Below are 144,179 nucleotides of genomic sequence, written 5' to 3' on the forward strand. Positions count from 1 at the left end.
AGATTGTCTCATGGAATATAATAATGGAAACATTGTTTAGTTTCAGGGTCATCATGGACTAATACTGTGGCTGGGTCAAGCGACAAATTTGACCGGTTCCAATCCACAATACTATACACATACATAGCCATCACCAGACCACTGATCTAATGTCCAGCTACTGAATTCAATTGATAACAAAACTATTGACAAGTTTCAGCCAAGCTGGACAGGTGCGGTCACATATTTTTCAGTCAGCTGTTTCTTTCACAAGATGTCCACAGATTTCACAATTGTTAAGCTAATCAACTAACAAGACACATCTTCATAGAGAAAGTATTGCAATGGAAAGTGAATCACATAATTCAAGACAATATAGATATTTCAATATAGAAAGACCAACAACGAGAACGCATATAACACACACACACACACACACAAACTAATAGTTGAGAGAAGAGAAAGGGATCGTTGATAAAATGTGAAAAGTCTTACAATGTCTTCAGAGAAGTTGGTCCCAGAGAGATGAATGGATGTGAGTGTCTGCCAGTAATGAAAAAGTGTCAGTCAATGTGTCCGATGATGAGAGAAGCAATGTTGAGTGTATCTGATGTCGAAACTTCCCTAGGATATTACTATAGATTGCTGACTTGCAGCTGTTCTGTTGAGTAAGAAAATAGAATGACCCAAGGCCGGGGCCACAGGAAGCCTGAGTTTGTAAAAGACCAGGAGACAGCAATGGGTTATGGTAGACAGTATCACATTAATCTATAGAGAACGAAGACAGTGTGACATCAATATATATAGAAATGAGATAGTGTGACATCAGTATATATATAGTTGAAATAAAACAAGGCGACAAGTCCTATGATTCTCTGACGTCATAGCATCACAAGATTCTTTAGTAGAGCAAATACGGAAAGCCGTCGTTTCGTATAATTTCTACACAACTCTTGCAACATATTATGTAATTTTAAAATTAACTTTTGTTCATATATATTTAAATTACAGTTATTTTTCACTAGTATTTAACTGATTCCAGTTAATTTTTCGTCCATTTTTTTTCGTGCTTTTCTCCCTTTAATATTAATATTTATTCCAATTTTTTTTCCGTATTTTACCCACAGAATAAATCATGTAATCTTATAGTACTGTCTAACTGTGCCCTAGACTTGGTGCTGAACTCGTTTATTACATTTTTGCCTACACTCCAAACACCACACTTTGTCCAGACTTAATACTTCCATGGTGCTATATTCTATTCAGTCTAACTGCTTTATCTAGCTATACGCTCCAGATTCTAAGCTTCAGTCACGCTGCCATACTCTAGTCAGTCGAAGCGTTTAGAGTTGCAGTGCTATTTCCTTATAACAGACCTTATAATTTAGTCATGGGCTCAATGTGTATAATACATTGAACACCTTTCGGTTGGAAAAATCTTAATGAGCTACTTAACAGCATCATTCACCCACACAATGTTCCCTCATGACAGATAAAGAAATGAGATTAAAAAAGGTGAACGACGTTGTCGACTAATACCGAAAGGTTACTTTTTTTAGTTTTAATTAATTTGTTCTGAGAAAAGATACTATACTGGTGTTGTTTAGCCTCAAGACTGCCTTGGTTGATTAAACTTGTGATCAAAAGTTGTCATGGTCATTTCATCTTTTTCAGGAGTATCTATAACTATATAAACCAATGTCATCATCATCATCATCATCGTTTAACGTCCGCTTTCCATGCTAGCATGGGTTGGACGATTTGACTGAGGACTGGTGAAACCGGATGGCAACACCAGGCTCCAGTCTGATTTGGCAGAGTTTCTACAGCTGGATGCCCTTCCTAACGCCAACCACTCAGAGAGTGTAGTGGGTGCTTTTACGTGTCACCCGCACGAAAACGGCCACGCTCGAAATGGTGTCTTTTATGTGCCACCCGCACAAGCCAGTCCAGGGGCACTGGCAACGATCTCGCTCGAAAATCCTACAGGAGCCAGTCAGGCGGTACTGGCAACGGCCACGCTCAAAATGGTGCGTCTCATGTGCCACCCGCACAAGAACCAGTCCAGGGGCACTGGCAACGATCTTACTTGGCTTGCCGGGTCTTCTCACGCACAGCACATTTCCAAAGGTCTCGGTCAGTAGTCATCGCCTCGGTGAGGCCCAATGTACGAAGGTCTTGCCTCACCACCTCAGCCCAGGTCTTCCTGGGCCTACCTCTTCCACGGGTTCCCTCAACTGTTAGGGCTTTTTTAAAGACAGCAGGTTGTGATTTTAGAGAATTTTGGTTGCTGTTTCTAACAACCACTAAGTAATCGTACTAATGAACGACTGCACCGAAATTTCATTGTTGGCTTGAGAAATGATGGAATTAGTGTCGTGAATGCAATGAAACATAAACTCCATTTGCTAAGAACATACTACTCCTCTATCTTACAAGGTTCACCACCTACAGCTTTCATATAACTTCACTGTGTAAAACAGCTAGATAGCTGTTGACTGCTCCGCCTTCGATGCTACTGCTTGTGATAGTAGAGCAAGGGACAAAGTGCATGCAATATTTAGTTATGGCCCTTTATGGTTTGAGTTCAAATTCCATCAAGGTCAATTTTACCTTTCACTCTCTTGAGATGGATAAAATATATCAGTCAAGTACTGCAATTGTTTTGTGTGCACACACATTTTTCAACTTGCACACAAAAGAAATTAACTCTTTGAACAAAGGCTTCGGAACATGGGGTGCAAGCACACCCCCTAAACCTTTTGTGGGGTAATGATAACACTTTGAACCTGGGTTGCACTCCCTCAGCAAATTTGTCCCTGTACTTATGCCTATGAATCGATGAGTACATTTTAGCAGGTGTGATTTCATTTGAGTATTCTAGAAAACGAAAGAGCAGGCAGCTTCTTTTGTGCTTACGGCTGACAATAATGATGTTTCTGCTAATTAGTGAGTTGTAAACACATAACCATGTGGTAACCGCTTTTTCGTCTTCCAAGAGTATAAGCCAAATGAAATTATGCTTGCTAAAATGCATGAAATTTGAAGTCTAAAGTAATTGATAATTATACATAGTTTTGTGACAAGAACAAAAAATTTCACATGAGATTTTTTTGTTTACATTGCATTAAAACTTATATTGGTCTCTTAGATAGATGTAGTGGAATTAGGACAAGACTAAGAGTAAAATTCTGGAGAGATGAAAAATGAATTTGAATCCAATGGAATTCCAACTTGCAGGAACAAAAAGATTGTTCAGATAGTACAATAGATTCAATTACCCTGGAGTGAAGAATGTAAAATTTTGGACTCTCTCTTTGTTTGAAAGGGGAGAGCATTGTCACTTTGTTCAGTCAAAGAACAAAAGCTCAAGACAGGTTATTCACTCCCCATGGCAACTGAATTAAATGAACTCTTTTAAAAACTTACACGCAGATAAATTGTAATCAACACAGACCATCACTGGCTTTTTTAGGCTTCTAGATTTTACCTTATTGGAAACAGCTGACTCCCATCCAGTTATACTGCTGGTCACTCTAAATAGTTTAACAGCACACCAAACAATAACCCAGAATTTTTAAGTCCTGGCGCTTGCTCGATAGCTGTTGACTCTACGCTGGGTTAATCTATTCTTTTGATGGGTATCTAACCACCCTTACCCTTAGGTAAACTTGGTGTGGGAAGCCAGTTTAGTTGCCTACAAGCCAACCGTGCAGCAAGTTGTACTGGTTTAGATGTTATTAGTAGCACACGTGAGTGACCTGACATAAATTACAAAAATAGAGAATGAATTAAAACCACTAATCTAAAATTTTCTGTAATGCAATTATAGAATTTTAACAATAGAAGAAAAGGAAAACATTTTTTTCTAACTCTGACAATGTATGTCACTGGATAAATTGTTGGGAAAAGGATAAGGCAATAATATACACTAGAAATAACTCAAAAACCAGCTTTTGGAGAGATTGGTGAAGTTATATGTATAGATTGGACAGCTTGAGAAGATTAATCTTTGTACCAATGGTGGTAATGGTTGTAGTGATAATATGTGCAACTTAGAGTTGAAGAAATGGAGGTTACAGATATGTAATTGCTTGCATTTAATGTGCAGTGTGTGTGTATGTGTGTGTTGTCATCAAACTGTCAGAGTCATGCTTTGTGGTTCTGGCTTCCTGCATTGTATTCATTATCATCATCATCGTTTAAAGTTCGTTTTCCTTGCTGGCATGGGTTGGAAAGTTCAGCTGGGGTCTGGGAAGCGAGGAGGCTGCACCAAGCCCCAATCTGATCTGGCAATATTTCTACTGCTCGATGCCCTTCCTAATGCCAACTACTCCAAAAGTGAGTGGGTGCTTTTTACATGCCTCCAGCACAGGGGCCAGGGGAGCTGGCATCAGCCACTATCAGATGGTGCTTTTTATGTGCCACTAGCATGGAAGCCAGTCAAGGCGGCACTGGCATCAGCCATGTTCAGATGGTGCTTTTTATGTGCCACTGGCATGGAAGCCAGTCAAGGCGGCACTGGCATCAGCCATGTTCAGATGGTGCTTTTTATGTGCCACTGGCATGGAAGCCAGTCAAGGCGGCACTGGCATCAGCCATGTTCAGATGGTGCTTTTTACGTGCCACTGGTACGGGGGTCACATCAACAATTTCTATTTGATTGTAATTTGATTTGATTTTGATATTGATGTTGATGTTGATCTACTTGATTCAATAGGTCTCCTCAAGCACAGCATGTTGCCCTATAATCCAAGGTACTTTTGAGTAGGCTGGTTATGTGACACTGGTTTGGTTACAGCTGTGAACTCACTTTATTTGTCGGGTCTTCCCAGTCACAGCATACCTCCAGAGGTCTCCGTCTTTTGTCATTGCCTCTGCGAAGCCCAATGTTCAAAGGTCATGCTTCACCACCTCATCCCAAGTCTTCCTGGGTTTCCCTCTTCCCCAGATTCCTTCCACTGTTTGGGAGTGGCAATTCTTCACACAGCTCTCCTCGTCCATCTGCAGTACATGACCATACCAATGCAAACATCTCTCTTGCATGCCACGTCCGATGCTTTTTATGTCTAACATTTCTCTCAGGGCGCTTACACCTGGTTGTGTGTGCACACTGACATTACACACCTAGTAGATCATGCTAGCTTCATTTCTTTCGAGCCTATGCATGTCATCAGCAGTCACTGTCCATGTTTCACTGCCATGAAGCATGGCAGTTCACACACTTGCATCATACAATCTACCTTTCACTCTGAGCAAGAGGCCCTTTGTCACCAGTAGGGGTAGAAGCTTTCTGAACTTTGCCCAGGCTATTCGTATTCTAGTGACAACACTCTCTGAGCATCCACCCCCACTACTAACTTGGTCACCTAGGTAGTGGAAACTATTAACTACTTCTAGTTTCTTCCCCTGGCATGTGATGGAATCTGTTTTCTGAGCACCTGTCATGTTTATTGCCCCTGTGCATTGGCCACACATGAAAGCTATCTTCCTTTGATGTTGCTGCACCTATGTGTCTATAGCGTATACTGGGTACATCTTATGGAGTTTCTACCTACACCTTTTCTACAGATCAAGCAGGGCCACCTACCTGAAGAGGTGTGTGATGTGTTTACCTTCCTACTTACTAGAACTTTGGTCTTTGCAACATTGACTCTAAGGCCCTTCAATTCTAGACCTTGCTTCCACATCTGAAATTTCTTCTCTAGTTCTGGTAGTGATTCTGCTATGAGGACCAGGTCATCAGCATAGAGGAGCTCCCAGGGGCAACCTGTCTTGAATTCCTCTGTTATTGCCTGGAGGATTATGATGAATAGGAGGGGGCTGAGGGCTGATCCTTGGTGGACCCCTACTTCTACCTGGAATTCTTCACTATACTCATTGCTGATCCTAACCCTACTAAAGACATCTCTGTATAGGGCCTGTACAACCCTTATTAACCATTCGTCAATCCCCAGTTTCCACATCGCCCACCAGATAAGGGATTGGGGGACCCTGTCAAAGGCATTTTCCAAGTCCACAAAAGCCAAATATAGGGGCTTATCTTTGGCTAGGTATTTCTCCTGCAGTTGTCGTACCAGGAATATAGCATCAGTGGTGCTTCTGTGTGGCACAAAACCGAACTGCATCTCATCTAAGCAGACTCTCTCCCTAATTAGTTGGTCTATGACCTTCATCACCTGATCCAGCAGTTTGATACCTCTGTAGTTATTTCTGTCTGAAGCATTACCTTTACCTTTGTAGCAGTTGACTATGGTGCTGCTACGCCAGTCATTGGGTATGACTCCATCATGAACTACCTGGTTTACAATATGGGTGACTAGGCTATAGCCCACACCACCAGATGTTTTAAGCATCTCAGCAATGATTCCTGCTGGGCCGGGGGCTTTTCCTGGCTCCATACCCTTAATTGCTTTGGATAGCTGGTCCCTCTACTGGATCAACATTTGGCAGGCTCTCCTCCTCCCATTCATTCTCCACGTTCAGCAGTCTTTCATAATGGCTTCTCCAAGTCTCTTTCTTTTCCAAATCATTAAAAGCAAGTGCACCATCTTCCATGCAGACACATTTCTCTCCTGTGACATCACAATTTTCTCTCTCACACTGTCTTGCAATCTGAAATACCTCAGTTCTTTGGTCCTCGCGTCGCTGGACATTGGCAAACTTCTTCTTTTCTGCTTTGCCTTGGCTATGTATACCTGTCGCCCTGCCTCCCTTTTGGCTATCTGGTATGGTTCCTTGCTACTCCCACCCTTCCAGGCTTTAAATTCTGCACAGGTTGACTTTGCCTTTTATTGTTTCGGGGTCATTTATAAAGTATCAATCGAGGATGGTAAATTGTCAAAATGTTAGATAGATGAAGATGCTTTGCAGCATGTTTTGGCATGCCTCCTTCACTAAAAAAAGAAAAAAAGATGCTTCCTAACTACATGGTTTCAAGGTTAGTCTCACTGGGTGGTACTTTAGACAAGGGGCTTCTACTACAGCCCTGGGGCAACCAAAGCATAGTGAGTGGATTTTGAAGATAGAAACTGAAGGTAACTTGTTATAATTGTGTGTGTGTGTGTTTTACTGTCTCTTTCTTTAACATCATATAATAGTTGGAAGCAAGTTTCAGCATCATTCGAGTGATGTCCTTTATTTCCTATCTTTGGAGACATGCCTGATCATGAGGAAATATTACTTTTTAGCTGAAACAGGGTGTCTCTGGCCCTTTTAGAACAATTCCTTGCTTCTCATGAATTGCATATAAAACAGTGGAAATAATACCAGAAATGAGCTTTCAATTAGCAGCAACACTTTATTCTTCTGCTAAATAAAATCATACAGCAAACCAGACTAATACATCACAAAGAATGCTGTATGTTGAAAATCATACATGGTTGGCTTTTCAACTCAGTTGAACTTGGTTACATGTGCTTCAACAGGAACAAAAATAATGTGACATAGCTTCCTGAAAACAAACTCTCCCCTCTGCTTAGAATGAAAAACATCATGCTATTTATTAACAAAAAGAGGTTTAGACAAGCATTTTTAATTTGCTGTGTTGGTGGTCTATTGTACAACACAATTGGATACAAGCTCCATATCGCATAAAACTAGACCAATCCAAATGCCTGACTCAGCAAAGTATTTCAACGTCACATGACCACTCATTAGAGACTTATATGTGGAGCCTTTTTTAAATTACTTAAGCCTAAAACATGCTATTATGAAATTAGTCTTGCTTCATCTTTATTTGGAAACAGGTGATGGTTGGTGAGAAGAAGGGTATCCAGTCATAGAAATTCCACCTCAACAAATTCTGTCTGATCTATGTGGTATGGAAAAGTGAATGTTAAACAATGATGATGATGATGTGCGTGTGTGTACACATATATCCCACATACATATGTGTGTTTTAGTAACTAATGAGTCTGATGCAATATATTTTGTTGGACTAATTGTTTTTGATAAAGCTTATTGACACTCAGGCTTAACATTTTGAGTTCTTTATTTTAAGTGGCTTAACCATGTAACCATATCTGAACTGGAATCCCAGGACTGCACATGCATGCACGCACGCACACACATACACACACACACACCTTTTATGAAGAAGATGATGAAATGTGTTTTGCTTTTTGATAAACAAAATTTTATTCTTTTCACAAACAAAAAGCAAAGTTTGTCATTACCACAAATGACAAAACATTGAGAGGGTTTGAATGTTATTGTTCTTGGTGGAATTGTAGTACTGTCAAAAAGTTAGCTGCTGGTCATTGTGTTGGTATCACTGATTGTTCATCATGATTGTTGTCAGCTCAGGTCAGTTACTGTCCATCATCTCTACTGGCCATCTCCTATGGTGTCTGTAAATGCTCTCTGGTTAAGTAGCTATGGTGTGCCAAATTTATACTGTTTAGGCTCAGAGAAAAAGGTATGAAAAGATGGAATTTTGCTGGAGCCAGTTCTAGGCAAAGTTGTGATTGGTTACATTTTTTTATCATGTGGATAACATTTTAGTGAACCATAACATGAAGTGATTGCTGAATGTTCATGCTATGTACCCATGCACACTTACAGACACTCATGTAACTATAGACGTGTGCACTCGTATGCACTCATTCATACATGTGCAATATATATATTGGAAATCTGTTGGTGATTTGTTCATGTTACTCAGAATTTCACTTACATATGCACAATCAGGAAGGTAACATATGGTGAATTAGGCTGTGTTTATGATGCATTAAGGAGACCGATTTTTATTGATCAAAAGAAAACATGTAGCCAAATATGTGGCAGGTCAAGCATGTAGCTGGCTAGACTACTTTGATATAAGGAAAACCGGAGACAAATTGAATGAGTATTGAAATGTTATTGTATAACTAATGTTGCTTTTAATTCATTATTGAATTTAATCTTACATGTGCATTGCTGTGGCACATCATGAATAGCTTTACACTATTCATATATAGTCATAGAGTGGTGATTCAGTTCATCTCTGGTTTGATTCAGGTATGTAATGTTGATAAGCTACAAAAATGGTGAATATATATATATAATCTGCATGTGTTTGATTGTTGTGTGTGATTTTGGAAGTAATGTTGTCTTGGGAGGGATAGCTAACCTTAATTTTATGAGTATTGAAAGGCTTGGATATGGCTATAATGACTTCCAACCTATATGGTGGATTAATAAGATTACCTTCATTATTTTCCTAGTTCTCAGACATGATATAATATAGAAAATGCAAAAGTGAGAAATAATAAAGTTGGTTTCAGTATACCAATAAAAAGCTAGGAGTATAAAATGTGTTGTGGAATGTACATACATTTTTTGTGTTTACAAAGTCAGTTAGGTAAGATGTGTGGAAAGTGTTAATACATTTCCTAGCTTGTAAAGTTGAAAGATAATTAACAACAGCAAAAATAGAAGTTAACAGACTAAAAAAAAAATAGTATTTAACATACAAAGTTTCAGATTGGTATAGAGGTGTGTGACCAAGTGATTAGAGTGTTCAGCTCATATGATAAAGTTGCAGGTTCAACCATAGTGTCCTTTGAGCAAGGTACTGTTGCTCCAGTTTACTCATCTTTAATGAGAACAAACCCAATACTGGTGTAACTGTAGTGGATCTTGCATGCATGAAGTGGATTCGATCCACCATAGCCAAATTTAAATTAACACTGCAACAGAACTTTTCCCACAGTGGAACAATGGTTTTTCTCTGACAGCAGTTTTACATATGCTAGATGCCTTTAGCTAGGCTGAAATAATGTCTTCACCACTTGAGCCTTTCTTACCTCTTCTACTTCACCAAAAGCTAGAATAGAGATAACAAGACCACCAACTAAATCTATTGTTCTCAATGATATGTCTATCCTTCTGGATAGTTATAAAAGCAAGAACTCCCCAAGCAAAAATCAAACAGTGACAACTCAATGAGTTCAGTCACATGGTGATGATTCAATGAGTTCAGTCACATGGTGACGACTCAATGAGAACAAAGTCTGGCTGACCAGCTAGAACCTTGCTCAGAGGGAGGAATGAAGTTTACTGTCAGCAACTGTAAGACAACGTCCCGTACCCTACAACTCTCACTAGCTCTAATTCTGTTCTTTTACAACATCGTTCTATCTCTCTCTGTAATTACTACTAAACAATGAAGAGGACACAAACACAAACTTTACTTCGTATGCTTTTGGATTTATCATAACCTGCCCATCGAGGCAAGGTATTTTAACGTAATGGTAAATAAATATTTCCTTAAAACTTCATGTATTGTTCATCTTTCACATCCTACAACATGCCGTTATAACAACAAATTTTTATCGTCACAACTGCTGACTCCGATATTTCATATTATTGTGTACCTAATCAATTTCTTCCATTACATAACCCTCATTTCCTCTGTCACATCCTAGATGTTTACGTGGGTCAAAGGGAAAAGGAATGACAAAGTGTCTATGTCTGCTCATGACTACATAGGTAGTTAAAACAATTAGCAAAAGCATGACATATATTATTATGTTATACATGCTTACACACTTGCAAGTGATGACTGGTTATACTTTTAAACTATTAGAATTATAATTGTCTGCTAGCAAGTGCTAAGTAAGAGAGCAGAGTTGCAGTTTATACATGGTAGCTGTCAAAGTAACAGTTTGCACATGGTTGCTGAGTTACAGTTTGTGCATGGTTGGTGCAGAATGAAAATTTCACACGAGAGATAGTGAAATGACAGCAAAGCAAATAAGACAATTGTGTTCTTGTAAATAGTTAAAAATGGCTTACAGACTACTAGTTGGCTAGAATAACACACATAATAATGTTGAAACTAAAGTAGTTGTGTATTCTGTTGAACTGGTTCCCATTCCCAAATTGGGCGACTATCTATTTATCACAAGTTGGCCAAAGTGATGTATAAGATAGTTGCTGGCATAAGATCACTTCAGATTAGATAGTCCTATCCTTTATGAATGAGGAGTGTTCCTGTTGAGTAATATAAACTTTCAAACTTCTCTTCCACTACTTGCCCTTGTGAGTTAATGACTTGACTAGTTTGACAATGGTTTTATTGAATCTGTAGCAGGTCTCTGACTGACTTTGAACCCAGACTGTTTTTCTGTTCAATGAAAAAGTTTTTGTAAGTAACAATAGAAAAAAAAAACCTGGGATATTTCAAATTAAGTGATGATATCATAAAACTAACCAAATTCATTGCCTGACATCAACAAAAGAACTGATGAATGAAAAGTTGTCAACTGCTGCTAATCAGTCAAACATTGATTAGGCTGAACTCAGTTTGTAAAAGAGTGGTAATCAACAAACAGATGATCAGTAACACACAGGAGAGAAAAACAGTCATAGAGAATCAAACAGAGAGAGAAGAAAGAACTGAGCACAGTCATGTCACACATCAGACAGTTGTCATTGTCAACAGAGTCTGCTTCTAATCTAAAAATAGTTGGGGACACAAGCATTCATTCTTTTGAACTCTCCTTCATCTACTCACACTCACAATCAAGCTTTTCAACTAAATCACTAACACAGGCACATTTTTCGTTATTTTGTTATTTTCCTTTGCCCCTTGGTTGCTTATATGCTCACATAATTACAGAATCAAGCTATGATGACATTAATCTCATTTTTCCATCATTATTTTGTTAGTTTTTTTCTTCAAATTAACACATTCTATTTCAACTATAAACAATAAAATAAGTGATGAACTAAAAAGTAGAGACTGTTCTCACTTATTCAACAACATCCCATTTTCTTCACTGTGATAAGATAGTAACAACAGAGTATTTGATTGAGGATAGCAGGGTGTAAGTCTTCATTACAGTAGCACCAACTTTTCTAAACACACTAAGCCCACAACTTATAAACTGTTGTCAGAAAAATTTCTGTGTGCAATTTGTCACATCTACAATAACTAATAGTGATTCTCTGCTCATTAGCAGGACATTGAAATTTACATGTAGTTCCACCCATGCATTTGGTATTAAGGATTTCAGTGGCTTAGGTAGTTCATTTGGCACATATCAATCATACAGCAGCACATTCTTGTTTTTTATGTTGCAATTTTTTATGTATTGAACAAACATAAATTATCTGATCTTCTAGGACCATTAAGAAAGTAGAATCTATGTTCAGCGTCATTATCATCTAAACTTTCTATGACTCTGTTAAATACATTGCAGCTCTTTTAAATGTATTCAATTTAATCACTTCAATATCAGCAGCATTTTCCATATAAACTTCATTGATATTATTGCTAAGATTTAGTCCACATTCAGGTAATTCTAAGTGATGATCAGGGCCATCTTAGCAGCATTAGAAGCCTGCAGGCAAATCAATGCACTGGACCCAATAATATTTACTTACTGACAGCAACCACAACTTACATAGATTAGAAATGGATCCATGAGGCCCCCAGGCAACTACCCACTGTGCCCACACCTTAAGCCTTAAGACAGCACTGGTCGACAGCAAAAACTGAATAATGAGAGTTTGTTTTATATCATGCAGTGTGCTGTTTGAGAGTATCTTTGTTCTCTTTCCATAGTTCTGTACAAGGCTAGCAAATTTAAGCGAAGTGGGTGAATCAATTACATCAATTCAAGTGCTCAACTGGTACTTACTTTATCTACCCCAAAATGACAAGGACAAAGTCAACCTAGGTGGTATTTGAACTCAGAATGTGCAGCCAGAAGAAATGCTGGTAAGCATTTCGTCTGATGTGCTAACAATTCTGCTAGCTTGCCACCTTAAGAATAATAAATCATATTGTCTCTGGCTGCACGGTCCTGGGTAAGAAGGAATATATCTACAGACATGACAGAATTGGGACTTATATACACTGGAAGCTATACCAGCACTACAGAATGAAAGCAAGAAGAGAGTATAGGAATCTTTCAGAAAAGTTTTTAGAAAAAGACAAAGCAATCTCATTCTGGGATATGCCAATACACACAAATTGATAAATGAAGGCTAATAGGCCAGATATCGTTGTTAGGCACCATCAAGAAAAAAAGTGTTTTCTAAGTGACATGTCAGTCCCCAAAAAATGACAATATATCTCTAAAAGAAATGAAGAAACTTTCAAAATACAAAGATCTGGAAATTGTCATAACCCAAATGTGGAGCCTGAAGACCTAAATAATCCCTATAATAATAGGTGTATTAGTGTTGTTAAAAAAGTATACAGACAAATACATAACCAAATGCCCTAATGCAAAACCAGGCAGTGGCTCTCGGGGCTTCTGATCTTAACTGATTGAAAGTGTTATCATGTACATGCTTTGTGTTGGTGTAAAAGATGGGCTACAGCACATATTTTGCTCAATATCATAGAGTTACTTGTCAGTAGTTTGACTTTAACCAGTTGAGCATGTCTCTTGGTAGCTAACAGTATGTGCATCTCTGTTCACAAGCAGAAGTAGTTGGGGAGCATCATAGCCATGTGTCGAGAGAAATTCTTTGGGGTTTGAATAATTCACCTCTGGAAACATAGGTGTTTTGTTCAACACCCTTATTCAAAGACCTTTTGAGCAGGATGGACTACTTGAGCTGAAAAAAATTCTAACTGGGTCCCACCTCCTAGGTCATGCGCTACTTATGTTGATATGAGATCACCATTCGTGCACATGTGGTTGTGATGCACATACCTAATGTACCCTTATCAGATGAGTAGTCATGATGGTTATATTGGGCTTTGTATATGTGTACCTCGGTGTCACTTTAATGGCATGTGCTACTCCCTCACTCAATAATAATAATAATAATAATAATAATAATAATAATAATAATAACAATAATGATAGATGACTACTGTACCAGTGATTGTAGGATCTCTAGGAATGATAAAAAAAAAGGTACTGAAACCTATTTGAAAATGATACCAGGCTTACCATCCCTACAGGAAGTGCAAAAAATCGTGTTAACTGGAATGATTTGTGTACTGAGAAGAGCATTATCGCTGTGAAAACAACATCCATTCATGAATTTATATATCAATTTTTTTTCAAACATATTTTACCTGTGAATTTGCGTGTGTAAACTGGGAATGCATACAATGAGCTTCTCTGCCCTAGGTGTACAGAAAACACTTGGCGAGAAATGGAAGAAAATTTGAAGAAAGAAGAAAAAAAACAACATAATAATAATAATGGTGCTCGAAAAATAAGGGGTGTTACCTTAGTTCACTAGTAGTGAACAACTGGCACCACAGTACATCTTCAGTGTTAGAAGCTATGCAAAGACAATAATAATAATAATAATAATAATAATAATAATAATAATAATAATAATAATAATAATGGGGGGGGGGGCTAAAGAGAGGCAAGATGTATGAGCACAAGCTGCAGCGAGTGGCAGAGTCGGAGATTAGCAAAATCTTCTGGGATTTCCCAATCCAAACAGATCAGGCGCTAGAGCATAACAGACTAGACCTGGTGGTGGTGGACAAGATGCACCACATATGCTATATAGTTGACATTGCATTCCCCTTTGACCCATGAATAGTCCAGAAGGAACACGTAAAGATAGATAGATACAACCCTTTTAAATACGAAATAGCCTGGCTATGGAAAATGAAGAAGGTGAAGATAGTGCTAATTATTATTGGGTCCTTGGGAATAGTATCAGGAGGCATCAAGAAGAGTATAAAGGAAATTGGAATAGAGTGCTCAGTAGAACTGTTACAAAAGGCTTGCTCCTTCGCATGACCAGAATAATCAGGAAAGTATTAGACAGAGGAAAAGAATGAATAGTATAGTACTGTAGGCTGCAGGTAGTAAGCCCGCTACATATGCAAGACTCCAGGAGCTCCAACAAAACCTGTTATAAAGAGAAAATAATAATAATAATAATAGTAACACCCAGCCTGAATAACCGGAAGGAAGTGTAGAAATTGTTATTGCAAAGAAAGTAAAATTAATGGCAAAGAGAAAATGCAGGAACAATCTGCTGGTCGGTGGGAGTAGAAGCTTTTGCATAGCAAATATGTACCTCATACCAAACAACCTTGTGTTTCCGGAAGCGCACCCATCAGGGGCTACAAAACTCAGGGCTAAAGACAGAGAGCAAAGGCTTCATCCTTAGCTACTCATGATCAAAGCTTATTGATCTGGAACTACCAAACCAATGTGATGAAAAATGAAGTAGATCCAAAGTGCTGATTTTGCATTGATGAGATCAAAACTGGATCACTTAATCTCTCAATGTAAAATGTTAGCATCAGTAGAGTATAAATCAAGACATGACAGAGTTGGCCAATATCTACACTGGCTAATATGTTGGTATTATTAAATCAAAACTGTTGACAAGTAGTATAAGAATCACCCTGAGGTTCTAAGAGAGGGACAGAATGTAACAATTCTTTAGAACGTTCCAATGCATACAGACAGAACCATCAAAGCTAATAAGCTGGATATTGCTGTAAAAGGTCAAAATAATAAAGTCTGTTTATTGATCAACATGAGTATCCCTTGTGATCATAATATTCTGGCAAAAGAATTTGGCACAGTCAGAAATTTGCTCATTAAAATCGGAAAAATGTGGATCTCAAGTCAATGACAATATCAGTGATTGTAGAAGCACTAAGAATGATAATAAATGGAACTAAAGATAATTTGAGAATTATTCCTGGCTTACCATCCCTGCTAGAAGTGCTAAAGATCGTTTTAAGTGGTATGTCAGATATTGAGAAGAGCATTGTCACTGTGAGAACAATTAGCATCCATCGTCGTCGTCGTTTAACGTCCGCTTTCCATGCTGTAAATAATTTTTCTCTACATAACTTTATTTGATTTTATATGTGAACAATCTGGTATGCTTATTTTAATTGTCTATCAATGTATACAGTGAGATTTTTTGTTCTAGATGTCAGGAAAACACTAGAGAAGAAATGTTAACAAAATTGAAAGAGGAAAAACTCATAATAATAATCCTTTCTACTTAAAACACAAGGCCTGAAATTTTGGTGGAGGGGACTAGTCAATTGTATTAATCCCAGTGTTTCTTCTTTTTCTTAGGCCTCTTGATTCCTCAGGGAATATAAGGCCACTATCCCAGTGTTTCACTGGTACTTAATTTATTGATACTGAAAGGATGAAAGGCAAAGTTGACCTTGGCAGAATTTGAACTCAGAACATAAAGATGGATGAAATGCTGCCAAGTATTTAGCTCGGTGTGCTTACAACTCTGCCAGTTTGCTGTCTACTCATAATAATAACTAGCTGGACCCATGCAAAATTCATGGAAAACATAAAAAATGTAAGCATCTGTAAATTGTGTGCTGGTGCCATGAGAAATGTTTCTATATTGTGACAGTTACAGAATATAGAAAGAAGTGTAAAACTGATAACTATATAATCCAACCAAAATATCTCAGTTATGCAAACGTAAACAGAATTACTATTTAACCTTTAAAATACATCGTACATATTCAAAGAACCTTCTTGGTTTAGTGGTACAGAACATCCTTCTTATATTCTTTTATTCTTTTACTTGTTTCAGACATTTGACGGTGTCCACGTTGGAGCACCGCCCTTTAGTCAAAGAAATCGACCCCTGGACTTATTCCCTGTAAGCCTGGTGTTTATTCTATTAGTTTCTTTTGCTGAACAGCTAAGTTACGGGGACGCAAACACACCAACACTGGTTTTCAAGTGATGGTGTGTATATGTGTGTGTGTATGTGTGTGTGTGTGTGTGTATGTGTGTATGTGTGTATGTAGGCCAGCATAATATAGGAAGCCAAACAATTCTGAATCAATTGAAATTACTTCTGTAATGAGAAAAAAGTTTCCTTAGAGTTAATAAAGAATTCTTGTCAACAGAACTATAAGAGGAAATTCTGATATTGGAAGTGATTAAAAAGTAAATTGAGATATAATGTTCATTTGGAAGCATGAAGTCCTGTGTTTGTTCTCACCGGGTAGCAATTTTTCAAGTGCCTTTTATGATATCCTCAAGCTAACCAATAACTTTGAAATGGAATTTGGTACATGAAAACTATCCTCAACGATATGTCTATCCTTCTGGATAGTTATAAAAGCAAGAACCCCAAGCAAAAATCAGTAAGTCACTTCAGTAGTCACTTGATGACAACTGAGAGAGTCGGTTCATGACAACTCAATCAGTTAGGGAATGGACTACTAGAATCATGATCATAAGCAAGGCAGCTACTAAAGACAATAGTCAGTGAGAGAAATGAAATTTACTGTCAGCAACTGTGAGACAACGTCCCATGACCCTACAACTTTCACTAGCTCTAATTCTGTTCTCTTACAACATCATTCTATCGCTATCGGTGGCTTGCCGCTTAGAGAATGTGTACACAAAACTATACAAAGAAAAATTCTACCACATCTAACTTTCTTTCACATCCTCTCGGAAATTATAGCCTGCCTGACAAGGCAAGGTATTTTCATCGTAACGGTAAATATATACTTTCTTAAAACTTCATGCATTGTTCATCTTTCACATCCTACAACATGCTGTCACATTTAAATTTCAACTGATACAAAAATAATCTTAATCGTTACACGTCCCTGAGATTTGTCCTGTTTGTCAGAGCTTGTTTCTGATGGCAACTATCCTTCATCTATTTGTGTGTGTGTGTGTGCGTGTAGCATCAAGAGTTGCTTGGCAATGCTGAGTTTCACTTAACATATTGAGTTCTATATCAAGATATGTGTGTACTATGTAAAAATATTTTCATATACAACTCGTATTTTATAATATATATGTAAACATATAAATATGTATATATGTATGTATAAAGACACCATTTCGAGCGTGGCCGTTTTCGTGCGGGTGACACGTAAAAGCACCTACTACACTCTCTGAGTGGTTGGCGTTAGGAAGGGCATCCAGCTGTAGAAACTCTGCCAAATTAGATTGGAGCCTGGTGTAGCCATCCGGTTGCACCAGTCCTCAGTCAAATCGTCCAACCCATGCTAGCATGGAAAGCGGACGTTAAACGATGATGATGATGATGATGATGTATGTATGTATGTATGTATGTATGTATGTATGAATGAATGAATGAATGATTAGATGTGAGTGTGTAACTACATGTACTGTTGGTGGTACTTTTACTACTCTGGACTTTTCCATTTTCCTTTCTGACAAAGAGCTATACTTGAAACATCAAAAACTCTCTTCTTCCCAAGTGTCAAACTAATACATTCCATGTGTATGTCCTCTTGTTTTGTTACTGTTATTTTTAATGTTCGATTATTCAATTTGACTCTGTGTGTGTCTGTGTCTGTGTGGAGGGAACCTATGGGAGAGGTAGACACAGGTAGTGAAGCATTATCTTTGGATGTTGAGTCTTACAGAGGCAATGACAAGTGATCATTGAGAAGGCACATCAAGCCATGTGAAATCATAATTGTGGCCAGTGCCAGTAACACGTAAAAGGCACCTGTGCTGGTGGCACATAAAATGCACCCATGCCAGTGACGTGAAAGGCAGCCACTACACTTTGTGAAGCAGTTGGCATTAGGAAGGGCATCCAGCTGTAGAAACAAAACCAAACTAGGCTGGAACCTGATACAGCTCTCCAGCTTACCAGTTCCAGTCAAACTGTCTAATTCATGCCAGTATCAAAAACAGACACTAAATGAAAATGGTGATGATGATATATATATATATATATATATATATATATATATATATGTATAGTATGGGAGATAGAAAATGGAATTCATGAGACTCTTTATCAGAACTACAACAATCATTTCAACTCATCATGCACTTGTATCATACAGGTGAGATGCTGTACAATTGTCATGCAGTGAAAACTTGAATATGAAATTATTACTCTTTCTCTCTTTATATATATATAAAGACGCGCATGGTGTAGTGAATACATTTTGAAAAAAGTTTTATGCTGTAAGCTCAGTTGATGATCCTAAGTGCTGGTTGCACAAAAGGGGAAATCAATTGATACTGAGACATCTGAACTTGTCTTTGTAGTTTTGCAAAATTAAGGGCTATTTTTATTATATTCACTACAATTAACCATGTGTATTTACTTATAGTGAGAAATATGCGGCTTTGGAGAGTTAACTCTTCTTTCTAGCATAGCTGGTACATTTTGTACCCTAATTTTTATGCATATTTTACCTACTTTGGTTAAGCTTGCTAGCCACTTCATTATTGTTATTATTTTTAATAATAATGATATCTATTTAAATATATATACGGGCGACACATGAAATCTTTCGAGCGAGATCGTTGCCGGTGCCCCTGGACCGGCACTGGTGCGGGTGACACATGAGGTTTTTCGAGCAAGATCGTTGCCAGTGCCCCCGGACTGGCTCATGTGCGGGCGACACATGAAATCTTTCGAGCGGGATCGTTGCCAGTGCCCCTGGACTGGCTCATGTGCGGGCGACACATGAAATCTTTCGTGCGAGATCGTTGCCAGTGCCCCTCGACTGGCTCTTGTGCAGGCAACACATGAAATCTTTCGTGCGAGATCGTTGCCGGTGCCCCTGGACTGGCTCATGTGCGGGCGACACATGAAATCTTTCGAGCGGGATCGTTGCCAGTGCCCCTGGACTGGCTCATGTGCGGGTGACACATGAAATCTTTCGTGCGAGATCGTTGCCGGTGCCCCTGGGCCGGCTCTTGTGTGAGTGACACATGAGGTTTTTCGAGCGAGTTCATTGGCGGTGCCACCGGACTGGCTCATGTGCGGGCGACACATGAAATCTTTCGAGTGGGATCGTTGCCAGTGCCCCTGGACTGGCTCATGTGCGGGCGACACATGCTATCTTTTGAGCGAGATCGTTGCCAGTGCCCCTGGACTGGCTCATGTGCGGGCGACACATGAAAACTTTCGAGCGGGATCGTTGCCAGTGCCCCTGGACTGGCTCATGTGCGGGCGACACATGAAAACTTTCGAGCGGGATCGTTGCCAGTGCCCCTGGACTGGCTCATGTGCAGGCAACACATGAAATCTTTCGAGCGGGATCGTGCCAGAGCCCTGGACTGGCTCATGTGCGGGCGACACATGAAATCTTTCGAGCGGGATCATTGCCAATGCCCCTGGACTGGCTCATGTGCGGGCGACACATCAAATTTTTCGAGCGGGGTCGTTGCCAATGCCCCTGGACTGACTCTTGTGCGGGTGACACATGAAATGTTTTGAGCGCGTTCGTTGCCAGTGCCCCTGGACTGGCTCATGTGCGGGCGACACATGAAATCTTTCGAGCGGGATCGTTGCCAGTGCCGCTGGACTGGCTCATGTGCGGGCGACACATCAAATTTTTCGAGCGGGGTCATTGCCAGTGCCCCTGGACTGGCTCATGTGCGGGCGACGCCCCTGGGCCGGCTCTTGTGCGGGTGACACATGAGATTTTTCGAGCGAGATCGTTGCCGGTGCCCCCGGACTGGCTCATGTGTGGGCTACACATGAAATCTTTCGAGCGGGATCGTTGCCAGTGCACCTGGACTGGCTCATGTGCGGGCGACACATGATATCTTTTGTGCGAGATCGTTGCCAGTGCCTCTGGACTGGCTCATGTGCGGGCGACACATGAAATCTTTCGAGCGGGATCGTTGCCAGTGACCCTGGACTGGCTCATGTGCGGGCGACACATGATATCTCTCGAGCAGGGTCGTTGCCAGTGCCCCTGGACTGGCTCATGTGCGAGCGACATATGATATCTCTCGAGCGAGATCGTTGCCAGTGCCCCTGGACTGGCTCATGTGCGGGCGACACATGAAATCTTTTGAGCGGGATCGTTGCCAGTGCCCCTGGACTGGCTCATGTGCGGGCGGCACATGAAATCTTTCGAGCGAGATCGTTGCCAGTGACCCTGGACTGGCTCATGTGCGGGCGACACATGAAATCTTTCGAGCGAGATCGTTGCCAGTGCCCCTGGGCCGGCTCGTGTGCGGGTGACACATGAGGTTTTTCGAGCGAGAACGTTGCCAGTGCCCCTGGACTGACTCTTGTGCGGGTGACACATGAAATGTTTTGACGGGGTTCGTTGCCAGTGCCCCTGGACTGGCTCATGTGCGGGCGGCACATGAAATCTTTCGAGCGAGATCGTTGCCAGTGCCCCTGGGCCGGCTCGTGTGCGGGTGACACATGAAATGTTTTGAGCGGGATGGGATCGTTGCCAGTGCCCCTGGACTGGCTCATGTGCGGGCGACACATGGAATCTTTTGAGCGGGATCGTTGTCAGTACCCCTGGACTGGCTCATGTGCAGGCGACACATGAATCTTTTGAGCTGGATCGTTGCCAGTGCCCCTAGACTGGTTCATGTGCGGGCGACACATGATATCTGGACTGGCTCATGTGCGGGCGACACATGATATCTTTCGAGCGAGATCGTTGCCAGTGCCCCTGGACTGACTCTTGTGCGGGTTACACATGAAATGTTTTGAGCGGGTTCGTTGCCAGTGCCCCTGGACTGGGTCATGTGCGGGCGACACATGATATCTTTCGAGCGAGATCGTTGCCAGTGCCCCTGGACTGACTCTTGTGCGGGTGACACATGAAATGTTTTGACGGGGTTCGTTGCCAGTGCCCCTGGACTGGCTCATGTGTGGGCGACGCCCCTGGGCCGGCTCTTGTGCGGGTGACACATGAGGTTTTTCGAGCGAGATCGTTGCCGGTGCCCCTGGACTGGCTCATGTGCAGGCGGCACATGAAATCTTTCGAGCGAGATCGTTGCCAGTGCCCCTGGGCCGGCTCGTGTGCGGGTGACACATGAGGTTTTTCGAGCGAGAACGTTGCCGGTGCCCTTGGGCTGGCTCGTGTGCGGGCGACACATGGAATCTTTCAGGTGGGATCGTTGCCGGTGCCCCTGGGCTGGCTCTTGTGCGGGTGACACATGAAATGTTTTGAGCGGGATGGGATCGTTGCCAGTGCCCCTGGACTGGCTCATGTGCGGGCGACACATGAAATCTTTTGAGCGGGATCGTTGTCAGTGCCCCTGGACTGGCTCATGTGCGGGCGACACATGATATCTTTTGAGCGAGATCGTTGCCAGTGCCCCTGGACTGGCTCTTGTGCGGGTGACACATGAAATGTTTCGAGCGGGATCGTTGCCAGTGCCTCTGGACTGGCTCATGTGCGGGCGACACATGAAATCTTTCGAGCGGGATCGTTGCCAGTGCCCCTGTACTGGCTCATGTGCGGGCGACACATGAAATTTTTCGAGCAGGGTCGTTGCCAGTGCCCCTGGACTGGGTCATGTGCGGGCGACACATGATATCTTTCGAGCGAGATCGTTGCCAGTGCCCCTGGACTGACTCTTGTGCGGGTGACACATGAAATGTTTTGACGGGGTTCGTTGCCAGTGCCCCTGGACTGGCTCATGTGTGGGCGACGCCCCTGGGCCGGCTCTTGTGCGGGTGACACATGAGGTTTTTCGAGCGAGATCTTGCCGGTGCCCCTGGACTGGCTCATGTGCGGGCGGCACATGAAATCTTTCGAGTGAGATCGTTGCCAGTGACCCTGGACTGGCTCTTGTGCGGGCGACACATGAAATCTTTCGACCGAGATCGTTGCCAGTGCCCCTGGGCCGGCTCGTCTGCGGGTGACACATGAGGGTTTTCGAGCGAGAACGTTGCCGGTGCCCTTGGGCTGGCTCGTGTGCGGGCGACACATGGAATCTTTCAGGTGGGATCGTTGCCGGTGCCCCTGGGCTGGCTCTTGTGCGGGTGACACATGAAATGTTTTGAGCGGGATGGGATCGTTGCCAGTGCCCCTGGACTGGCTCATGTGCGGGCGACACATGAAATCTTTCGAGCGGGATCGTTGTCAGTGCCCCTGGACTGGCTCATGTGCGGGCGGCACATGAAATCTTTCGAGCGAGATCGTTGCCAGTGACCCTGGACTGGCACTTGTGCGGGCGACACATGAAATCTTTCGAGCGAAATCGTTGCCAGTGCCCCTGGGCCGGCTCGTGTGCGGGTGACACATGAGGTTTTTCGAGCGAGAACGTTGCCGGTGCCCTTGGGCTGGCTCGTGTGCGGGCGACACATGGAATCTTTCAGGTGGGATCGTTGCCGGTGCCCCTGGGCTGGCTCTTGTGCGGGTGACACATGAAATGTTTTGAGCGGGATGGGATCGTTGCCAGTGCCCCTGGACTGGCTCATGTGCGGGCGACACATGAAATCTTTTGAGCGGGGTCGTTGTCAGTGCCCCTGGACTGGGTCATGTGCAGGCGACACATGAATCGTTTGAGCTGGATCGTTGCCAGTGCCCCTAGACTGGCTCATGTGCGGGCGACACATGATATCTGGACTGGCTCATGTGCGGGCGACACATATCTTTCGAGCGAGATCGTTGCCAGTGCCCCTGGACTAACTCTTGTGCCTGTTCTGCCTGCTCTGATGTTGCATTGGTTATATAACTTTTTTACTTGTTTCAGTCATTGGATTGTGGCCATGCTGGTGCACTGCCTTGAGGTGGCATACTGTAATTTTTTATGATAGGAAGGGCATCCAGCCGTAGAAACCATACCAAATCATACTGGAGTCTCGTGCAACCTTCCAGCTTGCCAGCCCTGGTCAAACCGTCCAACCCATGCCAGCATGGACAAAGGTCGTTAAATGATGATGATGATGTGTTGGTACTCTAAGCCTAAGGAAACATCTGTAATTCAAGAAAGAGACAGGGAGTATGTGAGAGGGAAGATGGACAGAGAAAGAACAGATGGAATGGAGAGAATGAGAGACAGAAGTGAGGTTGGATAGAAGTAGAAGAGAGATGGTTGAGATGAAATAGAGGAAAGAATTAGAGAGGTAGAGAGTAATGGTTATTGTGAGGGAAAGCAAAACAAAATTAAAGAAAAAGATACTGCACAAGGAGAGAGAGAGAGGGAGAGAGAGAGAGAGAATGAGAGAAAGTGAGAGAGAAAGAGAGAGAGCGGGGTTTAAGATATAAAAGAAACAGGAGAGAAAGAGACAGAAAAATAGAGTGACAGAGGAGGAGGAAGCTCATAAGACACGTGTTATGACTGGACTGCATTAATGACGAGTGTTGATTTTTACTGGCATTCGTTTGAATATACATATTAATATATTGATATATTCAGACATTAAGCTTCACTTTTACAGAGGGGAAGATAAAATTCTGAGACCTTAACGCTTTTCCGAAGGGCACAAATGGTTTAAGTGAAGTGAGTTGACTACAACCAAAATGATCGAAACCGAGTCGCAGATTCGGCTCACCAAGAGTTCACTTGTACTTTATTTTGATTCTTCGAATTCAATATATTGAATCATTAAAATTCGTGTAGCCTAAAAATGAGGTTGTTGCTGTGTAGTTTCGGGTGATTTAGCATGTCTATGATATGGAGGTAATCGATTAATCGACCAAGTACGATCCACAGATCCAATGTTCAAGACATACCTAGTCTCCGTCTAATTGAGGATCATACTGTGCAGTTTTAGCATGTAGTGGTTTATGTGGTATGTTAATAAGTGCAATGGTTCTCGGCAAATACCAGCCTACTCCAAATATTAGAATAAAATTCTCGCCCCCATTGTTTGTATTCATAAAATTATTCTTTCATGATATCAAACGTGTAAAAGTTTTAAACTATCTTAATTTTATTAAACATGGGTAAAATCCTGACAGCTCCGTTTTGACAGTCATCTAGGGGACACTGGATTTTCCGCTACTGTCATGTCTGTTTTGTAGTGGCGAGAAATAAAGACTGACAGTAAAAAGTCACTAGGAGGAAAGTTGTAGTGAGAAAGTATATCACATTTTATTAAAATGTTACCAACAAAAGAGGAAATTCAAGAATATTCTAAGTCACTTATTAACTGATAATAAATGGTTTCTGATTCTGATGCAAGACCAGCTATCTTAAGGGGCGGCGGGTTACTCGATAGTAACGACTCTAGTACTTGACTAATACTTTATTTTATCAACCTCAAAGGGATGAAAGGCAAGTTGGTCTCGACAGGATTTGAACTCAACAAACGCTTTAGTTTAACCCATTTTCCGATGCTACAACTATTCTGCCAGCTCGCCGGCCTTTATTCACAGATAATAATGCTATAATTAGTATACAATGACAATACAATTTATATTACAGGTGTAACAGTAGGAGAGGGGAAAGCACGTTTATTCAATATCTTCAATAAAACAAAACAACAGAAACATTTGAAATTTGGGGGAGGAGACTAGTTGATTACATCGACCCAGTGTTTCACTGGTACTTAATTTATCGACCCCGAAAGGACGGAAAGTAAAGTCGACTCCAAAAGAATGAAAGACAAAGTCGACCCCAAAAGGATGAAAAGCAAAGTCGACCTCGGCGGAATTTATAATAATGACAATCCTTTCTTCATTTACCACTGAGAGTTTATATAAAAGATTGGGGACGGCACAGACAACACAACACAAAAAGAATGGGATTTAATCGTTTAAGGGGGTAATAACAATGAAAATATGACAAATAAAGGTTAACGTTGACATTATTACTCGGAAACATTTTCCACTATAGGTACAAGGCCTGGATTTTTGTAGGGAGGCAGACAATCGATTACATCGAACCCTGTAATTGACTGTTACTTGAACCGTTAGTACTCTGGGCAAATTGCTTAGCGGCATTTCGTCCATCTCTACGTTCTGAGTTCAAATTCCGCCAATGTCGACTTTATTTTTCATCTTTTTGGGGTCGATAAAATAAGTACCAGGTGAACACTTGGGTCGATGTAATCTACTTAACACCTCCCTTGAAATTAAAGGCCTTGAGCCAAAATCTGAAACCAATATTATCATTACTATTATTTTGCGCTTGTTGATTCTAACTGTGGCCACAGCGGGAGTAGGCAAAGAGAACTTGGTGCACAGGAATTGCTTTTCTTTGCATTTGAGGTGTACATCCTATGCACGTTATTTGAGGCTCTCCTTTTAAGTGTATTTGTTGTCTTATGTTTGCTTGATGCTATAGACATGTCAGTGTTTATGGATGGTTGAACATGTGTAGGGGCAGGAACTGGTGGTTGGTATTCCTGCGACAGCCTCTTCCCACCCGCGTTTCCAATTGGTTTCATTTTCAATATTTTTTGTTTCGTTGTGTAGGTTGATCGGGGTGGGACCTGTGCTAACATGAAGTATGCTGGATGCACCGAAGTCGAAGAAAGAAACTCTGCATTGTCGTTTGATATGTTAGATAAACAAACAAGCATCCCTTAAATTACTCCCTGTAATCTTAAGAAAAGGAAGGACATACTCAGTCCTGAATACATTGTTATAGATAAAGACAGGATTGTCTCAGAATGCCAATATGACGACGAAAAAGTGAGGCTACGGTGTAACAAGTGTGTGTTCCGTCCAGGGCAGCTTGAGATTTCCCCCTCCCCACAAAAATATAACGCATTGTACAGTGCCGCTACTATAAAAACGTCCTTGGGGTGGTCCGCCACCCTCCCACTCACCAGTTATTCTACTGGTGTGTAGTATGTTTGGATGTTGTGCGGAAGGGAGAAAGAATCAGGACCTTTATCAAGGAAAGAATTAGACACGCACTTGCGATGAATAATTAGATTCTACTTTCATATTTTAGGTTGCTTTCGCGGGCGATTTTATAATGCCATACTGAGCTGATGTACTGCTTATGGAAAAAATGTGAAAGTTGTGGAATGTATTTAAACCTTTATAAAATAACAGTCCTGTTTTTAAGGTTTATTTGTTTATGCAGTCACGGGCAACCTTTTTCGAGAAGCAGGCCATACACTAGCGGAGCTGGAGGGAGCAATATGTATTTTTATGTGGATCCGGGGTCGGCAAACTGAAGCGCCGTCTCACTCTAGCTTAGCTGGCGGGGGGGGGGGGGGGCATACTACTAAACAAATTCAAGGTAGTTTTTCGTTGGCGTGCTATTCAGAAAGTACAGGGGGTCACAGTTTGCTTATGATTGGTTTATGAAGATAAAACAATGCCCAATATCTTTCGGGGAAACAAAGTTGATAAAAAGAGGATAAATATGAACTATCTCAAAGTGGTCCCAAGTAAGGACATTTCTGTGATTAATTATTATCTTAATCTGTCTATATAATGTACGACTAACTCACAAAACCTCATCAACGAAATTAGGGATAAAATTGTATTGTTTGAAATTAAACTTTGAACAGGAATAAAAACGAAACATGAACGAAGTTGGCTGTACTGGACCTTCGTAACCTCTGTTGATAAAAAGAATACCGCTGAGACTTAAAAACACAAGATATAGCCTAAAGTAAAATATAGGTTTAATATCAAGTTTTAGGGAAAAACCGGTCCTTAATTTGTGTAGCCCTTTAATCCTTCTCTTGCTCTACACACGTACACAGTGAAATCCTGAAAGCACAAGTCATTCTGACTCACCTACACGACCTTAATCAGCTAAAATTTTCGTTATCTCGTGGATAGTGCGTTTACTTTTTTTTTAAAGATCACTGATAAATGAAATCTGGGATTTTGAAGTCAAAATATTTTATATAAGAACATAAACATACAACAATATTTCGAAATATCTGAAACCAAATAAGAATTATAATGGATCTAATAAACAGGACAAAATTGAGAAAAATGAAGGTTTGAACAAATAATTCACCACAATAAAAAGAAGAGGCAACACAAGGAAGCAGGAAATAAATGTTACAACCCCCACGTGAATAGTTGAATGATAATATTGTATTGTTGGTAGACTGATGTCATCTCTTTACCATTTGTTTGCGCCCCTCTTGTGTTTCCTTAGTTCATTTACTGTCTCTAACTGCAGAGACTACTACCACTGTTGCCATCTGCCACATCTCAGCTGCTGCAAATAGTGTTGTTGCTACCACCACAAGTACCACTCTCGTTCACCAACAGACACTGCTACCATTGCTATATTCTCTCTCTTTCTCCCTCCCATCACATTAGCAATTAAAATCTACATTTTCTCTACCCACCCTGACGAAAAGTGGTTTACAACTGTACTATCAGTGCTATCATAGCTACAACACGCATACTCATACACACATAGATACATGTACACATACATAGTTATTGTAGTGTGTATACAATAGAGGAGTTGGTGTAGAGACACATTTTACGTCTATCTATATTCACCTGTTTTAAAATTTTCTCTTTGGAATTATTAAATGTGGACACATCAGTTTTATTAAAGATTCCAGTTGCTTCAAATATCAGAACATTGGGACACATTGACTGGGAGCAGTGGGTAAGTTTGTCGCTTCACAAATATTTATTTTCTCTCCGTATAAATATAAAAACAAATGTTTCTTTCGTTTTCATTTTTGTTTTCGCATCTTCCTATAAATAACACAACCGATCTCATTGTAGAGGATGAAGATGATTATGTTGTTGTTGGTGGGGGTATAATGATGACTGTCATCATCATCATTCTTATTACCGCGATGACTATTGCAAGTACTAATAATAATGATATAATGTTGATTGCTGTTATCTTCGTCATTGAATAACAGGACTTTAATAATAATAATAATCGTTTCTTTATGTGCCACAACAGTGACGAACGAGGGGACATTACAAGGACAAATAATGATGATGATTTCCTTATATGTTATTAGGATAGAAAAGAGCAAAGAAATGTATGTAAATTATTGAATATAAATAATAATTGTAATCGTGAAATAAAAACGAATTACCACCAAAGTATGCTCAAATCACTGCCATACCTCAGCCCCCTAATTGAATTACCACCTAGGTATTAGATCACTTCTATATATTGAATCTGGTATTCACTTCCAGTAACTTCAACTAATACCTAAAATATTAGAACACCTCCATGCCTTAGTCACCCTAACTGATTTACTACTTCGATATGATTAGATAAGCTGCATGCTTCAGTCTTCCTGGTTTACAGCCTAGGTATCATTAAGACTATCTCCTTATTCCGGATATCCTGATTTACCGCCCAGGCATGATTAAAACTTGTTGAATGTTTACTATATTTTTACTATGTGTAACAGTCCACATTTAATGTCTTTAAGATTCCCATATCTTAAGAGGAAAAAAGGGAATATTTTTAGATTCACCACTAATCTGACTGTCGTTATTTTTATACACAGTAACAGGTTGGTGGGGTAAAAATAAAATGTTTAACCTGAATTTTGTATGAATTAGTACAGCATTATTATGTCTGCCTAGTTTTAATAATCAAATTGGAAACAATAATCATCCACCGCAGATCAATACTGGCGTAAAGACACGTTCCTAAAAATTTAATTTTTTTTTGTCTTAGCCATTGCACCGTCCGCTAACTCTTTCTTTTTGCTAAAACACGTTTAATTAAATCAACCTTTCACATTCTCTTGTAACCAACTCTTTCAGATATGCACCTATAAATGCATCAACCTTTTCTTCTTATTGCACTCTTTATTCTAATCAACTTACACATATATAATCGCTAATTTTTGTCGTTAATTCCACTGTTTTGCAATCCATTTTTACGATGTCTGTCGGAATAAATGCTTTGCATTATTTCTTCCAATTCTTTACGTTCTGAATTCAAACCCTACTGAGGCCAAATTTATCTTCCGTTCTTTCAGGGCCGCTAAAACGAAGTACCAGTCAACTACAGGGAACTATGTAATCGACTAACCCCCTCCCCGCCTTGTGCTTAAATCATAAACAATTGTTATATTGTTAGAAATCAACATCATTATTAATTATATCTGCGTATATTGAACGTTTAAACACGGCTCCTCTTCTACTCTCAGCCATTACTTAAAATCGATTTTATACGTTTTTCTTTATAGGTCGTTATTTATTTATTCTTTCTTTGTCTGACTGTTCAGTAAATTCGACTGGTGATAGTTGTGTTTCAGTCACAGATATCAATAGAGAACAATCTCTTGTTATGTTCATTTACTACCTGCAATCACAATGGCAGTAGGAATATTTCTTACAACTTAATTCTTCAGTTTAATTTAGTAAAAGATAATACTTAATAACTAAGAGCATAAATAAAAAGATAATTCTTAATAACTAAAAACATAAATAAATAATTTGGTTTAGTTATTCAAGAAATGAAATCTTAGCCAATTTATATTAAAAGTGAAGCTGATTGAAACTTCTTCGGACCAAAGTCTAGTGCACTTGTAAAAATTTACCAATATCTCTTACTTCAGTAGTTAGGCTTCATATTGAATATATAACTTGCACCCCTATTATTGTCGTGTTGCTTGCTGTTGCAAACATTCTGACCATTGCTACAATAGGTTTTAAAAGGGTACTGTTTTCTTCCTCTGTCACGACTTTCTCATACGATGTGATAAAAGAAGCTACTATTTTCAAATTTCACAAATTGATTTTGTTGTTTTACTTATTCATTGTTATGAAATAATTATTTCATTTATATTGTCTGTAATATGTCATGTTCATATTTAAATATAAAAACATGTCGTAAAGGAAAAATTGGTCCTAACTCGACCAACATAATTGAAGAGAAAACAACTCCCTACTTAATTTTACATTCAGTCTTGTGTCTGGAAACAAATCAATAAACGGTAGCAATTTTCGTGATATTCTTTCTTTGGATAAGCTTATTATATCCTTCTAATGTCGATAATGCTACCAGCAGACATAGCACATGTAGGCTCTAACACTACCTGTATCATACATGCACACGCACCTCTATTTTATTAGCTGACAGGTTGGCAACTATAATAAAGTGAAAATAACAGAAAGGCGGTGGTGTCCGATTAACTCATTCCAGACTGAGAGTAAAGATGTTAATCGAGCCAATGGATGGTTTAATTCGTAACATCGGAAATTTCCCACTGCCTTATTAAAATTTTCGGTGAAGAACATTTTGTTATTGTCGAATAGAATTTGTAGCTTTATTGCCATATCTGATAATGAATCAAGCTCTTTTCTAACCAAACCCAAATTAACTTGCAAAGTGCTCATCCAATCATGATATATTAAAATATACTACAGCATGTTAATAGATGTATTATCAAGGCTCAGAGTGTTACAATAGTAGCAGACCACACCATTAGGTTACTGAGTCAACTGCATTCAAACCAAGTGTTAGGTTCGTGGTCGGACCCAATTTTCCACTTGATGTTTGTTGGCGAGAACCAGAAAGAAATAGTTATCATATTAGGATCTTAAGATCCTCAGATTCTGTCATGATGGAAAAATCTAAAGAAACCCGTGATATTGTGAAACGAACATAAATTTTATAAACTGTCTTTTGAAGGGAGTTAATTCAAATGTTTCTTCTGAAAGCATTTGCTATTTCAGCCAGGACACTAACTGGGCTGCTTTTGTTAAGGTGCTCACTGTCTGAAATAATGATCGTGGGGTAACAAACTAAGAATCAAAGAAACCAGGACTGTAACAAACAGTTAATTTTCTGGAAAAAAAAATATGCCGTAGCTAGAATCTGATCTCAATAAATAAATCCCCTTTTTTCTGAGAGATATATATTGTTTACTTGTTTAGATCATTAAATTGCGGTCATGCTGAGGCACCACCTTGAAGAATCGACCCCAGTACTTTTTTTTAAAGCCTGGTACTTATTTTATTGGTCTCTTTTGCCGAGCCTCTAAGTTATGGGGACGTAAACACACCGACTCCGTTTGTCAAGTGGTAGTAGTGGACAAACACAAAGACACACACACACATACGACAGGCTTCTTTCATTACTTATTTCGTTATTGCCCACAAGGGGCTAAACATAGAGGGGACAAACAAGGGCAGACAAAGGGATTAAGTCGATTACATCGACTCCAGTGCGTAACTGGTACTTTATTTATCGACCCCGAAAAGATGAAAGGCAAAGTTGACCTCGGCGGAATTTGAACTCAGAACGTAACAGCAGACGAAATACTGCTAAGCATTTCACCCGGAGCGCTAACGTTTCTGCCAGCTCGCTGCTTCTTTCTGTTTCTGCCTACCAAATCCACTCTCAAGGCTTTTTGGTCGACCCAAGGATATAGTAGAAAGCACTTGCCCAAAGTGCTACATAATGGGACTGAACCTGGAACCATGTGGTCAGGAAGCAAACTTTTTAACCACACAGCCATGCCTGTGCCTATATACTTTATTTTTGTAAAGATTTTTTTTTTCATATTACATTGGGTTAATTCAAATCTGTTTACTTTTGTTGTTGGCATTATGATCAACCACTCTGTACTTTTGAAGACTTGTGAAATACAGTTTCTCTTAAAAAGCAGGCAAGAGTTTGTGACAAAAAGAGCATCCATCTGTAAAATCCTGCTACAAATATGTTCTCATCTAACCCATATTAGTATAGGAAATAGGCATAGAAGATGAAAAATGAACTTTGACTTCTACTGTATGACGGCTTCTACTACTTGGAACTAGCAAGCTGTGTACCACTTTCTAAGCCTATCTCTTGTATTCATATTGTATCTTGGTTTTCAAAATACATTTAAACATTTCTCCTATTCCTTCATCCACAAAACTGTAGTCTTCTAGAACTCTTTCTCTGTTCTTTGTTTTCTATCAAACAGTAAAATAGTTCAAACTGAATATCAACCACATTTAGCTTATCAATCTAGGAGGGCCTATAAAGGTTATCAGTACCCTCTGTCTTTCTCTGACTAAATGATAGTAATGCAAGCTGTGTTAAGAAATATCATGAAAATTATATATGTTCTCTACCAATACAATTGTTTTAAATATGTCAACATCTGTTACATAAGACTTATTTCATCACAAACATCATCCTTCTTTTCTTCATCATCATCATCATCATCTAACGTCCGCTTTCCATGCTAGCATGGGTTGGACGATTTGACTGAGGACTGGTGAAACCCGATGGCTACACCGGCTCCAATCTGATTTGGCAGAGTTTCTACAGCTGGATGCCCTTCCTAATGCCAACCACTCCGAGAGTGTAGTGAGTGCTTTTACGTGCCACCGGCACAAAGGCCAGTCAGGCGGTACTGGCAACGGCCATGCTCAAAATGGTGTATTTTACGTGCCACCCACACAAGAGCCAGTCCAGCGGCACTGGCAACAATCTCGCTCGAAAGTCCTTACACATGCCACGGGCACAAGTGCCAGAAAGGCGACGCTGGGCGTTGGTGACTGTAATATTTGTTTTAAGAAACTGATTTTTTATGAATAGAAACAAACAATAAAATCAAATATGGCTTTATTTTGATGTGATTGCAGAGGAAACATTGATTGTAAGTTGTTAGATTATGCTTACTTCTTTATATGAGCTAGTCTGTGGTCACATTTCTCTATAGCTAAACTTGTGATGTCATATAATAATATATTTTTTATAAATGTGCCCCTTGTAAATATTCTTAAATATAGGGTGATAGATTTGTAGAATTATTACAGCATTGGACAAAATACCACATAGTAATTAACCCTTTAATATTTAAACCAGCCACATCTGACCAAAATATTCTACAAGTTTTATGATCAAATCAGCCATTTCTAGCCTCTCACACCAACACTACAATATCATTCTAAAAATTAACAGTAACCTCATAAAAATCTCCAAGCTACAAAGTAATACATGATTAATTCAAAACTAATGTGACTAAATGAGCATTGCTTTTGACAGAATAATGTAAATGCTAAAGGGTTAATTATTGTCCCTTACATTCTGAGTCAAATATCATTGAAGTCAACTTTGCCTATCACCTTTCTAGGGTTGATGTATTTAATTGTATGTTTTCCAAAAATTCTAATTCTTGTGCTCTCTAATCATAACTTTTGTGATGAGAGATATAAGTTTAAACAGAGGTGTGGGAATGAGGATCCATCTGAATGGTATAACAACTATAAATAGCAAATGTAACTTTAAATAACTGTTTCAAATTGTTGCACAAGGCTAGCAGTTTTAGGGAGAAGGGTTAGTCAATTACGTCAGCCTCAGTACTTGGCTAGTACTTTATTTTAGCAACTCTGGAAGGATGAAAGGCAAAGTTGACCTTGCGAGTTTTTGAACTCAGGATGTAAAGAACTGGAAGAAATACTGCTAAGCATTTTGTCCAGCACATCAATGATTCTACCTGCTCACTGCCTTAAATGTAGCTATAAATAATACAATAAGAAAAGTAACAGAAAAACAGATTCTTTATTTGGGGACATAAGAGACACAGTAGTCACGAAGTTAAGGTTTTATTTTATAAGTTAGCCTGGGGAAGAGGGGCAATGTACATGATCTTGGCAGATTCTCTTCAGATTGGTGAGATTGATGGAGTTGTTGTTCAGTTTGAACATCTGTAAGTTAATGTGAATATATATATATATAAAAAAAGCAATATGGTTGGAAAAAAAGGACTAGATAAAATTGTCAGATCTCGTTGAGTGTGTATGTTTGAGGCAGATAATTCAGCCTGCTAGTACAGAGAAGCTTGGCTACTAACCTCAAATACAGAATTTTAGACCATATATTTGGAAATTAAAATCTGACCACATCCACTGTCTTGTGCCCCTTGATCTGGTGTACATAGATTCTCCATTCCTTACTTCATAGTTGAGTGGTTAGGATTAGCATTAAGAAAGACCTGCTCCATCTGTAAAGATGCTCTTACATTCAGTACATTCATGTTCAAGACAAACATTAACTGCTTCAATCTCACTGTGACAGAAAACCCAAAAAAGCCACTGACACAGCCTCTTCTTTTTAGACGAAACCAATAAAAAGGAAAACCATCCGATATAGGCAAACATAGAAAAACGGATTGTAAAAATGGATAAGAAAACACTTTCAGCTAAGAATAGGACAACTGCGAATGTTGATAGAATCTATAATGTGATGCTGACATTTCTTCTCTCTGGCACATGATTAGATGTTGATTGAAATATTCATGAATATATGTTTGTATGTCAAGGTACACATATAGGTGCAGATTAATAGTTTACTTTATAAATGCATATCTATATGTTGAAAATATGTGTTTGTTAAGGTCAGCTGTTTTGTGTGTGTGTCTGTGTATATATCTATGTACACATATAAAATATATACATACACTATTAGATATATTATTTACATTATTTACATTTGACGGATATTCGTCTTCATCTTGTTTGTTGTTAACACAACGTTTCGGCTGATATACCCTCCAGCCTTCGTCAGGTGTCTTGGGGAAATTTCGAACCTGGGTTCTCATTCCTATCGATGTTACTATTATTATTATTATATTATTATTATTATATTATTATTATTATTATTATTACTATTATTATTACTATTATTAATCAGGTCGCTGCTGTGAATCGAACTCGGAACCTTGGGGTTAGTAGCCCGCGCTCTTAACCATTACGCCAGTATCCACCCTCCCAGTTGTCTGCACCTTGCTGTCAACTTGACAATGTGCATGTGAAATGATGCATCACTACACATGTTGATGCCCAGATCTCTTACTGTTTGTGGTTCTGGGATCGCAGTACCTCCAGGCCCTGTGTATGCCAGTTGGGAGGTACTTGTGGTCTTGTAGCGCAGTACTTGAAATTTTTTTGCATTGAACTGCATATTATTTTGTTCTGCCCACTCATATATTGCATTTAGGTCATTCTGCAGGCTTACAATATCATCAGGATTCTTTATTGCCTGAGATATCTTTGTGTCATCAGCATAGCTAGTGACAGTGGCTCTCCGAGTGACCGTGGGCATGTCCAGAAGGGCCACTATGAACAGTAGTGGCCCCAGAACAGTTCCTTGTGGAACACCGCTCAATATTTGTGTTTCCCTAGATAGTTCTCCATTGGCTGAAACTGTCTGACTTCTACCATTCAGGAAGTCATGCAGCCACTCTCCTAATTTACCAGCTATGCCAAGGTTTCGCAGCTTGTGACATATCAAGCCATGATCAACTTTGTCAAAGGCTTTTGCAAAGTCGAGATATATCACATCAACATTTGAATGGTCAAGTAGCTGCTTCAGGACCCAGTCATAATGCTGCAAGAGCTGTGTGAGGCAGCTTCTACCTGGACGGAAACCATGCTGGGTCTCATTCAGCAAGTCATTTTCTTCTAGGAACGCAATCAATCTCCTTCTGACAATTTGTTCGATGACTTTGCTAATATGTGAAGTCAGAGAGATGGGCCTGTAGTTCCCAGCCTCTGCTCTGCTTCCACCTTTATGGATAGGACATATGGTGCCTTCCTTCAGCTTTTTGGGAAGTTTACCATTTGCAAGGAAACTCTGGAAGAGTATCCGGAGTGGTCCTGCTAATTCTTGTTTACACGACTTTAAGAGGACAGCTGGGAAACCATTGGGGCCAGTTGCCGAATTTGAGCTCATTTCATTTATGGCAGCTATTACATCTTCCTCTTCAATGTCGATGTAGGTAATGGATGCAGTCTTTTTCTGCTGAGTGCTATTGTCAAAGAAATCAGCTGGGTTCTTTATCTGCATGTGACTCAGAGGAGAAGTGAAGACACTCTTGAATTGTGTACTGAGCACTTCACTTATCCATGTGGGATCTGCAGTCAGTGAGCCATTAGGCAGGAATAGGGGTCCTATCTTATACTGTACCGTAGCAGTCTCTTTTGCAAATCTATAGAAAGCCTTGGGGTTTGTTTTTATACTTTCTACTGCTCTCTTCTCCTTCTTTGCTCTCTCCTTTTCATGGGAGAGTTTAATTTTGTTTTCTATTTCTAACAGTGTTAGTTTTAATTTAGCCCTTTTCCTATCCTCCAGTTCTCTATTTAACTGGTTTGAGACCTTTGTTCTGTGTCTCATAAGGATTTTCCTGTCTCTAGGAATTCTATTGGCATGTTTGCTGGTCTTTCTATATGGCACGTATTTGGTGCATATGTCTTGTATGGTTGACATAAAATGACTTAGTTTGAGGTCATTGTCTTGTATAGAAAGGCTGTCATGCCAGTTTTGATTTCGAATCTCTCTGCGAATTGACTTCCAGTCCGCCCTGTGGAAATTCAGGTTGGATATTGCTTGAGTCCTCCTGGTGGGGTGGGTGTCAGTGGGTTGTCTAGGACCATACATAGTTAATTCTATAATGTTATGATCTGAGAGAGATGTGGGCGTTATTTTCACATTATGGATTAGGCTCACATTGTTTGTGAAGCAGAGATCTAAAATATTGCTTCCCCTGGTTGGTTGGAGTATCACTTGTTCCATGAACAGCATGTTGGATAGTTCTAGCAATGATTTTGCCTGGCTTTGTTCATGCAGTGACATCCCAGAGAGGATGTGACCTTCAGGCCATTTAACATTTGGGAGGTTAAAGTCGCCTAGGAAAAGTATATTGATGTGTTGGTCCAGATTTGTCAGGACCTCTTCTATGCGTCTGAGGCTGTCCTCAAATTTACCCTCCTGCTTTGCGGTATTTGGTGGACGGTATGTTGAGCATACAACTACATCAATTTGTTTTATGTGTACTATTAAAGTATCACATACAGAGTTTGAGTGTGATAGTAGTAGTAGGGGTGTGACATCTTCTCGGATGTACATTGCAACTCCCCCATGACTTCTATCCCTTCTGTCTGTTCGGAGTACGGCATACTCTGGTATATTTATCTCCGCATCTGCTATATTAGGTGTTAGATGCGTTTCGGTAAGCACCATGCATATTGCTTGATTGCATGTTACTAGGTCTTTCAAGTATAGGAACTTGTATATATATATATATATATATATATATATATATGTATGTATGTATATGTATGTATATATATGTATGTGTATGTATGTATATGTATGTATATATATGTATGTATATGTATGTATGTATATGTATGTATATATATGTATGTATATGTATGTATATATATGTATGTATATATGTATGTATATATATGTATGTATATATGTATGTATATGTATGTATATATGTATGTATATATATGTATATATGTATATATATATGTATATATATATATATATATATATATGTATATATATATGTATATATATATATATATATATATGTATATATATATGTATATATATATATATATATATATATATATATATATATATATATATATATATGTATGTATATTTATATATATGTAAATGTATATATATATAAGTCCAAATGCATTTGCAAGGCATTTGGACTTAGCATTAGCCTGGACAAGACTGTTGTAATGTTCCAGCTTGCACCAGGAAATCCATATGTGAAACTAACTATCTTGGTTGAAGGAACAGTTCTGAAGGCAGTAGACAAATTTGTCTACCTGGGCAGCACACTCAGCCGTTCTTCCTCCCTGGATGAGGAAATATCTTTCAGGTTGCAAAAAGCAACTAATTCCTTCCGGTCTCTTCAGTCTTGTGTCTGGTCCCAGCATGGTACAGCAAGGCAAACAAAAGTTGCTGTGTACCATGCATGTGTACTGACATCGCTCCTCTACTCATGTGAGACATGGACTCTGTACAAACGTCAGGTAAGGGTCCTTGAACGCTTTCATCAGAGATGTCTCAGACACATTCTCAATGTTGGCTGGACCTCAAAAATTCCAGACACACAGGTCCTGAGGACAGCTGATATCTTGAGTATTGAGGCAATGGTGCACAAGCAATGGTTACATTGGACTGGACACCTTATTAGAATAAAGGATAGCAGGATTCCTAAGCAGATGCTATATGGAGAACTTGTGAATGGAAGGAGACTCCGGCAGAAACCAAGGCTGCAATTTAAGAACTGTGATAATTTGTAAGAAATTTTTTGTGTTGGAAAAACCAATCCTAACCATGTACAAGTTGATAATAGAGTAATACCTAGAATTCTTTGGAAAATTCCTAATAATAGCTTCCTGAAACTGTAAAGGAAGATTAGATTTAATTTGCCTCCCATAAGGAATAATCAACCAAATAATTTTACTATTAGTTGCCTTATTCTTAGTGTAACTATCTTTAAAAGACATTGATATACCTTTAGAATGAAAAAAGGGGGTTAAATAAAGGTTATCTCCTTTCATGTTTGCTGTTGGCGTATAAATTAAAATTGATATCGTTTATATCCTTACAACTAGATTTCATGTCTCCATTAGTAAAGATAGAATAAGATTGAATGGAATTAATGTAGGTAACTTTCTCTAGCCTTATTGAAACATGTGTTGGAAGTAAAAGAATTTGAATAACACCTGTGTTTAACTCCATTTATTTATTTATTTATATATTATACAAAATATTTCACATAAACCTGGAGTTTCTACCTTTAAAAACAAGGTGTTACACCCTTTTTACTTGTGTGATTTTTTGCTACCCTGGTAACTGTTTATCTATTGTTTCCTTGTTAATTGTAAACAAGGGAAAAATACACACATCTATTTATATGTATGTATATATATATATGTATATGTGTGTGTATATATATATATATGCCGGTGCTATAAAAACACAGCGCAACCAGCAATCACAAACATCACGTGGAGATGCGCTTGACTAAAACTGGAACAATGTTCTTAAATAGCACCCACCCTATATCCCCTTACAAGAAGACCAACGCAACAACTAAAACGTAAGGCTCTATTTACCTATCACCACTATTACACCCAATAATTACTTCTCCTACATTTCGCACACCACAAACTTTGAATATACCCTTTAACACTCTGAAGAGATCGGCCAAACTACTGGCTGGATCGAAACGTGCGTAAGTGACAATGACATAATATACAAAATGACTCATTACATAACCTAAACCTCCACACTGACTCATTTCACAAGCTCCACATAATAAAACAACGGCTATCTAGTCCAACGAAAATTCTTTTTCTTGTATTTGTTGCTCCATTTTCCAAGTAAATATATATATATATATATATATATATATATATATATATATATATATATATATATATATATATATATATATACATATATTTATATATGTATATATCTACTTCCGGTTTCGTTGTGGAAAGACGTGCTTTTTCATTCTCCTGAAACAACCAATAGAGTTTGCCTTACACCTACCTCTTTCCCTCTCTCTTCCATATCTTACTCTTTTTCTCATCTCTAACCCTCCCTTTCATATCTTCTTCTTTTCTCACTTCTCTTTCCCTTCCTTTGTCTCTCTCAACATCTACCTCTCCCCCTGTCACCTCACCCTCTCCCTCATATATTTTTCATTTCCCTCTCTTCTCACTCTGTTTCTCCTTTCCCTCACATCCTTCATCCTTTCCTGTCTCTCCCTCACTCTGTCTCCCTTTCTCTTCCCATCCTCTCCCTCCCTCTGTCTCTCTTTCTCTCCCCCTCCTCTACCTCCCTCTGTCTTGCTAACACCCTACATCCTTCTCTTTCCTTCATATCACCTTCTCTCTTCCCTTCATAGCACCTCTCTCTTTCCTTCATATTTCCCTCTCTCTTTCCCTATTCCCCTCTCTTTCTCTTCCCCTCCTTTCCCTCACTCTGTTTCTCTTTCTCTCCCCCTCCTCTACCTCCCTCTGTCTTGCTAACACCCCACACCCCTCTCTTTCCTTCATATCACCTCTCTCTTTCCTTCATATTTCCCTCTCTCTTTCCCTACTCCCCTCTCTGTGTTTCTTCTTTTCTACCCCACCTCTATCTCTCACTTCCTCTCTATCCTCTACTTTCTCCTCTGGGCTTAATAAACAAAGATGACACCAAAGTGGGAGAAGATAAGAATTGAATCTTCTGTTGCGAGTATGGATTATTGCTAGCGGCGATCTACCAAACAACATCATCACTGCTGCACTGGAAAACAATGGTTTTTGTAGAACCATTGATGAGATAGAGCGGAAGAAAAATGAATTCATCCAATCCTATATGCTTATCTGACCATACATTGACACCCTGGATGTCATAATGGAAAAGTATTGTGGCAAGTTTAATAACGATAGAGAAAAAGAAAAGGAAACAAAACTCGGAAGTCTCTTTGATCCAGTGGTTCCTCAAAAGAATGGGTCTCCCACCCCTGTGAATGACTAGGTAGAAAAGAATAGGAGAGCCAAGGAAGCAGCAACTAGAAGCCCCTCTGTGCCAGTGGTCCAACAAATGAATGGAGCGCTCACCCCAGTGGACAACCTGAAGAAAAAAGTTCCAACCACAAGAAAAGGGAGGACAGAACACGAACACAGACATAAAGAAGGAAAGGAAGAAAAAGGAAAAGGCAAAAATGAAACAACCAAAGCCGAAACCCCAGCCCACCAAACAAAAAACATAAAAACCCATGGAGGATCCAATGCAATCCAAAACCCTACACGAAAGAAGAAATTTGGAAGGCACTCAAGGACCTGCAGATTTTACCTGCAAGGCAAATATTGGCAGAAGATTTTGTATCTATGTGCCTTGCCTGTGAGGACCCTAGCTGAAGCTCCTCTCCATCTTACCTCTTGTATGCAGCATACATCGACACGTCTCCTTTCAAGCATCTCTACAATCTCACTAGACTTACCTTTTAGTGTGCCTACATTGACTGTGCCAACTCTGAAAACTGGCAAAGGAATGTGGGGTGAAGCTTGGGGAGGAGAGATGTTATTCAGTGCCTGAAAAGAAGAGGGAGGTTGCCGTGTTCATTTTTTAGGCATGCTTCATCTGTTCTCACTTGCGACCTGACATCATTCAAACATTCAAGTGTGTTAGGATTAAGATCGTAGCCCTACTAGAGGTAGGATTAGGTGTTTTAGGTGTTAGCGACATTGTGAGTATAAGCATTATGGTCATTGTAAGAGGCAGAGCTGATTTCAGACACAGAGAGAGGAAGCAAGTTTGTCCATACATACACACGAGCATGCACACACATACACACAAGCATGCACACACACACACACACACATACAGGCAATCAAGCACACATGTACAGCCTGTTAGCTGTCACCTTCAATTGAGATGTGCATGGAAAATTACTGGGTATGCATGATACCTGAAGGTCTAATCTATCATTAATCAGGTTGCCCTGATCTTTGTACTTTAAAATTTCACATGTTTCCTTAGAGCACAGCTCACACCCATATCTACTATTTCTATAAGGCTGTGCTTTTCTTATTATTTCCCATTTAAGGCTAAGATGGTGGGAGGGGGCGGTTTAGGCAGTTGGCACCAATTACTAGATAGAATAGAGTAACAATGAGTTTGCATATGTGCTGTGAAGACATAAAGAAGGAAATAAAAGATTGGAGATAATAAAAGTAAAAAAAAAATAAAAGTATATACTAAAACACATACTACAAGAGATTATAATTTTATTTTATACTTATCAAGAAACTATTGGATGAACCAATGTACATGTCTCCATACGTACACACACATATATACACACACATATACAAACATTTATACATATATATTTATATACATACAAACACACATACATATGAACACATACATTCATATATATACACACACACACACACACGCACATCATCATCATCATCATCATTTGGCATCTGTTTTCCATGCTGGCATGGATTAGACAGTTTGACTGAAACTGGTAAGCTGGAGGGCTACACCAGGTTCCAATCTGATTTGGCATGACTGTTACAGCTGGATGCCCTTTCTAACACCAACCACTCCAAGAGTATAATGGGTGCTTTTTACATGTCACTGGCACGGGTGCCAGTTATGTGACACTGGCATCAGCCACAGCTACAATTTCACTCGGCTTGATGGGTCTTCTCAAGCATGACATAACACCAAAGGTCTCGGTCACTTATCATTGCCTCTGTGAGGTCCAATGTTTGAGTGTGCTTTTTACATGCCACTGGCATGGGTACCAGTTACATGACACTGGCATCGGCCACAACTATGATTTCATTTGGCTTGACAGGTGTTTTCAAGCACAGCATACTACCAAAATACTCAGTCATTTTACATTTCCTCTGTGAGGCCCTACGTTCAACAATTATGCTTAACCATATATATATATATATATATGCGAAAACCTGTTGAGGCAAGTGAATTTGTAATTTGAAATTTGAAATCTGAGATCGAAATCGAACCGAATCCAGCGAGTGGCACCCATGCCAACCTCTACTTCATTGAACACTAAACTCTGCTTGCGAAGACCTGTTGGGGCAAGTGAAATCGGAATCGAAATCGTAAGTGAACCATACTCGATGACTGGCACCTGCACCAGTGGAGCACTAACAGCACTGTCCGAGCATGTTTATTGCCAGAGCAGCTGTCAAGCTTCCGTGCTAGTGACCCGTAAATAGCACCATTTGAGTATAATCGTTACCAGAGTCACCTTCTAGCACTTGTGGTGGTGGCATGTTAGAAAATCATTTGAGCGAGGTCGTTGCCAGTGCTGCTGGACTGGCTCCCGTGCAGGTGGCACGTAAGAAACACCTTTTTGAGCGTGGCCGTTGCCAGTACCGTGTGACTGGCCCTCATGCCGGTGGCATGTAAAAGCACCCACTACACTCTCGGAGTGGTTGGTGTTAGGAAGGGCATCCAGCTGTAGAAACTCTGGTGCAACCTTCTGGTTTGCCAGTCCTCAGTCAAATCGTCCAACCCATGCTAGCATGGAAAGCGGACGTTAAACGATGATGATGATATGTACACAATCTTACATATATATTTTTACCTATACATACATGTGCACATACATGTATATATATTTACTTATATATACATTTATTGGCTCATCCCATAAATAATATGTTTTTTTTTTTTATACAAAATAAAGTTCTTTTTTAATCTAAAATATACTCTCTTTCATTTTCTACAATGCTCTTCCATCTATCTGGTAGACTTGCAGGGCCCCTCTTCCAAAATTCACTTGTCTGTGATGAAAAATACTCCTCCAGTATTGTTCTGACCTTGTCTACAGAATTCATATTTTCTCTGTCCAAATGATTTTGAAGACTGAAGAATAAATGATAATCAGATGGGGCAATGTCTGGTGAATATGGTGGGTGGGGCATTGTTTCTCATTCAAACTGTTGCAGCCTTTGAAATGTTATCCTCACTGTATGTGGTCAAGCATTATTCTGATGGAAGAACACCAAAGATAGTCGTTTTTCTTCTAGCACTGACTTAAGCTGTTCAAGCTGCTCGCACGAGATCGCCTCTGTTATCATTTGGTTTGGGTTTAAAAGTTCAAAGTGGACTATCCCACCAAACAGATAACACCTTATGTGGGTGAAGACCTTCTTTAGCCTGGGGTGCCAGTGTTTCTCCTTTCCCTACCACTGTCTTTGGTGCTTGACATTTTTATAGAGAATCCATTTCTCATCACCAGTCACTATTCAGTCCCAAAAAGGTTAACTTGTGAGACTTGACAGCAAAGAAGAGCACACACTCACTCTCTGCATGTAATTAGTCTTGGAAAGTTTGTAAAGAATCCATTGACCTAATTTGCTGACTTTTCTGATGACAAATCCAGCTAGTTCCTCAACGGTTATGATGGAATTTTGTTCCACCAGGGTTTGCAGGACGTCCTCTTCAAGCTCTACAGATCTTTCAGGACAAGGCTCATCTTCTAGACTGTAGTTTCCAGCTCGGAATTTCTGGAACCACCATTGATACTGGCTTACACTTATTGTCTGATCCCCTTATACTGCATTAATATTTCTCACACTTTCCTTTGTGTTGTTGCCTTTATTGAACTCATAAAACAAAATATGTTGAATATGCTACTTTTTCACTTCCATTATAGCTTTGAAAAAATAATTGTTAAAATCGAACAGCACTCTTCAAAACTTGCACTAAGAATAAGCACAAGGTAAAATTACTACCTGCTTTTATAGCAAGTTGATGCAGGTAGTTTATACTGTTCTCCTCTGACTTTTAGTTTATGCAACTGAAAAAATTGCATTATTTATAGGATGACCCAATATATGTAATGTATTCTGATTGTGTTACAGGATCAATGGGAAGTAGCCAATGCTTGGGTCACCACTCTGGCTGGTCAGCTGGGATGGCAATGTGTTCACACTCTTCACAAAAGCCAAGTATGTACAACAAGTTAATAAATCAAGTTCTGAGTATACATCACACTTCAAGAGAATCTCTGCCACACCGGACTGTGCCTGGGGCTTGAGCTGTTACCACCAGATCTACGTTTATGTTTACCCATTAGAAATACCAATTCGAATACAAGATAAAACGTATGAAAATGAGGTATGTATATTCATTCATATCCTGGTGGAACTTTTTCTTCTTAAATATCCTAAGTTTAAATTTATTATTGTCCGAAGATACCATATAAAATATGATCTTCTCCTTTTCTTTATATACTTTTGCTAATGATTACTCGATACAATTTACATCTCTCATTTTTTTTTCTTTCTTTTTGGTTTAATTACTTAGTCACAGGAGAAAAAGCTGGACCTGTAGCTCCTTTTAGAGCCAATGAGATTAGTGAGAGGGGTGAGGAAGTTATCCTTAAACTTGAAACCTGGTGCAGATATTTCCAACAGTGTAGCCTTGATTACAAGGCACTTAAGGACCTGGTGATATTAAGCAGGATGATGGGTTAAGTCTACCACTTACAATGCCTTTGCAGTTTGATAAGGGTTTGGTTTCTTTAATTGTAATTTTGAAGTTACTAGTCAGAAGATACCATAAAAAGAAAACAACCACTCCCTTTCCTTTTATAATTCCTTATCCTTTTACAAATGATTGATAATGCAATTGACATTGTTCACTTGCACTACCTTCTTCCTGTTTAGGTAGGTTTTATTTTCTTCTCTGACCTGAAGTTATCAGATCCTGAAGATCCTGTACAAAATATGGTACTCTTTTGTAGCTCTTTAGTCTTTTATAAATAGTTGATGATGCACTTGGTATCTTCTTCATATTCTGGTTTTGTTTTCTTCTCTTTTCCTAAGTTCAAAGTCTGAAAATTCCATAAAATAGTCTGAAATATAGTCTGAAAATTCCATCAAAAAATATGACTTGCCCCACCTCAACTCCGTTTTTTAACTCTTTATCCTTTTATACAAATGATTGGTTGTAATAAATGACACTTCTCTATTGAACGCCTTCTTCATATTCTAGCATTTGAAATTGAATCTCTATTTATACCTTTACAAATAACAATTAAAGAAAGACTTGGCAAGAGAATTTGCAAATGTTGTTGCTAGGAATGTTGTAGAAGTGATTCAATTTTCACTGTGGTACAGTGAAGAAAGCATTCTTAAGATTCTTCCTCGCATTCTAGCAACACATTCAGTCTTACAATACTACACCCTTCTTACTCATAAACAACAAATGAGTTTGAACCAATAGGGGAGCCTCTTTGTTGACAGTTGACCTGGCAGAAATAACAGTCAAAGTTCCTTGACCAACAAAGTAGGGAGGTGCTCTATGTTATTATTTGACTTGCTAGAAATAGCAGCCAAAGGTGATGGTAGGGGTTCTGTTTCCATAAAGACTCCCTTGTTGATCCAGAAATATCATCCAATTTTGATGGGCCAATGAAAGATACTTTATGTGGACACTGGCCCTTCTTGAAATGGCAGCCAAATTTCAAAGCCAATGAAGTGACTTTTTTCCTGTCACGCAATTGATTGAACTAGCAGTGAAAGGACAAGGAGTTAAAATCTGTAAAACTTGTTTACTGTTCAACCAGCATGTGACTGTGATGTATTGTATGTAAGATATTGTCTGCTTTGTGCACATGTGTGTGAATGTGTCTGTATATGCTATATGTGTGTATGTTGTCTGTATGTTGACTTGTGTTGTGTGATGTGTCTCATCTTGGAGACTTCCACAAAACATTAAAGTTTTGTGCAAGCCTCCAAGATGAACTTCCCTCTCTTATCAGCCCTGTGTATGAATATATGAAAGATATAAATAGATAGAGAGAGAAAGCAGGAGGAGAGTGAGAGTGTATTGTGCTGTATCTTATCTTTACTACAATAGTGAATATATATTTTTATCATCTAAATTCCAGTGATGGCGCATTGTTTTTTTTTTTTTTTTTGGTTAAATATTGACTCATTTTATTGTAGGAATTTAGAGAATAGTTATAAATAAACACAAAAAATTCCATTCATAGATATACTTTCAAATTAAAACATCTTAAAATGTAATAATAAAACTAACAGCAATTTAATGGGTAACAAAACATTTGCCAATTCTTTATTCAAATGGTTCTCATATATTTTATAATTGATTTTGTAACAACATTCCAGTTTTGTATTCTTTCCAGCAATTGCCAAAATTGGTGGCATTGGCAGCTAATTCTGATTTTATTTAGACAATTGGTATGGTGTGTGGCTGGAGATATGAGATTTCAAAATAATAAATATATAGCAGCAGTCATACAAGATGCCAGCTGATCAAATAGTTGGTGTGGTGTATATGTAGAAATAGATTCTGCTGAAGATAAAACCAATAAGTCATATTTTATTTACATGATAGCAAGGAAATAGTAAAATATGGTAATCTTTTATAAAGATAATTTCATAAATGATCAACAGTTTTTATACTAATTAATCAGACCATCATTTTAAAAACAAATAATAATTAATTGCTGTATTGTTTCTAATTTTGCTTTTGTAGTAATAATTTATCTAATTCTAGATTTTGTGGGTATTGAATCTCAAACCTCAATTATAGAATGAAATTTTTTTGTCTTTTCATTTATGAATGAGGCATTAATAGTATGTGGTAGGGTATGTTGTGCCTGTGTATATATTGGTGTACATTCTCTGTGAGTGTGTTGTGTTTGTATGCATTTGCATATGTGTGAATAATATACTGTCAGCTAGTGATAAGATTATATTGTCATCTGTTGTTGTGTAATGTATACTGTCATCTAGTGGTGCATAATATATACTTTCAGTTAACGAATTATATATGTGTGTGTGTGTGTGTGTGTGTGTGTGTGTGTGTGTGTGAGCATATATTACATTACATATCATTAGTCATCTGGTGATATGTTATATATACTGTCATATATAATGTTGTTGTTTCGCCAGTTTGGATTCAATTGAACAGTCTTACGATAAAAAGATTTCAAGTTGTGTCCATCCTTTTATTTTAAGAGTAAGAATTTGCTTTTATTTTTGCAAGACAAGTGCTTGCATAGAAGCTCAGTTGTAGGCTTTTCATGTGGTGCATTTATAGTATAAACCTTATTTTGACTAATAATTTCAAACTATTGTATGTTACCATGTCCCCTGTAGCAAGAATTTCTTAATCTTCTTGTATCAAATTGTTGATCTATCATTAAATACCAGTCTCTCTTTTACGGTTTTATTCTCTGACAGCGATGGACTCCAGTTAATGGCTTCTCTGGCAAGAACTTGCTGCCAACAGAACGCAAGAACTGGAGTGATGAAAGCGGAGAAGGTTATTATCCGAAAGATTGTTTTGAGTTGCCATCACAGTACTGGGAATGGGAGGGCGATTGGAGTGTGGATGAGAATTTTCGAGGACATTTGACTGACCGTGGTGTAAGTAAATAACCTGGCCCATTTATTGCTTTCCTCTTAATTACTATTGTACCGTACATTCTGTATTACAGCATATTGCAATGATACTGTGTCTTAAACACTCTCCTCCACACTATCCTACACTGTCATACAGTATGTTGTGTTTTCCACATTGTCCTACACTGTAGTGTAATGCATTGTTGTGGGGTATAATGTGTTATTGCATCATGTGCACTGTTAACTGTGTTCTGTATCACAATGTATTAATATGACCTCTGTAGTTCTACATAGTATGTGTACCTATACAGTATGACCAAGTTCAGTACCCCATTTTACAATCTATTACAATGTGTTTCTGTGTTCTACAATATATTATTGTCATTGTATTGTCCTACACACTCTAATAATTTGCTTTTCTCTTAAACACTGTAACATTGCTCTAATACTTTTTTGTTAATTTACAATGCTAGGGTTGGCAATATGCAGCCAACTTCCCTTCATATTGGACACAAGATATCAAGTGGAATTCTTGTGTACGCAAACGGAAATGGATCAGATTCCGGCGTTATACAGCAGTGGACTGTTGGGCAAAGGTAAGGGATTTCAGTTATTTTCTTTGATTCAATTACTTTGTTATTGTTTGAACTAATAACCTGTCTAGAATGACCAGTGGTCAAATATAGTTCACCTTATCAACATTTCCACAGCAGTGAAACCATTTTGTAATGTTTCCTTTCAAATGTGTTTTATCTTATCTTTCAGTGTAACTAGTGGTGGTAATGATAATGGTTCTTGTGATAGTGGTAATGGTGATGGTCACTGCAGTGGTTGTGATGTTGAAGTAATAGAAGTCTACTATTGCTGCTGCTAGTTGTAATCTAGAAGAGGTTAATACATTGCTAACAATATCAGCATGTTGTATGACCTCATAATCATATATATATACACTCACACAGTTACAGTTATATACACACAACTGATTTTTACTCACAGGACTGTCATTGGTATCATTCACTGTTCTATATTTCTATTGTTTCAGTCAGTGGAATTTCCAACTACTTCAAACTGAAACAATGCTTGACATTGTGTGTGTGAGGGAGGGAGAGAGAGAGTGGGGGCTGCATGTGTGATTTATATCTGATAAGATGGGCACAAATTGTGGAGACATTATTCATTTGTTGAGTACATTGTCTGCCACAAATTGCAGTGAACAAATATGTGGTATCATAGTCATTTTATTATACATGGGAATGATTATCATTCATAAAATAGGTTGCATTGGGAACAATACAAATTATTTTTATTACTATTATTATTATTATTATTATATTATTATTATTATTATTATTATTATTATTATTATTATTATTATTATATGATTGGGAAAATTGGTAGGACATCAAACAAAATGCCTACAAAATAGATTTGAAGTTCAAATCCCACTTAAGTCAACTTTACTCTTTATCCTTCTATAGTTGATATAAGTTAAGTACCATCCAAGTACTGAGAACCAACTTAATTGATTTTATTTCTCCTCCAAATAATTTGTGGGTCCTTGTCCATAATAGAACATATTATATATATATAGAGAGAGAGGTACAGGTGTGGCTGTGTGGTAAGAAGCTTGCTTCCCAACCACATGGTTTCGGGTTCAGTCCCACTGTGTGACACCAAGGACAAGAGTCTTCTACTATAACCTCAGGTCAACCAAAGCTTTGTGAGTGGATTTGGTAGATGGAAACTGAAAGAAGCCTGTCATATTTATGTATGTGTGTGTGTGTGTGTGTCATTGCATCTGTGTTTGTCCCCCAGTACTGCTTGACAACCAGTGTTGGTGTGTTTACATCCCCGTGACGTATCAGTTCAGCATAAGATACTGATAGAATAAGTACCAGGCTTAACAAAAAAATAAGTACTGGGGTCGATTCATACAACTAAAAATTTTTCAAGGCAACACCCCAACATGGCTGCAGTCTAATGACAAACAAGTAAAAGATAAAAGATATACATATATATATAACTCAGTATATTGATGCACTGCTTCTTACAGCAGTAACTCATTTTCCTTAGATTCTTCACTCCCATTAGTCATAATGTCCCTGTAAAAAGTCAGTACGCATTACCTTTTCTCTGACTAAACTATTAGATAAATGGAGAGATGATGCAGAGACAACGAATGAATGCATATGAATTTGTTATTTATTTGTCAATTGTTTTCCAGATCCCTGATCTCACCATTGAAAGCCACAAAGAAGCTTTCATTGATATTGCAGTTGGTGGCTTTGAACTTCCTAATCAACCACTTGGACACCTGTGTGTCTGGGCAGTTACAGTTGATGGTCAGGTAATTATATCTCTTTATCTCTTCAAGGTCTCAGGAGGTGGTGGTGGCAGCGGCAGTGGCAGTATTGCCATTGTTGCTACCCCCACCAACAACACAACAGTGTCAGTCATATATACATATTTTCATACACACACATACACACACACATGCACCACATTTGTAAACATCATCATCATCATCCTTACCATCATAACCTTTGTCCCCATCCCCAACACCACAACCATTCTCATTTTTACTACTACCCCTGTCTCCACTATCACCACCACCACCATTATCTCTATAACCATCACCACCTTCCCCACCAATATCACCACCATCCCCACTATTTCCACATCACTATCTCCACCTTCATCTCCACATGTCATCACCACCACCACTACCACCATCATTTCCACCTTCTGCTAATCACCTATCATCATCTTCATCATCATCATCACTACTGTTAAATTCACTACCATCACCATCAAAACCACTTCCATTCCCACAATGACCATCATCATTGTTTTATCTGAATTTTTTCTTGTCCCACAGGTATTTGTCCGCAGTGGCGTCACAAGGGATTGTCCAGAAGGTAAAACCTGGGATCATATCGGCACCAATAGTCAAAGTATTATCAATATTTCCATTGGACCTACAGCTCGTGTCTGGTCTGTCACTTGGGATGGAACTGCTTATGTTCGACTTGGTGTCTCAAGAGATTCTGTTTATGGTAAATCTACTATAACAATACTCTGGTGTTTTTTTCTGTCACAACATATGAATGAGAAAGGAAGGTGGGGGTGATAGATGAATAAGGAAGGAAGGGGTGATTGGCAAACTGGTTGTGAGAGCGTTTCAACTCTGTGTATTTGGTATTTACTTGCCAGCTCCCGTATTTAGTCACAGCCAGCTTTATGTGGCCTTAAGTCGTACAAGAATGTAGGAAAACTTAAAAATTCTTTTGAAGGAAACAAGCAGTCAAGGGATGTTAGTTGCAGATAGATTTTTCATTAAAAATTTGGTAATAAAAGAATTATTAAACTAAAATCTTGGTTTTGTACCTTCTTTATATATAGAATACATTTTTGACGGCATGGGGCCAGCTAGTTATTTATAAATTTCTTGATTTCTTTCCATTATATCAACCATAGCATACAAAAAGGAACTCTGTGCCTGCATTCTTTGTACTAAGCTTTCTTTGCAACTATGAAATTTCATTTTGTGGCACCTTTGGCAAGTGTCTTCTACAGTAATCAAGTCTTGTATGTGAAATTTGGTAGAAGGGAACCCCATGGAAACCCATCGAGGGATCATTTCTATTTTACAGTGGCAGTGTTAAATCATCACCTAATTTACATCACCATCTACCTTGTGGATACCTTTAGCAGAACTCACTCTGTTGTAAGTATTCAGGCAAGATCTTTGGTCCGAAGAACACTTCCATCCTTTCCACTAGTGTCAGAGGCCCTGCAAAGAGAGGGAGAGCATACATACGTTCTTTTTTCAGTTTCAATTTATCAAATCTATTCACAAGGCTTTGGGGCTATTGCAGAAGACATTTGCCGAAGGTGCCATGTAGTCAGACTGAACCCAAAAACCATGTGGTTGGGAAGCAAATTTCTTACCATATATAAATATATATATATATATATCATCATCATCATCATCGTTTAACATCCGCTTTCATGGGTTGGATGATTTGACTGAGGACTGGCAAGCCAGAAGGCTGCACCAGGCTCCAATCTGATCTGGCAGAGTTTCTACAGCTGGATGCCCTTCCTAATGCCAACCACTCCGGGTTGGCAAGAAAGTAATTTCAGTTTTTTTAGTGTGAAATAAAAGTCATTTTTTCATACAAAGATTGAACTTTAATCCATTATATATATATTTCCGTTTTGTTCGATGACCTTTTGCCATCTTTACGGTAACTTCATGATTCTACACTCAGAGAACTTCTGGTCCTTAATGGCCCAAAACTGAAGCAAGTGTGATTTCAGGTCACCATTATTGAAAGTTCCTCCAGTTTCATTCGTTGTTGACAGTAAATATCTGAACTGATCATTTGGTTCCTTGGAAGCAGCTCAAAATACACAATACCTTTGTAATCCTACCAAATTGACAGCATGACCATTTTTTGATGCAATTCAGCTTTTGATGTAGTTTGTTTTGGTTTATTACGCTTGGACCATGGTCGTTTTCGATTGATGTTACTGTAGACAATCCATTTTTCATCACCAGTGATGATTCATTTCAAAAAATGGTCGATTTCATTGCGTTTGAGATGCATATCGCAAATATTGATTCGTTGTGTTAAGTGAATCTCTTACAATTTATATGGAACCCAAATATTGAGCTTCTTAATATGTCCAAGACATTATAAGTGATTTTCAATTGTTGTGTGTGATATATTTCACCTCTCTGCAATCTCTCACACAGTTATATGACAATCAGATTAAATTATGGCTTCGATTCGGTCATTATTAACTTCTGTAGGTCGACCAGAACATTGATCATCTTTGAGTGAAATATCTCCGGAACGGAATTTTTTAAACCATTTCTGACATGTGTGTTCTGTTAAGCAATCAACACCATAAATTTCATATATCTCTTTGTGAGCCTCAGCAGCTTTTTTGCCTTTACAGAAATGAAAAAGCAAAATATGGTGGAAATATTCGTTTTTGCACTCCATGTTAAAATTGACACTGAACTAACGGCTGTAAACAAAATTATGCGCAATTTGCTTCTAAAGTAAACTAAAAGTAATGGCTATCAAACGTCAAAAGGAAAAAATCATAACATCAACGAAGGTCATTAAAAAAAAAAAACGTAACTCTATCTATTTGTGAAAAACGAAATTACTTTTTTGTCAACCCAATATATATATATATATATATATATATATATATATATATATATATATATATATATATATTATACTTTTTTAATAAAGCTGCAAAGACATCACAAAAACTGTTACTCAGAGTTTCACATTCCCATTCGTCAGACTGTTTTGGTATATATGATTATATATGAACACACAAACACACACACACATAATCATATGTATGTATGTATATATATATATAGGACAGAATAGAGGTACGACTGGGTAGTTAAGAAGATTGTTTCACAACCATGTAGTCCTGAGCTCATACCCACTGGATGTCATCTTCAGAAAATGTCTTTTACTGTGACCTCTGGTCAGCTGAAGCATTGTGAGTACAATTAGATGGATGAGAAATGTGTAGAAACTTCTCAGATGGACTGTATCTGTTATTCAAGTATTTAGTGTGTATATATCTGTGGGTTACTCAACCACTTCACATGCTTATTCAATCTGTATGTTGTTCAGCTGATTGAATAATGGGATAAATGGCAGAGAATATGTGTGAGGATTTGTGTATTTGTGTGACTCATTGAGGTATATGTTACAAACTAGGACATTTTAACAGTTTTTTTTTTTTCCCTTTTTTCTTTTAAATTTAGATATTTACAAAAAGAGAGGATGGCCCACCGATATTCCAGCAACTTGATACAATTCGTTTGCTACTCTTATACATATGTATATATTGTGTGTGCATGCATAGTGAAAGAGTGTGGCTAAGCAGTTAGGGTATTCAGCTCACAATCATAAAGCTATGAGTTCAATTCCTGGTGATGTGTTGTGTCCTTGAGCAAGACATTTTATTTCATGTTTTTCCAGTCCACTCATCTGGCAAAAATATGTAGTACCTGTATGTCAAAGGGCTATCCTTGTCACACTTTGTGTCATTCTGAATCTCCCTGAGAACTACATTAAGGGTACGTGTGTCTGTAGAGTGCTCAGCCACTTGCATGTTAACTTTACAAGCTGGCTGTTCCATTGATCAACTGGAATCCTCATTATTGTAACTGACAATGCCAGTGTATGTATAATATATATATATATATATATATATATATATATATATATATCTATATATATATATATATATATATATATATATCTATATATATATATATATATATATATATAAATAGATAAATTAGGGTACCAGAATACCACTTGCTAGAAATAGGAGTTAATACTCCAAGGACACAAATTTCTCACTATTAAGAAACATGCACAGTGAATGTAATGAATATAATAAAAATAGGCCTCACCTTCTATAAACTACGAAGCAAGAACGGATGTCTTGGTATCAATTGATTTCACTTTTTGTACGTTAGTATTTAAGGATCGTTAGCTAAGCTTGCTGTATTCATCTATTTTGTGGATTTGGAGTGTTAACTCCTATTTCTAGTAAGTGGTATTCCGGTACGCTAATTAATTTATTTGTATATTTTACATATTTAGGTTAGACTTGCTGGCCACTTTATTATTATTGTTATTTTTAATAATGGTAATAATACTTTATTAAAATTTTATATATATATATGTGTGTGTGTATATATATATATATATATATATATATATAGATGAAGGTATGTACATATATATGCATATACTCATATATTATTCATATATATATATATATATATATATAGGCGCAGGAGTGGCTGTGTGGAAAGTAGCTTGCTTACCGACCACATGGTTCCGAGTTCAGTCTCACTGCATGGCATCTTGGACAAGTATCTTCTACTATAGCCTCGGGCTGACCAAAGCCTTGTTAGTGGATTTGGTAGAAGGAAACTGAAAGAAGCCTGTCATATATATATATATATATATATATATATATATGTGTGTGTGTGTGTATGTTTGTGTGTCTGTGTTTGTTCCCCTAGCATTGCTTGACAACCAATCTGGTGTGTTTATGTCCCTGTCACTTAGCGGTTCGGCAAAATAGACCGATAGAATAAGTACTAGGCTTACAAAGAATAAGTCCCGGGGTCGATTTGCTCAACTAAAAGGCAGTGCTCCAGCATGGCCGCAGTCAAATGACTGAAACAAGTAAAAGAGTATATATATATATGTATATGTATGTGTATATGTATGTATGTATATATGTATGTGTATATGTATGTATATATGTATATATGTATGTATATATGTATATATATATATGTATGTATGTATATATATGCATGTATGTATATATATGCATGTATGTATATATATATGCATGTATATATGTATGTACCTGTATCCTGTCCTATGTATACATACATATGAACACACACACACACACACACTGTTTTTTTATTCTCTCTCTGTTTATTTCCTCATGTTCTTTTCTGTTGAAGAGCCTAGGCTCGAAGCATAAAAGACTTTCTTACCTTCCCGAGTGTCAAACTAATACACCTGCTTGTTGTTTATACACATGTCTCCGTCTTTTGTTTTTCTGTAAATTTCAACTATATATATATATGTTTGTATATAATCATATGTATGCACTTGTATATAATCATATATATGTACTCTGACACTTCACCATCTCTCTCCTACTCTCTCTTATACTTTTGCTGTTTCCTGCTCTTTCTGTCTCTCTTTCCTTTGATCTTCCTTCTGGCTGGGTAGCCATGTATTTCCTGTACAGCAGCACCTATTTCTGTCTTCATTCTTGCTCACTTTCTCTCTCTCCTTCTCTTGTTTTTCCTCTGACTAGGTTACCAAGTATCTCCTTTACATCAGCACACCTGTTTCTGTCTTCTTTCTTGTTTCTCCCTCTCTCTCTTGCTCTCTCCCGCTCTCTCTCTCCCCTCTCTCGCTCTCTTTGTAACCATGTACCTCCTCTATAGTAAGACACCTATTTCTGCCTCTCTATTTCTCTGTCACACTCTAACCTTTCATCAAATGATACTGGATTACCCCCTCCAATGCTCCCTCCGTTATAGCAAGACACCTGTTTCTCCTCTCTGTCTCTCTGTCACACTCTAACGTTTCATCCTCTGACACAAGTTCCCCTCCTCAAACGCCCCTGCCCCTCTCATAATTCCTTGTCTTGTGAGTTACTTGGTGACCCTGCCAGTGCTTCTACCAGGTAAACAGCATCCAATCCACACTAAAGTGGTTGGCATTTGGAAGGGCATCCAGCTGTAAAAGTCATGCCAAAAATAACCTCACCTGTGTTAGTGTCACATAAAAAGCACTGAGTCCACTCCACAAAGTGGTTGGTGTCAGGAAGGACATCCAGCCGTAAAATCCCTGCCAAAACAGACACAGTAGCCTTGGCTAGTTTTGTACCTGGCTGGCTCCTGTCAACCATCCTACCCATGCATGCATGGGAGACAGATGTCAAACGATGATGATGATGATGATGATTATGTATGTATGTGTATATATATATATATATATATATATATATATATATATATATGTGTGTGTGTGTGTGGCATATCCTTAGTATAGTAGATTTTCTTCCTTATTTTAAACTTTACAGTTTCAGTTTGTTATATGCACACTTCTCTGTCAATCTGCCTTTCTGAGTGTTTTGTTAGTCTACTTCTCTGTTTGTTTGTTTCTCCTCTCCCACAGCACCAATGTTTTCTGATTTTGTATTGTTCTCTAATAAACTCTTTTATCTGTCTTTCTATATTTGTTCATCTCTTGTCTCTCTTCTTATCTCTCCCCACTACTCTCTAATCCTTTGTCATGTATTCTTCAGGAACCCAGTGGATTGAGGTTAGTCCTCCCTCAGCTTCAGCCAAATTGATGCAAGTTGCTGTTGGTAAAGACACAGTGTGGGCCCTCAGTAGGGACGGACAGGTAAGAATCTATTTTATTCTCATGCAGAGGTATTATGTATATTGGCTCAATGAGATTAGAACAGTAATTGGTTACGAGTATTTATCACTCTTCACTCTTAATTAGATATCTTGTCTGATCTGTATTTTCTCTTGAGACTACCTGTCTAATCAACTGTAAATATTTTAAGCACTTATAATAAAAACACATTATTGTCAGCAAAGTTCATCTTGAGAATTGTGCCTCTACCTTCCTTTGGTCAGAAAGGGCAGGCAGTTTTCCTTTATCAGGTGGTTATGGTGAAAGAGGTTGTATAGTGATCAAGACTGAAAAGAATGAAGATAGTCTTTCCTTTATAGTCAAATCGAAAGGTGGATGAGAGTGATGAGTATGATAGGAGTGAAAGTCACTACCATGTGAATGTTTATTAAAATACATTTTATTTTCAAAATTTAATAGAATCTACAGACATTATTTTATTGTTTTGTCAACGCCTGTTTTCAAACTGATGTCCTTTCTGGTCCAGGCACTACTGACAATGCAAAGTAATGGAATCGCAAACATCACGAAAGAGTTCGTTTGGTATTTGTGTGCATTCTCATTCAATGGCTGCACTCAAATCAGCGACTGTCACAAGTTTCATAGTGTAGACTTTGTCTTTTAGGTATCCCCATAAAAAAAATTCTGGTGAACGTGGAGGGTATTCAACAAAACCCCTTTGTCCAATCCACCATTTTGGCAGGATCTCATCAAGGAAGGATCTAACATAGTGATGGTAGTGTGGGGGTGCCCCGTCTTGCTGAAAATAAAACTCCTCATCTTCAAAGTCTTCTCTAATGTGTTGGACAGACAATTTTGGAATAACTACTTTATGACTCGCATGCTGCACAGATTTTCTTGGACTTTGGTGATACGTTTCAAGCACTCCTTCTTGCTTTGTGGGGGCTGTTGATGTTCGTGGTCTTCTGGAATGCTTCTCGTGAACATTCTGAAATGTTCCGTCAGCTTCAAACTTATCTCTAATTTGAGTGGTGGTAAGTTGCATTGGTGGATCTGTTTAAAACTCCCTCCTAAACTGTCTTTGCAGTTCAACTGTGTTTTCACACTCTCAGTAGCATTTTAGAATGAATTTCCTTTGTTCAAAGCTTAGTCTGACTGCCATCATTAATTCCAATGGGTTTCATCTGAAAAGAAAAAACATCAGTTGGGTTATCAGCTGCTAAAGTGTGTATACATTTTTGTGGGGAGACCCTGTATGTATATATATATATATATATATATATATATATATATATATACATATATATAGTCACGCGCGCACGCACACACACTCACACACACACGCATGCGCACATGCATGCATACACACACATATATATCAATACCAAATGCTATGTCGACATAATTTCAATTCTAAATTTGAACAATTTTACTGTACATATACTTCTAATACTATTGAGAGAACCATGAACAATACAATTCCTATTCTCCTTCATACTACAGGGTGTTTGTTCTTTTCTCAAAAGTAGCTAATAAATACATCTGTACATAAATAATCATTATTTAGCACATACTGACTGCTCTGTGTTTCAGGTATGGTTCCGCAAGGGAATAAGGGAAAGTGATGTTGAAAACGACTTATCTGCTGTCACTGGAACAATTTGGGTAGAGATGGTTGGTCTTATGTCAGTAATATCTGTTGGACCAAATGATCAGGTAAACCACAGATTTTATACCTAACATTACTTCTGACTTTTATCAACAAATACTAATAGTTAATGTATTTCAACTAACAATTTCAAAATGTAATTCACTGTTGAAAATGTCATTTCATGTTCTTCAATAAGGAAGGGTTGTTTTGTTTCTTTTATTATTATCTTCTATAGAAAAGGATAAAAATGTGTCCTTGATCTTTTCAGATTTTCCCAGACAAAAGACATCTATACAAATGACGTTCAACTTCAATTTCTGTAGATTGATGTCTGTAGTGAAAGTGTGGGTAGCAGAGTAAATATAGACGACTGCATGTCCAGGAAGCAATAAATATGGGAAATGTTTGGTGTAGGGTGAGACAGTAGGAGTGGTAACATGAGAAGAGGGGAGGGTTACATCTTGTGGGTTGGATAGCTTTTGAGTTTGGAAGAGCAGAAGCCACTATAATGGTAGAAGAAACAGAATATCTGTGAACCAGAAGTGAATGAACTTTACAGTGATACCTTCTATGATATGTGTGTAACAACTACTGCCCCAGGGGCTTACACTTGTATATTGATTAAAATTAATATAAGAAAACTGATTTTATTTTAAATTCTCAAATAGTTGTTTTTGTTCAAAATCGAAACTATCTATTTTCTGATTAGTCAGCATGACTATTTTCTGATAATCTAGCATGACACTCAACTCTGCATTTTATCTCCCATTATAAAAAGTTAAAACACCGTCTTTATATCATTTGTTCTGAAATAGCTATTCTCTCTGTATCTTCAATAATTATTTATGACCTTTCCAGTGTTCACTGAAGAAATAAGGTAGTGTAATCAAGCCACTCCATTTGTTGTTCATACAACACATGTACAAATTCTGCTTCAGGCATTAATATATTGGACTTCATAAGGACATAGAATTGACAAAGTTGTTAGAGTATCCAATAAAATGCCTTGAAGTATTTCTTCTTGCTCTTTACATTCTGAGTTCAAATCCTGTCATGGTCAACTTTGCCTTTCCTCCTTCTGAGGTCAATAAAATAAAGTCCCAGTTAAGTATTTGATTTATGGTATTGAGTAATCCACTTACTTCAAAATTTCTAGTGTTGTGCCTAAATTACAAACATTTATATGTAGGCCTCATTTATTTCATTGCCCTCAACAAGAATATAGGACTGCAGGTATTTAGTATTGCATCAACCATAAAATATTAATATATTTAAATGAAGAAATGGCAATGGGTGGATTATTAACATTGTTGTTTTGTCCTCTTGATTACTAACCTGTGATCAAAGTTTCAACTTTGATCAACCTGTCTTTCTATAACTTAGACTATGTTTTCTAAAATACCCGCTTTTTATTTTAAGAAAGTAGGGTGTAATATGAGGTGATTTGGCTGCTATTTCTAACAGGTAGTGTGACCATGTAAGAGGCTCCCTCATTAATTTATGTGACAATGCTTAGTTGATTAAGTGACAATAAGCACAGGCTTAGCTGTGTGGTTAAGAAGTTCACTTCACAACCACGTGCTTTACATGTTTGATTTCACTGCATGCAGCATCTGGGGAAAGTATCTTCTACCATAGCCTCAGGTTGGCCAAAACCACTTGAGTGAAATTTTGTAAATGGAAACTGTGTGGAAGCTCATCAGAGAAGCTGTCTTGTTCTTTGTGTAGTAGACATGATTCATTGCCTAGTTTAATACCCCCACCTAAATGCTTTTAACAGAGGACATGAAAATGTTGAAAACATATGGACCAGGTCTTCAGTCTTAAAAGTCATGTATACTGTCCTTCCTCAACTGACTAAGTGATGATAAAAAAAGGAATAAGTGATTGAGTGACTGGGTGACAATAACTGGATGATTAAATCATAATGATTGAGCAGTTGAATGGCACTTGTTGAATAAATTGGTATTCATTTGGCAGCTACTGTGACAGAGATCAAATCCATCAAATGTAACTGTAATATAAAGGGTAAAGATGGGATACCTCTACCTCTTCTCTGTTGTCAGACCACTACCACACCACATACATATACATGTGTTGTTGCTTCCTCCACACACACACACACACACACCATCACCTTTTCTCCAATTCTTATCAAACCTATTACTATACACACCCTCATTTCTCTTCTCTTCATGTCATCTCCTAATATCGCACAACACCCACCCTCTTGTCTCATACTGCACTAATCAAGTTGACCTTATACAATCCTGAGCTAATGTGTGAGCCTTTATGTGGTCAATTGACTTGCTAGAAATAACAGCTATATCCCCTCTTAACTCACACCATGCCTATTTTAAAGCAGTGAGACACATTAAGTGTAGTCCTAGACATAAGATGAGATGAGATGGTCATGGCTTAAATACATTTGATCATAGGCCTGCTGGATGAGGGATGACCTAGTGCTAAACAACAACCAGTACAATATATTTTCTTATCATTCTAATATTTCTGTTCCATTTCAGGTTTTTGGAATTGGATTAAACAGTGAGGCTGTTTATTTTCGATTTGGAGTGAAACCAGATGAATTGAGTGGCAAAACTTGGCAACCATTACAGATTAACTTACCTCCTGACAGACATTCTATTTCTGATACAGATAGCATCAGTGCTGCCTTTCTTGGACACAGTTCTTCGGTAGACAACAGCTTTGACATCACTGGTTCCACCCCTTGTGTCAATCTAGATGAAAACTCTGCCGAATGTGCTACATTTTATTCCCATCAAATGATCCGAGAACAACTTTTTGGTAATGACTATAGTTACCCTCCTATGGTTGGGGGATCCTTACCAGGTCGTTTTACAAACATAACAGAACAGAGTTCTTCTGAGTCCCTCATGTCCCGAAGTGAGGGTAGTATTTGGTATGAAGGTACCAGCTGCAAAACCAGTATTTACAATCCATCAGATATTGAAAATCTACACATGAGTACATCACAAACCACACCTACCCATCATGTAGCTGGGAGCAAGGTAATTGCTCAGAAAGATAGTGATGAGGAAAGAACTAAAGAGAAAGAAGTGTGTATCTGTAAAGTATCTGAACAGTCTGCTACAGATGATAGCAAATTCAAAGCTGATGACCGTTTTGATGTTACGTTAAAGATTTGTCCTGTGTGTCACAAAGTAGTTTATAAGAAGTTTTTCCAGTCCAACTTGTTAGATTCTCATGAGGAGTGTTCAGAGAAGACGACAAAACCAACTAAAGACACTTCGGATGTTATTTTAAATTTTGTCACAGATTTACTGGATGAAGAAGAAAGTGGAACAACAGGTGAAAGCTCAAGTGATGTCAGTTGTGAAGCCTTAGAATCTTCTGCCTCAAGTGGCTTCTCTATCCCTCCAGTTGATTATGTGACCTGCAACTCAGTTGATCCTCTTATCATTGAAGACATGCCACTGTTTATGAGTGAAGAACTTAAAAAAAAAGAAAATAGCTCAAACCAATCAAAGCCAACAAAAGACCAAACAAAATGTTCAGTGGATGAAATTTCAAAATCTAAAAATCAGCCAGAGCAATCTCGAGTTCCAGAATCAGCAATTATTCCATATCGACGAACTGATGAAGAACAAGATATATTTTCTGGAGATTCAGAAAAGTTGACATGGCGTTGGGTGTCTGCGATGTCCTGTCTAATTGATAAACCATCATCAGTGTGTTGGTTATCTGCATCAAGACGTAAGTTATCTTTTGAACTTCAGACAAATATATTTCTTTACTCAGAGTGTGTCGACTTGTGTGAACATGTGTTTGTGTGCTTTAATTTGGAAGTAAAATACATAATTAAGGTTACATACAAACAACTTCATTCCAAAGAGGCTGAAATTACAGTGCATGTTAAATATAATACATGTACACACTCACATATGTATTATTATTTTCCCTTTTCACTTTTTCTGTGCCTGTATAGTTTGAACAAGAGTTATTGAGGCTGTATTCTACAGTTAGATGCTCTTCCAATAATAGCCAGTCCTCACTTGCTTTTCAAGAAAGGTATTGTTATTCCACTGGTTATCACATCCCAATCACATTCTTTCAGATTCAGCTCCACTGAGAAGCACCTTTCCAAATAAGTAGTGAAATAACTCTCTTTTCCTCCTGCCTTTCAAATAGCATTTTAATATTTATATGATCACAATAAGTAAACAATGAAATTACATTTAAGAATTTATAAAAACAAATTTGAAAATAGTAAAATATTTTTAAAGGAACACATTTGATACAAGTTTGAAAAATTTGAAAAAGGCTGGTCAAATGATTGAACAGAAATAACAGATAAATTTCAAATACAGTTTTGGATAGAACATAAAACACAAACCCCTTCAGGTAGATGGCCCTGCTCAGTATGTAGAAAAGGAGTAGGTAGTAACTCTATAAGATGTACCCGGTGCAAGCTATGGACACATAAGAGGTGCAGCAACATCAAAGGCAGGTTAACTAGCAAGTTAGTTTTTGTTTGTGGCAGATCTTCAGGTGCAATAAAGACTGTCAACAAACAGGAAACAACTTCTATCTCATTCCAGGGTGAAAAACTAGAGGTAGTCGATAGCTTCCACTATCTGGGCGACCAAGTTAGTAGTGGGGGTGAGTGCGCTGAAAGTGTAGCTGCTAGAATAAGAATAGCCTGGGCAAAGTTTAGAGAGCTCTTACCCCTGCTGGCGACAAAGGGACTCTCACTCAGAGTAAAAGGCAGACTGTATGACGCATGCGTACGAACAGCCATGCTACATGGCAGTGAAACATGGGCTGTAACTGCTGAGGACATACGTAAGCTCGCAAGGAATGAAGCCAGTATGCTCCGTTGGATGTGTAATGTCAATGTGAATACCCGTCAGAGTGTAAGTATCTTGAGAGAAAAGCTGAACGTTAGAAGCATCAGTTGTGGTGTGCAAGAGAGACGATTGCGCTGGTATGGACATGTGGTGAGAATGGATGAGGATAGCTGCGTGAAAAAGTGCCACACCCTAACAGTTGAGGGAACCCGTGGAAGAGGTAGGCACAGGAAGACCTGGGCTGAGGTGGTGAGGCAAGACCTTCGTACATTGGGCCTCACCGAGGCGATGACTACTGACTGAGACCTTTGGAAATGTGCTGTGCGTGAGAAGACCCGGCAAGCCAAGTAAGATCGTTGCCAGTGCCCCTGGACTGGCTCTTGTGCGGGTGGCACATGAGATGCACCATTTTGAGCGTGGCCGTTGCCAGTACCGCCTGACTGGCTCCCGTAGGATTTTCGAGTGAGATCGTTGCCAGTGCCCCTGGACTGGCTTGTGCAGGTGGCACATAAAAGACACCATTTCGAGCGTGGCCGTTTTCGTGCGGGTGACACGTAAAAGCACCCACTACACTCTCTGAGTGGTTGGCGTTAGGAAGGGCATCCAGCTGTAGAAACTCTGCCAAATTAGATTGGAGCCTGGTGTTGCCATCCTGTTTCACCAGTCCTCAGTCAAATCGTCCAACCCATGCTAGCATGGAAAGCGGACGTTAAACGATGATGATGATGATGATGATATATATATCATCATCAACATCATCTTTTAATGTCCACCTTCCATACTGGCATGAGTTGGACAATTTGATTGAGGACTGGCAAACCAGGAGGCTGTGCTAGGCTCTAATCTGTTCTGGCAAGGTTTCTCCAGCTGGATGCCCTTCCTAATGCCAACCACTCTGAGAGTGTAGTGTGTGCTTTTTACCTGTCACCAGCACAGAATCCAGTCAGGCGGCACTAGCAACGACCACGCTCAAATGGTGCTTTTTACATGCCAGTCAGGTGGCACTGGTATCGGCCACGACAACGATTTCACTTGACTCAATAGGTCTTCTCAAGCACAGCATATTGCCCAACGATAGAAGGGTACCTTTAAACAGGTCAGTTATGCGACACTGGCATCAGCTGCATGCACACACACACATTTGTTTTGTTCCTTTTTGGCCTGTTTTTCCATGCTTGGATGAATATGATATTTGAGGCATTGTTTTATGGCCAGGCACATTCCTGATGCTAATTCTCACCTGTTTTTTAAGTTAATGGTCACTTACTCAACATGGCTTTGAAGGCATGAAGTGTCCAGACAAATTTTTAACAATAAAAACTGTTATCGGATGCTGAAGCTTCTTGAAATGTAACTTGGTTTAACATTTCTGATTACTTTTTTACTTGTTCTGACCCAAGGCCTATCGCCATATTCAAACATTGGAATAATTGGAAACATGAAATTCAGGGTTAATGATGAAGTTAACCCTTGCAAGATTTGAACTTGGGGTGTAACTAAATACTGCTAATTATTTTGTCAGTCACTATCAAATTTATAATACCACAACACCCCGCTCCACCCCCAACAACATCACCATCAATGACAATATTAATATATTTATAATGAAGGCAACCAGCCATCCTTTCAGAGAGATTAGATCTGTACTAAACTGAATCCACTTTATGTGGTCACTCGATCTGCTACAAATATCTGCTAAATCTCCCTCAAATCACATCCTACTGAGTTGAGAGGGGATATAGCTGTTATTTCTTGCAGGTCATGGTTATAAATGTAATACATTTGATCATAGTTGTGCTGAGTCTGTTCTGACCTGGAGCTAAGCATCAACAGTCATTTCCAGTGCTTGGTACAAATTTTAGGAATCTAATCTATATTTTATCAACTTAATCACTGATATAGACTAGATTTAATATTCTTGAATTATCTCTTGCAGGGCATACAACTGGTTCAACAAGTAGCATTATTGATGATTCTACCATTCTGCTAGCACCAGCCCTTCGTACAACCATTCTTCAACGACTTCAAACACGCAACTACAAAGAAGTGACATTATTTGCGCACATGGAACATGCTGTGGAGAAGGTAGGTGTATACTGTTTTGTTTACTTTGTTATTTACTTTGGTACATTAGGAATTGGAGTGCTGCTCTCTGATTTTTATCCATAGATTTGCTTCTCATAACTAAGGCACCTACCCATTACTATGTAAGCTTGTCATAAATTACAGTTCTTAACAATAACTAAATTACCTAGTTGTATATAAAGTACTCAACCATATCAGAAGTATTTTCTTGTAGCAGAGGTACCTCATTATAACTAAGATATGTAGCCATGATTAAGAGATCTAGCCATACCTAAGGTATCTTGCAGTAACTAAGATATCTAGCCATAACTAATGTACCTAACTATAACTAAAGTAACAAGCTATAAATAAGGTACCCAGCTATAACTAAAGTTCTTTGATACCAACATTACCTATCTAGCGACATCAAAATAGCTCATCATAATAGTGGTACCTATAGTTAAGATAGATAGCCATGACTAAAGAATCAAACTATAACTATTAATTTTATATATGATATTTAGGAATAACAAAATACCTAGTCATGACTAAAGTACCAAAGTATATATTAGATGTCCAGCCCTTCATAACATTACAAATATATATATAGTCTCAAACTCTCAGTACTTGGGTTGTGGATCCATATTCATTGCAAATAATTTCTTGATCATCTGAACATACTGCATACTACAGATCTTGTTGATAGGTTCCAAGTTTTGTGGACATGTTATCTGCAATAGACTTTGTATGTGCAAGGTACTGAGACATAACTAATTAGGTGTTAATAAGACATAAAGTATTGAATCATAAGTAAGGTACATAGTCAGGTACTAAGATACATAGTTATAAAATTCTGAATCATAACTAAGTTACACAGTTATAAAGCACTGAGTGATGATAATGGTACACAATCACAAAGCACTAAGTCTTAATTGAAATACACAGTTTTATAATACTAAATCATAATTAAGATACACAGTCATAAAGTACTGAGTCACAACTAAGTTATGGCTCAGTGATAAATACTGCGTCATGAGTAAGGTCACACTCATAAAGTACCGAGTCATAACTGAAATATACTGTTGTAAAGTGTGGAGTTATAACTAGGGCACAGTTGTAAAATGCTGAGTTGTAGCTAAGGTACACAATCCTGATTAAGATCTGCAATCTCAAGCATTGAGTTGTAACTAAGGTATACTGTCGTAAAGGACTAAGTCATAGCTAAGATACACAATTATAAAGAACTGAACAACAAATTACTCTGGTATGTTTGAGGAATTGAACTATATATGTTACTGTTGTGTCTTAGTGAAGTTATTGGCCTACACATTGCTATCACAATTACTAAATATCCATGCTACAAGGCACTGTATCATAACTAGGGTTCAAAATTACAAGGAACTATATCATAACTAAGATACTGAGCTATAGAGTAATGTCATAACAGCAACATTGTAGAATATCGTAAATAAGGTGCTGAATTACAAAGTATTAAGTGATAGCTAAGGTATGTATCAGTATTCAGTTACAAGGTATTTTTTCATAACTAAGGCATCAAAAAGTAACTGTAATTCACAAAACTCTAAAATATTGCTTTCAAACTTTGGCACAAGTTCAGCAATTTCAGAGGGATATGTAAGTCAATTGCATCAACCCCAGTACTCAACTGGTACCCTGAAATGATGGAAGGCAAAGTTGACCACAGTGGAATTTGAACTTAGAATGTAATGATGGACAAAATACTTTTAAGCATTGTGCCTGGCACGCTAACAATTCTGCCAGCTCACTGCCTTATAAATATTAATGCTTTCTCGCTCCCCGTCAGCTTCTTGGTACATAAGGGGTTTTCAACTCACTCTTTATTTGTTATTTTAACCAGTGATGTAACAAACAGAAGCTCCTTCAAATATATATGCTAATTACACCAAGCTCTTTAATTAACACATTGTGTCCTAAAATTCCTAATGCCCTCTTACCTTTATTTCCATTGAAGTTGTTAACCAAAATATTTTCAGGTCTCTTGGATCAAGAAAGGGAGTCTTTATTGGTTAGAGAATCCACAAAAGTCCAAATGGATTGAATGTAATGTAGAGTTTGAACAAGGAATGGACACTGTCTGTGAACCAAGCACATTTACAATACATTATGTTGTTAAATCTAATCATATGGTAAGTTATCTTCTTTTGTCCAGCCTCTAATTCAGTAACTCCATCTTTCAAGTTCTTCCCGTAATGATAGAGATAGAAATGAAAATATACCCAAGAAAATTTTAGTAATAGTTGGTGTAGGTGGGGCTGGTATTTGTCAGTTTGGGAACCACTGCCTTAACCCATTTGATTCTAAATATATCTCTGTAAACTCTATTGTCATATCTATTTAGGAAAGAAGGGACATTAACTTAGTGAAGTGACCATCTCTCTCCAAGCTATTTGCCTTTGAGAGGAGTTGAATTCAGCACTGCAAGCTGACAATTTTATAGTGTAGCCACACTTTTTATTGGTATGTTGTTCCTGTTCTGTAGTATTTATTTACTACAAGGTAAACGGGACCATTTCAGAACTTGATCATAGACACAACCATACAGTGCTAGTGTCATGATATGAACTGCTGAACTCTTGTTCAGTGTCCTATCCACTTAGTTATACTGATGCAACTACATTGCTGTCGACAGAATATGAACCATTGATGTCTTGACTGGTAACAATGCCCTATCAACAAGGCCATCTCTGATTTTAACATACATAATATATTGCCTGTCTAATCACTTTATGGAGTGTATTGGGTGCATTTTATTGTGGCACCCACACTAGTAAGGTTGCCTTGTTCTTTGCAAGACTAAAAACTCCTCTCTGCCTTTCATTGCTATTGTTCTTTCAAGCAATCGTTACCAAGAGTGTCAACAAAATATTGACTATGAGCGCAAAAGAAGAAAATGTATGAGTGTGATAGGGAAAACAGAATATGAGGGTAGGAAAGAAAGTGTTATCTACACGCTGATTGTTGGAGATAGCAAGAATAGTGTGATCAAGTAGCTATAAAGATGTGTCAAGATAAAAAAAGAGAGAGCAAATGATGGATAGCAACAGGGATGAGTGATGGTGAGTATGAGTGGTAGATGTCATTGAAGAGTCACTTGGCAGGGAGAGTCACGTGGTAGAGAAGGGTGACAGATGGATTATATTGAAGGTACTTGTGTCTTTAACGTAATTCTCAGGCAAACACAGCATGAGTAGCTGAGTATTCCACATATTCTTCATATAGAATTGGTATGATCATGTCTAACAAAGCTAGACCTTAGGATTACAGGTACAGTCCATATGATGGGCTTTCACACAGTTTCTGTCTACATATTTTAATTTCATTCACAAGGTTTGGGTTGGCCTGAGGCTCTGATAAGTAACACTTGTTCAAGGTATTACTCAGTGGAATCAAATCTCTTGTTTTATGATTACAAAACAAATTTTTTAACCATTCAGCTATCTCTGCACCTATAATGTGATGATATTGGTTTCAAATTTTGGCTTAAGGCCAGCACTTTCAGAAGATGATGAGTTGATTACATCAGCCCCAGGACTCAACTGGTACTTATTTTATCAACCCTGAAAGGATGAAAAGCAAAATCAACCACGGCAGAATTTGAACTCAGAATGAAAAGAAGGGTGAAATGCTGCTAAGCATTTTGTCTGGCATGCTAACAATTCTACCAGCTTACCACCTTAGAATATGCTAATGTTAAATAATAGTTGCTTTCATAAAGCATGGCATCTAGGAAGGAGATATGGGGAAGTGACACACGTACCTTCCCCAATAGGCATTAAACATGTTTCTATGCTACATTCAGATATTCTGAACATTTCTTTTGTATTTCAGCATCTACAGATTCCACTGAATGAAGTGTTGTGTACCTGTCGCATCAGTGAACCATTACGACAGTATCAAATGGCCATTCATGTGAGTCCAGAAGTCAGTCATACATCACCAATTCTTCTATCATCCATTAATGAAGCAGATATTGATGATTGGGTAAGTTCACTTTACTATATGGCTCTCAATATGTTAATGTTGGTATTGTTGCTGTCTTGTTAATGTTACTATGCTTGTTGTTTAAACTTAGGTTGTCTCTGAAAAATCTATAATCAAAAGCATCCAGCTATGGCCATCCTGTCTTTATTACATTATCCAGTGTGTCCTTTCTTTCGTAAGATGGTAGGCTGTGACTGGAGAGATTTGACTCTTATTTGTAACAGGTCTAGTGACCATGTAGAGGTTCCCCTTTAATTCATTATTCAGTCACTTGATCTACTAGAAATAGCAGCTAAATTTCTTTATTATCATACCCAACTATTTTTAATTAAGGATAGAGTGCACCATATAATACCTGATATACATAAAAATGAGATGATCACAGCTGAAATGCCTTTGACCATAGATCTATTCAATCAGGGTTGATATGAGGGTCAAACTAAAACTGAAAGTTACAAAGCTGTCTGTTATCCCTTCCTAAGTTCAACCAATCCACTTTTCTCTCCTCCCACCATCCTTACTATGTGTCTATGCTACTACTGTTCCTAATATCACCAAAACTTTAACTCAGTTTAGTTTGATGAAATGGGATGTTTCCAAATCCACCTTTTCACTGTCATTTTCTCTCTTTGATGATGATGATTCTGTTGTTTACCCTCAGCTCAGCTGTGGTCAAACAGACCTATGATTAAAACCATTCCAGTCATGGCTCTCCTATCATTTTAGGGACTATATTATATGATATACCCCACATTGTATTAGATGGTAATATGTGTTTTGTGGGAGAGTGGGTTACTATTTCTAGCAAGTAAAGTAATCATGTTGAAGCTCACTCATTGACTCATATGTATAAAGCTGTTCTAGTTTTACACGAACAAATTGTTGTTTTTCCATTGCAGGTATCCACCCTGAATATTTCATCTGTCTCCAAACACAGGTACTTGAGTCTTGGCGTTCAACCAGGCGCAGTATGGTCAACAATGGTCCGTGGAGATATTTTTGTTTATGACCCTACAAACAGCATGTCAGATAGCAGTTCCTCTGGAACATTGAAGAACTTTTCTCCGTAAGAATATTAATATCAATATTTTACTTGGCAATTGTTTTGGCAGCATGCTTGATGTATTACAAAGTGTCCACAGCTTTGAGGTATAAGAGAGGAAAAAAACTATGACTCATTAGACTGGAAACCAAGTTCTAATGCAAAATATACCTAAGGTCAAGATAGTGCTGTTAACCCTTTAACATTCAGATTACTTTGTCAAATGTATTATTTAATTATTCATTGTTTTGAATCAATCATGCATTATCTTGTAGCTTAAATATTTTAATGGTGCGATTGCTTATTTTTAGAATGACATTGTAGGGTAGGTGTGATAGGCCTAATCTGCCTGTTTGAACATAAAAAAAAGGTAGAATATTTGGGCCAGATGGCCAGTTTAAATGCTAATAGGTTAAAACAGGCTATAACCTAACAACTAATACAGTTTACTTGGCTAACAACACAGCACTGAAGATTAAAGGTAAATTCAGTAGTAAATTACAACTGGGAAATAACACATATAATGCTAATTTCCTTGTGGCTGACCACCTTGTAGCTCTGGTTATCATCGGAATTGATATCCTCAGTCAACACTTGGCAGTTACTATTGACTTGAAGGGCACACTCAAACCTGTGTCATTCTGCATATCCATGTCAAGCCTTCTTTGAACTGGTTTATGACATACATCAACCAATTTATGGAGTGTAACAGGTGCTGTGTGACAGTGTGTACTGGGTGTGTAGTTATATACTTAATCTTTTGGAGATGTTATACATATGTATAGCATCTCTAAGATGTTATCTCACTCAGAATTATTCAACTGCTCTCACAGAGATGTGATAGTAATATACTCATTCTGCTAGAAATGTGCTAGATATGCACCTGTGTTCCTTCTTTCCTACTTTGAATCCACAATTCCTAATGGATATAGAAAGACGCTATTGTGACATAGTATCTCTTGGGCATTTTAAACTTGACATAGCCTGTCTTCTCCAGGTTTGAACACTGGCAATTCTTTCCTTCCTTCCTTTCAGAGAGAAAGAGAGAGAGCGAGAACGATCAACTTCAGTAATTGATTGGTACTTTTTTAGCGACCCCCCAAAACAATGGAAGTTGATCTCAGAGTGCAGAGAATCAATGAATACTGTAAAGCATTCTTTCCAACACTCTAACTGTTCTGCCAGCTCACTGCAAAGGGATGTGGTAATTATCTACTTATATATGTACACTGTCACAGAACTATGGCATTTATGCATTTATGTTTATATACATACATGCATGATATAGCAGTATGTAACTCACATAGATGTGGTAGATATATGAGCAGGCAGAAAGTTCCAAGGGTTACAGCTGTAGAGATGAAGGTTTCAGCAAGTAGTTTTATTTATAGAGCACATAATCTGGTCTGTGGAATCTGAAATATGGCAGTGGTGTGAGGAGGATAAAATAGAGGGAATAGGTTTGGCTAATTTTACAAAATCGAGAGAAAAAGAATATAGCACATCAGTAGGCCCATGATGCTTGTGTGAAAGTTTTATAATTGGTCAGATAGCTGTATATTGGATATATATCAGAAACACTATTTCAAATATGTTGGTGCTTTGGTGTGGACTACACCTGTGCTTTATACTGATGATGTTGATATAATTATCTTACTTACCTGTCTTCTTTAGAAAATGGATTCCAGTTGGTGGACATTTGCACCTGGTAGAAACCAACCCTTTAAATATCAGCTGGGGTATTGGCTATGACAGCTCAGCCTGGGTATATACTGGAGGCTTTGGAGGAGACATTCTAAAGAGTAAGTATTCTCTCAACACATCTATAGACCCACTTTCTTACATGTGTTAGTTTTACACACACACGCACACACACACACACACACACACACACACACACACTCCTACAAATATGATAGTGATATGCCCTCACTTCCACAGGTGTGATAGTAAAACTCTCTTCTCCTATATGTGATGATTATTTACCCACTATTCTATACATACAAATGCACATACAGTTTAAAATACATGTTACTACATAAATACACATGCACACACAGGTTACTTCCTGTTTCTGTCTACCAAATAGGCTCACAAGACTTTGGTCAAACTAAAGCTATAGTTAAAGACACCTACCCAATGTACCATGCAGTAGGATTGAATCCCAAAACATGTACTTGGGAGATAAACTGAGGACACAGTCATACCTGCACTCCATTTATATACAATGAATGGTCGTTTCATACTGGTGTGAAATGTAATTGAATGAAAAAAGTACTTGTCCTAATGTACAGGTAACTCTGGAATGAGAAACTCTAAGCAGCAACTCACACACTGGGAAAAATAATATACATACATGTGGATTTACCCGTGCGCACGCACACACACACACACACTCACACGCGCACACACACACACACACACACACACACACACACACGCACTAGTAGTTTTCTTTGTCATTGTACTAGTATACCATGTTATGAAGAAACAGGAATGACACGATGCTGTGTAGCCTGTTGCTCTGTTTAACAGCATCACCAGGCCTTTGGGTTTTGGTTCTTTTAGTAGAGAACACTCAGATCAAGTCCCCAGTCTGAGAATAACTTTCTCCTCTTTTTCCACCCATCTTAGAGGCCCTTAAAAAGGGTTATTTATACTGCCTTTCCTCCATTGATTATATGATTACAATGCAAAAGAATAAAACATTGTCAGCATGGAAGAATTAATGTAATTCTATTTATTTTTTCTTTCTAAGGTGTATCCGATGCCAGTTGGAGAGTCCATCCACAAGTTGATGTACGTAGTGTTTATATTTATGAAAACCAAAAGTGGACACCTGCATATGGCTATTCAAATAGGTTGGTTTTTAATACAGTTCTATATTAAAGAGATGAGGTTGGTTTTTAGTTCACGCTTTGTTTGCTCAGTAATGTTTACTGACAATTAATAACAATGTTCATGTCTCTCTCCATATCTCACAATTATTGATACTTAACACACACTACTGTTAACTTCTCAATCTACCACTGACAGGTGGGGGCTTTTAATTGTTCACTTGACATGTTTGATATAGCAGCCAAATCTCTTTTCATATCATAACTTTGTCTTCATATAGGAAGAACACATCAGATTGTATAGTCAGTGAGATACCCACAAGAAGACAGGATAGCCATGTTTTGAATGTCTTTAACCATTAGTCTTTTCAATCAGAGCTGATATGAGGCTAAAGAAAAACAAGTGTTCACCATATCACTGCATCTCTCTCTCTCTCTCTCTCTCTCTCTCTCTCTCTCTCTCTCTCTCTCTCTCTCTCCCTCTCTCTCTCTCTCTCTCTCTCTCTCTCTCTCTCTCTCTCTCAACACTATTCACTTCTCCATACCACTAGCAGCTATCACTTATGTTGCTGGTATAGCTGTTTAACCCTGGGCCAGCACAGATGATGCACACCTATAACTAAAAGTGCCCACTTAAGTGTTTAAGTATATATTTTTGTAATCTCCACCTCTAACTTTTTCATTATTCATTTTAAAAATTCCTTTCGGTTTATATGTCTTGAACATCAGCAATTCAGCTACATTGGTTTAATTCTTGATAGTCACATTTTTTTGTATGGTATATTATTCTGAGAATATCAAATATTTGAGGTAGTCTCTAATTCACTGTAACTTTCTCTGGTTTGTGAGAGAAAAATAACAGTTTCAATGGCAGGTTGTTTCCTTATTGAATGGCATTTCCTTAATACATCTTCAAATTGCAACAAATTGTCCATCATGTACATCAGCTTACTCTGTCATCACATCAACTAGTTTCTGATGGGATTCACCTCTGGGATCAACTGCCTCTTTACTAGTGTTAAACTCCTGACATAAGATGAGTAGCTTCCAGTGGACAGGCTTCTTGATGTCATAAAATCTTCCGTTCAGCATCATGAATTGAAAGTACAATACAGTACAATATCCAGTGTTAGGGAGATGATTAGAGCCTATACCAAGGTATATATATATATATATATATATATATATATATATACATAGCATCATAGTCAACTGCTACAAAGGTAAAGGTGACGCTTTAGATACAAATAATTACAGAGGCATCAAGCTGTTAGATCAGGTTATGAAAGTTACAGAGAGGGTCATAGCCCAACTAATTAGGGAGCGAATCAATTTAGATGAGATGCAGTTTGGGTTCATGCCAGGTAAAAGCACTACTGATGCCTTATTTCTAGTGAGACAGCTGCAGGAGAAATACCTAGCTAAGGATAAACCTCTGTACCTGGCTTTCGTTGACATGGAGAAAGCCTTTGACAGGGTCCCCCGATCCCTTATCTGGTGGTCAATGAGGAAACTTGGGATAGCACTACTGGTTAGTAAGAGCTGTGCGAGCCATGTACAGAGATGCTGCCAGTAAGGTGAGGGTTGGAAATGAGTACAGCAATGAATTCCGGGTAGAGGTAGGGGTCCACCAAGGTTCCGTCCTCAGCCCCCTCTTATTTATCATAGTCCTCCAGGCAATCACAGAGGAGTTCAAGACAGGTTGCCCCTGGGAGCTCCTCTATGCTGATGACCTTGCCCTAATTGCGGAGTCACTATCAGAACTAGAGGAGAAGTTTCAGGTGTGGAAGCAAGGTCTAGAATTGAAGGGCCTTAGAGTCAACCCAGCTAAAACCAAAATCCTAATAAGTAGGAAGGTAGATAAAACACAAACCCCTTCAGGTAGATGGCCCTGCTCAGTATGTAGAAAAGGAGTAGGTAGTAACTCTATAAGATGTACCCGGTGCAAGCTATGGACACATAAGAGGTGCAGCAACATCAAAGGCAGGTTAACTAGCAAGTTAGTTTTTGTTTGTGGCAGATGTTCAGGTGCAATAAAGACTGTAAACAAACAGGAAACAACTTCTATCTCATTCCAGGGTGAAAAACTAGAGGTAGTCGATAGCTTCCGCTATCTGGGCGACCAAGTTAGTAGTGGGGGTGGGTGCGCTGAAAGTGTAGCTGCTAGAATAAGAATAGCCTGGGCAAAGTTTAGAGAGCTCTTACCCCTGCTGGCGACAAAGGGACTCTCACTCAGAGTAAAAGGCAGACTGTATGACGCATGCGTACGAACAGCCATGCTACATGGCAGTGAAACATGGGCTGTAACTGCTGAGGACATACGTAAGCTCGCAAGGAATGAAGCCAGTATGCTCCGTTGGATGTGTAATGTCAATGTGAATACCCGTCAGAGTGTAAGTATCTTGAGAGAAAAGCTGAACATTAGAAGCATCAGTTGTGGTGTGCAAGAGAGACGATTGCGCTGGTATGGACATGTGGTGAGAATGGATGAGGATAGCTGCGTGAAAAAGTGCCACACCCTAACAGTTGAGGGAACCCGTGGAAGAGGTAGGCCCAGGAAGACCTGGGCTGAGGTGGTGAGGCAAGACCTTCGTACATTGGGCCTCACCGAGGCGATGACTACTGACCGAGACCTTTGGAAATGTGCTGTGCGTGAGAAGACCCGGCAAGCCAAGTAAGATCGTTGCCAGTGCCCCTGGACTGGCTCTTGTGCGGGTGGCACATGAGATGCACCATTTTGAGCGTGGCCGTTGCCAGTACCGCCTGACTGGCTCCCGTAGGATTTTCGAGTGAGATCGTTGCCAGTGCCCCTGGACTGGCTTGTGCGGGTGGCACATAAAAGACACCATTTCGAGCGTGGCCGTTTTCGTGCGGGTGACACGTAAAAGCACCCACTACACTCTCTGAGTGGTTGGCGTTAGGAAGGGCATCCAGCTGTAGAATCTCTGCCAAATTAGATTGGAGCCTGGTGTTGCCATCCGGTTTCACCAGTCCTCAGTCAAATCGTCCAACCCATGCTAGCATGGAAAGCGGACGTTAAACGATGATGATGATACTGTCTCAATATATGAACTACACTATTTTATTATCATGTTGAGTACATCATTATTTTACTACTCCATTACAGCACTATTATAGTGTCCAGTACACATTGTAAAGTATCTGCATTACACTACTGTATTGTACTGTTCAGTACATACCGTTTCACTGTCCATAGTACATCAGTCTGTTATAATGTTCAGTACTTACTGTTTGGATATTTTTTTGTCTTTGTTCAAGTTAACATGACGAAACACTTGATAACTAATAAATTGTTTATATTTGTTGTAGAGGTTTTATGGCTGATGGACATGACTGGAGTGACAGATCAGGTAGATATAAAAGAACCAAAGAAAATACACAGCTTCCATCAGGTCAATGGATATGGGTGAGTTGTAAAACTTATCTGTCTTCCTATTTTCCACAACACCCAGCAGAACATGCCATTGCCACTAACTAGTTTATAAGAGAGAGAGAGCCTCTACATGGCTGTTTGCCATGTTAGAAATATCAGCCAAACCTCACTCAAATCATCTTCTAGTTCTATCTTTTTAAAAAAAGGTAGGACATATTGGATAATGTAGTCCTAGATACACAATGACTAAAAAAAAAGAAGTGGATGGTTACAGCTGAAATAGCCTTGATTTTGAGTCTACTAGATTGGTCTGTAGATTGGTTTCTAAGATTTATTTCTGATGTTCTGATGGCCAAGATAGTTGTTCGTCTGCTACTCATTAAAAAGTGAAAAAAATTGGAATACAATGATTACTTAATGCACTTTATAAATACACTTTATATACTTTATGCACAGTTTTATAGATTTAAATACACTGCACTCATAAAATAAATATTTAGTCTTATTTTCTATTTTCCCCATAAACAAAAGAAAAATATCCTGTACATATGATACAACCTTTAGTTAAATTGCTTATATCTGCCACGTAAATAAGCATGAATATTTCACAGAATTGCATTTACGTGCATGCGTTAAGTGATAGGTAATATAAAAAACTTGGTTAAATTTTTTAAAAATACACTTTTCATTATCCAATCATCACCTCTGCCACCACCTCCATCTCCATCACCATCATCATCATCATCACTCTCCCTCCTCTCTCACCCCCCACCTCTCTCTGCCTTTCTTTAACCTCTCCATCAGAACATCACCCCTAAAATTATATTGTTAACTCTCCTCTACCTTCAATTAACTTTTTTAATAACATAATAAGTATTATTTTCCCCCTACCTCATGTCATGGATGCTTTTCTCTCCCTCTTTCTGTCTCTCTCTTCACCTTATCCTCTGTTTCTCTCTCCTTTTTCTTTCTCCTCTCTTTCCCTTCAACTAATCACATGAAAGCCTTATAATTACACTCCTTCTGCCTCACATCATGGATGCTTCTCTCTCCCTCTTTTTCTCTCTCCCTTTTTTCTCTCTCCCTCTTTTTCTCTATCTCTCTTTTCTTTCTCCCTCTTTAAAACCAATTACGTGAGAGCATTACCGATGGGCTAAGTAACACAATGACAAGCAGAATTACAAATTATAAGATATTTGTGAACTGTCTGATTATTTTGACTGAAACAAAGTATGCATAGGAACAGACATGGCTGTGTAGTTAAGAAGTTTGTTTCAGAACTATGTGGTTTCAGGTTTCAAGTCAATACTCTCTGGCACTTTGAGAAGTATTTTACTCTATCCTCAAATCAAGCCAAACCTTCTGAGTAAAACTGAGAAGGTAAAGGCAGTAGAAGACTATCAGTGAAGTAGTCTTAATTTATTACTTGGTTTACTATCGCCTCTTTTACATCTTTGAGTATAGAGCCTTCTCTGTTATAAGCATTTATTGCTAACTCTTTCAACTGAGAATAACTCTCGAGTTATTACTTTCTTTTTTTCCTTATGAAACCCAGAGGTCCTGGAAAAAAAATCATGTATGTTGTTCTTGTGCATCTCACTAAACTATTTTTTTTAAAAATGTAGCATGCTGCTGTGATAAGTGGTATTGAATTCAAGTCCACTAATTATCATCATCATTATCAACATCTTCATCATCTTACTATGGCACATCAGTATACTCCAGCCTCTTGTCCACAGAGGTGTTGTCTCCTCTTCCTGCTTTTCCTACCAGTATGACAGTGGTCTCTACTCCTTGGAGCTTGCTAGTTTCATTCCACCTCACTAGTTTCTCTCATCACCCATATTCTGTCCCACCCTTCCAGTTCTTGCATTGACTACTATGCATGGTTTTCCTGCAACCATTGACTTGCAAGTGTTCAAGAGGAGCAATAACTACATTGATTTCACTGGTCTCAAAGGGTCTGCAAGGGTCAAAGGGCACAGCTCCTTCCTCCTGACCAAACCAATATGAAAATGTTTAAATCATTGTTGTCTTCATCAGTATCATCATCATCACTACCACTGTCATTGTCACCACTTCCACCACTATCACCATCATCATCATATCAGCTGCAACAGCAGGATGAAAACTTTGAACTTTACACTCTGTTTTTGGTTCTGACAATGTTTTCTTTTTTATTTATGATAGATGACTGACTGGATAATTGATTATTCTGTGCCAGGTGGTGTGGATCCAGAAGGTTGGCAGTATTCTACAGATTTCAACAGGTCTCCCCACTACTTTACTTTCTGTTTTCTATATTAATGAAAGATAATAAATAGGTTTATTCTGCTTGTTTGATTATTCTGATTTCTTATGTTGACCATGTTCTTTTATAATAATCTCAGTCAGTTATTAATACCAGTCTGTTCTGATAATCTTCATGTGTTATGATAATCTCAATCTATTATGATTAATCTTAATTACTTATAATCCTAATATATTATGATAATGTTGATCTATTATGGTCATCTCAATTAATTATGATTATTCCCAATTAGTTATAATAACCCTATTGTTATGATAATATCAATCAATTAGGGGAATTCCAATTAGTTATAATAATAATACCAATCTATTATAATAATTCCAATATGTTATAATCTCAGTATGACAGTATTTGATCCCTTATTCTATCATATTAAGGTGATTATTTAGTCCTTGTTTCTGTAAGTAGTGTGATATTTACAAACAGTAACTTCTCTCATGAGCTAGTGAAGGAATCCTCTACATAGTTGCTCAACTTGCTTGAAATAGCAATCAGATCTTCCTCAAATTACACCCTACTGCCTTGAAAAAAGAAGGACACATAAGATTAGATAGTTCTGAGAGTACTATGCCTAGGAAAGAAATGGTATGGTCATGGCTGGAATGCCTTTGACCATATATTTGTTAGATCATAGCTGAGCTGGAGTTAAACAATAATATCAACGATAAGTTAATCAATCATTGAAAAGTTTGTCTTGTAATCTATTTAGAACAAGTGAGCTACTCTAGAATGTAGTGGAACATTTGTTGATTTAATAATCCTATTGCTGGTTTACAGTTGTGATATCTGCTTACAGCTAAGTAGACAGGAGTGTTAGGTGATTTACCAACGAACATGTCAGTGCTGGTGATAATATATGAACCACAAGCTTTTTGGTTTCTCAGCCACTTCTCTTTTAAGCTCAGTCATCTGGCTGTTGATCTAAGCCTAAAAATAATGGATATTAAAACTTTGAATGTCTTGCTTCCCTGGGCATGAACAAATTGAAGCTCTGCTATCCAACTACTGACTTGGTAGACACCCACAAAGTTAATCACCATCTTTCCAACAACAAATTTGGGCACCCTTTTGGATTCCATATGTCTAACACATGTAGACATCCTTACAAAATCATAAAACAACAGAACCCATGACTTTCAGAAATTTATTTTTTCATACTCAGAATTGTTGAAGCATGGGATAAACTATCCACATCAGTTGTTAGCTGTTATGATACTACATCCTTCAAAACTTCCATGCTTCCTGAAATTTGTTTGATGCCTCTTCCTCATTTTTTTTAAACAACTCATTCATTGTTCACTGTCTGTGCATTATTCTATGTACTGTACATGCACTTTTGATTAAATTTTCTGATGAGTTGTAGTGCATTTGAGTACTGTATACAATAAGTTCATATTATTATTATGTTAGTACAATATATTGACATACTAACACACTATAGGTATATTGGTATACTAAACTTTTGTAGGGATTTTCGTATTATCTTTTGGGATGATATATTCTTATACTACTATTCTATAGTTATATTTTTGTATACTTAACATTCTTTAGATATAATTGGATAATATAGTCTATACAGATATTTGTTATTGTTGTTTAGTGCTGGGCCAGCGTTAATTGGATAAACTTATGAACAAAAGCAATCCAGCCATGGTTATTTTATTTATTTTCTTTGTGCAGGGAACCCAGGACCAGGATACATGTCCTTTTTTAAGACAGTAAACTGAGAGAAAGATTTAACTGCTATTTCTTGCAGTTTGAGCAACCACATGATGGTTTTCTTGTTGGCTCAAGTTATATTGATATAGTAGATTGATATATTTACATTCTATAGGTATAATTATATAATACAATGGTTTACTAACATTCTATAGGTACAGTGATAGGATATATTGATAGAGTAATTAATATTCTATAGTTATAATAGTATATAAACATTCTAATTGTACGATGGTACAATATATTTCTATATTAGAATTTTATAGTAATAATTGTTTTAAATTTAAACTGAAGGCCAGCAATTTTGAGAGGAGAATAGGGAAGTACGTACTACCAACCCCAGTACCTAACTGGTACTTTTATTTTACCAACACTGGAGGGATGAAAGGCAAAGTGTGCCTCAGCAGAATCTGAACTCATTCTGTAGTAATAATGGTATTAGATGGGCATAAGTAGAAGTGGTTAATAACTAGCTAGCTCTAAGGAGCAGAGGTCGTAATAGTAGTAGTAGTGGCAGCAGCAGCAGTAGAAGAAAAGATAAAGAAAGGAGGCAGGTATAATGATATAATATATTGGAATACTAGCATTCTAAAAGTGTATTACTATACAAATAATCTGTAGATATAATGATATAATATAGTTGGTATACTAACAGTCTCTAGGTATATTGGTCTACAAACAGTCTATAGATATATTAGTAGAGCTATTTTATATTTACATTCTATAATTGTATCAGTGTGCTAATGATGTAAGGGCATAATGTTGGTATATTTACATTTTGTAGGTGTATTAGTACATTAAGAACCTGTTGATATATTGGCACAGCTTATTGATATATTAACATTCTAAAGGTATATTATACTAATAGTATATAGATGATAGAAAATGTTGGTATATTACTAATGTATTGGTATAATGGTAGAATACATTTGTATAATTACAGTCTTTCATACAATGGTGTAGTATTGGTTTACTAAATGTCAATAGATATAATGATAAAATAAGAACGTTACATTAACATTCTACAGCTATAATATGTTGATATATTAATATTCTGTAGGTATATTGCCATGATATATTGTTGTACTAATATTATGTAGCTGTAAAGATATAATGGTATGCTAACATTTTATAAGTGTAATAGTTTAATATATTGCTATACTAATATTCTATATGTATAATATTTTACTAACATTATTACTTTAAAATGGAAATTGTTCGTGTAAGTTTCACTCTATTTTCAAATTTCATTAACAAGCAGAAAAAATTTTAAAAAGCTGATTTTCTATGTTCCAATTTCCTTTTCTAGACCATTCCATCGTCGAAAAGGCTGGACTGACACAGTGAGAAGGAGGCGTTGGTATAGGTAAGTCTTTTATTCTTTATAATATAAAATGGTTAAGATTTTAGATGTAAATTATATATGCCATTTGTAAGCATAGCCTAAGACAGCAAAAATACTTCCATGAGAGTCAAACCATATATGATACAATGCTATCAGTAGTGACTGCACAACTGAATATACCAAATAAGTTCTGCTAAATTTAATGTCATCTTAGTACTTAAAAACGTTTTTCTGTATAAACCAATAGTATTCCTTCCCTTGTTTCACATTAGAATTACAGAAAACTTCGTAGCCACTCGTCTTAGGGCCTGTTTGTAAATATCACATATATATATATATATATATATATATATATATATATATATGATGACAATATTGTCATCATTGTTTTAACATCAACTTTTTCCGTGCTGGCACAGGTTCCATGTGACTTCCTGAGTTTTCTATGGTTGGATACCTTTCTTGACACTAATCCTGACTTTGTTTTCAGTTATAGTACTTTATTCTACTGGTCCTTGCACATAGAAACTACTGAGCTGTCAGACGTACCATTTATGTGGTACATAAACAAATGCCACCATTGTCTAAGCAGGATCAATGCAAGGACACACACACATACATGACAGGCTTCTCTACAGTATCCATCTACCGAATTTTACTCACAAGGTATCAGTCAATTGAAGGCTGTGGTAGATGACAGTTACCCAAGGTATCATGTAATGGGATCAATCCTGAAACCACACAGCTATGCTTGAGCTTATATATCATCATCATCTTTTTAATGTCCATTTTCCATGCTAGCCTGGGTTGGACAGTTTGACCAGAACTGGAAAGCAGAAGAGCTGCACCAAGTTCCAGTTTGATTATTTTGGTTTCTATGGCTGGTTGCCCTTCCTAATGCTAACCACTTACATTGTGTACTGGGTGCTTTTTGTGTGGAACTGGCATGGGTTCTCTTACATGGCACTAGCAAGGGTGCTCTCTGTATATGGCACCAGCACAGGTGCTGTTTATGTGGCGTGGCACAGGGCTGTTGTAGGCCAATCCTTTTCTGCTGGAGTAGCAGCATTAACACTTCTGCTGTGGAGAACAGGTCTTCTTGAGTATAGAAAGGTGCCAGATATCTTGGTCCTTTTTCATCTCCTCCATAAGGTTCAGTGTCCTGAGATCATCCTTCAGTGCTTCGTCCCATGTCTTCCTGGGTCTCCTTCTTCCACAAGTTCCATCTCCTTTGAGTGATTGGGACTTCTTTATGGAACTGTCTAAAAAGAATAGTCTAGTAATGGGGCATATAAGGCCTTGACGGAAAAAAGTAGGTTTTCCTGTATGCATGGGACTCGAACCCACACTTCTTTGTTTTCACAACAAGTATGCTACCCTTACTCTAGCGCACAATCTACTTCATTCCATCAGATTTAAGAACTGTAATTAGTTCGTAGTGTTGTTTTGTAAACAAACTTTCATGTACTTTCACTGCAATGGTTTTGTTAAGCAGTGTTGATTTTTACAATTCTGTAAACAATAATAATAGTATTTTATAAGCTTAAAGCTTATAAAACGATCTTATATGACCCCTGATGAAGAACCACTGATGTAAACCATTATTTCATTATCCAAACCACTCCATTGTAACATAAGGTTCAATACACTGCCTCATCTCCCACACTACACCCTGTAATATAATGTTTAAATGTTTAGTATACACTGTCTCACTATTCTAACATTACTGTATTATACTGTTTAATGCCCCATTATTTTACTACCCACACTACACTATTATTATAATGTCCAGTACACATTGTACACTACTCACAATGTATTGTATTGTGCAGTACATGCTCTTTTATTATCCATAGAACATGATTGTATTATAATGTTCAGTGCATTAATAGCATCATGTTCCATCCCCACCCATAGACAAAGATTGATTAATTAACTTTTATCACTGACAAAAGAACTATTAAATCTTTTAGTTCTGTTTCTAACAGAAACACAATTTAATTGAGGGGAAACTTTGCACTTTTTGACTCTATGGTTCAGAAAATGTGACCAATGCAGTTGCATTGTCTTGAATGTTTGTATTAGGTTATAAGAGAATGATCCAGTTATGAACTATTTCTGATTCATTTTGGCCAACTACCCTAAACCTACCCTCTACAAGTACCAATATTAATTATTACAATTGTAACTTTGTAGACTTTGAGTATATTAAAACTACTCTGGTATTAAATGAAAACCTCTTATTTGCTTTTATTCTTTTATATGTTTCAGCCCTGAGGCTATAACCATGCTGGGGCATGCTTTGGTTTTATATTTTATTTTATGTTTGAAACATGTTTTGGGTATTGATTTAAGATTTTGAAAATTTACTGAGTCCCAGCTTGGAATTTTGAAAATCTTGCAGCTCTGTACAATTACCATACCCTACCATATACACACACATTACTACACTGTACTGTTACAATATTACATAACAACACACCACATCATGCACATAACCCCTCTATACCATTACTATACCAGATCATATCAGTCACCATACTGGTTAGCATATCTCACACACACACACACACACACACACACACACACACACCACCACCACCACTGATAACAAAAAACTTTATCATAAACACATACACACACTCTCTTACACACATGCATATGTACACACTCAACTTTTGTTTCAGGAAATGTAAAATCTCAACACGTGGTCCCTGGCTTGAGATTGGCCCCACAAAATTACTGGATATATCTATTCAAGTAGCTGACCTCCATCTAACAGACAATCAGTCTCTTTACTCACAACCTGTTGCTGTATGGGCAGTTGGCTGGAACGGAGATGTACTTTGCCGTCGGGGGGTTACCCCAAGTACACCACAGGTAACACAATATTGTCTTTTTCAATCTGTCTTGTTTTTCTTTACACTTAAGTCCAGAGAAGAAGACTAATGCCAATGACATATGCAAGTTCTTTCTATGCTAGTAAAATCGTTATTCAGCAGACCTGTGGTCATAGGTGTTCCAGCCATGACTATCCCATATTTTTTCTGATGTGATATATCTGGGACAACATTATAACCTTTTTGTTAAGGTGTTAGGTAGTTATAGTGAAATGTGCAACCAGGTCAGGGATAATGAACCCTCCTTTGCCCACAATTGAAATTTGATCCAAATCTAAATCTGAAACTACATAATCAGATGAAATCTCTAAAATTCCATATGAAAAATGAAAAACAGGTTTAAGCCTTAAGGCTAAAACAGTAATTTAATACTTGTTGCTTATCTAAAGATCTGTTATATAAAAAATTTATTGTTTTTCTCAATATTGATGCTCTTCCACTAGTTCTTATACATGTACATTTGACCTCTAGTATTAAAAAGATTCTTTGTCACTAATTCATAGACTCTTAACTAGTTCTTATTCAATTTGAACTTCTACAAATTTTTCTTGTAAAAGACAAATATTGGCAGGGGATATGTTCCAGGAGAAGACTTTGTGGTTGATGGCAATTGAATGTTTAGGCAAAGTGTTTAATGCATAGTTTGGAGCAGGGATTATGATGGAAGAGGTGAATGTATTGGGTGGACTTGGACTGTGGTAGTATACAAGTTAGTAGCTCAGAGAAGCAGAGACCATTATAGTAGAAATTGAAGAGTTAAAAAGAAGAAATGACATCATCATCATCATTTAACATTGCTGTTCCATGCTGGAATGGGTTGGATGGTTTGACAGGATCCGATAAATTCAAGGACTGCATCACGCTCCAGTGTCTGCTTTGACAGGGTTTCTATGGTTGGATGTCCATCTTAATCTCAATTAACTTACAGCATGTACAATGTGCTTTTTTCATACCACTGGCATTAGTGAGGTTGCTATGTAACTTGCAAGATTATGGAAACTGATGGGGCAGCTTTATGTTAGGAGAAGGAGTTAAAGTATGAGAGAAGAGAGAGAGAAGAGCTATATGGCTACTCACATTTAGAAGAGAGGTTAAGAATGGGTAGTAGGAGCTACAAATAGTGGTGATGAGGTGTCCAGGTGCCCCTTGCTTCCCTCAAGGTATGGGGTGAGTTGAAGTGAGTGGAGACAGAGGAACTAGGAGTTTGGGGTGGTACAAGAGCTGGGAGGAAAGGAAAAGAAAGGGGCAGTGGTGACAGCTATAAAAATTGACCATATAAGTACTTCTTGTTTGGTTTATATATATATAAAATGTTATATAGTTACAGTTTTAATGTTTTAGCAGAGAAACTGCTTTCACTATTTCATAGCTCCTCTGAAACAAATTATTTTGAATCTACATTTACATATTCAAAATAATCTGTTTCAGATGAGCTATAAATTAATGAAAGTAAAATTTCTTTGCTAGAACATTAAATTCTAAACATACAAACTATTACACCCTGTTTGTTGTTCTTCCACCTTGTCTTTGTGCTTTTTTATTGTTTTATTTTTGCATTTTTGGACCATATGTATACACATACATTAATACGTGTGTCTATGTTTATACATATGCTTACAAACAGAGAGTATAAGAGAGATTTTAGACACTAGAGTACGATTTTGAGCAGATGAAGGCTTCATCATGGTTTCACGTTCTCTGTAATGTTTACATATGTATTTAAGGATCCAAAATACTGTGTAACTGACAGTTCAATTAGCTTGTAGCACCAACACTAATGTCAGTTAGGCAATTGAGAAACATTTCAGTTTCTGTTCTCTGGAATCTCCATAGAAAGTTGGAAGTCTTCAATTGTACCTTATCCATCTACCCAAACAACAGATTATTAGATAGGCAGTATTATGAACACTCTATCTAAATTACATAGCATCTTTCATTTAGAGTGTGTGTTTTTCACTTTGTGTTAATTTGTATTTCAGGGTGCTTATTGGCAGCATATACCCACAGCAACTGACCAACCATTCCAAGCTATATCTGTGGGAGGAGAGTTCCGAGTGTGGGCTATTGCCAAAGATGGTTCAGCATGGTTTCGTTGTGGAGTTTCTCTCAATAATCCAGCCGGTAAACATTTCATTGCCTTCACCACTATTTGCTACATTTAATACTTCATCATCAGTATCATTATCAGATTAATGGTTTAGTCAGATTTGCAGTAGGCTGTCTATGCCAATATTTTCATCCTGTGACATCTCACTGGAAGACACAACATTATCAGATCTAACCTAACTGTTTCTTTCCATATCTCTCTTCATATACCATAAACATGCCCATCATCCTCTATCAACTTCATATATCAGTTTCTCAAATACTCATTTCCCATATTTTACTGCTATACAATATCACACCTTTTACACTTAGTCTATATAGTTTACAATACAGAGTATAGAAGTAAAGTGTGTAGAGTTTGGTCATCTCAGAAAGAAGATTGGGTTTCAGCTGCACAGGATCTCCTTGATTGTGTCAAGGAAGATGAAAACTTTTGAAAATGGTCATAACAGGTGACAAACCATGGGTCTATGGCTATGACCCCAAAATCAAGGCAAAAATCAAATCTCACTTGAAAGGAATAATATTTCAAAACATCGAGGAAATCCAAGAGAATGCGATGAGGCAGATGCTTGCTATTCCGAAAAAGGAGTTCCAGGAATGCTTCCTATGGAAACAATGCTGGATAGAGTGTGTGGCTTCAGGAGGGAACTCCTTCAGAGGAGATAAAATGCTGAATTGACATGTGTTGTAACTTTCTTCTTATAGCACCAGTTCCTATACTTTTTGATTAGACCTTGTATTTCCTTCATTTGTTTATAGGTAACTGCTGGTTCCACGTCATTCCTCCTCCACCATGTGATCATGTTCTTCACCAAATCTCTGTTGGCGTCACAAGTGTATGGGCTGTTGATATCCAAAGTAACCTCTGGTTTCGCAATGACATAACACCAATATTTCCCGAGGGAACATGTTGGACTAAAATTGCTAGTCAGGTACGGAGAGTATCTGTTGGACCAAAAGACCAGGTAAGACATTTACAGGAGTACACATGTCTATAAAAGTTGTTCTAATTCCAAGTGGTCTGTACTGTATATTGAAATTATTAGTTCAGTGTTTCAACATAATAATATTTATGTATTTCATTGTTTACTATTAAATGCTATAGTGAATATATTATATTCACTATAGCATACTGAGGTACAATGGGTGAAGTTAAGGTGTTAAATTACTGACAACATAGTTATAAATTCAAATCTCACTACATTCATTGTTGGGTGTAATAAAGATCAAGACATGTAATTCTGCTTACTCTAACTTACCTGACTGAACAAACAGGTTCCTCCTTTTCCTACTTCTCAGTCCAGTAGTTAATAGTAGGAAATAACATCCATTCAGCTGCAAGAACAATTGCTTCAGTACCCAGCCAAAGAGGAAGCATCTACATAGTGTAGTTTCAGTAAACTCTTGGCAGCAGAAGTACAGTACATGTTCAGTTTTAATTATATGTGTCTCTTTGTGTTTGTCACCCTACCACTTGACAACCAGTGCTGCTTTGTTTACATCCCTACAATTTAGTGATTTGGCAAAAGCTTGATAGAATAAGTACCAGACTTAAAATAATCACTGGGGTTGATTTGTTTGACTAAACCCTTCAAGGCAGTGTCCCAACATGACTGCAGTCCAATGACTGAAACAAGTAAAAGAGAGAAGATATCACAGCTCAGGGTAAATAGTGAAGCAGTCCTTTCCTACTCGCTATCTATTTGTTTTACAAACTCTTTCTGTCTGTCTTTCTTTGTTTCAAACACACACATTTAATAACTACGGCACTTGTGCCCGCGGCATGTCTAAGGACTTTCGAGCGAGATCGTTGCCAGTGCCCCTGGACTGGCTCTTGTGCAGGTGGCACATAAAATACACCATTTTGAGCATGGTCATTGCCAGTACCACCGGACTGGCCTTCGTAGGATTTTCGAGCGAGATCGTTGCCAGTGCCCCTGGACTGGCTCTTGTGCAGGTGGCACATAAAATACACCATCTTGAGCATGGCCGTTGCCAGTACCGCCTGACTGGCCTTCATGCGGGTGACACGTAAAAGCACCCACTACACTCTCTGAGTGGTTGGCGTTAGGAAGGGCATCCAGCCATAGAAACTCTGCCAAATCAGATTGGAGCCTGGTGTAGCCATCTGGTTTCACCAGTCCTCAGTCAAATCGTCCAACCCATGCTAGCATGGAAAGCGGACGTTAAACGACGACGATGATGATGATGATGATGATGATGACTTCAGAAAGTTTCATTGTGAATCTAAAATATATCTTGAATATAAAAAAATTTTATACACTATAAAGCTGTGGTTTTTCTATTAAATCTATGAGTTTTTCTTTAACTTTAGTTGTGGGTAGTTGTTGAAGCTGGTTTTATGAAATCTGTGACTGAAGGAGGAAGTGTTTACCAAAGATTAGGAATCACTGCTGAATGTCCAACTGGAACAGGGTGGCAAAAAGTTATTGGGGTAAGTGAAAATGTTTTCATAAAATCTACATATTTTTATTTTTTCTGTTGTTAGTATTGTTGTTGTTTAGCCCAAGACGGTTCTAACTGATCAAAGCATTCAGCTATGACCAACTTTGACCTACTCTTTGACATTGTAAATCTAGGACTACATAATAAAATGTGTCCCTTCCTTTACAAAGCAGTAGGATGTAATTTGAGAAAAATTTGGTTTCTATTTCTGAAGGTCAAATGGCCATGTAGAAGTTTCTTTGTTGATTCCTTATTATTTCCATTTCACCTGAGACTGTAGTAGAAGGCACTTACGCTATGTGCTGTACAGTGGGGTATATTGAATAATATAGTCCGAGATAAACTTTAGACACGATGATCATGGCTAGAATGGACCAATCTGGGTCTAAACAACAACTAATAAATACTGTTATCTTATTCTTGTTCACTTTCAGCATGTTTACATTGAATTTTTCCCTTCCAAATTTTAAACGCCAATCAGAATTACAGGAATAATTTTGCTTTGATAATCAGTTCTGGCAGTATAAATGCTTTCACAAACAAGTCCATAAAGAAGTAATTGTTATCATAACTTTCATCATCATTATCATTTAGCATCTGCTTTCCATGCTGGCATGGGTTAGATGGTTTGACTGAAACTGGTAAGCTGGAGAGCTGCTCCAAGTACCAGTCTGATTTGGCATGGTTTCTATGGCTGGGATGCCCTTTCTAATGCCAACCACTCCAAGAGTGTAATGAGTGCTTTTTACGTAATACATTCAATGGCAGAGTCCTAGAAATATTATGCTTAAAAGTAAGATGGGATGGTCATACATAGAATTTCTTTGATTTGAGGTTTATTCAGTTAGGACTGACCTGGGGCTAAAGAACAACGATCTCAGAAGGCTTAAAATGGTGGAACCTGAACTTGGAATATAAAGAGAGATAATTAACTAGTTTCTGTCATCCACTGCTCCTCTTCCTCCTCCTCTGATAATTAATATAATATTGATTAAACCAAAGTCCTAATAAGTACCTAGCTAAAACCAAAGCCCTAATAAGTAGGAAGGTAGACAAAACACAAACCCCTTCAGGTAGATGGCCCTGCTCGATCTGTAGAAAAGGCGTAGGTAGAAACTCTATAAGATGTACCCAGTGTAAGCTATGGACACATAAGAGGTGCAGCAATATCAAAGGAAGGCTAACTAGGAACTTTGTTTTTGTATGTGGCAGATGTTCAGGAGCAATAAACACTGAAAATGTGCAGAAAACAACTTCTGCCAATTCCAGGGAGGAAAACTAGATGTAGTTGATAGCTTCCGTTATCTAGGTGACCGAGTTAGTAGTGGGGGAGGGTGCACTGAAAGTGTAGCTGCTAGAATAAGAATAGCCTGGGCAAAGTTCAGAGAGCTCTTACCTCTGCTGGTGACAAAGGGCCTCTCGCTCAGAGTAAAAGGCAGACTGTATGACGCATGTGTACGAACAACCATGCTATATGGCAGTGAAACATGGGCTGTGACTGTTGAGGACATGCGTAAGCTTGCAAGGAATGATGCCAGTATGCTCCGATGGATATGTAATGTCAGTGTGCATACTCGACAGAGTGTAAGTACCTTGAGAGAAAAGTTGAACCTAAGAAGCATCAGTTGTGTTGTGCAAGAGAGACGATTGCACTGGTATGGTCATGTGGTGAGAATGGATGAGGATAGCTGTGTGAAAAAGTGCCACGCCCTAGCGGTTGAGGGAACCTGTGGAAGAGGTAAACACAGGAAGACCTGGGATGAGGTGGTGAAGCACGACCTTCGAACATTAGGCCTCATCGAGGCAATGACTTGTGACCAAGACCTTTGGAAATATGCTGTGCGTGAGAAGACCTGGCAAGACAAGTAAGACCATAATCCGAGGCCTTTGCCAGGGATGTAGCCAGCCCACTTATGTGTACCTTTCCTCCATTGGACACTAAACTCTGCTTGCGAAGACCTGTTGAGGCAAGTGAAATCGAAATCGTGTTGGTACCTGTACCAGTGGAGTGCTAAGATCACCGTCCAAGCGTGATCATTGCCAGAGCAGCTGTCTGGCATCTGTGCCAGTAGCACGTAAATAGCACCATTTGAGCGTGATCGTTATCAGCGTCGTGTTACTGGCACTTGTGCCGGTGGCACGTGAAAAAACATTTGAGCAATATCGTTGCCAGTGCTGCTGGACTGGCTCCTGTGCAGGTGGCACACAAAATACACCATTTTGAGCATGGTGTAGCCTTCTGGTTTGCCAGTCCTGAGTAAAATCGTCCAACCCATGCTAGCATGGAAGGCGGACGTTAAACGATGATGATGATGATGATTACAATTAAAGCTTAACTCCTCCTTAATTACTTCCCATTCAATCTTTAGCATATCATCCTGTCCTAAAATAATCTGGTCATTTGACTAGCATTTTGTTTCTTTTATTTATTTATTTTTTGTGGGAGAGGGTTTGTGTGTGTGTGTGTACATTTTCTACTTTCTGTTTCTCTGTATATTTATCGGTCTTCCTTTTACTATTTCAAACTGTCTCTCTTTCTTGGATTCAGACAGCATAAGCTAATTACTCTATCATAGCTATGAAAAGTTAATCATAGAACTAGCCATATTCCTGAATCTGTTGTTTTCAAGAGAACAATAAGACCACTGCCATTTTATCATAATGTTCACTACACTATTATTTCACTTACCACATTACACTGCTGTGTTATAGTGTTGAATGCATTGTTTCACTTCCACACTATACTACTGAAATATAATGTCCAGTACACTCTGTTTGCCTTCTACACTAGAGTATCACTGTAATACAATATTCTGTATGCATTTATGTCCACACTTAGAATTTGCATCACACATCTGGAAGCCCTATCTTGTTCAGAATATCAATCTGGAAACTGTTCAGAAATGTTCAACCAGATGTGTACCTGCCATACCCTGAACATCTTACTTCCCTGGGCATGTACACATTAAATCTCTGACATCTGACAACTGATTTGGTAGACACCTACAAGATTATCCACTACCTTTCCAATAACAACCTTGGTTATCTTTTTGAATTCCATGTCTAATACTTGTAGACATGCTTACAAAATTAAAAAAAACAACAGTACCCATGACTTTCGAAAACATTTTTTCATGCTCAAAATTTTTGAAGCATAGAATAAACTACCTGCATCCTTTGTTAGCTGTCAAGACACGACATCCTTCAAAATTTCCATGCTTCCTGAAATTTGCCAACAGTACACTTGATGTGCCCTGCCCACACTTTTTTTGTTTTAACAACTCGTATACTATTCACTCCCTGTGCATTATTCTATGTACTCTTCATGCACTTTTGGCTACTTTTTCTGATGAGTTGCAGTGCACCTGAGCACTGTATACAATAAGTTCATTATTATTATATTGTTCAGTACATACTGTTTCATTACTCTCACTTCACTTAAAATGTTTCTGCTGTGTGATCAAGAACATTACATTGCTAACACCATAAAATATCATATCTGAGTGGGTAACACTGCTATGAATGAGAGCATGTTCGACAAACATCTCTAAGTGTGAAAATGAGATATATCTTGCATTAATTTTCTGTTGTTAATGAGAGGAATTGGCAATCACAAGTATCTGCAGTAGTCCTATTTATTTAATTTTATATATTATCTTATGTGGAAAGTACGATTATTTCTTGGATTTTAATTCAATTCTGCTTGTATTTGTGTTTTGCAGGGTGGCTGGCAACACGTTTCCATAAGAGGCTGCATGGAAGACATGATAGTTCCTGCTATTTCAATTTGATAGTCAGGTGTCCCACCAGCACTGTATTGTGTGTGTATGTGTATGTGTGTGTGTGTGTAAGTATACGTACATACATATATATATGTATGTATATATGTGCGTGTGTGTGTGTATATATATATGTATATGTATGTATGTATATATGTCTATCTATCTATCTATCTATCTATCTATATATATATATATATATATATATATATATGTATCTCTCTCTCTCTCTCTCTCTCTCTCTATATATATATATATATATATATATATATATATAGCTATATATATGTGTATATATATATATGCATAGGAAAAGTAAGAAGAAAAATAAACGAAAATGCACATTGGAAATCAAAAAAAGTAAAGGTTTTTTATGAAAAGTAACGATAGATATCTACAATTAGATGAACTGAGGTAGGAATAAAAGTAATAAAAGTCATTGTGAATTGTTAGAGATTCAAAGGCATATATATATATATATATATATATATATATATCTTTCTCTCTCTCTCTCTCTCTGATATATATATATATATATGTGTGTGTATGTATGTATGTATGTAGGTATAAGTTAGAGGTGTTTAAAGCCTCTAAGGGATAGATATATCCAAAGGCACTTCTGGTAATTATCTCAGTAGGTATATTCCTTGGTAAAAGGTATACTGCAGCAGGTAATTTAGTGGGTGACCATAGTTTAATTTATATAGATGAGAAGAAAATGGAGGGAAAATAACTAACAAACAGAAGTGTGTCTTTTGCACTAGTAAACCATTATTTAATTAGTAAATAAAGGTGAGAGTGAGAGTGAAGTTGTTTACGATCGTGAGGGAGATATATTTTTATATTTTTGCCTTGTTGGCAATGGTAGACATTGTCAGAACGAAGAAATCAGAGGTAGAGAGAAGAGTGAAAGATCAATGGTTACATCGGAAAAGAGATCAAAGATTCGAGTGTCTTACATTATAGTTGCCCGTGACTTCTGGGGGTAAACCCCAGAAGTCACAGGCACGTGCAAGACATGCCACTGAATAACCATGAGACCACAGGTCCAACTAACTTATATTCTTCATCCACCTCACAATGGACTTAAAGAACTGTGAAGCCAACTACAATGTAAGACACTTGAATCTTTGGTCTTCTCTTTTCCAATATAACCATTGATCTTTTACTCTTCTCTCTACCTCTGACTTCTTCATTCTGACAATGTCTACCATTGGTAACAAGGAAAAATATAAATATATATTTTCCGCACCATTGTAAACAACTTCACTCACACTCTTACCTTTATTTCCTAATTAAATAATGGCTTACTAGTGCAAAAGATACAGTTCTGTTTGTTATTTTTCCTCCATTTTCTCCTCATATATATATATACACACACACATATATATACACATATATACATATACATATATATATGTGTGCTAGCTTCCTGGTAATTAATCGATATTAATTAATATATGATTTTTACCCTATGTTAATGTATATATATATATATCTGTCTGTCTGTCTCTCTCTCTCTCTCTCTATATATATATATATATATATATATATATATATATATATATATAAAAGGAAAAACCACAATTTGCATATTGCATAAATGCAGAGTGGATGTATTTATTTGTAGAAAAATAATGACTTAGTTTGGTTTCCTTCTCTACAAAATTTGTCAAAGGCAATAAAACTAGTTTTATAAGTCATTGTTATATATATACATACACACCCTGTCTCTTTACTGGTTGATTTCTCTCTGTACAATTGGTCACTGCTGTGCAATGGCCAGTGAAAATAACTGCTCCAAAGATAGTAATGGATTATTTAAAAAAAAATATATATCATTTTAGAGGAAAAAAAATGAACTTTTTTAAAAATCTGAACTTTTGTCCATGACATAAAATAACTGCACAATATATTGATCTTTTAAATTAATCCGTTTTTGGAAAAAGGAAGAAAAAGAAATCTTTGCTCTTAGACATATATGTAATATTCACACTTTTTAATGCTCACTCAAGGTTTTCTATAGTATTATTATAAGCACCTTTTTATCAACAGACACTAATAAAGACAAACCAGTTCAGGACATTTTGTTCTGAGCAAACCTGATTTTAGCTAAAAACATAATTTTTTAGGAAATAAGTTGGCTACAAATGTTTTAAAATATTTTTGCCTTTTTTTAAAAATTATTTTCAAACAATGAACTCTTCGCTTCATACCATTTCTAAATATTCATTCTACCTGAATTGTTAAAAGATTGATTCATATTTCCATGGACATTATCATTTCTCATCTTGATATATTATTATTTCAATATACACATTTCTGCAAATTCCTGCCTACACAGGGTTTCTTTTTTATGAATGATAATCTGTTTTTGTTGTTGTTGTTCTTGTTTATGTTGGCCTTAATTGAACAGATCCATGATCAAAGGCCTTCCAACCATGGTCATCCTGTCTTTCATTTCTATGTAGTATTCCTATAGCTACATTATCTAATGTGCAATTTAAAAAAAAAAATAGAAGGGTGTTAGTTGAAGATTTGACTGTTATTTTTAGCAGGTCATTGATGCAGAGGCTCCTTATCAACTTGGTTTCTGATGAAACAAAACCAAAAGATTTCTTCAGTAATAGATTTGTACTTAAAATACTTTTGAGTTGACAGATCATACACCCTTTCCTACATTAACTGTATATTTATTTCTCATATTTACACTTTGATATTTTCAAGTAGAATATTTGACTGTACTGGAAATGGAGCCAAAGTTTAAAAAATCAGCTATAGGTATCTCATTATTTCTTCTAAGTTGAACATTTTCTTCTTCATTTGCACTGTTTACTTATCTGTCAGTAAGAACAAGTACCAGATCAACATGGGAATGTAACCTGTGAGAAACTGGCATCCACTGCAGGGGAAAGTTTATTTTTTATGAAACTTAAGCTAAATTCTGGTATACAGGAGGATTTTATAGCTTGTAGAGGCATTTACATCTATATAAATGCTCTTATATAGATGATACCACCCTACATTCTGCCTCACTTTCCATCTACAGGCTTCTACCACATATATCCTTGAAATTTCTGTGCAGGAATCCTCATCTACAAAGCAAGCCACATTACACATATCAAGAAAGCTTATCAACACTACTCATAGGCAACACATAACCAGAAACATCAATTTTTTTTTTTTCAAATACAAGGTTTCAACAACCTCTGATAATTTTTCATTGGAATTATATTACAAAAACTGGATTTTCTCATCAGAAGCAAAAATATTTCAGCCTAGAACAGTTGCTGGCTCTCTAACCCTTTACCTGTCTGGTGTATCACATGAAACACAGGATATATTCCCCAGGTGACCATGCATCATATATGACACACATTCCCGATTTTTTCAACCACCAGAGTAACTTGGGACTTATGAAAAGAAAGCTTTATTTTATTCAGTATATATACAACAATGGCCAACTGAAAATCTGAAAACAAGTATGGACGTTTAGAACAAACTTGTGAGAATGCTTTGAACAGGCCAAGAGTTATGCATTACACATTTGGGACTGGCTACCCATTAAACACTTTTACATTCTAAACTATCTTCAATAGGAGCAAGCATGGCCTTATGGCTTTGAAGTTTGCTTCACAGCCACATTATTCCAGGTTCCATGTAGTGATATGGCACTGAGGGTAGTTTTTTTTTTTATTATAGCCTAGCATTGATCAATGCCTTACAAATAGAATTAGGTCAACAGAAACTGTGCACAAGACTGCCATACATGTGTGTCTTGTACTAATGTTTGTGTAAGATGTAAATAACAATGAGAAAAGCAATAAACTGGTGCCTTTGAACAAATATACCTTGTGGCATTGGTTCTGCTTGAGTTGTGTAAATACTTGCTTTTCACTGTCACCATCATAAATTTTGTGAACCAGTGATTAGCCATTTGGAAGTCTGTAACCAACAAGGCTCTTGTTTAAAAAATGCAGGATAAATTAACAAAATAAAGATGTGAATAAAGGAAAGTTAACATGGACATTAAATAATGCAGAAGATTGTCAAGCTTAAGAGAAATGTAATAAGCATGTTCAGTTGAATATGTAATGTTAACTTTTGTTCAAGTGAATGGTTTAATCACAAGAAGGACAGTGCTATGACCCTTTTTCCTGATCTGATACTAATGTGAAGAAGGGACAAAATTATCCTTACCTGGCTCAAAAGCTTGCAACACAGTACAATATGGCAGTCACATTCAGCATGGAAAAATTGATTATAAAATGATGAGGCAAGACTTCACTCTCACTTCATCAAGACATGTCTTTATCTTCTACAATACTGTGTTCTTTAAGCTCACCAACTATGTGTTCTTTTCATGATTGCACCTACTTCACTTCTTTCTCTTATTTTTTATTGATTTTTTTTTTAGTATACTATTTACTCCAATCCTTCCACCTCAAACCTGCACTACTCCCTAATTCTCATGTCACATATTTTCTCTCAAAATACTGATATTCAGCAGTTCAGACAGAACATTAACTGCACTAGCCTGACTGGCTTCCTTATTCTTGTCTACAAAAGCCTGCAAATACCATGGACTCAGTCTTTTTTTATTGGTCAGACCTGAGAAATCTTTTTTGAATTAGAAGAAATGCATTATTGTTTAATGACATTTGATCTGTTAATTATTCAAATAATAGAAAATGTTGTTGTAAACAATATTATAGAGGAAATTATCATCATTATCATTTAATGTCTGTTGTCCATGCTGGCATGGGTTGGACGGTTTGACCAGGGCTGGTAAGCTGGAAGGTCGCATCAGACTCCAGTCTGATTTGGCATGGTTTTCTCCGGCTGGATGCCCTTCCTAACGCCAACCACTCTGAGAGTGTAATGGGTGCTTTTTCGTGCCACCGGTATGGGTGCCATTTGCATGACACTGGTATCTGCCACGACTGCATTTTTGTTGGGCTTAACAGGTCTTCTCAAGCATGACGTAATGCTAAAAGTCTTGGTCATTGCCTCTGTGAGGTCCAACGCTTGAAAGGAACTCTGCCTCCGTGAGGCCCAATGCTCAAAAGGAATTCAGCCACTTTGCCTCCTTGAGGTCCAAATCACTGAAAAACTATACATTGAAATACTCAAAATTCACCTTTTCAATTTTTACATGTCAGACATTGTCTCACCTGAGAAAATTTACTCAACTATAATGGTATTTTCTTACAACTGAAATTTATTCAAACAGTTCTGCAGGCCCTATACAGAGATGACATTAGTAAGGTTAAGGTTGGCAATGAGTATAGTGAAGAATTCCAGGTAGAAGTAGGGGTCCACCAAGGATCAGCCCTCAGCCCCCTCCTATTCATCATAGTCCTCCAGGCAATAACAGAGGAATTCAAGATAAGTTGCTCCTGGGAGCTCCTCTATGCTGATGACCTGGCCCTCATAGCAGAATCACTACCAGAACTAGAGAAGAAATCCCAGGTGTGGAAGCAAGGTTTAGAGTCGAAGGGCCTTAGGGTTAACCTAGCTAAAACCAAAGTCTTAGTAAGTAGGAAGGTGAATACATCACAAACCCCTTCAGGTAGGTGGCCCTGCTTGATCTGTAGAAAAGGTGTAGGTAGACACTCCATAAGATGTACCCAGTGTAAGCTATGGATGCATAAGAGGTGCAGCAATATCAAAGGACGATTAACTGGGAAGATAGCTTTCATGTGTGGCAGATGCACAGGGGCAATAAACACCACACATGCTAAGAAAATAGATTCCATCATATGCCAGGGGGAGAAACTAGAAATAGTTCATAGTTTCTGCTACCTAGGGGACCAAGTCAGTAGAGGGGGTGGATGCTCAGAGAGCATTACCACTAGAATAAGAATTGCCTGGGAAAAGTTCAGACAGCTTCTACCCTCACTGGTGACAAAGGGCCTCTCGCTCAAAGTGAAAGGTAGATTGTATGAGGCATGCGTGCGAACTGCCATGCTTCATGGCAGTGAAACATGGACTGTGACTGCTGGAGACATGCGTGGACTCAAAAGAAATGAAGCTAGCATGATCCGCTGGATGTGTGATGTCAGTGTGCACAAACAACAGAGTATAAGCACCCTGAGAAAAATGTTTGACATCAGAAGCATTGGATGTGACATGCAAGAGAGACATTTGTATTGGTATGGTCATGTACTACGGATGGAGGAGGAGAGATGTGTGAAGAAGTGCCACTCCCAAACTGGAAGGAATCTGGGGTAGAGGGAGACCCTGGAAGACATAGGATGAGGTGGTGAAGCATGACCTTCAAATGTTGGGCCGCACAGAGGAAATGACGAAAGATAGAGATCTCTGGAGATATGCTGTAACAGAGAAGACCCGGCAAATAAAGTGAGATCACAGCTGTAACCTACACCAGTGTCATGTAACCAGCCAACTCAAAAAGTACCATTGGATCGTAGGGCAACATACCGTGCTTGAGGAGACCTATTGAGTCAAGTACATCAAAACCAAAATGATATCAAATCACAATCAAATGAAAATTGTAGTTGCGGTCCCCGTACCGGTGACATGTAAAAAGCACCATCCAAACGTGGTCGATGCCAGCCCCCTCGACCCGACTGGCTCTCGTGCCTGTGGCATGTAAAAAGCACGATCTGATCGTGGTCGATGCCAGCCCCCTCTGGCCCCTGTGCTGGTGGCTGTAAAAAGCACCCACTACACTCTTGGAGTGGCTGGCATTAGGAATGGCATCCATTTGTTGAAACATCAGACTGGTGCAGCCTCCTGGCTTTCCAAACCCCAGTTGAACCATCCAACCCATGCCAGCATGGAAAATGGACATTAAACTGATGATTCTGCATAAATGTCTGTACTGTAGATGAATAGTGTCCATTGTTGTCTAGGTTTTATAACTCTAGAGGTTTGGCATTTATAATTCAGTTGTTGATTGTACGAATGTTCACTTCCCAACCACATGGTAACAAGTTCAGTCTCACTGTGCAGCACCTTGGAGTCATACTATAATCCCACACCAACCAAAGCCTTGAGTGAATTTGATGGATGGAAACTGAAAGAAGCCCATGTATGTGTGCTTATGCCTGCTTGTCCTGACATCACGTGAATTGTAAATATGTGTCACCATCATTACAAATGGTACTATTTGTTTCCAATCTTCCATGAAAACATGTCTGGTCTTGGGGACCTTACTTAGAAGTAGATGAGAGTTAATCACAGGAAGGGCATCTGGACATAGAAAATCTGCCCCAACAAATTCCACCTACCCATGAAAGCACTGGAAAGTGAATGCTAAAATGATAATGATTGAATATTGAACAGCTATTTACCTGTTGTTTAACCTCAGAGATGAGCAAATCTATCATGAACAGCATTCCAACTATGACCATCTCATTCTTGTTAGGACTATACTGTTCAATGTTCCCTTTCCATTTCAAAACAGTAGTGTAATTTGACGGAAATTTGGATGCTATTTCCAATAGGCTGAGAGACCATATAAAGGCTTGCTTGTTAGCTTAGTTATATGGTTGTTATAGTTTTCTTGATTGGAGCTGAGCTGGGGCTAAGGGATTCAGTCTCTGATCAATATTTTTTTCTTTTTTTTTTTTAAGGAAGAAATGCTCTATCACTTGATAGTTGAATGATGCGGAAGATACATTAAACATCTTTAATTACTTTCAAAACCATTCTTCATTGAAGATTGTCTAGTGTTACCATGTCTAACAGTTACCAACGAGATGTTACTGACCAACAAAACTGCTCCTAGATAAATTATAAAACTTTCTGCCTCTCAACGTTTTCCATATAAACAGTTTAGAAGGGTCTGTATTGATCCCTTGCAGGCTAGGAGACTATAAAAATGACTCACTATCTTGACCTAATTAATAAAAAAAAAAAAATAAAAAAAAAAAAAAATCCACTTGGATCTATCACTAGATAGCAAAGTGGCAGAAATGGTAAGTTGCTAAGCTAAATGTATTAGAGTATTGATTTTTGTTCTACATTCTAGGTTCAAAACTTGCCAGAATCAACGCTGCTTCATCTGTCCAAGCCTGACAAAGCAACAATAAACTACCAGATCACTTCAACTGACTTTATATCCACACCCGCTACAGATATTGATTTTGTAACCAATCAAACAAAATCAGTATTTGATCATATTTTAATTTCTAGAAAAAAAAGAAAAATCCAATATTTTGCTTACTGTGAAACACCTGTAAAATCTGTATTTACCAGTCACTAAACATAGGTTTTTAGTAACCTGTTTGAACAAGATTTAATACTTCTATTATTAATACTGTCTCTATTAAGTTTTGTTTGTGATACTTCTGAGTCACAAAATGCTCACTAGAGAGAATTTATAGCAGGTATCAACTTAAGCTGAGGTTAACAGACACAATGAAATGTTAATAAGGAAACACTATACAAAACAATTTTGACTAAAGCACAATAAAGAAATCAACTGCAAATAAGGATTTCATGTAAATTACCCTCTTCACATGTAAATCTGATTATTATCCTGAAGCTTATACAGTTATCTGAATGTTGGAGATCATGTGCAATTGAACACTATCAGTATAAGTAAACAACAGAAACCCAATAAAATGAAATCAAATTGGAAATTTTCTGAAGCTGGAGATCTAATTCTCCAAATTAAACTTTCAACTTAGCAAAGCAAATATTTTACATAGTTCCATAAACTAATAATCTGTTACATGGAATTCTGAAAATATGCTTCCACAAAAGGAGGTAAGTACGATCTGTTGTTACTGGTTCCCTTGCAGGTTCTCCAAATCCAAGTAAAAAAAAAATAAATAAATAAAAGTGAATATTTCAATCACTTGTTCTAAGACTGAATGAAACCTATGAAAGCCACTAAGTTCTTGGTTATAAGTTCTAACAAAATGCATTTGCAAACACACAAAATATTTTTTTTTTAGATTATAGATTTATCAAAACTTTATCAACACATGGCTACTATTGGCCTATTGATGTATCTGTATTCTCTCTCATTTCTACTGAAATGCTCTTCTGCACCAGTAAACTGTTTCATGGCAGTGAAACATGGGCTGTAACTGCTGAGGACATACGTAAGCTCGCAAGGAATGAAGCCAGTATGCTCTGTTGGATGTGTAATGTCAATGTGAATACCCGTCAGAGTGTAAGTATCTTGAGAGAAAAGCTGAACATTAGAAGCATCAGTTGTGGTGTGCAAGAGAGACAATTGCGCTGGTATGGACATGTGGTGAGAATGGATGAGGATAGCTGCGTGAAAAAGTGCCACACCCTAACAGTTGAGGGAACCCGTGGAAGAGGTAGGCCCAGGAAGACCTGGGCTGAGGTGGTGAGGCAAGACCTTCGTACATTGGGCCTCACCGAGGCGATGACTACTGACCGAGACCTTTGGAAATGTGCTGTGCGTGAGAAGACCCGGCAAGCCAAGTAAGATCGTTGCCAGTGCCCCTGGACTGGTTCTTGTGCGGGTGGCACATGAGATGCACCATTTTGAGCGTGGCCGTTGCCAGTACCGCCTGACTGGCTCCCGTAGGATTTTCGAGTGAGATCGTTGCCAGTGCCCCTGGACTGGCTTGTGCGGGTGGCACATAAAAGACACCATTTCGAGCGTGGCCGTTTTCGTGCGGGTGACACGTAAAAGCACCCACTACACTCTGAGTGGTTGGCGTTAGGAAGGGCATCCAGCTGTAGAAACTCTGCCAAATTAGATTGGAGCCTGGTGTTGCCATCCAGTTTCACCAGTCCTCAGTCAAATCGTCCAACCCATGCTAGCATGGAAAGCGGACGTTAAACGATGATGATGATGATGATGACTAATCGAGCTCATCAGATTCACAAATCTTTCTTATCCCTACTGTCACTCAACCAAAACTACACACACACACCGATGTCAAGGTTTACAATAGCTATGGCTTGTATCTTGTTACTTGTGGACTTTACAGTTAAATGAAATGCATATGTTAAGCTACACAGTTAATGTTTAACTGGCACAAGAGAAAAGAATAGTAAGAGGAGATAACACATAGTTCTGTATCACAAGCACTAAGAAAATACTGAATGCACATGTTACTGCAAGATTTAGTATGAAATTGAAGGGGAATCAAATGGACTTTGAAGAGAGAAAGATCAATACTTTGAAGAGAGAAAGATCAATACTTGCAGAAACTGAAATTAGCCCTCAGTGAGCAAAAAACCCTTCAAACCATGATCATTTTATCTTCTTGAGCATTGCATATCTAGGACTACATTACACAACATCTCTTGCTTTTCAAGATGACAGCAGGTAATTTGATGGGTGTTCCTAGCAGGTCAAAAGACTACATAAAGCTCTCTGGGCTCAATGTAGAGCAGTTCTGGGAGGAGTGGTGGTTGCTAAGCGCTTGTTGTTGTTGGCACTCTGTCGAGGCTTCCAGTTGATCCGATCAATGGGACAACCTGCCCATGAAATTAACGTGCAAGTGGCTGAGCACTCCACACACACGTGTACCCTTAACGTAGTTCTCGGGGATATTCAGCGTGACACACTGTGACGAGGCTGACCCTTTGAAATACAGGCACAACAGAAACGGGAAGTAAGAGTGAGAGAAAGTTGTGGTGAAAGAGTACAGCAGGGTTCGCCACCATCCCCTGCTGGAGCCTCGTGGAGCTTTTAGGTGTTTTCGCTCAATAAACACTCACAACGCCCAGTCTGGGAATCGAAACCGCGATCCTATGACCGCGAGTCCGCTACCCTAACCACTGGGCCATTGTGCCTCCACTTAAGCGCTTGTTACATTAACAATAAACAGAGTTCTCTTAAGACTGAGATATGCTTTGTTTCTACTAAATTTGATTTCTTTATTGAATTTAGAGCTCATTGAACAAGTGTTAGTAAATTATTAGTATTTATTCCCCCAATTAGTGAAATTCTACATAGTCAATTAACCTGCTAGAAATAACCACCAATTTCTCACTCAAACCATATCCTACTGCTTTTCAAAAGAAAAAAATCATATGGACATATTTGATGGTGCAGTCAAAGAAGATTAGATCACACCTGGAATACTTTAGTATAGGTCTACTTAATCAGGACTGACTTGGAGGCTAGACAAATCATTCTATCAAGTTCTGAGGGATAAAGGCCCAACTGATTCCAATAGGATTTGAACTGAAAAGATCATACAAATCTAGCACTTTTTTCCTCATTTATTTCTAACATTACCCAAAAGAAAATCATCTCCAAAAATTACCAAATGGACAGGTGCCTATAACTACACAAAAGAGATCTTGCTTAGAAGAAACTAAAATATTCTCTTATTGAAAAGGTAAAGAAATAGACTGCAGACAAATGTTTTGGATCTGGTTGAAGACAGTCCCTAAGTGGAACCCTATATCACTTTTATGAAAGAATTTGGTGAAAAATCACAACTTGGAATGGATGAGCAGATAAAAACATTTAGATCTCCAATTTAAGAAGAAAAAAGAAAATTTTCATAGAAATAATACTGCCAAAAGACTGAAAAAGTATGTAACTCTTTATGTGAGGATGAAATCAAATATGAAACCTTAATTGAAAAAAAATGTGGATACAGAAACCTTTCTAAGGGATACAGTTTAGATATAGAAAAAAAAATTCTAAGACTATAAACAGTATGAAGGTAACTCTCATTTCAAATTAGTGAGCAATAAAGACAAGCAGGACTGTTAGAAATTACAGATTTTATAAATTTCCTTTCTATTTTGCTGCATAAATTTATAGATCATTATAATGCTTTATTATGTTAAATTTGGTGATTCTCCTCCATAGACAAGGCTGTTGAAAGCAATACTTGAATACATGTTGTGTCAAGCAGAATGGTATAGATTTCTGGCAACTGCTCTTTAGCTAAAAAGAACCTCTTGGTGTTTCTGAGTCAAAACTGTAAAATGGTTTCCATTGCATTTATACAACCAAGATGTTTGCTAGAGGTATACACATTACAACTTCCCATGTACTTCTTTAAAATGTAGCAGTTTCTATTTACTCAAAAGAAATCAAACTATATAAGCACCAATGTCTGTTTTGAATTAACATTAAAATGAATATTTTCCAAAATTTGCATCCTGGAATTATACATGATAGAAAAAAAAATCTTAGGTTGGAGGTCCTCCTGAAGTAAGACAAGGAAGATTCAAGAAAAGACTGATAGTTGTCATGGAGTGGTAAATTCTCCATTTTTCTGTATCACTCACTTTCTCAGCTGACACTGTATAGACAAAATATATACTGGAATACTACAGTTATTAAAATTCTTCATTTAAAAATATCTCCAAAAAGTCACTATGTAGTTTCAAACATGAAGTAGAGCATAATTATTTGTTGTTTCACAAATAAATTTGTTTATATTTACAAAATATTCAGGTATTATGCTCTGTTAAATGGACTTAATTTATATAAAAGTTTGATACTTTATATATTACACAATTACTTTCATATCTCATTTAAAAGAAATCTTGGTTAATATGGATGGATATTAACTTAACATTGAGGTGCAGGCATATGGTTAGTGCGTTTCTGCTCCTACCTATGAAGAGTCAAATTTCAGTATCCAAGCAAAGCCCAATGCCTCAACTAGCCAAACTAAACATTTTTTTTTTTAAATACAAAAATTTTGATGCTTGTATGAGACCTTCAATTGACAAAATCAATAAAGTTTATATTGCTAACTGATGTGTCAACTCTTCATATGTTTTTTTCATGATACTAAATTCTATTTATGGACAAATTACTTGATTCTTAATTACACAAGTCCCTCTAGCAGTAAATTGGCATCAGATGAAATGCCTTGTGGAATTTATTCTGGCTTGTGTTCTGAGCATTCACTGGAGTCAATTTTATCCTTTATGGTCAATGAATAAAGTTCCAATCTAGGATGGTGAATTGGCAGAATCTATTAGTGCTCTAGCTGGTATGCTGTGCAATATTTGTTCCAGCTCTTTGTGTCCTAAGTTTAAACCCTACCATGGTCTACCTGAATGATAGACTTAGCCCATTACCTAGTTTAACATCTCTACCTGGTCCTTGAGTGCCTTTAGAGAGTCCACTCTGTACATGTAAACAATTGAGACAAGTCTGTGGCTTGAGGTTTCCATCCCATCAATAGAGGAAACCTTGAAAAAGGGTCATGAGCCCTGCCCAAACAAATAAAAACTATTATCATAACCATTTCATACTGATTACACCCATGTTCAAGATAACACTTCCCATCTGTTTAATACTGATTTTCTTTAACAACCCTGTAAAACAGGCACTTAAATTTATCAAGATTGATTGTTCAGTCTTTACTGTCCACTTATCACCTATCTAATGCCTCACAGTTTGAAGGAGAGAGAAAATTTGTTGTCAAATGAAGCAGCTGGTTACTTCTAGTTTTATATATCATAATGTTGAACCAAATTACATCCTACCCTTTTAGAAAAGAAGGATACAGTGGATGATGTGGTGCTGGACACAGTGCCGGAAAAAAGAGAATGGTCACAGCTGGTATTCTTTGATTTTAAAGTCTAGTGAATCAAGGCTGACTTCAGGCTGAACAACATATATACATATATCATGCACACTCAGATTGAGCTCTTCATTAAAAAACAAATACATTACTACGAACACACAACCAAAATGCCACCACTTGTAATATCACCACCGCAAACATGCTGTGACAGACAAGAAAGAAAATTCTTTTAAAATTTACTTTCACAGATATTTTAAAACCTTTTTCTCTAAATATTTTTTATTTATTGAAAGAAAAAAAAAGTTCCATTTGCAAGGAAAAAGATATACAATCTGATGGAGGTCATTGAAGAATTGCATGACATTTTGGCCATGTCAGATTGTATCACAGAGGTTTGTGGCTTAGTTGGAAGTCAAGATAATGATACAGTTGACATGAGGAGAACAAACTTACACATGCATGAAAGAGAGAGGGAGTGGACTTAGACTTTTTGTAATGAATTAGTTCTTTTGAAAACTGATGAATCCAAATTTAAAACTGATGAATTAGAATTTAGAGATAATGATGAGGAGATGGAGATTATAACTGATCTTAAACTAAGGATAAAATAACACTGTCCTTTGCCCTATAACCATCAAAACATGGAAGAAACCATTATCTAGTTGTAGAGTATGTCAGGATTCACAAGTACCTAGTAGTTAGGTAAGTCAGGAACCACAAATACCCAGTTGTGAGCTAAATCACATGCGCTCAGTAGTTGACTGAGTAATAAGTGTCCAGTAATAGGACAATTTAAGATCTATGAAACTCTAGCAGTGGGTTGAGCTTTTGGTAGGTTAATATGAAGCAACATGCAGTTAAACAGGACTGCACAGTATATGCATATACATACACAGTGTGTGTGTATGTGTATATATATATATATATATATATATATATATATATATATATGTGCACAACATATATGTACATACAATTATTGACAGACAGCAGGCAATTTAGAGAAAATAAAGTGTCAAATATTACAGAGATTAAATGACTCTGAAAGGAATTGGAAATTACTCTAAAAAATTCCTTCTTCCAAGAGGATGATATCATTTAACTTATGCTGAAAAAACATAGTATTCATGCTGATGTTAAATGTGTGAGGTTGATGGCAATTCTGAAAGATAATGAAGAGAAGCCAAGTAGCCATATAGCTGTTAGGTATTTACAAGCAAAGCTTATAGCACATCAAAGTGTATCTCAACAGCCAGGATTTCATCAGTTTTCATAAAATCCGATTGAGAATTCCTCCACTTTACAGAAAAAATATTATAAGACAGAATAAAAAAAAATGATGGGCAGGATATTTTTTGATAAGTTGGTGTAAAAATCAAAAATATAAAGTGGAAATTTGACAAACATTGACATAGCTGGCAAAATATCAAAATGAATTGCATATTTATAGTGGAGAATAACTATAAATAAATAACACCAGAATGACCATTATGTACATACATATGCTGGGGCTACAAACATTCTTCTGTCCATAACATACATAAAATGCTGCCATGAAATGTTTAACGATGGTAGAAAACAGAAAAAGTTAAACAGCAGAACACAATGCCTGCAGCAATCAGAACTCCACAAACTGAAGTAATCAAAAATACTCCTGAACAGATTCAGTTACGCAACAAACAACTTTTACTCAAAAAGGAGTAAAATAAAAAGATTGCTGCTGTCAAATAAAACAGTGAGACTGTCTCCATTTGAAAGTTTTGCAGCATGGTTTACAATAATGTTAATGCACTGCACATTATAATTAGTAAATTTATTAATAAGGAAAGCAGTTGTAAGCTTTTTACTTAACATCACCATCCAATTTTGTGTTATCTTCTCAAAAATTAATTTCACACATAATTAGAAGGTTTAGATCATAAGAAATAAAGTGGGGGAAAAAATATTTGAATTTCTCTCTTTCAGCATTTTGTTTTCTTGTCTTTACTAACATCTACAAATATCCAGCCATTAAGTTTTCAATTAATGAAATTAACAAATTAGATGAACAATAAGGGCCAGTAGGTTCAGGGACAGATTTTGTTACTCCATTTGAGAACAGAAAAGTTTCAACATTATTGCATTGAAAAAGAAAAAAAAATATTTGTGGTAGAGAGAGTTGAGCAATATGGAGACCATAAATGAAAATGGTGTTGTAATTTAAGTTGTAATAGTATGTTTAATGACCATTTACAGGGTGATAACTTCTCTTAAAGGACCAATATATTTGAATCAATATACTGAGAAAAAAAACAACTACAATTTTGTTTTAGAAATACCTGTTAAATGGTGTATGTGTTGAAGAGAGAACATTATCTTATAGAAATTCTAATAAATAGAACTATTCAGTTTGTAAGCAGTACATTTTAGAATATTTCAAAATTTCTCTGGGATTTAAAAAAAAACTTTTGGAAACAAAACATACTTCATTAAATTTATCTGAAAAAAAAACCCAAAAAAAACAGAAAGATCAAATAAATTGTAGTAGAGCAATTTGAGAGATCTATATACACAGAAATGCAGTGTTTCTAAATGAGACCTTACAGCATGGTAAAACCTCTTGCTCTTTGTAAGGTATTAAAGTTTCTTAAAACTATTCTCTCTTTCTTTAATAATTCATATTCATTCAAGTTATTTCATTCATCTATCTTTCACTTTCTTCTTAAAATTTCATTTCTCTGATTCTATAAATTGATTACAAAAGACAGTACTAGTGGAAGGAAACCAAAGTTAGTGTATCAGAATGTTTGATCCACAACCATTTTAAAGAAAGAATAAGAAAACAGAACTGATGAAAAATAAGACAATAGCCACATATTGAAGCTGGAACAAGAATAGGAGAGTTCAGCTGAACTGTAATGGTGTAGCAGATTACCAATTTTTCTTGTGTTCATCCATACTTACACCCCCAGGCCCATAGGCTACAACAAGTAACAGTCCACCAACAACAGACAAAGTTTGGAAAAAGTCATATTTTAGAAAATCTCGCATTGGCCTATAGTCTGGAATATTCCACCAAGCATTGAAATAAAAATTCAGTGCTGTCAGCCAAACAACAAGTGCCAATGCAGACAGTTTAGTCTTGTAACCAACGGCAACCAACAAAATGAGACCAGTGCCCACCAAGTTCTCAATTATTTGAAACAGGTTCAAGTCAAAACGCAGAAGTGTAAGAAACATAAGAACTAACAAAATTCGGCCACTGAGTTGCATATATTGCTTAGGGTTATTTTCTCCTAGGCTTGGTAAACCAGCAAACAGACTGCGACCTTCTGCTTTAGATTCTGCTAGCAACAATAACACTCCACCAGCAAGAGCCAAATTTCTGAAAAGAGATAAAGAAAGTAATTTTTAGAATAGCAAGAAATAGCATCCATGAGAAATAATGAAAACAAAACAACAATCCATTCATATATTCATTCATTCAAGTCCAAAAAAGCAGTTAAATGATGTAGTTGGAAATATTAGGTTGTCAAGGAAGTTCTTGCGGAATTTTTAATTTCGGTTTTAAATGAAGTATTTTCAAATTAACTTTCGTTAAATTACTTTGACTCTTTATATCATTTTAAAGCCCGTCTTTTGCTCTATCTAATCGTGTTACTCTTTTTCTTTTTGAATAATTAGGCCATTTTTTCCAGAACGTTGAATACAACATGGACAAAAAGCAAATTTGCACAATGTTCTCATTCCAGTTCAAGCTAGGCCGAAAAGCTGCTGCAACAGCTCGCGATATCTATGATGCGTTTGGCCCTGGAACCACTAATAAACGTACAACACAATGGTGTTTCAAGAAATTTTGTAGCGGTGACGAGAGTCTTGAAGATGATAAGCTTAGTGGTCGGCCATCGGATGTTGACAACGATCAACTAAGAGCCTTAGTCGAAGCCAATCCACACACAACTGTTCGAGAGCTTGTTTCTGAATTAAACATAACATATATGACAATTTCCAACCACTTTTGGAAAAACGAAAATACTTGAGAAATGGGTGCCACACGAATTGAACGACAACCAAATAAAAACACCGTTTTGAAGTGTCGTCTTCCCTTCTTTTATGAAACAAGAACGACCAGATTGTGACTTGCGATGAAAAGTGGATTTTTTACGACAACTGGCAATGCTCAGCTCAGTGGTTGGACACCAATGAAGCTCCATGCACCAAAAGAAGGTCATGGTGACTGTTTGGTGGTCTGCAGCCGGTCTCATTCATCACAGCATTTTGGATCCAGGCGAAACCATTACAGCAGGGAAGTACTGTCAGCAACTGGATGAAATGCATAAGAAACTCTGACAACAACAGCCAGCATTGGTCAATAGAAAAGGACCAATTCTTCTCCATGACAACGCTCGGCCACAGATTGCACAACTGAACGAATTGGGCTACGAAACTCTACCTCATCCACTATACTCACCAGACCTCTCGCCTACCGACTACTACTTTTTCAAGCATCTCGGTAACTTCCTGTGTGAGAAATGCTTCAAAAGCCAAGACGATGCCAAACACACCAACAACTTCATTACCACCAGAACGCAGGATTTTTACGCTACTGGCATAAATAAACTTGTTTCGCGTTGGCAAAAGTGTGTTGATTCTGATGGTGTTTATTTCGATTAATAAAGTTTTGTTTGAGCCGAGATATGTGCATCTGAATTTAAAGGTTAAAAACAACAAGAACTTTCTTGACAACCTAATACAACTAAACTAACGACCACTCTCAACATTTTTTATATAGAAAATTCTTATTAGTCATTCCATTCAGTATTTATCACCTGGCAGATGTTGAGATATATTCAAAATCATTAACTTAATTGAACTATAGTTTAAAACACTTCAATATTTCTAATTACAAATAAATTACTTCAAATCAAAGTGTCGCACCTGAGTAAAAATTTCAAATCCCACAGAATACTATATGCCACAGTCTGCAAAATAAAAATAAAACATACATTAGAAACTTCAATGTTTAATGAAATTAATCTCTCTCTCCAACAGACAAATAAAACAAAACTTTTTTGTGAAGGTTATCAGAAAAATACAAGAGAAATGTCATAAACGAAAGTGTGGTAAATTTACAATTTTAATACTCAAAATATATACAATGTTGTATTCCAATAATTTTGGAGAGAACAGGTCACTAGAATTGATAAACTAGAGAGGATCAGTGTTGGCAAGAATCAGACTTGAAAAAAGACTTAGCTTTTTATTGTACTAAAGACTAACAATTCAAACAGAGCCCTCACATAAAGGACCCTGCCTGTAATATAACTATATTATCCCAGATACCACTCAGTCATCATTTAATGTCTGCTTTTCATTTTGGCATAGGTCAGATGCTGTTGACAGGGAACCAGCAAGTTATAGTGTTGCATCAGGTTCCAATGTCATCTTTGGCATGGTTTCTATGGCTAGATACCCTTCCTAACAACAACCACTTTACAGAGTGTACTGGGTGCTTTGATCTTTGTAGGCCATCCTGGACAAATAAAGTTGATGCAGTTGATGCTCAAAGTTACAAATTGTGCCACTCATCCTGGAGTAACAAGCTATGTATCAACAAATCTAAGACAAAACATGACTGAACTCAGCAACTAGCAAAAGAACACTCTTCTAGAAACTCTTGTAGTTGAATATGGGACCATAAGATAGTGTGTGTATGTGTATGAGAGGTTAAATGTCAAGTATACAACCATGATGAGATTTAACATTTAACAAACCTCCCTCAAACTGCTTCAGATTCTACAATACAAAATTTTCCATTTTCAAATGCTTACCGTTAAATAAATTAAAAACTTTCCATTCTATACAATTACAGTTTTTCATTTGCGTCATTAATATCAGCTTCATAATGAGAAAATTAGTTATTTTTCTAAATCCCATCAAATTCTTATTTTCATAAATTAATGGAAACATACAGACAGAGTAACTCATAAGGAAAGTTCACAAAAGAGCATTCATCTGAAACATTGATTATATACCACACTTATCTAGATTATCTCCCAGCTACTCCATACCATGTCAGTTGCATTGTGTCTAATAACCACAAAACCACAAATTGAATACTTTATACATTTCTTAGTCTCCACATCTCTTCCTTAATCCCAAACCTGTACAGGTTCAAACTGACAATCACTTTAACCTCCCTCAGTTATCATTAAGCCAAAGTCTCTGGCTAAGAAAAAACTATGGGCATTTCCTTTTCCACTTTGGTGTTGCCAATGAAGTTGGAATGTAACCAGGATGTATTTAAGAGCAGATTTTACTGTAGTACCTGTAATATAAAGTGTGAGGACAGAGTATGGCAAAAAGAAAGTAATTTACAATTATGAGTGAGGCTTCATTAATGGACTGAAGATTAGGGTGGAGTGAAAACAAAAAATTGTGGAAATTGAAAATGCCTGAGGCCTAGAATCTTGCTATATATTATTACTAGAATAAATTAAGACATTTATTCATATTTATTGACGGGTCAACATCAGGACCATCGAGCTACTCCGGAATGATAGGAAAGGAAATAAAAGAATGTGAAAATCATCCAGTTGTCAAATTTGTTCCTATTAAGTGTCAGCTTTTGTCACAAAGCCAAAACTTAGTCTTCAACGACATTCTTTTATTCTTTTACTTGTTTCAGTCATTTGACTGCAGCCATGCTGGAGCATCGCCTTCACTAGAACAAATAAACCTCAGAACTTATTCTTTGTAAGCCTAGTACTTATTCTATTGGTTTCTTTTGCCAAACTGCTAAGTTACAGGGACATAAACACACCAACATCAGTTGTCAAGCGATGGTGGTGGTGAGGGGGGGGACAAACACACATATATATATATGTATATATATATATATATATATATATATATATATATATATGATGGGCTTCTTTCAGTGTCTGTCTACCAAATCCAATCACAAGGCTTTGGTTGACCCAAAGTCATAGTGGAAGACACTTGCCCAAGGTGCCACATAGTGGGACTGATCCCGGAACCATGTGGTTGGTAAGCAAGATATTTACCACATAGCCACGCTTGCGCCTATACAATATAGAAGAATATGTAAACAAAATATAACAAAAATCTGTTATACAAACATAAAATGCTGACTTATGAGGATGTGAGTGTACATGCATGTTTTTGCATTTTGCTGAACATTATCATCAGTTATGATTCCACCATGCATTATTGCAGGCTGGCCAGCAAACTTAAAACTGCAAACATTCATTAACATAAAAAGTACATAACTTCTGAACAAATAAACAGATTTTCATACAACCTTCATCATTCTTTTTTGCATTGAATAATAAACAATACTGAATAGAGTGAGTATTGACATAAATTCCATAGATTTAGTGCTATTGTAAAAACATTTACAAAAATTCCCCCATTTTCAGAGTTTAAGGAGCTTTTGATTGATCTCAGCAAAAATTTTGCATTTTTCTAGTAATTGAATATAGCAACATTTTAGCCCTCAAGCGTTTTCAATTTTCACAATTTTTTATTTCCACTCCACGCTACTGAATATGGTGCAAGATCTAAGATATGGGAGAAGAGCACCACAGCAAAGAGTTACAGCTGTCATTCTGTTGAGCTATGTCTAGGGATAAGACACCTACTAATCCCTAGTCCAATATCATTTGTAAGGATACTGTATAATTAACAAATGTTTCATTATTTGCAGTGCCAAGTTTTAAGTCCTACTATAAATTCAAAAAGTCAATACTCAGCTGCAATTCCCACAATCATGTTTTGTCATCTTCACTATTTGATTTAGGTTCTGATTCTGAATACAGGTCGTATTTCATGACTATTGAAGAGCAGAACATTCCACATAAAGTTTATCACATGACAAACACCACCTGGTGGATATTTTATTCATTTACAAGTGTTTCAATGATTGATTTTCGAGCGAGATCGTTGCCAGTGCCCCTGGACTGGCTCTTGTGCGGGTGGCACATAAAAGACACCATTTCGAGCGTGGCCGTTGCCAGTATCGCCTGACTGGCCTTCGTGCGGGTGACACGTAAAAGCACCTACTACACTCTCTGAGTGGTTGGTGTTAGGAAGGGCATCCAGCTGTAGAAACTCTGCCAAATTTAGATTGGAGCCTGGTGTTGCCATCCGGTTTCACCAGTCCTCAGTGAAATCGTCCAACCCATGCTAGCATGGAAAGCGGACGTTAAACGATGATGATGATGATGAGCCAACAGTTGCTCAGGACTGTAATATTCCTGAGTCCACAAAGTCCAAATTACTCACAGATGATCGTTTAACTTTTAGCATATATTACTGAAGTAAATCTTTTACATTTCAGTAACTTCAATATAGTTGGTTCACTGATACAGATTACCTCTGGACTCAATGGAATACTGTAGCAGTTTATGAACCCATACCAGTTGAATAAAGAGACCAATATTTTAAAGTAAATAGATCATTGGAACAGCCTAAAAATTAATAAAGGTGTTTCCAAGTCATTGAGGGAGCCATTATGTGTGTGCATGACCTGCTAGAAATAACAACCAAATCACCACATCACAAAACTATCTTTAAAAACAGGGGTGGGGAGTTGGAAAACAGAGACCTTGAGTTACAAAAAAGATAATCATATCTGGAATGCCTTTGATCATAGCTAACCTGGGGCTAAACAATAGATTCTTGCAATAATGGATACACTGTAAAGAAGTTTAGCATAAATCTAACAAATATGGCCTACATTCTAATCTACTTGTGACTAAAGTATATATATTTAAATAAAAGGCTCATTGAAAATCTCTTTGCATGAATGCTATTGGTTGATTAACATTAGCATAGATATATAACGTTACAGAAATTTTATTGAAACACATAAACAGTCTTCTCTTTAGAAATACAGTCATAAAAAAAAATTAAGATATTTACCTGTATAAAGATGATACCAAACAATATACCACAAGCAGCAGATACCTTCTGTCTACTTAATATCATTATACAACCTCCTAGTTGTCCAACTAAGTTAAAAACAACAAAGAACGCTGCTAACAGCCAACCACAGCCCCAGGTGGAGTTCATGTAGTCTTGTTGTTCATTCCACTGACTCCACATACGAATTCCATCTTCTAAGAAGGTGCTAATTAAACAGAATCGGGCAACATGAGGTAAAAAGAATTTGCTATTTCGGAGGATCTGAAAAGAGAAAAGAAAATGGAATAAGATGTATTGAATGAGAATGGTGAAGGGTGTTAGTTTAAAGTCATTAAAAGAAAGCAAGATATTTACTTCAGACTAGGAACTTAAGTTAAACATTGCTTTCTCTGTATCGAAATGATTATCTTAATTTATTACCTTAATGCTTGAGATAAATACAATTCTTCAACAATTCAACAAACCTTAATCTTGAACAGAATAATTAGAAATGGGAAGTAAACAACACCAATATTGTTATGAGATGTACAGACATATGTAGGTTGTGATAGTGAAATATTTACAATGTAGTAATGTTATATGAGCAGTGACACTGAAATCGCAAAAATATACAATGTAGTGGTGACATATGGCCCACAAAACTGAAATCACAGAGATACACAGCAGACATACAGTGTGGCAGGAACATGTAGACTGTGATACTGAAATTAAAGATACAGTGTTTGGTAGGGATGAACATGGTAACAAAATCATGTAATAAACTATTGACAGTTGAGAAAATTATTAATCTATGATAGAAAACGGTAACTTTTAAATTCTGGAAACTGATGTGTTTAAATAGATGTACCTTATTCCTATGTTCCCTATAAGTGTACCATATTCCTATATTCCCTACTATGTAAATATAGCTAACACCTTTGATCTCGACAAGTAGTGACAGCCTGGCAAATGGTTTGCGGTCATGTTTGCTGTACAAAATTATAGAAATTAAAATATCAATAGCCTTCTGAAAAGATTTCTGTTGCTGATCAACCACAATGAGCCTTGTTTGATTAATGTACATGTATATAGTGAACCAAATAATGTTTTTCTATGCATTTCTAACTTGTAGTATGGTGCTTCATTATACTCAATTTAAAGGGTCCATGTAAAATGTTTATAGAATTTATAAATATACTAAGTGTATGGTTTAGATTTAGTTGCATATTTCATCATTATTTCACCATGGTTTAAGATATCTTTATCGCAAAAAAAATTTCTTTTTTGAAGAAATTAGTTTTTCTTCGTTTTGACTTCAGCTATTCAATAAATGACAATTCTTCCAAGAGAGATAGCAATCAATACTTCCTTTTTTGAAATATATACATCTCTATGTAGTCAATTTACAATATTCTAAAGCTCAGATTAATATAATTGTACTCATTTCCAATTAACCTTTTGAAGATAAGCCTACTAATGTTTCTATACTAAATGAACATTTTGACAAACTGAAACTAGTAAAAGAGTAAATGTTATCTAATATTCTCCAATAATATATCTAAATCTCAGAAAACAAATATATATATATATATATATATATATATATATATATATATATATTCTTAAATAGATAACCCCTTTTTTTTGTTATATAATTATGGTAGGTAATAAATAGATCAGTCCGTTTATTTTATAATGGTTTAATAAACATAATTGACATTCTTTTAACTTTTACATTGCTTTTTTTTTCTTTCTTTTACTTAAAAGAGAAGAGTCAGCATTTGTAACCATTTATGCCATTTTGGACACCTGGTTTGTATACTACACACATCTTAGCAAACAGAATCATATAAGGTAATGACAAGTAATTCAGACATTACCTCTGTGCACTGACAACTGTCCATGTTCAACCACTTATTTTAAAATGTAACATTTATACAGTGAAAACACCAAGGTGAAACCACTTGTCTTCTCAAGAAAGTTTGTTCTATCTGAAGTAGCTGAACATAAACTAGTTTTGACTAGTTTCAGAAAATTGGCCATGTGTTTGCAACATTTCTTATGTAGTCTAATACTGGGTTCTATGTTATGTTATAATAGTGAGACAGAAAATGTGTTGTCACTTCTTATAACATTTGTAGTAATACAAATGAGTCAGAGTTACTCTTATGACATCAATAGTGATACAGGTAAGTCAATATTATTAGCTATGTTACAACATTAGTAGTGATATAAACTGATAAATGAGCCTGACTGTCAAGAAAATAGAATCTATAGTACAAGTACAATAGATTCTAATGATCAATAAAAATAAAAAGCAATTTAAAAAATAAAAGTTATGGAGCAATGTAATCAATTAGGATCCTTTTATACACCCTTCCCCTTTCTTATCTCTACAAAGGACTTAAATGTGTCTGTTCAAAGAGTTCAGTGCCCTAAATGTTATAAAGAAATCACAGCTGCACTCATATGATGCATCTTCAGATTTCATTTCAGAGAGTCTTTATATAACTTTAGTAGTACTCCAACAGAATGCTTACCAATTGCAAGCTGGTCATAAAAGACTGCTTGGGAAATGTGATTTTTTTGCACTTAAGCCTGACTGCCATGACCCAACAAAATTGATAACATTGACATACCTGTATCACTATTCATTTCATAAGAGTAATGTCAACATAAAACTGATTTTTCAGGGAGGTAGGACTTCTATATTGAGTATCATGTCCTACCACTTGATCTTACAGATTTTATACATAAACAAGTGGAAACTATCTAACGATTTTATCTGCCTATAATATAGTGTCCAGGAGTCAGCACAATGCAATAATGTAGTTAGTTCCATTGCATACATATATACAAGTGCATATTTTTTTACTGGGGTATTCTGGTGAATGATGTAAACATCAGTAAGAAAACCAATATATTGGTACATTTGAACAAAAATATCTTGTCCTATTTGTTCTGCCCCTGTTACACAAATGTTCCTTTGTTATTCTCCCTATTGTAAATCAAATGAACTAGTAATTGATCTGTTAGCAACTTGTAACCAACACATCTGTTATTAACAAAATACAATAGAAAATAATCTAAGTCTCCATAGAATAGAATTTAATCTCACAGATGTTTCAATTTGACAAAAGATTAGTTATTGGTTCTGGTTGAGCAAAAACCCAGTACTGATTAATTTTAAGTAGTTCACTCATCCATGATACAAAATAAATATTTCTAAATCAGGGAGATGTTTCTGAAGATTAATGACATGATTGAGGCTACCATACTGATATAGCATCAAGAGCACGATTGTATTCAGTAAGAGTGAACAAGTAAAATAGTTATGCAGATAAAAGGCTTTCTAAATGGTCACTCAATTTGTAATTTATAAAGAAATCTGCTAACTGAAATCAACCATTGCACCCTTGTTTTGGGAGGATTCTCCCCATCTTTTTTCTTTCATCTTGTACATAGCCAAAATAAGAGAAGCAGTGTCCATAGCTTTTGTAAGTCCTTCCAGACTGTCATGTTGAACTCCTAGAAGTTAAAATCTGTAGAATGAGCATCAACTGGGGCTCCGGGGGGGGGGGGGGTCTCTTGGAAGGAAGAATTGAGTAGTGTTTAATAGAGAGTTGTTTAGTTGAGATATACAACATGGAAAGGAAGAAGTAGACTAAGTGAACTTGGATATTTGTGGATCAATAACAGCAAAAAATCCAAAGGCAGACATAAGCCATTTACAGGACACTGGTCAGTTTAATGAAAGCTTGATAATCAATCAGCTTTTTTTAAAGATATTTGCTGAAACAAATGTATTTTATTGGTATTTTCTCTTAGTGAACTTGAAAGCAAGAACTTATTAACTTTCTTTCAGATTTCAAGACATTTAAAACAAAGTGACTGAAATTACTTATAAATGTAATTGGTAAAAGCTTTCATTCCTGTTTTAACAGCTCATGATAAAGACCAACAAAATTGGTACCTTCTATTTCCTTATTTTCTTTAACTTTGAAAGAGGGGTAGAGAAGAGGTGGGAGGGAGAATGGGAGAGAGAAATGGATGAGATGACTGAATCAAACATAAAAACAAGATTGGGAAACTATTATACAGACCACCATAGAAAAGCAGATGTTAAATTAATGACTATGGTAATATCATTATTAGTTTACTATATTATATAGATCTTAGTAAAACCAGTATTTCTTCTTCTCTGGAGCAACATACTGCTGTGATTGCCACATTTGGTACATGACAGAGAGTATGGTGTGGTCCCAGACCAGACTCAAGGATCACTCCCAAATATTTGATTGACTACCCTCAGAGTTCTTTTCATGTCGAGCTAACAGGAGCTACTGAACAACAAAACCATAAGAACAGAGACCACACAGCATAAACTGACATGTGGATAAGTGCACAAAAATATTGCTAAAAAAACCATAATGTACACTTTAGTAAATTAGATTGGAAAATTATTTGAAATGTACAAATTCCATTTTATTAAATTTATTTGATAAAAATGAATTTAGACAAAACTTTTTAAAGTTTAATGAGATTTGATGAAGTGGAAAAGATTAAATTAATAATACAATTGTAATAAAAACACAAAACTGATTTAGATTGCTCTTTTTGTAGAAGCTATCTAGTTATCAGGTGAACTAATTTTGAGTGCAGATAGCGATTGATTAAATAATAACAATACTTAGAACTTTTAAAGACTGAGGAGCCAGTTCTCAAAATAAAATCTATTGAGTTACAGAATGTAACAAACCTAAAAATATGTTCAAGAAAACCTAAAAGTCAACATTGCAATGACAAGAATGCTAACTACCAACAAAGAGCACAAAATCTTAGAACCATCCAGGAAACGGCCAGGCTCATTTTGTAGGGGCCCAATAAGTACAAAAAAGATGAAATGTAACATGAATTACAATATGATAGAGATACAGAAGTTGTTTAGCTCAAGGTGCACTCTTATGGAGTAGCTCTATGATCAAAAAAAGTTTGGGCCATAACCATCCCATACTTTTTGAGATATAATGCATCTAGGACTACATTATTCTTGACAAACAAAACCTTTCTCCTAAGACCGTAAAGAAATTTGAGAGATGTGACTGCTATTTCTAGCAGGTCTTCGATTGCATAGTAGCTCTCATGGTTAGCAGTGTAAATGACAAAGTCCTGTAATTCACTAGACAGTCTTTTTTTTAACAAGGTGATCAAAATAGTGCTAGAGAGATGTAAGAGAAACACATCTTGAGTACAAAAGAGATGGATGTTCAGAGAACTGTTACTTATCTAGGGATGACCTAGATAGATAGATAGATTGATATCGCAAATTATTCTCTCTGGATGCAAAAAAGTAAACTTTTTGTAGCATATGTAAGATGTGTTGAATATATGAGATTGCAGAGGCTAAATTGAAAGGTGAGAATTATTTGTTGTATATGTAATGTTAAACTACATGAAAAGCAAAGCACATGTGAACTGAGAAAGTAGCTGGAGAGTTAAGATCTACACTAGTTGATGTATAAAATATGTGCAAAGAATGTGATGCTACATTGTGGGGAGTGAATTAGAGGGAATGTGGAAGAACTGCAGAAGCTGGAGGGAAATGAGGTATGGTATGTTATACATGCAATAATTTCTCTCAAAGATAGGGCTTATATTAATCAAGGGTGTGGCAGGGTGTAAAAGACATCAGCTGATGTATGCAGGAGAGATGACTAAATTGGTATGGACATGTGATCTAAATAGCTGATGAGTACTGGGTAATAAACTGATGTGCTGTTGGTGAATGCTATCTGTGAAAGAAAAAGACCAAAGACGTTAAAAAAAATAAAAAGGGGGTGAATTCAGATCTCAGGGACTAGATCTCACAAGAGAATGCACAAATCTAGTGGTGATATGCTTTGTAGCACACCTGTCCAGCTCATTTGGCATAGAAAAGTTGATATTAAGATGATTGAAATGGTAGACTGAATAAACCATTAAAATCTTATAAGGAAGCTGTAATAGATTGGTGATAATAAACATGACAAGTGATGGCTAGAGAAAGTATAAAAAGAGAAAGCCTAAGAGAATGACAGGTAGTCAGTAATTTACTGATTAGTCTTGTTCTGGTAAATATCAACATAATAGATGTATATGTACACCATTTCGATACTGTAATGACAGATACTTTCAGAGAGAGAGAAAGAGAGAGAGAAAGAGAAAGAGAGAGAGAGAGATGTATATGTATACATATAGATGTATATGTATAGATATAGAGAGATAGAAAGAGAGAGATGTATATGTATACATATAAGATGTATATAAGATGTATATGTACACGTATATGTATAGATATATATATATATATAGATATAGATCTATATGCATACATGTATATGTATACATATGTGTAGATGTATATATATATATATATATAGATGTACATGTAATATGTACACATATATACAGATATCTATACATATATACACCCATCACACACACATTAGTCATTTGTTTTCTTATCCAAAACTACGCCAAAAGTACTGAATGGATCTTTATGAAATTTGGAAATTATATTCTTTGCATAACGGCCATAACTCCCATGAAAATTCATATATTTTTGATGTTGATGAAATTTTAACCCGAACATAACAGATGAGCATTATTTGTAATTCAACGGTACAACAGTGTAAGACTACCCTTTCAGATATACTTACATTGTGATTTCTGCAATGTAGTGCATAAATTGTCAAGTAAATGAGACGCATCTTTGCCTCCACTGATTCACTTGCAAAGTTTTGAGTAAAATTATTTCGTTGCAGACCTCCGGCCATTTTGTTCTGTTGTTAATTCTGTAGATGACCTCAAACACAAAGTCTTTCCCAACTTTAAACAAAACTACCAAAATCACAATTGGCTATGTGAAAGAGCAATATTAGCTCCAAAAAACATAGCTGTTACAAAAATTAATCAACACCTGATGCATTCTCTTCCCGGCAATCTTCAAACTTACAAGTCTGTTGATACAGTTCCAGATACAAATGAACTGGTGAACTATCCTCCTGAATTTCTCAATTCGTTGGAGCCTCCAGGACTACCTCCCCACATATTATCACTTAAAGTTGGAACGCCTGTTATGCTGCTCCGCAATCTGGAACCACCAAGACTTTGCAATGGAACACGACTCGTGATAAAGAAAATGATGTCACACGTTATCGAGGCTACCATTCTTTCTGGATATGCAAAAGGGGATGACGTCTTTATTCCAAGAATTCCTCTTACTCCATCAGGAGCAGACATTCCTTTTACATTCAGAAGACTACAATTCCCCCTTCGTGTGACTTTTGCCATGTCCATAAACAAATCTCAGGGTCAAACACTGTCTGTAGCTGGTCTTCTCTTAGAAGAGCCCTGCTTCTCACATGGACAACTGTATGTTGGCTGCTCAAGAGTGGGCAGCAAAAAAAACCTATTTGTATATGCTCCACAAGGGAAAACAAGGAACATTGTTTACAACGAGGTGTTATAATCACAACAGCAAGAAAGTATGTACATGATCACCTTCTTTTACGAAACTTCATTGACTTTCATATATTTATATTGATATACATATATATACGTGTGTTTGGGTGCGTGTGTGTATATACATCTCTATATATAAAGATGATGCGTAGTCTAGACGGCGTTTTTAGATTTCATTATTCTCTTTAACCCGGGCAACGCCGGGTATTTCTGCTAGTACGTTATAAAAAAGAAAATTTGAGAAATCATGAATTTTTTGCAATCCCTCTCCCTGCCCCCGATTGTTTCTGTTTAGAAATTAAAATACCGGAGAGCCTGAGGTCATTGCTGGCATTTAACCAGTGATTTTAAAAAATTACAGAGATGTGCTTGCATAGCAAATGACTTGATCTGAGATCGTGTGCTGAAACAAAAACAATTGTAAACCATTCAAGAACACAAATACTGTTAGTTTCACTTCAACATTAAAACTTCATTTGTGTCAAAATATTTTCGTTGCTTTGAAACCGTGACCTGTTCACTGACAAAACTTCACAAAAATGCAGTACAAAGTTTTGTCAGTGAATAGCACACACACGGACACACATTTATTGCCTTTCATTTGTATGCATGTGTATCTATGTGTGTGCGCCAGTGTGTATTGGTGTGTGTGTGTGTGTGTGTGTGTGTCACTGTTGAAGTTGTGTTTGGAAACTGAATAAGGTGCAAGTTTCGAGTACTTGTTGGTAACTTTGTTTTTATCTCCTCATCTTCTAATAGTAATTACCCAACCTTCTAGGCTCTTCTCACAGTTATCCTGCATTCAAAAATTATATGGGTATTTAAAAAAATTTTCATTCAATAAATAATGTTTTTACATTACATATACATTAATAACAAATTAAAACTTAAAAGAGAAAGTGAGAGACTTTGCAAATGAAAATGGAATACTCCGCAATGAATATTTAAATGTGATGAATTGGACACAGTGAATATTTAAATTTGTGAGAAATTGGAGTTTAAAAAATTCAATAAACTTGAGAAATTGAAATTATAGGAAATTTCTTAGAACATGAATTTATAAAAATATTTCCAGACGGTCAACCCTTTAATAATTGCTTTCTTTTAGTACTTTTGGTAATTGTTACATACCTAATTAATAAGCAAACTACTGCCTAGAAGTTCCTTTTCAGATTCTGAGAGTTTAGATTTCCATATCATGCTGAGACTTTTAAGTACTACACAAACTTTGCTGATACACAGCCTAACATCTGCCTGTATAGATTCAAAGAATTTACTGGTATTATTGAGTTTCTAGAACAATGATGTAATTGTATCTTAAAAGTTCATCAGTTGTAACTGATAAATTACATCTTTCTAAATGTTAACAAATCTTCCAAACTGTGAAGTGTAGAAGACATAGTCAAGACAACAGTTTCTCAGGAGCTCCTTCTGATCATCATATGTCCATTAAAGTTTGTCTTAAGCCTATATGCCAACATGCTCATTATCAACAGCAATTGATACATTGACCAACAAAGAGGATATACACCAGTGATTCTCAACCCTTTTATTTAAATGAGTTTTCCCACAGACCCCTTTTAATATGCTTGTCCTTGTGTGTGTGTGTGTGTATGAAATTTTGAATTTAGTTCACAGACCTCCAGTATTACCTTTGCGGGCCACTAGGGGTCTGCAGACCCCAGGTTGGGAACCACTGATATACACAATCAATACATCATTAAGGTCAGTAGCAGATCTGAAACACTTGAAACAGAAAATGGAATCAACTCTGCTAAAATTACTACCTATGAAAATTTTGTTATGCCACAGCATACTACAGCTACACGACACATTCCACTCACACCTAAGATCAAGAAGAGCATCTTGTATAGTCACTGACGAATATGAAAATATCAAGGAAACAGCTCATCTCAAAAACATAAACCTTTCAGAAAGAACCTACAGTAAACTTGAAAAAACATGGAAAGAACTCACTGATACATATGAACTGGAGCATCTCATTACACACATTTTTAGCATGGAAAAAAACTGCTCCTGAAATCAGTAGCTGTAAAAAGATAAATAAGGCTAAGTTAAAAGCCTCAGGCCACAGGATCACCTTAACCAAGAGCAGGACATTACTGAAAATCTTCTTGGAAAACATCAACTCACTATCGATAAGTCTGTAGAAACTATCATAAACTAGAAGCTGAGTAACTTCACAGAGTTGTAGTAATAGATGTTTATAGTAATTAAAATAAGGAAGAATATCCAACAATAAAAGATGTATGACCCAATAAGTAATATGTAAATAATCAAACTTGTTGAGTTAGCAAGAAGTAATCTCCAGTAATAAGACCATAACATTTCAGCAAAGTTTATATAGGTATCCACCAAAGATGTATAATTTCATTTTTTGAAACTGAATAAATAAAATTATGATTTCTGTATGACTAAATTATCATTGTTTAGTCAAACCATAAGTTGAAGTTTAAAGATGTTAATATTCATGTAGTCTTGATGATAAAATTGGTACTGGTGTTTAGATATTGATGGTCAGAACTTCTAAAGAATCAATATAGTCACAGAAGCAGCTATGTAAACTAGGCATGAAGTTTTTCAAATCTGTTAATTGAATAGATCTATCTGTATTGCAAATAAAATCAATTGTAGTAGAGGGGAAGAATTGAATTTTGTTTAGTATTTAGTCTTATACTATTTCTTCCAAAGTTGTTCTAAGAAACTTCAACTGTTCACATTTGAGCTTCATCTGGCTTGTCTTCAGTTGGAAGCTATTTGTCACAACATATGCAAAAGTGGTTCAATTACTCACACTCATACTCATGTTACATTAATTACACTGTCACCTGTAACCATGTTCACACCTATGCAGCTGTTACCATTAAGGACACCTCCTTAACCTTCAGCAGGGTTGTCATGCACATACCTTCTAGACACATGTCAAATCTATATTGCCATCATGACAAAAACCTTGGAAACATTCTTAAATAGGGACAAAATCTTTACTTCAAAAGCATACAGATACTGCACATGTTAGGAAGACAATCTTCTTTAGCTTCTGAAGTTCTGACAACACAAAACCCCTCAAAGTCACTACAAACGCTAGGCCTCACATTGACTGATATTCATAAAAGCAAAAATTACTGATATTAATATCCTAGAGAGATTCAAAACAAGTTAGCTAGAAAGCTCTCACTCACCAACGCACTTCCTCTAGTCTACAACATGTCTACTCACTTTGCCTCGCATTCTACACAAGTAGCTGCTCCTTACAACTAGCTAGCAGCATACCATCACCTAATACTCCTCTTGAAACAGCATTTCCTCTCCAAAGCCCTGCAATAGTGATAATGTTCGATCCTTCCTCTCAAGAGGGTCAATCCTCTGAAATTCGTATGTTTTTCCTGCAGACATTACTTAAAGTTGTTCAAAGTAAACATCATCTGCAACAGTTTAATCAGTCTTACAGGGTAATCAAAGGTCATAGGCATCACCCACTTCTTCCTGATTAAAGCCATTAAAAAATGTTTAACAAATGAAGGATAATGAAAATGCCCAATTTCTTATAAAAGAAAAGTTGAAATAGAAGAACAGCTGACAGTACTTAAATGTAATGACTGATATACAATAGTTCAACACACAAAAAAACAAAAAAAAAAAAGCGAAAATATACTAAGAAACAAAAATGCATGAAATATCAGGTCTGGGATATCCAACATCTGTGACATTAGTCACTTTATTTTGAAATATTGTGATGGAGGTTAAAAGATTTTACAAAAAAAGAATTATACAAAGAAACACTTTGATAATCAAATGACAAGTTATTGGTTTTTACCAGTCTTTTGTGAGTAGAGCAAAGTATACATAGAATAAATAACCTCAAGTTAATATACCTGTCAAATGGTAGAGGATGGCTGTTTACTTTTAGGCCAGGTCCAACTGAACTGACCTTTGATCAAAAGTGCTCCAATCATGACAACCTCATCCTCCTCTAGATACAATATCAAACATTACATTAATGTATTCCCTTCAATTTGAAATAAGTATGGTGTAATTTAAGGGAGATTTGACTGCTATTTTTAGCAACAACAACAATATAGATGTTTCCTCATAGGCTTGTGGCACATAATGATAAAATATTTAATACTACAATGAATAGTGGTCTTCTCAGTCCAAATGGCTGTGCAGATAAGAAGCTTGCTTTGAAACCATGTGGTAATAGGCTGCTTGGATGTAGTAGACAGAAACTGAAAGACGCCTATCATGTGTGTGCACGTGCATATGTATTCGTGTCATTTTGTCCTGATTGTGTGCTAATTGTAAACATCACTATTAAACAAATGGTGCCATTCATCTGCAATCTTCTGTGAAGATATGTCAGGCGATTGTACTGTTGTGTTTAAAGGACAAATAGAAGTATTACCTTACTTGGAAATCGGTAAAGATCAGCCAACGGGAGCATGTTAGGCAGTAAATTCTGCCCCAACAGATTTCATTTGACCCATGCAAACATTAAACAATGAGATAACTGGAATATTCAACATGATCCAAGCTAATAAATACATTTCAACATTAGGTAAACAATATACTTATATAAGATATTTATTATGTAAATGAATTAACATCATAACCAACTCCAACTGAATTGGTTGCAGTAAAAATGACATTTAATAAGATTCATTGAAACTTAGGCTAAAGATAAACTTTTGAATCAAACTATTGTCTTACATAACTAATCTGGCTGCAGAACTTTTTTTTTTTCACTATTTGACTTATGACCATCTTTTCTTATATCTTTCTTGTCCCATAATATACCTATTTACCTTCTATGTCACTTGTTTTGTACTTAGGTGCACATGTGATATTGTTTGTGCATGATTGAAGTTACATCTCAAAGTAAGTAGCTCCTCCTGATTTATATTTATATACATGGATGGTTAGATACATGTACATTAACTCTCAATCCTATATTTGTTTTAATTTTTCCAACTCATTACCTTGTTTCTGCTCTTCATTTGTCTCTCCTCACTCCTTCTGCTGGACTTCTAACCCAACTTAGAAGGAACACTCAAGAACTCTCTAATACAGATGGTATCATGGCCAGCCATAATGCATGGTTTGAGCTGTCAGTGGGCTTCTTACTCTGTTTTGAATTAGTGCTGTGGGCTCGTAGATGCCACACAAAAAGCACCTAAGCCAGTGCTGCGTAAAAGCACTCAGTACAATCTGAAAAGTGGTTGGTGTTAAGGGCATCCAGCTCTGGAAACCATGCCAACATGGAAAACAGATGTTAAATGATGATGGAGAGAGAGAGAGAGAGAGGATATACACAATCAGTGACCAGGTTTAGCATCATCATCTGGTGTTGGGGTGCTTTTAGCAGAATGCAGTTGCAATCATTTGAGCCAGATCTCTGGTCTAAGGATAACTTCTGTCCTTCCCACCACCAGACTCTGAGGCTAGCTCTAAAAACGCTTGTGTGCTGTCTTTCATCTTATAACTAAACTATAAAAAGTTTATAAATATAAACATTTTAAATTTTGGCACAAAGCCAGCAGTTTAGGGAGAAGGGGGTTAATCATATTGACTCTAGTGCTGAACTGGTACATATTTTATCAACCACAGGATGAAAGGCAAAGTTAACTTTGGTGAAATTTGAGTTCAGAATGTCAAGAACCAAAAGAAATTCCACTAAGCATTTTGTTCAACATGCTAACAATTCTGCTAGTAGTTCAACACATTTCTTCTCCAGTAGGATGGAAAAAAAACACACATTTCTTCTCCAGTAGGGGGAAAATAATTTTTGCGTGCATGTAAGTATTTCTCCATTTATGAATAACTAATTCCATTCTATGACTTTCAACACCTCAAATAATTGATTACCCTAAGCTAATCTACTACATCTCAGTACATTACATTTCAGTACAACACAACACCATACTATTAGCCACAAAACAATCCTATTTTTAATATAGCTTAGTTCCATAATCTTTGATCAACTATTCCAAATTCTTGACTTTGTAGTTGCCAAAGTATCAGATTCTGACAAGACCATATCAAAAGCTCATAATGATCAGTCCTAACCAACAGAAACAGCCAATTTCCCCATGTAACAAAATTGTTTCATGCACGAACAACTGGAGAGTCAAGTTATAATAAAAATCCAATTGTAAAATAGATTTTTCTTATTGACTAAATCAACTGACAGTAAAAGCATTACCAAAATATGTATTCCTGCTGCAGTGATGGATATTGCATTAGCCTCGCTCTAGCTACTACCTGTTGATTTATTTAGTAAATACAAATTTAGATTAGTCCTACTTATTTCAAGAATCCTGAGCCTATATATACACCTGCTGCCCTTCATACTTATTTCGCTACATCTGCATTATTGTCTACTAGTTTCCACCTCATGCTCAAGTCACTCATCCATTTTTCATCTCTTACAAGCAAAATCTGTATCTATGATGCTTCTTATTCTTAGTTCAAATCAGTTAAGATTACTCCTTTAGGTTTACATCAATTCCTTCGGCGTTCCATTTCTTGCTAAACACATTTAGTACATACATATGCCCCCATATCGCTAACTTTTTATACAGGTTCATTTTAATTAAACCTTTTCTGCTGTACTGAATCAATATAGATAGCAAATTACGAAGATGCTTAATTTGTCAGTTAAAAAGATAACAGGTAATTAAGGTACAAATATACTTACACAAAACTTTGTGCCTAATATTAATCTTTTTATACAAAAAACAACGGGGATGGGGTCGATACACTTTTAATATGATGGCATTTTAAATAGAAAGTAGTTAAGTTCAATCTATTTTTCAAATAATCTCCCTCCAAAATAGGTTTCTGAGGTGTTACATTTAATGTAGAACGAAGGTGCGCGCGTAGAGTTAAGAGAAATAAAACAAGAAACAATACATAAAATTTCCCACCAGATTGTCCAATGTCTAACAGACAAATCAAGTATTAGAGACAGAACCTTCAACACCCACCGAAACTGCAAGTTTTATTAGTTTTTATGTCAAATCTCTGAATGTAGTCTAATATTTATAAGATCCGTTTACACACACACATTGAAATACCTGTAAGGGATGTTTGTCAATTTTTTAATTAATGAATAATAATTTATTAATTACCTCTCTATTTTCTTATTATAATAAATAAATATATATAAACCAAGGTTTATATAGTTATCTTGCAGTTGAGTATTAACTGTAATGTTCAACATTTTTGTATAGGCAACTAATCAGTATTTTAATAGGATTTTGCTATCCCTGAATGAGGTTTGTAACCTTTATTTGTACTTATATATATATAGTAAAGATCTTTTACCAATATAATGTAGCAGCCCTGATTAGGACGAATGTTACTGTTATTTAGCCCCAGGAAATATCGTCTCCAGCTGGCTAATATATAGCCCCTATACTCGATAGTTGCGTTGGAGAGAAAACGTTTACTTGATAACATTGTCAGGGAGCGGATGCAGTTGAGCTCAATAACAAATATCTGTTGAATTCTTTCTACGCTAGACCTACAAACAGTTTTATTGGAGCAACGAAAAATACTATTTCGCTGCTTCGATACTGCGGAACTGATGTTCTCGTGTTACTTGACTAAATTTCAAGTGTTCCTCTTAACAAACATACACGATAAATCAAAAAAAAAAAAAGGAAAAAAAAACCATTAACTGTTCTTTCCAGCATGTGAAAAGTTAACGCTCAAATGAGGAATAAAGTGCATTAGTAACTCCATCCAAACGTATTAAGAAGGGGAGCAGGTAGAGAAATCTTGATATATCTGAAAAGAACTGCAGAGGGGGAAAAGAACACAAGAAAATATTTATTACGAAAATAGGTTCCTAAAGTCGAAATAAATGTGTCAAATGACAAAACTGGAGCTGTTTGTGCAATGATAATAGTATCGTATAAATTCACGATATAATTAGAGGTATATCTCAGAAAATTTCTATGATATTGTAGGCTATTGTAAATGATAAAACAGGGATTCTTACATATTCGAACAATAGGACTGGATATGGTCCTAGATTTGTATAAGAGAGGCCGGCTAGCTTGGAATTCTAGTGATTGGGTGTTAACTGTACGAAATGAATTTTCTAATTAACTACATGGAAGGAGACACTAAGAGAAAACAGGACGAATACAACTGATTTTGAAAATCAATTATGTTTAAAGTTTGATTCATTTAATTTACAAAAACTAAAACTTAGTTACAAGTTTTAACAAAAAGTCTGCTCAAGTGACGTTCTTAACAAAACACAACGGATGGCAGAAGAGAGATATCTCCTGGTAAAGGATTCCCTGTTGCAACGTGGACATTCAACATTCAAAGATAATAAAATTCGAAAAGGAGATGGGTAGCCCAATTTAGCTGATGGGCTGATGATTTTTAACGCAACTCTACACATTTTGAAGGAGAGATGTACTTTAAGCGATCGGTATATAACTTGTACTTATTTTCTCCACTCAAAAGGCCTATTCATAAAAACAGGTAGATCGAGAATGTAAACTTAAGAATCTATAGAGAAAACAAAATTAGAATACACTAATTACTAAATGACAAGAAAACCAAGGCGAATTAGGAGAGTTTTTCTTTTAAATATCCAACATATAGAGTTGGTGCACACGCATATGTTCAATTCCGTTAACTAGGAAATGGAACTCGCATATTCGTAGTAAATTTATGTAAATTTAATATCAAGATTACAGGTCGCTAATTACACAGAAGTATTCATCTAAAGAATTCTAGAGAAACGTTTCCAAAGTTACTACACATCACTTACAATTACATCCTCAAAACGTGAATAGGGACATATGGAACACTCCTCAGAAGTCCGTATGCTTCTAAACGGAGCCTAAATATCCTTCACGAAGCGGGGGTGATTCGTTGGCAATGTAAAAGTGATGGGCGGTGAATATTGATAAGAAGAATTATCATCATCACTATCAGACGTATACAAGACGGTCAACGAGGAAGCTCCTAAGTGGTCGCAAAACCTGCTAGAAATGGCAGCCAAATCTCCCTCCAATTGAACCCTTATCACCATGAGAAAGGGACCCACTGGATAATGTATTCTTGGATACGCAACGCATGGAAGGACGGGGTACTCATAACGCCTGCTTTTCATTGTTTGCTCACTTGGACTGATTTGGGATTAAACAATAATACAAAACAAACAGTAATGTTTTGGCCAGAATATGTATTATATTAAAACACAAACCACCTCTGTAGCTTGCAGAGTGTTAAGATATCAGATTCAAAAGGACAGCTCTAAATGACGGGAATAGAACAGCTTCAAATAGTTGGTCAAAAACTATGACGGTAACAACTGTTGTATTAACTCATTAACAAGGAGAACTAAAGTGACACATCACAATGTAAATATGTGAAAAATGTTCAAAATTGGAAAATGTTAAATCAATGAGCAAGAAGATTAAGATGTAAATACTTATATAATGATTGAGAATATATGATGCAGTAAGTCATGTTGTAGATGACAGGAAAAAGAAGCTAAAGTGTGTTAAAGTTGATAGTTGAGGAGGTAAAAGTTGATAAATAACAAGAAAGTGTCATTGAAAGATGCCACTCACCAGGTCCACCACATCCTCAGCTTTATCCATTAATTCCTGCTGTCGCGGCATGTTGAGGATAAAACTGTAGCGGTCCTGACAGCCAGATAGAGGTTGAGTGATATGACAGACCTCTCTACAGTTGTGACAGTAGTATGAGAAAGAAAGATGTAGTGGAGAGGAGGGTGTAGTCAGCAGTAATTGAGAGTAGCTGGAGAGGTTTCATAAAGCCACGTCTTCCAGCATGGATGACAACAGGAAATTATACCTATTTATTTCCCTTTCAACAACCCGGCAACTTTAACAAGTAGCTCAGTTTAATGAACTGTATATCTTTTTATTTTCCTAACCACATACATTTTATCTTCTCAACTACATATTAAAATTAAAATATTTTGGTGTCATTTCTAAATTGTAATTCACTTTTCTTATTGTTGTTTTACTAAAATATAGTGATGTGTCAGTGGGAGTAAGATGTCATCCTAGAATAGCATGCCACGTCTTCTGTATACAGAGCCTCGTTTTAATATAATATAATGTCGACTACTATGACGTCACTAAACCGGAAGTGTAGATAACCAGAGTAAAGAAGACAGCAGAATGGCAGTTCCTATTAATCTCAATGCAATTAAGAAAGATTTAACAGAAGCTTTAGGTGATAGTATTAACGCGTAAGTATCACAGTTTTTTTTAATATATTGATGTAATATCTTAGCAAAGATTTTAGGATATATTTTGTAAGGTGGTTGTTGTCAAGTATTGTAAACTGCATTAGTTGTCATGTGTAGTTCTGATGGCTTATTTACAGATATATATACATACATACTCCCTCTCAGTTTATTGACTTATACAGCTTAAATATTTACATGCTAATAACTTTCTATTTATACACTTGTACCCACACACATTATCTCTCTCTTTCCGTATATCAACTATACCTCTAAAGTTTGCAAACCGATAGCTTTCCCATATATAAAATGAGGGATTTAGCGTCAGTTTCGGCGATTAGTATTGCAGTTGTTCAATCAACGAAACTACTTATTGAATTATAGTATAACAAACTAGTATCATTAATGAAAGTTGTACCAGTAATGCAAAACTCATGCAGAATGTGACACAAAGTTAGCCACGGTACAATTCATTGAAAGAGCTTCTACACATTTTTCATCCAATTTCATAATTTCGCTGACAGAAAGTGTAGTCTAGTGAGATCAAGCTCTGGACCCTGTGATTGCAAAGAGAAATTCTTAACCATTCGGTTATATACACTCACACAGAAAAATACATATACGCATATAGAATTCATTTTGTGGTACAACAGCATGCTTCGAGTGCCTTAATACATACATCACTGTATTAACATCCCTCGTTTCATCTCCATTCATTGATGAGTGCAATTGATAAAACCGATGAACAAAACTTTAGGTATTAGTTGTAATCATTATTTAGCTTCAGGTCGACCCTAATGAAACTGAACTATGTTGAAAGACAAGCCATGAGCATCCTCTCTTGTATATACAGGTTTACTGTGTAATGTGACTTTCCTTTTTGAAATGATAGGCTGTGACCTGACAGTTATTTTCGGAGGTCGAGTAACCACGTAGAATCTTTGTTACCTCGCATGTAATCCATTTTTTAATATATCTCATAAACATTGGCGTGCACACACGCATTTTGTGTGTGATTGCTTCAAGGATCGGAAGCAGGAAAACATTCTGAGTAGTGAAAGATTAAATAATTAGCTTCGAGTGAATAAATAAACTCTACTGTATGTTTTTCGTTTGTGCATCCAAGCGTATATCCGGCTATCAACTTCAATCGTTGTGTAGATGAATGTAAAATTTAGGACTTATTTATTTACGTTTTAATAGGTATCCTTACCTGCTATTATCAGTGGTGTAAAAAGTTAAGGTGATCAAATCCTGATTATTAACAAGACAAGTTGGTTCGAACCTCATCCCAAATGATGAAAATGCCCTCTTAGGAGTAATATGATAGCAAAAACATTTGTAGGTATAAATCCATATATTCATATTTTCACACTGTATTGATATTCATATATACACACGCACTGATGATGACTCTCAGCTTATTGCTGACATTCTCGACGAGAGCATGACTAACCAATTCTTGTCCCTTGATATTCCAGACAATAAACACAGGATTACTTTGACGTGCTCCCTCTTCTCAGTAATTCTCATCTCTTAGTAAAACACTCAACTTGAGCTAACGAGGAAGCTTCTATGTGGGTCGATTATCTGCTAGAAATAATAGCTAGATATCCCTCAAATTTTCTTCCTTCATTTAAAAATGGGGGAAAGACACTTTTGATAATAAACTCGTAGATACTCCCAAATAGGCAAAATAGATTTTCTTTGTATCTAAGTCTTTTCGACAAGTCCACATAAATAGCACCTAGTACACTCTGTAAAGTGGTTGGTGTTAGGAAGGGTGTCAAACCGTCCAACCCATGTCAGCATGGAAAACTGATGTTAAATGATCAAGATGATGGAAAGAAAGTCCTGTCACTTATCAAGATGGGAAAGAAACAAATATTCTTTGAACTTAATTGATATATTTAATCAAGAATAATATTTCCCCTCATACACACTCGGTCACATATTGAAAATTGTATAGCAACATGAAAAATAAAAACTATAATCTATTTTAACATCTAACCTCCTCCATTACATAAAGTTCAACAAATTCATTCATATTCATGTAATGGAGGAGCTTAGATGTTAAAATGGATTATAGTTTTTATTTTTCAATTTGCTATACAATTTGTCTCGTACAAAAAGACTCAGATATTCATAATAGAAAATCATAATAGTCATATCTGTACTCGTCAGTAGCTGATATAAAAACTAAAAAAGACATTAGAAGTACATAGATTTTCTCTTAGTTATCGTTTTAGGATTATTGTATTCATTCTTGCAGTCATGTCTATTTGAATCAAGATAAAAAAATATATATTAAGTGGGTGCTGATATATGTAATATTAAACACTGACAGTCTCTCTATGTCTGTCTATGTAAAGCTTCTTAAATGAATTATATTACTGATCAGGCTGTATTTGTATGTATGATGAGGAATCCCAAATAAGGAGGTGAATAAAATTTATAATTCAAGTATTTATTGTAAATAATAGGTTTAATCATGTTTTTAAGAAAATTTAGAAATAAATACAATATGAGTAATAAGGTCTAAATGAAGTTTAAATAAGGGGGGATTACTTACGTTATAAACTTATATAATCAGATACATACCCATACAGCCATATATACATATATGTACACATTTATACATACATAGACACATATATATATACACACACAGACATACATGCATATACAAATACATCTGTACATGCGTGTACAGCCCATATACCTATCCCTACATACATATGCACACGTATACTCGCTCATTAGATACTTATATACAAGTAGCTAGGCATATGCCCATGTTTCACTGCCATGTAGCATGGCTGTTCGTACACATGCATCATACAGTCTGCCTTTTACTCTGAGTGAGAGGCCCTTTGTCGCCAGCAGAGGTAAGAGCTCTCTGAGCTTTGCCCAGGCTATTCTTATTATAGCAGCTACACTTTCAGCGCACCCTCCCCCACTACTAACTTGGTCTCCCAGATAGCGGAAGCTATCAACTACGTCTAGTTTTTCCTTGTCTTTAAAATAGTTGAATACCTAGTGATTAATTAATCCTCAATATAATATGTCAGAAAAGAAGATAAGATGGTCATAGCTTGAATAACAAGCTACAAAAATTTTACACAAAGTGCAGGACTTTTTATTTTGTATGTTCTCTTTGCTATTGAAGGAGAGTAGGTTTTATATTTCAATTGAAGGATGTTCTGTTGGATTATTTTCATGGAAGTTACGCTGGTCTGAAGTGCTATCTGTAGATAATGCCTGTATGTAAAAGAATGAAGATATTGGGATCAGTACAAATAATTATACCCCCTCCTTAAATTTGGTGGGTATGTTAGAAATCATTAATATTATTCAATAAGGAGTTCCAAAACTAAATATTTAACTTTTCTTCAGGTATCAGCAGAGTCTGAAAGCATGGTTTCGACAGAAGGTATGTTTTTAAAATTTCTGTAAATTTAAAGTCAACTTATTTATTTCTGTCATAAAACGCAGAACTATTTTTATTGAAATATGCTGATATATGAAATCATTCGATAACTTTAAGAAATATATCTTGTTTTAATTGTCTTCATCTTTTTAATTTCATCTTTTTTTCTCCTTTTATCTCTCTTTTACTATGATTTCCTGGAGTGAAATGATAGTGTTGGTACTGAAGTAGGTTTTAGCACATATAATGAAAATCTGTACATTGCTAAGGAGGTCTAATGACATCAAAATAAGTCTTCAGTTGTCTCCATTATTTGACTCCTGTTATTAGTCAATGAGTTATTTTTCTTCTTTTTTTTTTTTTTGCTGAAGTATATCTTTCTTGTTAGTTTTTAGATACCTCCGTTATTAGATATGTTAACACTTTAACTATCATCGCAAAGATTGATGTTCACATTTCAGTTTGGTTTATCTCTGAGGAAACACATGAAGTTTCTACAAAAATCTTGCACCAATATACTAGTCAGTTAGTGAAAATGAAGAATTTGTCTTTTATCTACTTAACACTAAAGCAAACGGAGTTAAACATTAACCTGTGGACCATTGTAAGTTGTTTAAAAATAGATTTGAATGGGTATCAGACAATATTTTCATATCTAATGCTTTATTTATATCCTGATTTCCTGTAGCTATGGAGTAATTATATTATTCTACCTACAACAATGCATTATATCCTTGGGCAAGTTACATCAATCTAACTAAATTATTCCTATAATGAAATACTTACTAACAAGGGATCTTCTACATGGTCGCTAGGCTTGCTAAAAACAGTAGACAAATCTTCTTCAGCTCATTCTCTACCATCTGAGAAAAAAATGAGGGTCATATTGGATTGTGTAGTTAGATGTTAAATGCCTGTAAAAAGATTGAGACAGTCATGATTAGAAAGCCTTTGGTCATAAGTTTGTTCATTCAGTGCTGATTTGGAGGCTACATGATAACATTTATAACAACATGTATGATATGTAAAATTGCCAACAAGGGAGAAGACATCTAAAACAGTAAAAAGAAATCAATGTCTCATAAGCTGTTTCTTTCAATTTTTTGTTTGAAAACTATTACATACATCTCCTTATTTCTTAGATGTCAAAAGAAGAATTTGATACGGAAGCTCGGAAAATGCTAAAGGCTGACATGGGTAAGCTGCAAAAACCTATTGTTACCATAATTTATTGACATTCTCCATGTATGCATTAATTAAACATATTGAATGTCACAGTCTCTTTTGCTGCTATTTCCAGTTTGCTTTTGGGTTTTTTTCCCCCTTTTTTGTTATCTCAAGTTTTTTCATTTGTTCACTCATTGTCAAAGAGTTAATCAAATTTTTAAAATGATCAAAGGATTTAAAAGTATATTTTATGTAAAGATTTGTGTTGAATTAACTTATATTATTCAAATCAATATTTTTTTCTATTAGTTATTGACATATCTCTGAAATTTGCTGCTCAGCCACTTGCATGTTAATTGGATCAATTGGAACTCTTGCGGGATCAATTGGAACTCTTGTTGTCATAACTGATTGAGTGCCAGTTATAAATGAATAATAAATAAAAGAAATATATAATTTACATGAACTTACTGCCACTGTTTCTCATACATTTTTTCTTACAATTCTCAGTTTGTTTGTTTTCATCTTTTTCAGTTCACTTACACAACCGCTTCCTTTTATCCATTTTAGCCAAATGTCAAGTCTTAAGTAATACACCAGGTAAAATTCTATTATTTCTTCTTCTCCATTAAAAATGTTCTTGGTTCTTGTAGCAAATGTTCTTTGTGATAAGTCATAGCCACATAGATAAGAAGTTTGCTTTGCATTTATGCAGTTCTAGGTTTAATCCTACTGTGTAGCACCTTGGACAAGTATCTTCTATACAAAACTCCCAATTGACCAATGTTTTATAAAAGGAATTTGGTAAGCAGAAACTCTTTAGAAATATGCCATGTGTGAGTGCATATGTTGTGTATGTCATGTGTGAGTGCATATATATTTATACATGCACATATATCATTATCACCATCATTTAATGTCCAAGTTGCCATGCAGTGGGACTGAGCTTGAAACTGTGGTTGGAAAGCAAACTTCATGACCACGGAGCCACAACCACACAGTCTTGGGTTCAGTTCCACTGCATAGCATCTTGGGCAAATGTCTTACACTACTTTTGAACGGATTTGGTAGATACATACTGAAAGAAGCCTGTTATTCATCATAGTCCTCCAGGCAATAACAGAGAAATTCAAGACAGGATGCCCCTGGAAGCTTCTCTTTGATGATGACCTTGCTCTAGAGGAGAAGTTTCAGGTGTGGAAGCAAGGACTAGAATTGAAGGGCCTTAGAGTCAACCTAGCAAAAAAACCAAAGTCTTAATAAGTAGGAAGGCAGACAAACCACGAATCCCTTCAGATAGATGGCCCTGTGTGATCGGTAGAAACTTCATAAGATGTACCCAGTGTAAGCTATAGACACATAAGTGCAGCAATATCAAAGGAAGGCTAACTGGGAAGAAAGTTTTTGTGTGTGGTAAATGCTCAGGACCAATAAACACTGAAAATGTGCAGAAAAGACTCCATCACATTCCAGGGAGAAAACTACAAGTAGTTGATAGCTTCCATTACCTAGGTGACCAAGTCAGTAGCAGTGGGGCCGATGCTCTGAAAGTGTAGTTGCTAGAATAAGAATAGCCTGGGCAAAGTTCAGATAGCTCCTACCTCTGCTGGTGACAAAAGGCCTCTCACTCAGAGTAAAAGGTAGGCTGTATGACGCATGTGAGCAAGTAGCCATGCTACATGGCAATGAAACATGGGCTGTGACTGCTGAGAACATGCGTAAGCTTGCAAGGAATGAAGCCAGTATGCTCCACTGGATATGTAATGTCAGAGAAAAGTTGGACTTAAGAAGCATCAGATGTGTACAAGAGAGACGACTTCTTTGGTGTGGTCATGTGTTGCGTATCAATGAGAACAGCTGTGTGAAAAAGTGTCGCACCCTAGCAGTAGAGGGAACCTGTAGAAGAGATAGACCAGGAAGACCTGGGATGAGGTGTTGAAGCATGACCTTCGAACATTGGGCAATGACAAATGACCGAGACCTCTGGAGATATGCTGTGCTTGAGAAGACCCGGCAAGCCAAGTGAGACCATAACCGTGGCCTATGCCAGTGCAGCATAACCAGCCTATTCAAGAGTACCCTTTAATCACTGGGCAATAAATTGTGCTTGCAAAGACCTGTTGTGGCAAGTGAAATCATTGTAGTGGCCGATAACAGTACCACCTGATTGACACCTGTGCCAGTGCCGCCTGACTGGCTCCTGTGCTGGTGGCACGTAAAAAGCTCCATTCAAGCATGATCGTTGCCAGTGTCGCCTGTCTGGCTCCTGTGCCAGTGGCACGTAAAAAACACCATTTGAGCGTAGTCGTTGTCAGTGCCACCTGACTGGCTCCTGTGCTGGTGGCATGTTAAAAGCACCATTTGAGTGTGGTTGATACCAGTCCTGCCTGACTGATCCTCATGCCGGTGGCACGTAAAAAGCACCCACTACACTCTCGAAGTAGTTGGCGTTAGGAAGGGCATCCAGCCGTAGAAAGTTTGCCAGATCAGATTGGAGCTTGGTGCAGCCTTCTGGCTCGCTAGCCCTCAGTCAAATCGTCCAATCCATGCCAGCATGGAAAGCGGATTTTAAACGATTATGATAATGAGGATGATGATGATGTATATTGTGTGTGTTTTACTCTCACCCTGTCTTGACATTGCATAGTAGTTGTGAGTGAGTGTCACTGTAATAGAAGCAGTATAATTTATTTTCAATATTCTGTGCAAACATGTCTGGCCATGGGGAAATATCTTGCTTGAAAACAAGTAAGGGTTGGTTGCACGAAGGGCATTCAACCATTGGAAATCTGCCTAAATAAACTACTTACAGTATGTGAGCATAGAAAAGCAGAGTTCAAAATGATGATGAAAGGGGGAGTAGCAAGGAACAATTTAAGGAACTAAAAGAAAAGCTAGACATCAGGTATATGTAGCACAGAGCAAAGCCACAAGTAAGAGGCTGGTCAGTGTTCTGCTACAAGGCAGTCAGAGGTGTGAAGTGTTCCAGATTACAAAGTAGTGTGTCAGAGTGAATCAGGATACTTTTGGTGAACAGTGTCTACAGAATGCTATTGGCACATTTGCCCTCTCTGATAGGGAAAAGAAAGTGATATGGAGATATTATAAGAATTTGTTGAATAAGAAGAATACAAAGAGGAGAGAGGGCCAATAGAAGGCCCAGTTATTGTATTGAATTGAAAGCACAAATAAGCACAGAGAAAGCACTTAAGACAAAGTTAGTTGATGAGATGCTGGAAAATATCCTGCAGAGTAGGATAGTCAAGTAGAAGGTGGTGTCATGTTCAATGAATTGCATAGCAGTATCACCATTGACAATTGCAACAAAGGGGTACATTAAAAGAAGAAACTAGAGAGGCATCAAACTTATGGTCCAAGTTATGAAAGTAACAGAAAATGTTTTAGATAGCTGAATAGAAATAAAATTAGCTTAGATAAGATGCAGTTTGAGTTTGTAGCATGATGTGTTACCACAATATCTTTTTCCTTTTAAGACAACTTCAGGAGAAATTCTTAACTAAAAGCAAGCTACTATATCTAGGACACTTTGGCTGTTGTTAGCTAAATAAATTAATTTTACTTTGGCTGTTGTCAACTAAATGGATTTATTTTACCAAGTATTGAATTAGGAATGTGAACCACTCACTATGAAGTTCTGAAGTGTTTGTTTAAATGTAGTTTTTAAATGACCTTTAAATATACAAATGGCCATGTTGTAGTTTTTCTTTTATCTGATGTGACAAATATCTACATGTTGTATTGCAGCGCCTGCAGAGAAATCACCAAGTGCCTCCAATTCTTCTCCAAAACAGAAACCTAAGTTAAAAAGGAAGGCAGCAACTGCAACAACAAATAGAAACAATTATACAGTAAATTATATAATATTTTTGTTTACTTCTATCTCTGATCTTTTATTTTTGTTTTAAATCTCTCTCTTTTTTGATTATCTTATTGTTTGATATATGCATATCTAAATGTTACAGTTATAAAAATTAAAGAAAAAGATAGTATTTAATAAATAATGCAGAATTTATTCATATATTTATTTAAACTGAAATTTTTAGTCATGATTCAAGTCTAAGTTGGGAAATATATCTACCTTTTACAAGCTGGTATGGATGAGACTTCTTGAAGCAGTATTCAATGGTCAGATACTTTTCCTGACACCAGTCCCTACTTGTTTTCAAATAAAGTACTTTATTCCATATCTCTGCATGCTGAACTACTAAGCTATCAAACATTTTATTTATGTGGAACAGAAGGATGTCACTGTTATCCACCTAATGTCAGATGCAAAGATACATGCAAACATATAGACACACAGATCACGATATGAAAGTTACCGAAAGAGTTATAATGTAATTGATTAGTATGAGAATTAAGATAGATGTGATGCAGTTTGGTTTTGTACTTGGAAGAAGTACTATTAATACAGTCTTCCTTGTGAGACAGCTGCAAAAGTATCAAGTCTTGAGTAAAGCCCTGTACAAGTACGCGCACACACATCATCACATAATGTCTGTTTTCCATACTGGTATGGGTTGGATGGTTTGACCAGAGCTGGTAACCTGAAGAGCTGCACCAGGCTTCAGTCTGATTTGGCATGGTTTTTATGGATGGATGCCCTTCCTAATGCCAATCACTTTACGTAGTGTGCTGGGTGCCTTTACATGGCACCACACAAGTGCTTTTATGTAGCACTGGAACAGGACTCTTGCAGGCCAATCCTCTTCACCAGTGGGAGTGGCCTTAACATTTCTGCTGTGAAGTTGAGGTTTTGTTGAGTACAGGAAGGCACTAGGTATCTCGGTCAACCACTGCATATGGGATAGAATTGCTCTTAACTATAGGTGTGAATAGTTCGGCTTCAATAAGGCAGAGGTGTGGTATACTTGGAGCCTTGAATCTGTGGATATCACCTTGTTATTCAACTTATTATTTATATATTTGATCAGCTCTGACCTGGGGCTGCACAATATGCTAAATATATTTATGTCCAAGTCAATGGTCTTATATGGGGTGTTTGTAAGAATTTGGTCACAGACATTCATATCAAAGAAATCCTAACAAAGAGCCTCAATGTAGTTGCTCGAAATGCTAGAAATAGCAGTCAAATTCATCAAAATCACCCTACTATCTTATGTAAAGGAAGAATACTCTAGATAATGTAGTTCTAAATAAATCTTTTACAGACAAGATAGTCACAAATGGAATGCCTTTGATCATAGTCTTGCTTAATCTAAGTTCACCTGGAACTACAAGCAATATCAATATCAAAATTCAATAGTTTTTGAAAATATTTTACTTCTGACGCCCTCTCTCTTTTTGGTTAACTTTATTTAACTATAAATTTATTAATCATCTATAGTATACTTAATTTCATTTATTAGCTACAATAATCTGCATTAGTATTGTTATCTAAAAAAAAAAAGACTATTTTTGTAACATAATATTGTTAAGTCTTATTTTATTTACTAATTTCAGCAAAAATTTATACCTGTGAATCCTATTTCTTATGCTCCAGTTGTTAGTCCACGCAGTTTGGAAGATGACATAAATGTTGGTAAGTTTCAAAGCTTTGAGGTAGGAGGGGAATGGAATTTTTTTTTTTTTTTTTGTAAATTTTCCTAGTATTCTTTTTATATTCCATTATTATAAAATTTTGCAATAATGACAATTCTCTTCTGTAAAAATTTCAACTGTTGTTCAATCTTTTGCAACCAACTTCTCTATCACATTTTCCCC

At 36.9% G+C, this 144,179-nt stretch overlaps 4 protein-coding genes across 6 annotated transcripts in view; 2 read left to right on the forward strand and 2 right to left on the reverse strand.

Moving 5' to 3' along the window:
* The window catches only part of LOC106875261 (membrane protein BRI3), a 17,569-nt gene extending 16,691 nt beyond the window's left edge, over positions 1–878 (reverse strand). The window contains exon 1 of the mRNA XM_014923329.3: positions 475–878. The gene's annotated coding sequence lies outside the window, so the exon portion shown is untranslated. The remainder of the gene's footprint in view (positions 1–474) is intronic.
* A 27,112-nt stretch (positions 879–27,990) lies between these two features.
* Positions 27,991–94,045, forward strand: LOC106875269 (tectonin beta-propeller repeat-containing protein 1). The gene is made up of 23 exons (XM_014923356.3): positions 27,991–28,166; positions 44,708–44,963; positions 48,062–48,247; positions 48,697–48,819; positions 50,448–50,570; positions 51,102–51,279; positions 57,134–57,234; positions 58,807–58,929; positions 61,390–62,602; positions 65,633–65,781; positions 67,776–67,928; positions 69,631–69,783; positions 70,683–70,849; positions 72,500–72,627; positions 73,584–73,686; positions 76,993–77,089; positions 79,247–79,326; positions 82,396–82,452; positions 85,119–85,311; positions 87,311–87,452; positions 88,200–88,405; positions 89,776–89,895; positions 93,629–94,045. The coding sequence occupies exons 2-23, from the start codon at positions 44,727–44,729 to the stop codon at positions 93,695–93,697; spliced, it is 4,101 nt and encodes a 1,366-aa protein (XP_014778842.1). The 5' UTR covers positions 27,991–28,166; positions 44,708–44,726; the 3' UTR covers positions 93,698–94,045.
* Positions 94,046–107,406: 13,361 nt separating this feature from the next.
* Positions 107,407–133,672, reverse strand: LOC106875266 (surfeit locus protein 4). Its single transcript, XM_014923347.3, has 4 exons — positions 133,191–133,672; positions 116,083–116,346; positions 112,075–112,118; positions 107,407–110,521 (listed from the first exon to the last, which is right to left on the reverse strand). The coding sequence occupies exons 1-4, from the start codon at positions 133,239–133,241 to the stop codon at positions 110,068–110,070; spliced, it is 813 nt and encodes a 270-aa protein (XP_014778833.1). The 5' UTR covers positions 133,242–133,672; the 3' UTR covers positions 107,407–110,067.
* A 73-nt stretch (positions 133,673–133,745) lies between these two features.
* LOC106875265 (transcriptional adapter 1) overlaps positions 133,746–144,179 on the forward strand; it is a 16,738-nt gene continuing 6,304 nt past the window's right edge. The window contains exons 1-7 of one of the 3 annotated variants that reach the window (XM_052965695.2): positions 133,746–133,840; positions 135,041–135,182; positions 137,234–137,270; positions 138,410–138,464; positions 138,969–139,034; positions 142,200–142,303; positions 143,919–143,997. In XM_052965695.2, coding sequence (XP_052821655.1) covers positions 138,410–138,464; positions 138,969–139,034; positions 142,200–142,303; positions 143,919–143,997 — 304 coding nt within the window. In that variant the 5' untranslated portion in view covers positions 133,746–133,840; positions 135,041–135,182; positions 137,234–137,270. The remainder of the gene's footprint in view (positions 133,841–135,040; positions 135,183–137,233; positions 137,271–138,409; positions 138,465–138,968; positions 139,035–142,199; positions 142,304–143,918; positions 143,998–144,179) is intronic. The other 2 variants (XM_052965694.2, XM_014923346.3) reach the window with 2 other exon arrangements.

This window comes from Octopus bimaculoides, chromosome 2, assembly GCF_046866305.1.
Source record: "Octopus bimaculoides isolate indiv1 chromosome 2, ASM4686630v1, whole genome shotgun sequence".
NCBI classification, from domain to species: Eukaryota; Metazoa; Mollusca; class Cephalopoda; order Octopoda; family Octopodidae; genus Octopus; species Octopus bimaculoides.

Coding starts and splice junctions, on each gene's coding strand:
- LOC106875269 (XM_014923356.3), top strand. CDS start 44,727: ATGCTTGGGTCACCACTCTGGCTGGTCAGCTGGGATGGCAATGTGTTC. Junction 44,964..48,061: donor ATAAAACGTATGAAAATGAG/GTATGTATATTC, acceptor ATTCTCTGACAG/CGATGGACTCCAGTTAATGG. Junction 72,628..73,583: donor TGGAGGAGACATTCTAAAGA/GTAAGTATTCTC, acceptor TTTCTTTCTAAG/GTGTATCCGATGCCAGTTGG.
- LOC106875266 (XM_014923347.3), bottom strand. CDS start 133,241: ATGCCGCGACAGCAGGAATTAATGGATAAAGCTGAGGATGTGGTGGAC. Junction 112,119..116,082: donor TTGGTATCATCTTTATACAG/GTAAATATCTTA, acceptor TTTATTTTGCAG/ACTGTGGCATATAGTATTCT. Junction 110,522..112,074: donor GATTTGAAATTTTTACTCAG/GTGCGACACTTT, acceptor ATCTCTTTTCAG/AAATTTGGCTCTTGCTGGTG.